A 135,699-nucleotide genomic window follows, 5' to 3' on the forward strand; every position below is an offset into this window, starting at 1 on the left:
TGACGGCTTTCAAGTCATACAGGATAACATGACTCATATCTGATCTTACATCAGCAACACTCAACATACGACATTATATCTGATTTTTGCAATGTCATGAAGAGGGAACAAAGAAGGCACGCAAATGGAATAGAAGAAGGAAGCACAAGACATTATGGGGAAACAAAAAGGGCTTATCTAGCCCTTGTTTGAGACCATTTTTTGGGGTACACGTGTTTTAGAATAGTGATTTTTTTTAATTTTTTTTTTTTTGGCGAATGTATAGTTAAAAAATAGGAAAAAGTTTCGGATTTACATATAAAATTATTTTATGGAAGAATGTACAGTTGTAAATGAGTTTTAGACAAATGAGTTTTGAGGAAAATAGGGGTCAAAGAAAAGCCTAATATCATAACAAGGCAACATGCATTGCTTACTGAGCTTTGTAGTGGGATTCTCTCTCTTCTAAAGCGACTATTTCAGAACGAAGAGATTCTACCTCCACAGCACTTAATACAACCTGCAAGTCGACAGTTTTTGTTGCATAACTGAGACCATACTCTCAAACAATAAGATACAGCAAATTATTATATCGACCTTTTCCTGACCATCTGCACCTGATCCCCAAGAAAGCCTCTTTAGACTAAACAGGTTCAACATGGATGCAGCACTTTTTAATTTTCTTCGAGCCCAACTATTGGACCTATACTGAAACAAATGTGACTACAATTAATTTTAACCATATTTTATTTTTCTTTTCATTTACATCCCAAGAAGATATACCTCAAATCGCTATTAGTTGTTATATCTGTGACAGCTGATGTTGGACTTGGAAGAGAGTTTGCAGTGGAGGTTGAAGATGAAAAATGGTCAGAAATCACCTTCACTCCTCGAGGACCATCACCCATGAAAATCCCAACTCCACTCGAAAGAACCTATAACCAAAATAAACAACATTGAAATTCACAAGCTGACAAGCATAATATGTTCCAACAACATTGGAAGTTTCAGTACCGACATAGGGAACATGTACCTTCTATTAAAATCAATCATTAGCAAATATCTGGAAGTCGTCATTATCAAGTATCAAGGGCTAAATTTGAGGACAATCGGAGATATTTTAGGTTTAAAAGAGGATATGTATTCAAGTGGCAGACACAAGTTTCATCCTCAATCTGAGTTCAAATCTAGGATCCCTTTAGAGGGTCGCTGAGGCATGACATAAATCATCAGTGGAAGTGTGTATGAATTAAATTTACAACTGATTAGAGAATAGTTATATTTATCAGCCAAATTCAGCAACTCATATATCATTATGAGTTATATTTACCAACTGAATTTAGCATCCCTGGTAAACAAATAAATGAGTTTAACATGTGACTGAAGAATTCAATTACTAAATGTATTTCTCTGTAATCTAAAATGTAAAGCATATCTCAATCAAGAAACTTACTAGACTATCAAACTACTATTATACCCACATAAATCCGGCCATGAATAAATAATCTATCAAATTATCCTATGTTAATTGCCAAAAATATTCTTAATTTCGTGCTAAATTAATATTAGAAAAATCTTGTGATACGAACACAGTCCTGGCACCAGTCTTCAGCTAAATAAATTCATTAAACGACTCAATATTTACACGATCTTGACAAAATCCTCAATAACCCTTTTCAAATATTGGTAAATTAAGATTATTTTTATTGCCACACATAATATTCCCAACAAGAAAGCTTAAATTCTTGATACAACTACGGCGAGTATTAAACTACACATAAGTGAAGAATTTAAATATAAAGCCCACAACAAAAACAAACTTTAACTACTAATTAACGAAGAAAATTGCACCTGTATTGCTGATGAATTTGCATAGAGTGGTCGTTTATAAAAAATGAAAAGCTTTGATCATTGATGATAGACTTGTTCGAAGAATATTTTACTTTTGTTTTGGGAGTGGATTGAGTTTGTTTACGATAATACCCCTTATTTTATAAAACGTGGGCTTCTTGCTTAGCTGCTCAGTATGGTAATTCAACTATATCGTCCGCCCCAACTGACAGATTATAAATCGTAATGATCATGAGCATGGTTGGGTTATCCTAGATGTACATGAAAGAATATAAGGATGTTCATAAGGGGTTAGGTACCCCCAGAATAATTCGAGGATGGTTGGAAGTGTCTTTAAATTTGAATCATGCTATATGTATTATTTATTTTTATTTTTTTTTCTCAATTATTTTACATATAACACTTGACAAAATATCATTAAAAATGGAATAATTGCAACAAAGACTCCAAACCTTCTAAACTTTAGCAAACATTTTTCAAACCTTTAATTTGTTGCAACCGTCACCCTTATCCTTTCCAAACGTTACATGTGAAGTCCTAATGGATGGAAAACATCAAATTTACTGTTATTTGACCAAAAAATTGAGTTTGATCACATTTTCAATATTCTTATAAACGGCAAAATTGTAACTTCCTATTTACTAAATTCAATAATTACATAATTAATTAATTAATTAAATTAAATAATGAAAAAAAAACCTATATTTTCTTCCCCAACCAGTTCTAGTCCTGACCAATCTTTTCCAAACACCCATTTTCGCTACCTCCTCAGTTGCAGTCGTCGTTGTCGAGGTCCTCGGCGAAGATGTTTCCGATGAAGCTCCGATCAAGGGCCTTTTGTCCACACATATCTTCCTTCTTGAGCGCCTCTTTTTCTCCCCCTACCTCCTACAACGGCGACCAAAACCCTAACCCCAAGCTCCAGCTCTTTCTCCTCCTCTATCTATCATGGCCTTCTTCATGAATGGGATTTTCAAGAAATTTTTTGGGCTCACAAAAAATTTGTCCATGAGCACAGTAAAGACTCCAGAATCTAAATTAAATATCTACAATCAAAATTGGGGACTAAACAAAACCAAACATGAAACTCAAATTAGCCTTGTTCAAACTCAGATCAACTAAAAGCGAATATATCCTGGCCTTACTGCAATGGGAACAACTTCAACCTCTTCACCAAGTTCAGTTGATCATTCAGATGTATTGTTTGTTTTGATTTGGCTGTTAGTGCACATAATTACATAATTAATTGAATACACTGGGATGGAGGTGGTGGTTGGGTGGACTTTGAGCTTGAGGTGGAGATGGGTGAAGGGCGAGGAAGAAATAGACTGTGTGTGTGTGTTTTTTTTTTTTTTTATCTTTTTTTTAATTAATTAATGTGATAAAAATAGAAAGTGACCTTTTTACCTATTTTTAAAATATTAGAAATGTGGTCAAAGTTAAAATTTTGGTCAACTAATGGAATTATGGACGAAAACTGTCCAAAATGGCTTCACCCACAACGTTTGGAAATGTTATGGGTGACTATGCAACAAATCAAAAGTTTGCGAAAGGTCTGTTAATGTTTAAATGCACTTATTCCTTAAAAAAAGAAAAAATAGACCGATAGGATGGTGGTAGGAAACCTGTGAAACTTTAAAATTTAAATAATTATAAGTTTTGGAATTGCAAGTTTGTATCTTAAAATTCGTGAATAAAAAGTAAAGTAAATTTAGAGCCTATTTGACAATTGTTATTATAGAAACTAGTTTGGGTATCGTGCGTTGCACAAATTTTGTATTTATTTTGATTTTATTAGCGTAAAATTTATAGATTATACAAAAAAAATTTGGAAATAAGAAATATTTGTTTGATTCTTATCTTTTGGTCGACTGTATATTTTATGTCACGATAATTTATTTTTATTCTTATAAATAAGTATAATGAATGTTGTGATTGTATATATGTCAACGATAATTTATTTTTAATTATTTATTGTATTTTTTTGTTTCATGTAGATGAAGATTTTTTTATCTGATATTGCAAATAAGTTGTAAATTGAATTTCGCAAAATGCTTTTCTTTAGCAACTTCGAGTCGAGAGGCTATACTTGTAGTTCAAAAATAACTCATGCAGTTGTAAATTGAAAGAGAATATCCACATACACAAACATTTAAATAACAAACTCAGGTTCGCACTTAAAATAACTTGAAGTGGCACTTACTGTATGGCCAACTCCCTTGTTGGTGTAAGAATTAGAATCCTAACAGCAGGTCTATTTATCGAACGATACAACAGTTACTCCAAGGTTGGTAGGGCAAAAGAATTTAAAAACAAAATTAAATAAATTTTATTTGAAAGAGAAAAGAAATAAAAAGAAATTTAAATAAATTGATACAAAAAACCTATTATTTATAAAGTAAGTTTTTCAATTTTAATTTTCAATTATTTTTTACATAGATTCACATTGCCTCTCTTACACTATATATATAATATAATAATATAAGCAAATAAGTTGATTTGAAAAGGCGTGGCCATAGCGTATGAAAATGGCGAACAGAAAAGTACAAAAAAAAAAAATTTGAACGGAGACCACACTATATATAATTTTTTAAAATTATTTTCTCTTCAATTTTTTTAACCTACAAATAACATTCCCTTAAAATTGAAAAATTAAGTTTTATTTGGAAGAGAAAAGAATTAAAAAGAAAAAATAATTGATTTTTTTTAAGGAAAAAAACTCATTTGTTAACACATACGTTTAATTTTCGTTTAACTATTTTCGATATTTATTTAGATCATTCGATATCTCTACGATATAGTTCTCAAAATGAGTTTTGAGAGAATATAAAATATTTATCGATTTGACTATAGTACAATCGTTGATGAATTTTTAAAATTAGTTTGTTATCGAAAATTTCGAAATAGTAATAAAATAATTGATTTTTTAAAGAAAAACGACTTATGCTTATTTTTTAACACATACGTTTAATGCCCGTTTAACTATTTTTTATATCTATTTAGATCATTCGATATCTTTACGATATAGTTCTCAAAATGAGTTTTAAGAAAATGTAAAATATTTATCGATTCGATTATCGTACAATCGTCAATAAATTTTTAAAGTTAGCTTGTTATCGAAAATTTCGAAATATAGTTTGAAAATGTCTACTTTAACGTCCCATAACATTTGCTATGATTGACCGTTTCACATACCGTTAATGACGTGCAATACTATGCCGCGAGTACTTCAAAACGATATTAAGAATGTAATATTTCGACTTCGTTTGATATCCTGTAATGAGTCTGAAAATGAACACAAAAATATATATATATATATTTTTTTTTTATTTTTTTTTTTTTNAAAAATGAAATTTTAAATAATTGAAAAAGATTTACGTCATACTGCATAATTTTTTTGAGCAAAATAATGTATTGAGAAAAATGTTGTGATAAAATAATAAATAGTAATAAAAAATTGATTTTTTTAAGAAAAACGACTTATACTCATTTTTTAACACATACATTTAATGTCTGTTTAACTATTTATTTAGATCATTCGATATCTCTACGATATAGTTCTCAAAATGAGTTTCGAGAGAATGTAAAATATTTATGATTCGTACAATCGTCGACGAATTTTTAAAGTTAACTTGTTGTCGAAAATTTCTAAATAGTAATAAAATAATTGATTTTTTTAAGAAAAAATGACTTATGCGTATTTTTTAACACATACATTTAATGTCCGTTTAACTTTTTTTATTTTTTTAAAATATTTATGTTGTTTACAATATAAATTTTTTTTCAATTTAAAATTATTTTCTCTTAATAATTTCAAACAGAAACTTAGTTTTGATTTGTATTATAAATAAATTTTCTTTTCAACTTAAAATTCTTTTTTAATTTATTTCTCTTTAATTTTTTTACTCACAAGTAACTTTTTACCTCTTATAAATATTTTTTTATCTTATATTATTAGTATTTTTATTTTTTTAATAATTTCAGATAATATTTAATTTTATAGTAATAAAATATATAAAAAAAATTTACTTTAAAATATTTTATTATACTGTAAGAAAATGCTGCAACACGTAATTTCCATACCTCCACTCCATGCTCAACCACTCTTATATAAATATATATAGTAGGGATATAAGAAAAAAATTATTTTTATATAAAAAAATATTTTACAAAAAGTTACTTTTAAGTAAAAAATTTGAAAAGAAAAAAGAATTAAAAAGAATTTTAATTTTTGTTGTTCACATTATAATTTTTTTTTCAATTTATAATTATTTTCTCTTAATAATTTCAAACAGAAACTTAGATTTGAGAATTTTTTTTCTGTGTAGTTTTACATTATAAATAATAGTTTTTTCAATTTAGAATTCTTTTTTATTTTTTTCTTCAAAATTTTTATTATTAATCAGTATTTTTTAATAGTTTGAGATAAAATTTAATTTACTAGTAATAATTTAATATATAAAATAATGAAAAAAAACATATTCACTCCATTCATGGAGAAAAATTTTTTGTCATACCGCATAATTTTTTGAGCAAAATAATGTATTGAAAAAATTGTTGCGAAAAAAGAATAAATAGTAATAAAATAATTGATTTTTTTAAGAAAAACGACGTATACGCATTTTTAACACATACGTTTAATCTCCGTTTAACTATTTTCGATATTTATTTAGATCATCTGATATCTCTACAATATAGTTCTCAAAATGAGTTTCGAGAGAATGTAAAATATTTATCGATTCAAGTATCGTACAATCGTCGACGAATTTTTAAAGTTAGCTTGTTATCGAAAATTTCGAAATAGTAATAAAATAATTGATTTTTTTAGGGAAAAAACGACTTTTACGTATTTTTTAACATATATGTTTAATGTCCGTTTAACTATTTTTGATATCTATTTAGATCATTCGATGTCTCTACGATATAGTTCTCAAAATGAGTTTCAAAAGAATGCAAAATATTTATCAATTCGACTATCGTACAATCATCGATGAATTTTTAAAGTTAGCTTGTTATCGAAAATTTTGAAATATAGTTTGAAAATGCCAACTTTGACGTCCCATAACATTTGCTATGATTGACCATTTCACGCACAGTTAACGACGTACAATACTATGCCGTGAGTTAGGGGTGTAAGCGGTCCGATTTTATTGATTTTTGACAAATTTTCAAACCAAATCGTTTAAAAAGGTTTGAAAAAATCCAAACCCAAACCTAAACCTAGGGATGTCAAACGGGTCGAGCCGCTCTTCAGCTCGGCTCGTGAAAGGAGGCTTGGGCTCGTAAAATCCCGAGCCCGAGCACGAGCCGAGTGGGCTCGGCTCGCCATAACGGCTCGTGGCTCGTCCTAGTGACCAAAACGATCACTTTTTTAAAAAAAAAAAGACCGTTTTGGTCACTTTTCAGTGACCGTTCTGGTCATTGAAATTTTTTTATTTATTTATTTTCCCCCCCTTTCTTCTACTATAAATACCCCCCTTCCCCCAAATTTTTTTTCATATCTTACTACTACAAGTCTATAACCCTCTCAACTCTCTTTTATTATATTAATTATCGAGTTTTTTATTTTTACTCTCTTGTGCAGTTGAAAGTTGTGCTACAAAATATACGATATCAATTCGATTTTTACAGTTTATTAGTTACAATTTCAATTCATCCAATTCCCAATTCTCACAATCTCACTACATTTATATTCATCTAGTTAAGATTTCATCATAAACAATTAAACAAATGGATCAACGCTCATTTGTTGAGAGATTGTTCGATACAGGATGTGAGCCACTGCCACATCATGGAGAATCGTCTACGATGCCGCAAAGTCAATTTTCAAATGAATTTGCCGGTCTAAATGACATACCGATACCTGAAAATGTTCACATTCACGATCAGGAAAACCACAATTCAATTGATTTGGATGATATTAACATTCCCAAAGCGGAAGATGAAGATACTGAATTAAATATCCCAGATGCGAGGGAAAAGCGAAAGGCTAAAAAATAAGCAAAATGTTGGGATCACTTTAAATTGGTTTCAAAGGGAAAAGTCGTCGAAGGCATTGCAGAATCTAAAGCAGTATGTAAATACTGTCAACAAAGATTTGCATGGCAAAAAGGAATTGGTGCCACCCATCTCAACCGCCACTACAAAGCATGTGCGGCCAGACATGGACTTCTTCCAGCTGGTCAAATACAATTGCAATTTGACAGTCCAAGCGCCGGTTCTACAACTTCACCCCTATCCACATGGGTGTATTCGAAGGACAATACTCGAACCAGAATGATGAAATTTGTTGCCGCTATTGAGTTGCCTCTGGCTATTGCAGACAACCAACACTTCGTCTTGTTCGTGAAAGAATATCTACAACCGAGGTACGTCGGGGTAAGTCGAAACACTCTTCGTGCCGATACAATAAATTATTTCAATAATTCAAAACAACAATTAATTATGGATTTGCAACAATATGGGGGTGTTATATCTTTAACTTCTGATATATGGGAAGGGGTTAATAAAAAAGCATATATAGCTACTATATATATCTATATCGGAGTGGGGGAGGAGTGGAAATTGCGAAAAAAAATTCTGTTGCATATTATCTTTATCTTTTTATTTATTTATATAAAAGTGATTTTTTTCTTATATCCCTACTATATATATCTATATCGAGTGGGAGAGGAATGAAAATTGCGTGTTACAGTAAATTTGGAAATAGTGTATAATAAACTAAAATATATATCAGGGAAAATACGTCGTTTTTGGTCCCCAATTGAAAAAAAAAAAAAACAAAAATGCTACAGTAAAGATAGATCAAGACATTGTTACTTTCTACAGTGCCCTCACATTCCCCTTTTTATATAATAGGGAAAAGAGTTCTAAATAGTGATTTTTATGAAAATGCATGATTAAAAAATATGAAAAAAATTTGAATTTACGTGTAGTATATTTTATTGTGTGAATGTGTGGTTGAAAATGATTGTATAGCAAATCGTAACATAAATTAACGATTGTCAAACAAGCACTTAAACTTAGCCCATATTTGACAATCATATTTCGGAATCCTTTTTTTTTTTTTAATACTCATTTTCAAACACATTAACACAATAAAATATTTTATATGTAAATTCAAAATTTTCCTTACTTTTTAATCACGCACTCTCATAAAATCACTATTCAAAACTTTTTTTTTTTCAAAATAATAATTGTCAAAAGTGAAAATTACACCAAACCATACTTTAAATATTCAACATTCTAAAATCAGGTTGGAAGTTTGATATTTCAAAAATCAGATTTTTTATTTCAATTAATATTTTTTTAAAATAATTTTTTTTACTAAATATATATACTCCAATACACACAAATCCTAATTAATTCCCACAATCTCTCTCTCTCTACATTTCTCCCACAACAACCCAGTCGCCTCCCTCTATTGTGTGCTGGCGGTGGTGTTGTGGTGGATGACACTGTTGAATCTGGTGGTTGTAGTGATGGTGGCGGATCTGGCAGTGAGGTGTGGCGGTGGGTTGCGACACAAAGTGGTGTTTGTGTGTTGGTGTTGACAGTGGCGAAGCAAATCTACGACCTGCGTGGGCGAAGTGGTGTTTTGTGTGGTGGTGGTGATGGTGTTTGCGTGGCAGCGGTATTGTGTGTTGACCTATGGTTGACTTCTCATTTTGATTATCACAAACAAATTGAGTTAATTTCTAACAAATTATATTCGAATGTTGATAGAGAAAATTGCAAACCAAACTTGAAGATGCAAAATTCAAAACAAAGCGACGATCGACATGGAAGTAAATTTGACGTTGTGAAAATTGCCATTGAAATGAAAGCACAAGTCTAGCTTGCACGACATGACGAAGAACCTTGTTGAAGATTATAGACTTATTTTTTCTAATCTCATATGTAAAGATAATAAGCTTCAATCTTTGGCAATGAATCTTAAAAAGCTCGAGTGCCGATTTCATACCCAAGCAAAATTATTTTGTCAAATACTTACACTATATTTTTCAAGATAACAAATTCAATCTTACATTATAAAGGGCTACTTATCTTGAAAAATCTAGTTAAAAACGTTCTTCAAAGTATTACCTTTGTTAAAATCATTGGAGAAATTTTTTACAAGTAAAACTGCTGTAGTGGATGTCCGATAAACCAACGATTAAAATTTTTAACCGTTCTGAAATATAACGGCTAGTGAACCGTCCGGTACGATAGCAGACGTTCGGTATAACTTGTCCGAGAGGACAGATTTTCTAACGGTTCTACAATTATAAATACCCCAACCTCTTGCATTCATATCATAACTTCTAAGAGAATTAAATTGAGATACTTTGGAGCTTTCACTTTTGTTCTCTATTCTTTATTTATCTCCATCCACTCATTTACTTTTGAAAGACTTTCCATTGAATTAACTTTCGAAAATCATTTCATTTATCAAAGTTTTTCAAATCTAACACTTGAACTTCATTCATTGCTATTCATTAAAGTGTTTACTTACTCTCATTTGTACACAACTTTGAATATATCTTCATTGGAGGGAGAAGATTTTTGTTGTAAAGTTTACTCTTGATTGAGCTATGGGTCATGCTGAGGTCCCGGAAAGCTCAAAGGTTGTAAAGGGATTGGTGCTCCTTTATTGTAAATCACCGAAAGCGTTTTAAGATTGAATTTCACCATAAGTCAATCAAATTATAGTGAAAAAGACATTGCTCGTGACGCAGAGCTTGGTTACGGGGGACGTAGATCATTGCTTTAGATCGAACCTCCATATCACATCGTTTGCGTCGTCTATTTCCTTTACTTATTATTCTTCTTATTTCATCTTGCTCACTATTTTATTTACTAATCGCTTAAACTTGCATTTATTTTCGAAAAAGATTTAGATAACCAATTTATCCACTTCTTGGTTAGTCGTTCTTGGGCTTTCATTGTGATGATGGCTAACAGTGTTGGATTTGGTGGTTGATGGTGCATCTGGCAGTGAGGTACGGTGGTGGGTTGAGGTGCGAAGTAGCGTTTTGTGGGGTGGTGGTAATGGTGTGTTCGTTGTGTGATGGCGAATCTAGCGGTGTGGTACGGTAGTTGTGGTGGTTTTGGTTGTTAAGAGTGTGGTCGTGGCAGCTTGCATGTTTTAAGGGTGGTGGCGGCAGTGATAAACGACGGTGGTCGTGGCAGTGGGTGTAGTTGTGATGGTGAGATGTTGGTGACCATAGTCTGTCGAGGTGGATGTGTTCATTTTGTTTGAGACGGTGGTATTGCTGTCGGGTGATGTGACGGTTCTGGCGTTGGTGTTGTTGGAGGCAGTCGTTGTTTAGTAGTGGTCATAGATTAATTGGTTGATTGTGATCAATAAAAATGATAAATTGTGATCAAAAAATAATGTGAGACCTAAAAAATTAATAATTTGTGATTGTTTAATAAGTTGTGACCTACGGACAAATTGTGACAAACAAATTTTTTAAATTATGACCGTAAAATAATTTGTGACATTAAAAAATTTTGACTTGTGATCGAAAAATAATACGTAGCTAATTAAATTGTAAATCTATGATCAAATTGTATAGATCTATAACCTTAATACATTTAATTAATAAAATAAATAAATAATTAATTAATTAAATTATAAATAAATTTTAATGAATATCTAATTTTTTGAAATTTGAAATTTTTACTCTCACGTTTAAAATGGATAATAGTTATCCTTTTACTTATGAATTTTTTCCTTGTTAAAAAGGATCTTTAATAGTTCATAGAAGAATTGAACCAATAAGATAGTCCCAATAGCCCATTTTCTTAAGGACTGAGAAGAATTGATTTGGATTTACCTAAGTTGGGTCTTGTCCCGCTCTAATAAGGTAGACCCTATTATTACTACGATCATATCTTATTGGGATTGAAATCGCGTTGTCGATGAATTGGCTTTGGATCAAAAGTCCATAAATTCGATAAGTATAAAAATAAGATATTGGATTTTACACATATAGTTGAGCAAATTACCCCCAAGACCTTGATTTTAAGATTTGATTATCATAAATTAGGTCATTAAGGATTTTATTCAAAAATCACGTATTAATTATGTTATAAAAATATAAATATACATTTTAAAATAAAACTAATTATTATCCATGTCAAATTTCAAAATTTGCTGGAGAGAGAAAATTACTTCCAATTTTGCAATCTCCTTCCAAAAGGAAGAACCATCATTGCCTTCTTTTTATCTATAATAGAGGTTTCTTTCTCTACCAACAACACTCTCTTACAATTTACAGACAGTCACAGTTGACATAGATCCGATCACAAGCAGTCACAGACAACATGTCTCTGATCACGAATCGTAATAATTAACATAAATCTGATCACAATCAATTACTATTAACATAGACATGGTCTCTCAAACAGCACAGAAAATACATCTAATAGGTCACGTTCAAGCAAACATTTGATAAAATATACTCCTATTAAAAATTTATAAACTGATCACAAAAAGACTCTCGCAAAAACTTATAAAAAAAATAGACTTATGTTAACATATTCGTGTTTACACAGGTCTGGTCACATATAATTAAAATTCATCCAGATTTAATCACAAATAGTCATATTTAACATTTGCTTGACTACAAACAGTAAGAGTTAACACAGATCTGGTCATAAATAGTACAAAAACCACATCCAATTTGTCATGATCATACAGACATTTTATAAAATACAGACTCTCGTTAAAAACTTATAACTTTTATATCACAAGATGAATGTGAATGTATGATTCACATAAATTCTTCAGATCCATGTAACCTAAAATTAGGTGGAATGAAAGGGGATTTGCTTGCTTTTGAAATATAGATAGTCAGATTCGACAGATTGTCTACTCAAGATATTTTGATAATTCCAATCGAATGAATTGCAAAAATCAACGATGGGCTTATGACTTAATCAGTGGTAACTTGCTTTTGATGAAGCAAAGTAATCAATTTATGGTTAATTTGAATGATAAATTGTTAATTATTTTGAATGAAAGTGGTGAATCGTGTTTAGTGAGAGAATGTGAGAGGTAGAAATACATGTGAGGTGAGAGAATTTTTTGTTATAAAAAATGGAATAAAATCTATATTTTAAGTTTATAATATGACGATTAATTATCCTTATTAAGTTGTAAAATATTATTAAGAGTATATTTATAATGATTTAACATTTGATTTGTTAAATTTTTTCATAAATTTGGTAAATATGAAATTGTATCTTTAATGTACTGTAGTTATGTATTTTTCCTTATGTAGTTCCATTGAAATACATTAAAGTCGAAAGGATTAGATGGACTTTTTCTCACGAAATCACTTGATCTATAATGGAACAAGACAAAAGTGGTCAGTTCTAACTGGAAATTAATTTGGAATTGAACCATACCAAATCCATTCATGCTAACTCGTGCCTAAAGTGCAAAGTTTTGTCCATAGTATCAAACGCATAAAAAAACTTAGCGTGCGTTTGATTGTAAGCATGAAATTTGTATGTAAAGAAAATAAATTTTAGTTAATTCAATTGCCTATAATTTATGTGCATGAAAATTATCAATTAAATGTATTTGATTGATTTAATTTTCAACCTCGAAAATACTATATTTGTCCTTTTTATTAGTAGGTAGACGAGAAAGAGAAAGAGAAAGAGAGAGTGAATTCTTTGAAAAATAAAATCATACTCCTTCTAAAAAAATTATTTTCCTTGATTTTAAGAAAAATATGGGTACATGATCAAAAGTAAGAATATATTTTTCATGAAAAATAATGGCAATCAAACAGCACAAAAGTAGGAATTTGGATGGAAAAAACACATTTTTCATGAAAAATATTAGTAATCAAACACACCCTTAGTATAAAAATAAAGCAAAGGTGAATAATTGTGGTAAGGGTACACACACACATACACACTACTTCCTTTAAAAGAGTGGATGGAATTGCATTGTTCATTTATGTGCCTAAGCATTAATATCTTATTGGTTCATAAACTAGATACTTACTATTCATCAGTAAAATATCATCGGTATATATACGTTTCGTACTACCTTTTTAGTTATTTTGCACCCTACTTCTTCTCTTCGACCTTTCCCCGATTTTCATACACCTTTCCACAAAAAATATGTAAAGGGTAGCTTTTAATCCTGCAGAACATCTGAGTTTGAAAAAAGGGTAAACGAGTGCCTATTTTCGGGGTGTCGATCCAAAAGACCTACAAAATTTAATCTTGCAAAAAATTCTGAACTTCTCTTGCTTATTATTGTTCAGAGATTTACACTTCTACTGTTAACCTTTCGATTTTCTGTTCTTGTTTTGATTGAATTTTCCACGTGTGTTTGATTTTTTTGATGGTGTTTAAGGTAAAGAATTTTGACCCGGATTCTTTTGATTTTCTTTATTTTTTTGTTTGAAAATGATGTGATAATGTTGTTCAAAACCAATAACAACAATATAATAATAATAATAAAAAAAACGACTTGTGCCATGCGACCGTATAGGAAAAATGGCCACGTGAGACAAAAGTCTCGTGAGTAAAATACTCCATGCGATCGCATGGAGTTGTACCATGCGGTCGCATGGTAGTGTAATTTGGCCGTTTTGTTGCCCTTTTTGACCGTTTGTGATTCAAATTTGGTGACTTTTGGCTCATGCTTTGGCACCACTTCGTGCATCTGAGTTTTGCCTATAAATAGTGGATCCATATTAAAGGCAAATATGACGAAAAACATATGAGAATTATTATCATTCCAAATAAAAGAACAAAATCCAGATTTTATTCATATTCATAAACCCATTGTGTTCTTCAAGTTTTGGAGATTACACTCGTGCTTTAGTGTTTAATCTCTCATAAGGCTTGTTAAAATCCTACAAACTATTTATCGGATATCCCTTGAAGCATTCCAACCAAAGGAGAGGGGGCAAATATCGTTTGAGGACAATGATATCGTGTTCAAGCCATTCATTGATACAAGTTCGAGATTATCTTGTTATTGGCGTTTCCAATTCATATTTTTTTTTTATCTCTACTTCAATCCGATGAATTTTCTCTAACAATCTTAAATGATATTTCTGTAATGGAAAGTGATACAACGTTGGCGACAATCAAACTCATGAATCAAGACTTGGTGCGGTTAGATCGGTTTGATGGAACGAACTACACTCGATGGAAAGACAAATTGAAGTTTCTTCTCACTGCACGAAAGATCTTCTACATTCTAGATCTGGAATTGGCGCCACTACCGGAACCAACAAATGGAGAAACCGAAGCGGTGAGGAATGAAGACAAAAGCGCCAAAAAGATGAGTTAATATGTCGCGGTCACATCCTCAATGCATTATCGGATCGTTTGTATGACTTTTATACAAACACAACTTCAGCAAAGGAAATTTGGGATGCGCTTGAAAATAAGTACAAAGCGGAAGAAGATATACAAAGAAATTTTTAATTTCTAAGTACTTTCATTTTGAATTTTTAGAGAATATTCCCTTTCTTCCCCAAATACATGAAATGCAAGTAATTGTCAACAAGTTGAAGACGATGAAAATTGAAATACCGGAGATCTTTCAAGTAGAGGCTATAATTGCCAAATTTCACAGAATTTGGAAAGGATACCGGAGGAAGATAATGCATAGTTTCGAAAATTATTCTTTAGAACAACTGTAATAACATTTTCAGATTGAGGAAGAGTCGAGAATACGTGATAAAAATGATTCTCATGAGGGCACTTCCAAAGTAAATGCTGTAGAAAATTTCGAACCGCCAACAAAATCCAACAAAAGAAAGCCTTCAAGGAACCTTAATAAGTTCAAGAAGAAGACCAAAAGATGATGCTTTGTCTGTGAAAAATCTAGACACTACGCAAAAGATTGTAGATATCAAAAATACAACAACTCCGAGAGTAAAGCGAATTCCATCCAACAAGACAAGAATGTGGTTACTATAAGCGAAATAAATGCAATTAAGGGAAATGTTCCCGCCTAGTGGTATAATACTTGTGTCACGGTGCATGTACCATATAACAAATCTTTGTTCAAAACATACAATGAAGTGGATGGAGACCAAGAGATCCAAATGGGTAACGAGGTGCAATCCAAAGTAATTGGAAAAGGAAGTGAGAAATTATCTTCACTTCTGGGAAAAATATTACTCTCACAAATGTACTACATGTTCCGAATATGAATAGAAACTTAGTGAGTGAAAATCTTTTGGAAAAATCGGGGCATTAAAAGTGTATTTAAGTCCAGTAAACTTGTATTGTCACTTAACGGGAAATTTGTTGAAAAGGGCTATTCATGTGAAGGAATTGTCAAACTTTGTACATTTGACAATGAAATAAATAAAGTTGATTTTGCTTACATGATTGATTTATTTACTTTATGGCATGCTAGATTAGGTCACATAGGTAAAAGTACCATGAAACGCATGAGAAATTGTGACTTAATTTTATATGATGAAAATGATGTCATTAAATACGAAACATGTGTAGAAGCAAAAATGGTTAAAAAAAACCTTATCAAAGCGTTACGAGGACTTCTAGCATATTAGAATTAATTCATTTCAATAAAAGTAAATTGAATGGCATGCTAAAAAAAGGTGGAAAGAGATATTTCATAACATTTATTGATGATTGCTCAAGATATATATTTATTTGATGAAACATAAATACGAGGCACTTGATTTATTTAAGACTTATAAAAATAAAGTTGAGAATCACTTAAATAAGAAAATAAAGACCTTAAGAAGTGATAGAGGTGGTGAATACTTCTCTAGTAAATTTAATTTATATTGTGAGCAACATGGCATAATTCACCAATGTTCCGTACCTAGAACACCCGAAGAAAACGATTTGGCTGAAAGGAAGAATAGAACTTTAATAGAAATGATTAATGTCATGCTTATATATGCTAAGTTGCTATTCAATTTATGGAGTGAAACTTTATTAAATACATGTAGAATACTTAATAGAATTCATTCTAAATACACAAAGGTTTCTCCCTATGAATTGTGAAAATGAAAAAAACTGAATATTGGATACTTCAAAGGTGGGGGTGTCTTGCTTATTGCAAGAATACAAATCCTAATAGGACCAAATTAGGTGCAAGAGGCATTGAATGTGCATATGCTAATAATAGTAAATCTTATAGATTGCTAAACTTGGATACCAATGTGATTATTGATTCAAGTGATGTAGAGTTCTTTGAAAATTTGTTACCATCGGATAATGAATTAAAGAAAAATATTGGAAACATCCCTAGCTCAAGTGGAACACGTGATGAAATGTCTTCTAAAGATATTGGTGAGTCTAGTGAACCACGAAGAAGCAAGAGAACTGAAGTTGAGAAGTTTTTGGGATCGGATGAAATTGATTCTCAACTTATCTCATTTTACTTAGTAGAAAGAAATGAGTTGAATGTTGTAAGAACAATTTCTTTTGTTCTACAAGTGGAAACCGACCCTAAAACCTATAAAGAAGCTATGACTTCTCATGATAGCATTTTTTGGAAAGATGCAATTAAAGATGAAATGGATTCGATAATATCTAATAAAACTTGGGAACTTATCGATCTACCACCGAGATTCAAATCTATTAGATGTAAATGAGTATTTAGGAGGAAATATAATATTGATGGCTCTCTAATACTTTCAAAGCTAGATTAGTAGCAAAATGATATTGACAAAAGTAAGGAATCGACTATTTTAACACTTATGCATCGGTAGCTAGAATAACATCGATTAGGATATTATTTTCATTAGCTTCGATATATGAATTGCATGTTCATCAAATGGATGTTAAAACGGCATTCTTAAATGGGGATCTCGATGAGGAGGTCTATATAGAGCAACCCGAAGGGTTCGTTCCACCTGAAAATGAACATAATGTATGCAAGTTAGTAAAATCTTTATATGGTTTGAAACATGCACCTAAAAAATGGCATGAGAAGTTTGACTTAACTATAATATCATTCGGATTTAAATATAATAGTGTAGATAGATATTTATTTTCTAAAGTGTATCATGATTATGTGACATTTATATGTTTATATGTTAACAACATGTTGATTATGAGTAATCACATGGACGATATAGAAGAAACAAAGAGGTTCTTGGTCAAGTGGATATCATTTTAGGTATCAAAGTCACTAAGATTAGTGGGGGTTATCACCTAAGTCAATCACATTATATTGAGAATGTGATAAACAAATTTAAACACTTGAACATAAAAGAATATAGTACCCCGATTGATCCAAGTTCAAAACTTGTAAAGAATGATGGAAGGACGATTGCTCAATTGGAATATGTTGTGCTCTAGGAAGTCTTATGTATGCAGTTCAGTACACAAGACCGGATAAGTAAACTTAGCAGGTTTACTAATAATCCGAGTAATAATAATTGGAAAGCCGTTGGAAGAATTCTTGGATAATTAAAGAAAACCAAGAACTTAGGCCTGCAATATACTAAATTCTTGAGAATATTGGAAGGATTTATCGATGTTAGTTGGATATCTAGAATGGGTGAAAGTAAATCCACCTCATGTTGGGTGTTCACTCTAGGAGGAGGTGCTGTTTCTTAAAAATCAAAGAAACAAACATGCATAACACACTCGAATATGGAATCAGAATTTGTAGCACTATCGAATATCGGGAAAGAAGCTGAGTGTTTTAATGATCTCTTTTATGAGATACCCTTGGGATCGAAGAATATTTCTTCGATACTTATCATGTGTGATAGTCAAGCAACATTAGCAAAATCATACAATGAGGTATACAATGAAAACTCTAGACGTATGAGTCTTAGACATGAATATATAAAGAAGTTAATCAAGAATGGAATAATTTCCCTAAATTATGTAAGGTCAATTGAGAATTTGGTGGATCCTTTGACTAAACCTCTAAATTGAGAATTCAGATTATGTTTATTTTTTTACTCTCTTAACAACATTGTTTCAATTGAACAGTGATAATAAATTCGATTATGTAAGTTTATTTTGTCTAAATTTTCGCATGATTTCTTTGTATGTATCTTGTTTTTGTGCAAGTAAAAGATTAGAAAATTGAGGCTTTTAACACTGCACATGGAATTAACATAGGTGTTTGTCATGTCAATTTTTGTTGCTTTAATTGTTTTCTTCTTTATTGTTTATGGTAGAATGATTTGGGATTAAAGGGCATTGCTTTACTGCTCAAGCTGTGGTTGAACTTCTGGTTAATAGAATGGTTGATTTGCCTTTGGTGCAAACTGGTAATGATATAGCTGAATGTGAATTTCTTCAATGGTTTGTACAAAAGGTGAGTAACAACCTTTTATATTGTACCATGATTAATCAACACCGTTGTTGGTTCTGTAATGATTTTTTACCCAATGCAGTTCTTGTTTATTCAAATTGTTTCACTTTCACTGAAATTGAAGATTCCATATGTTGCTAGTTTGATTGTATTGTTTTTATATTTCTCTCTTTCATTTTTTAAGGTTATTGCGAATGGTGATGCTATTTGAAGTAGAGGTTTTCCTTCCTGTGATTATCATTATATTTAAATGTTATATTCTAATCAAGTTGGAACAACTGTATTGTTTAGGATCAATTCAATATTGATGAAATCACTTGGCAGTGGCACCAAGTCGAAGAATTTCGACTTCTATTTGAAGTTCAAAGTGATAAAGCAACCATAGAAATAACGGGTCATTACAGAGGAAAAGTTACCCATGTTCTTCATATTCTAGGCAACATTGTAATGGTAACAATAAAACTATTAGAACTAGAATTTATTGTAAAATCAAATGCTTAGGCCACTTTCACATAATGGAGTTCTATATCATCTACTTGTGGTTATGGAGTTACATCAAGAATAGGTGGTAGAATTATGTGTACAACTTTGTCCGTAGATAAAGGACTTTCTCCTTTTAACAGTCTAATATTGAACTATCAATCACGTTCGTTCATTTATGTGCAAATAAAACTTTACTCTATTGCAAGCAAAATATCCAATTTATGTGATGACGTGAAAAAGAAACGTAGTTCATTTCAGATATTGTAAGGAACTAAGACTTTGTCCATGATCGTTGAACCTCAAGTAAGACTTCATCACACTTTGAGTTTCTTCCTTATCTTATGTTTGTGACTTTTATGTTCAAAGTATATTAATTTGTTCGTTCCCAGTCGAATTTATTGAAATGAAATATATTATACGTGTATATTTCTATTCTAGATGGCAATCATGAAACAGGTATTCAGTTTTAAGAGCTTCTTCGATGTACTACTAAATCCTGGATCAACGTTCAATTATATGTATAAACATTGTAGAACTTCTTGTTGGAAAAATCTTCTCACAATACCTTAACAAACCACATGATTTGCATTTGGAAGATGGTTTGTTATTCATTCATCAATTGATTATCCCTGACGTCAAATAATACGATTGATATTACTTTTGATTTATTCCTTCATTTTTCTACTGTTGTGTTAGTCATTACAATTATCACTTGCTCTCTGAAAACTGAATGATTTTATTAAGAATAGGCATAAAATGGCCAAGAAAACTCAGAAGAATAAGAAGAAGAGAAGTTTTGTGAAAATTGTTAACATTTTTTTAGTTGATGGTGGTCTTTTTTTCTTACTCTGATGTTTGGCTAGCTGCTTTTATCTTAGGTTACAGATGAAAAGAAATTCAAAGAGACAATTAATAGGTAAGTTTTCAATTTCCAATTTCCAATTTTCTTTTAGGTTTAATTCAATTTTTTGGTGGTTGACAAATTAAGGAAAAAGATTATAAAAAAAGGTTGTGTGACTTTTGGATCTAAGTTTATTGATTATTCAATTATACCTTGAGTGATCCTTACCCGACTAATTATCTAATTAATTGAAATTCGCTTTCGCTAGATTGAAATTTCAATTTTTTTAATTATGTTTCTTTTTTTCTTTTTTTTTTTTCAAAAAATCCTAGGGGGATTTATGCGTTGAAATCTATTTTCTAGGCTTTATTTATTGTAGTTAATTTTAATGGTTTATTTATGTATGGTGATTACAGGTTGTAACAAGAAGTAAGTTTCTTCTTTAACATGAAATATATCGAGGAAATGGTCAAAAAGGGAGAATGGAAAGCAATGAAAAGTTACTTATTTCGGTTTACTGTGGTTGATGATAACAGATACTCAATGAAAATTTTCTTCAAGGTCCAAAAGAAAAAGTACGTTGAAACCATAGATAGGTGATTTGGTTTCTGTTTAAATTAATATAATTGAATGTCTTCATTAGCTCTGCATTAATTTTCATATTCTTGTGGATTAATGTATATCTAAATTCATTTCATACTGTTTCTGAATTGTAGGAAAAATCTTCCTAAGCCATTCGTTATTATTATCTTTGTCATTTATTGGAGTTTGGATTTCTGTATTTTCTAGGAGTTTTTGATGTAAACGTAGACATGCAAGTGCTTCGAATGATTTTCTGAACCTCAATCGCGCTTCTTCTGTTGAAAAGTAAAACTTTTTGTTGTTTCTATCAATTTGTTTGTATCTATCACTATATATGTATAATGTTATAATAAATTATTTTGAAGCTTTAGTTTTTGATTTCTTGCAATGACTTAAAAAGTTTATTTTCTTTTATGTTTAGTTACTATAAATAATATACAAAAATTTTATACTACCCTTTGAATATAGTCATCGATCACATATTTATTATTCGTTTATTCGGAATCATAACTCTTCTGTTCATACATATACATATAGATCCTGAATATCAAGAGTTCCTCGAATTCTTGCAAAACATATTGAAAGTCTTCCCAGTTCAAAAATGCGATTGAAGAGGAAGGAGTTAGAACAAGCTTGTAAGGTAATAATTTTGACTTATGTGTATTCATAGGACGATCCAATAATTCATTTCTGAAATGGTACAATGTGAAAGCGAGTAAAGTTGTATTTTCTTTTTAGTTGAAACGATTTCCTGATTTCTTTTATTGATCCAAAAGACGCTCCTAGAGTTAGCTGGTTCTTGTGGGCTTCAATTATTCTAAATGAATTCACATTGATTGTAGATTCTTTTGTTTGTGATTTATGTCGTGCATTTTTTCAAACACTGGCAAATAATTAGTTTTGTAGATAAAATTGTTGCCATTGTAATCACCATACAAGTAGCGTTCTTTTTTTTTTTTTTTAATATTTCCTACAAAACTGCTACATTGTAATCACTGTATGATTCGCATGTTTTTATTTTTAAATTTTCTAAAAGGAAATTATGTTACAACTATTTACAAGGAAGATGGTATCCTGATGTTCTAACAAATAGGTAGACTTTTTGTATGGTTGCATCTAAATAATTAGTGCTTTGTTTTAACTTCTAGATTTTTGCATCTACTTATTGAAACACCGTGCCCAATTGCCTATTGGTTGGTTGATTGTTGTCCATATGTCATTGATATCTTCAGCACATATTGACTTCGTTATATGATAAGATCTCTTCATTGATATCTTCTCGGCATTACTTGAATATTTGTTACTGCAAGTTGCTTTCTATATTTATCAACTGATGTCACTTGTTCAGGGAAAATAACAATCCTAGTAGCATGTCTTTTTTTAAAGATCAATATTGATTAAGTACCGCTTTATATTTTTCTAGGTGTTAATTGTTTGGATTGCAATTGTTTTGCTGCTTTCTTGTGCTAACAAACCCAAGTCCAGAAAGTAGTAATAAAATTAAAAATGAATAGTTTTTCATTTAGTAAATTATGGATTGTGAGATTTTGAATGTTTAGCTGTTCTATTTCGGATCACTGAACCAAGAATAAGTGTGATTCTGTTTAAATAACTTATGTGAAGAGAAGCTCATTTTTAGTGGAGGTATTTTATCAACTTCTATGGTATTTGTTATTGAAGCCAAAGAAGGAATTTTGGTTTGTTCTTTTCAAGGTACTTTATTAGGAGCAACGACCACAACTCTAATTGAGCAAGAGAACAAAAGTGGGTTTGTTAAAGGGGCTACCGTTGTTTCCATCTATGGTGCTATTTTCTCAATCGAGGCCTTTATTGCTTTTATGGCAAGCACATGAATTTGAGATTGGGTGCATACTGTATTTGGTGAGCAACGAGCTTCACCTGACTAATCGTTCCATTATAGATTAGTTGTATGGTCAAATTGTTGATTCAATTGCTTAATAGAAACTTTTTACACGCATTCATCCTTTCAAACAGTGGACTTGTTAGTGACTGATCATGCTTTGAACTGATTATAATGACTTTTACAACTATACTCTGAGGCGATTATAATTTTGAAGTATTTCTTTGCATGGTCTTGAATTATACCTCTAAATCAGCATACAAAGATTGAAAAGGGAATCAATATCTTGGAAATATAGTGTTTGTTTATCTGCCTTTTCATTTCTATGCCATTTATCATTTCATTCAAGAGTGCGATTTCTTTGCAGGAGAACATACCCTAGAAATTTTTCAATGTCTTCAATGCACACGAGATGGCTTCAGTACAGTTGAAAAAGGATTGGAATTATTTACTTACAATAAACTCGAAGAGAAAAACATAAGAGTTGCAACTCTCTCCCGACCCCCACTTGCCTGCGTTCTTGTCATCATTTTTATTTCGTTCTTCATACCTTAGATCTTTCCTATCTATGCTATGATGCGGAAAGCAAGTTTTGAAATTTTTGAACTTTATACTGAAATCCTCTATCGTAGGCGATGGAGCAGCCGCTTTAATAGCCATTGTTCTTGTAAACGGAGGAGCAAGGATCATTTTAACTTTTATCTCACCTTCTACATAACCATCATCATAAAATCTATTTTCTACAGCAAAAGTCGACAGACTTTCTTGACTTTGTTGGCATCATTGTCTCACTCCTTTTCAGCTCCAAAATTAGTTTATTGGAGAAAATAATGCTGGAAATGCAGCAGCTGCCCTCATGGCTCCAAAAACCAAGGTTTGCTATTCTGAAATAGCTTCCAACTACAAATTGGCACCATTTGTTCACCTTAGTATCATATTCTCTTATCAATCTTTAACCTTAAATGAAAATGATTTAATCTGTTTCTAACTCCAGCTTATGGGAGTTGGGAAATGGAATGAAGATGAAGCCTCAATGTTGGTTCTTGGGAAATGGGAATACAATCAGTATCAAACTTGGAGATATTATTTGAGTTGATTCACACCTTATGGAAGGAAATCCTCTTAAGATCGATACATCCTTTAATAGTCATTGTCATGAACTTAAAATAAAGATATTCATCTGGCTTAAGATAGGCTTTGTAGTTAGTCTATTTTTCTTTCACTCAAGCTACTCTAAATAAAATACTTCCTTTGCTTCCCATAAACTCATTTAACCCATATATCGCATCAATCCTTAATACTCAACCCACTAATTGATTATAATAAACTCGCCACTACATCATCACAACTACTGACTACAAAAGGATTATCGACATCACCTAACTTTATTCTCTTCGTAACTTGTTACTTTCTTGTTTCATTGCTAAATTCATATAACACCAAAGACATTAACAATACTTCCAAAATGGTACAATCCGTGCGTTGCACGGGCAAAAAACTATATATACATATATATTTTATAAAATTGTACTTTATACTAGTTATCGTGTACATGGCTGACCATGACACTTTGAGTGGAACCTAAAAAAATGTCACTGTTTCATTTAATTTTTAGGGTATATTATTTTTCCCTTTTCTTATTTATGTGTCTTGGCATTTAAGATGAGTGATATTTTGTGATATACAATATTTAACACTTGACCCAAAAAAAAAAAAAAATCTTATAAATTAAGAAAAATATAAATACATATTTAAGCCACTATGTCCCTGTTTGGTAGCCATAAAACATTCTTAATATTTTTTTATTACTTTTTAATCATACATTCTCCTTAAAAATCACTATTAAAAGTATCTTTATCAACAATAATAGCCTCAAACAGGAACTCTATATCTCTCCAGTACTTCTATCTACGCGAGGTTGCGCGTAGTTGATTGGGTTCCACCAGGCAGATCAGCCAACCCAAATGTTGGCGCAAGGATTACACCAGCCGACCCACGACATAACCTGTTCAAGATATCGGCCCAATTCAAGGACAATAGCGTCATTTCACCTTCCAATCATCCGCGATTCGCCGATACCCCATTGCGAATAACATTTTTATTTCGCAGCAAAACATCTCCCCTTTGCTTTTGATCTCTCAAAATTTTCCGGTTCTTGTTCACATTTTTTTCGCTCTATATATATCGATTCAATCTATAGACAAATATTTTTGCACATCTTTCTAGATATGTAAATGCAGTTTTATGTAAACAGACGATTGCACATGTAAATAGATACCCTTTTCGTTCCACCGCAACCGACAATCTGAGAGGTCAAACTCTTCGTATGTCGGCTCTTATTTTTCCGGCACCTTAGTTTTTAGAATCTTATTAGATTTTCATAGGCGGCATGGTATTTTGGATCGATGTGGATTTGGATGTTTTGTTAAGAAAACGTTAAAATTAGGGTTTTGAATTTCTGAAATAATAGGGCCTTTTTTGCGGCGTCTTTGTGATTAAAAGTTATCGAGTATTTTGAATCCATTTGAAATTTTTGTTGGCGGGTTTATTTTGAACTAAAACGTTGGTTCGTTTTAGTTTGTAAGTGGTCGAGTTATCGAAACTAGTATTGGAGTTTTATGAAGGTTAGGGTCTTTGGGATTGTGGAACGAAATTAGTTATGACTCGGAGTTCGAGGCACAAATCCCATAAACAAAGCAAACACAGTTCCAAGGACTATTCGGATTCTGAAGAGGATGTAAAGTTGAAGGAGAAAAGTAGTAAAGATGACAATCCAGCCAGGGATGATCGCGGTCCAACCTTGGGTGAGAAACGGAAAATTTCGTCTCAGGCGAGAGAAGGAAAGGATGGTAAAGATATGAGAAATGGTGAGGTATCAGAAGAGTATGTTTTGTCAAAACGTAGGAAAGAGAAGGCCAACGTTGGCAAAGAGAGGGCTGGTGTGAGTGTGGGCGTTGGTGATGATAGGTGGAGGGGTTATGGAGAGGAGAAAGGTGATACTGATAGGAATGATAAAAAGGAAATAACTAAAGGGGAAAGTTCGAAAATTGACTCGAAACTGAAGGAAAGTTTGAGAATTGAGTCGAAGATTAAAAATAAAAGGTATGAGAATGGGAGTGGGAGTGGGAGTGGGAGTGGGAGTGAGATTAAGGAGGATAATATAGCATCCCTGGCGGTGGAGAAAGAGGAGAGTGAACGTAAAGGAGGGTCAAAGAGGAAGTCTGAGAGGGATTCTTCTGGGTGGAAGGAAGCAAAGGAATCTAAGGATAAGGGTCGTGGATCGGAGAAGGAGAAGGAAAAGGAGAAGAGTATTGGGGAGGAGAGTAAGCGTGGGGATGCTGAGGTGAAATCCGTGGATGTGCATTTTGGACAGAAGGAACGGTCACTGTTAGGATATTTTAGCGAAGAGACAAAGGCTAAACATGGTCGAGAAAATACTGGTAAGGTAACTTATTGTTGTGACATGCATGAGAAATTGGAATATGTTTTGTAGTAATAGGATTTTCTGTTTGATTTACAAATGCTTTAATTTATTTTAGTGCAGGTTCTTAGTGGGTATGCTAGGGTTGTATGTTTTGAGTGCCTTGGTTTCAAAGACTGTAGTGCACCCTCCCCCTGTAGAAGGTGGAGTAACTATTGATGGTATTCTTGTTTAGTGAGTGATGTCATTGGTGCTGGTGCATTTGATTTGCACTGGAGGGTGCACTATCCAAAAGACCTGTAACTTCGATTAAGTTTATGAACATTATATTGCTCTAATGAAATAATAGGAAAATTTTAGGGGGGTTGGTATATGAAGTGAAAGAAGTTCGTCTGCAGACATAGTTTTTGACCCCACTATTGATCAAATTTTCTGTCCAGAACTTGTAGAATTTGTGTTTGGGCATCTAGCAGTTTGGTTGGAAGTTCCATGGTTGAACTTCTTTTGGCTGGTTGATTTTTTACGATGCATATTAAGTGTATCTTAGATTCATTAATACTACAATTTGAAGTATGAGGATAATAAACCGTGTTTGATCTGTAGCCTCCCTAATTCCTACCCACTCATATATTTCTCCTAGGTAATATGAGCTAGTGCTATAGTAGTATCATTTATCCATTTCATACTAGGTGTATTAAGTGGAAGCATGAGAACTCATATATATTTGACTATGCATGAAAAGTTGATTCACACGTCTTTGAAATGATCTCTATTGCTTGTCGTATCATTTTTTCTGCCTAGAGAAGCAATCAAATATCTCTAAAGGTCATCTTTTACGATGTCCTTGCGGTGATACTAAATCCAATTCCCCATATATACTTTTATCAAACAATAGCAAAAATTCGTAAATTGAACAAACGGTTTTTTTTTTTTTTGCTTTTTTTTTCTCTTTTTTTTTCTTTTTTTTTTTTTTTTAAAGTTTGATTCATGCATATGGAAACCTCTCTGGTGCTGTCTTAGATCGTTTGCTGGATTCAACTTGTGCAATTTGTCACTATTTTGTAAGTTGTTGATTTTTATTTGATGTCTATTCGTAATCCTTTTGGTAGAGTGGCCTTTACAAGATGAGTTGAGGAATCCTGAGTTGGAGAAGGAACTCGATAAAAGGATACGAAGGAGAAAAGAAGGTTCTGATGTTATCAAAGAAGTTGACGAGAGGCGATTGTCATCAAGAGCTGATCTTGCCAAGGATGTGAAATACAGAGAAGATAGGCACAAGGACGGAGGTAATGAGGACAAGTATCAGAAAGATGGCCAAAAAGATGGTAGGAACAGGGATGACAAGTACCGGGAAGATGCTGACAAGTATAATAAATCTCGGGATCGTAGGTATTGGGAAGATGGTGATAAAGATGCCAATAGAGATGATAGACGTCGAGAGGATGGCAATAGAGACAGCAAACGTGAGGATGAAAATTTTCGGGACGATGGCGAGTATGATAAAAGGCAGAAGGATGACAAGTATTGGGAAGGCACTGCAAGAGATATTCAAAACAAGGATGATAAGTACGCCGAAGATGGCGAGAGGGGTAATAGACGTAGAGATGATGGGTACCGTAGGCATCATGAAGATGGTGACAAAGATGACAGACAGTGGGAAGATTATAGAGGAGATGGTGGAAGAGATGTTAGATACAAGGAAGATAAGCATCGAGGAGATATTGAAAGAGACAGTCGGCATAAGGATAGCAAGCGAGGAGATGATATTGGTAGAGAGGAGAGACTGAGAGAGGCTAAGTATAGGGATGAACGTGCCTCAAGAGACTTATCTGGTGACAAGTCAGACCCTAAGCACTCTAGGGATGATGGTTATGCTGAAGATCGTCGCTCCAGGAAATTAATCGCATATGATGATAGTCCAAAACTAGGTGATCAAACTGCCAGGTATAAAGATGGTCAGGGTAGGAGAAAAACTAAGGACGGAAAGGATTACGATGATATTAGGTCCCGAAGTGCCAAAGATCAGGGGCTCGAATCGGATAAGAAATCTGCCAGCAGTGCGAGAATGGACTTAGTTACTGACAAAGGAAGGTCCATCTCTAGGAATGCTGATGTGGGACTTCCTTCTAATCATAGCAGACGGTACAGATCTCCCAGCTCAAGTTCTCACGTTACAAGGGATCCCTACAGGTACTTGATTATGTGCAATTATTTATTGACTATAAGTTCAAGTTCATTTAACACAATAGAGACATATAGGGAATGGTTGGTATCCTGAATGGTGCAAAAACCTTTGATCATATATTGGCACTTAAAACTTTTTACTTTCTCATTGTTGTTGTATTATGAAGATCGTTAATCTGAAAGTTCTATCTGTTTGAATGGCTCGGATAAATTGCTGGTAAACAATAAAGTTCTCCCTGGGAATTTTGCGTTGTTTTCTATGGAATGGAAAATTAGACACTGTAAAAAACAAGTTAGCTTTTCCCTTGATAATCTTCCCTATTCCTCTATGGATGATCCTCTTCTGAATTCTATATATGCTGCCTTTTTTCTCTTTTTGGTGGAATATATCTACCAAATTTGAACTTATTAAGTGGATGAAGTTTTCATGTTGGATTATTTCTCTTTTTCTTTATTCTCTTTCCTTCATTTCTTCTGGGCTTGGCAGTGGTTTCTGTTGATTTTGGTGGAATGGATTGACTTATTAGCAGAGTTTTGTTGGTAAAGAATTTAAGAATTTAAAACAATATACAAGGTGTGTTCTTGTTATGTGATTCATTTACATTAATGCTACTCTGCCCATTCTAGTTCTGCCAATGTCACATTGAACTTGAAATTGTCCTGGTATGTTCTTGCCATATTTTAGAAACTTGTTAATGTTTGATCTGTCCAGTAGAGGTATTTGCAGCCTTTTTCTAGAATACATAGCATGCTCAACAAATTTATGCACTTCATTTCCTCAACTACAGGACTGACCAAACATGAATCTATGCCCATATGCTGTTTTTCAGGCTCCCAAATTATGCTTACGAAGAGAGAGTTCGGTACAGTGGAACTTCTAGCAGAGATTATTTTGGTGCTGCGGGAGGAGCTTTGAGTGCAACTCCATCTAGATCGATGGAGAAACCTGGTCTAAAAGAAGATGGCCAGTTGGGGGAATTGTCAGCTGAAAGACCTCTGAAATCTGACATTCGCTCATCGCCCTTGCAGCTAGCGGATAAATCCCCATCATCGAGCACCGATTGGAGACACTTCAATAGATCTGATATAAGGCAGAGTTTTGATTTGGAAGAATCAGCACAGCAAAGTTTGCCAGATGCAAAGGGGTACTCTTGTAAGGAAGGCAGGGGAAGTCGTGAGTTGGTCATGGACATGTTTCCTGGAGATGAGCTTTCACAGGCTGGGGGAGATAATTTATCGGTTTCTTCACCTTTTACGAGAAATAGCCATTTATCAAACAGTTTCAAGTCAACACCACCTTTTCCTCTTTTCAGGACTGGGTTGGATAGCCCTTCAATATTAGGATCTGCTGAAGATGACGGCAGAAGTAAGTCAAATAGCCATAATAGGAGGATTAGCAATCCCAACTTGGGAAGAGTTCAAGGAAATGCTTTGAGAGGTGTACCAAATTGGCCTTCCCCCTTGGTAAATGGTTTCATTCCTTTTCCCCACGGTCCACCTTTTCATTCAGCGATGCAGCAGTTTCCTGGTCCACCAATCTTTGGTGTTAGATCATCAATGGAGTTAAACCATCCCTCTCCTTACAATATGCCTGGTGCTGAAAGGTTTTCTGGCCCTGGGCGTCCTATGGGATGGCGCAATCCGGTGGATGATTCTTGCCCTCCACTGTTGTTTGGTTGGGATTCAAGCAGTGCTGTCTATGGTGAGGAATCTCAAATTTATGGAAGACCAGATTGGGACCATTCTCGGAGCCTGCCCAGTAGTCAAGGCTGGGAGGCAAGAGGAGATTTGTGGAAGGGACCGTATAAAACTGCAAGAATGGATGTGCCATTTTCTGATAAAGAGAATGACTTCTCTCAAATTGCAGATGAAGCTTTGGTTGGTCGGTCGATTCAACAAGCTCAGAGCGAGCTAACTCCACATGATAAGCATGCTGAGAGCACTGACATTAATCAATCAAGAGATAGTTTGGAAAATAATGATTCTGAAGCTGCTTGTAATAATCCAGAGGAAACTAACGACATTGCTAAAATGTCAAGAAAGGATGATGAGTGTCTCTGCCGATTTTACTTTTCCAAGCTTGACATATCTGCCGATCTTACTGAATCCGAGTTGTTTACTAAGTGCACAGGCTTCCTTGATATAGATCAGAATATTATTTCTGACGTAAAAGAATCTAAACTTTTTTATATGGAGGTAAAATGACAAGCCAGTTATGTATTTCATTGCACTGTCTTATAGATTTGCCTAGGTAAAAAGTTTATTTTTAATTCCAATTTTTGTTTTCCTTGACAGGAAGCTGTAGAAGCTACAGCAGTATCTCCTAATATAATTAGCAATGTTCCACTGTTTTCTGCCACCAGTGATTCTGTTTTCCAGGTAAAGTTTTGTTGTGAATAGTGTGTATCCCTTTCTTGTTTAAAGAATAATTTCTAATGTAGTGCAGCATACTCATATTGGCATATAACCAAATTATCAGTAATTCTCAGTTTCATTGCTGAGGTAGTAAGGTCATTTGTGTATTTGAAAAGCTGCAAAACAGCCCTTGTGTCAATTAGCCAGTACAAAATTATAATTCTGGTGCCACCTGGGTATGCTGGCCAGTGGATTTTTGAATGTCCTTAACTGTTTATTGCACGATTTGTGGGTCCTTCGAAATGTGTGGATAATAAATATGCTTTACGAGCTTAATTATAATTTAAGCTTTGCCAAATATGCTCTAAATTGTATTCATCTAAGAGTAAACTTCTGTTATTGAGGCAAATTAGGATTTTGACCATCTTGGGCAACATCTTGCTCATAGTTTAAGACTAAGATCAATAGGAAGCCTGGAGAAAAATGAAATATTTTTTGAGATTTACTTCTTTTTATCTGATATCTGTGAGGAGTGGTGCATATATAATATCATAAATGGTAGAAGTATTCCTTACCATTTTGCTTGCGCTCCATCCTCTGTGATGCAGAAAGCAATATCATTATATAAGAGGCAGAAAGAAGACTTTGGAGATATAAATGAAGAGTTGAGTGCAAAGATCGAGTCAATTCCAAAATGTAATGAGGAACTGAATGCTGAAGATAACAATACGGAGAGGTCTCCAGCTGGTGGCATGCAAGATGTAGGGAATGCTCTTTCTAACTCCAACGGGAAGGCAAATAGTCTTCAAGTGGAAGAGTACCCCAAAAACTCCCATCTGAAGCCCAATCTACCAGATGTGAGCGTGGTGGAAAAATCAGAACCAGTTTCTTCCTCCAAACGTGTTAACATGGACGTGGATTTGATCTTGAACGAGGTGCCACAGGAGCATATTCTTGAGAACCCTTCATCTATTGAATGCATAGAAAAATCTTCTGCCAATTTATCTGCTGGGGTCGGAGAAGTGCATATGGAATTTTCAAGTAACAGTGGGGAGCTGAATGTATTTGATACTAAATGTGGTCCTGCGCGCAATTCTGATGTGTCTTCCACGGCAATGATGCCAGGGTTAATTGAGTCTGCGCCAGTAAATTTGAGTCGGATACATCATTCTCCTGAAAGTACACATTGAGACAATTTATTTTTCTGAGCTTTTGAAATGAAGCTCATATTTTCTTATCTTACATATCTTTGCTTGCTCTCCATAACCAGTTAATATTTAATTTTTATTTTTCGAAAGTTATTCGTCTAATTAGGTGGGAAACATGGTCGGGTTCCTTGCTCCGGGAGTACGGGGAAGCAGTTAAATGACCGTAATTCATTAGCTTTATGGTCTGCTACATTTAAGAAGTAACCTACAATGTTGCAACCTAAACGACCTTTTGTCTACACATTTTAGTCATATTTGGCTGTAGATTTGAATAATAGGACTCAACAAAGTAAAGAAGAAAACGAAATTAAAATCTTTTCCTTTCTGGGACATAAGAATTTGGACCTATTTTATCCTGTTCAGATTTCAATCTGGCCCATATAATCAGTATGGCATTCTTGCAAAAGATTATTAGATCTAATTATGCAATAGGCATGATGCATGCCTGTGTTAGCTTATAAAATTTGCTTACAAGGAATTAAGTTCGTTTAATAAATACTCCTGTTGGTCACAAAGAAAACACTCACAAGGGTTTATATAACATTGAAGTTTTTATGTCGGCGACAGAAATTCAAGCTTAGGGAATTGTTGATCTTGTAGTAGTTAAATAAAAATACAATGGATTTTATACAAATTCATGATTTGAAATTTTATTTACGAGTTTAATATTCTATTAAATAGAAATAATTAATGACCATCCAGTTATGATCAATCTAAACTAGTCCATTAAGTATTTTATTCAACATGCCAACTATTAAACAACTTATTATGCCCTCGTTTGGCTTCCTTTTTCTTTTTTTCTTTTTTTTTTTTTTGAGAATGTGGTTAAAAAAAATTTGATTTACGTGTAATATTATTTTATGGGAAATTCTGTAGTTGAAAATAAGAGAAAATTTGAGAGAGAAGGGGCAAACAGGAGCTACAAATACAAGACAATCAATTTGAAATGTCATGAAAGATGTCCTTAGCTTCGAGTAACATGTACTAGAGTGTGCGACTCGTTTAGATTTTAGGCTAGCACGAAAAAAGCAAGAAAATCGCTTTCTAGTATCAATGATTAGTGCCAGACTATGAGTAAATAAGATAGAATAGAATAAAGAACCACATTTACTATCTATAAATAAGCAAATTGATCCCTCCATAGTGTGTGAAGTTTATGATTTTCGTTGGTGCAAATTCAATCACTTGAATTTAAGATGAGAAGCAATTCTCCTTTTGTAGCAAAGGGTTATTTATTAAGCGGAGGAAATCTTATTTCAATTTCAAAAACATAAAAGCGAAGCGTCCACTCAAGGACGGAGTGATGGTCAGCATCTAAAGATTGATTGGTTAGGTAAAAACATTTCATTGTTCTAAGGTAAAAAAAAGTAATATTGATTAAGATTAAAGTGTGGCAGAGACTTGCATACAAGTCGTATACACTCGAGAATATCACATAGGTTAGAATATGAATCAATAATTGGGCTATGAATGATTTTTGAATATTTCCTCCTTTATTATGTAATTCACTATGGTATAATAAATGTCCACAATTTAGTCATATTGTCAACTTTAAATAGTAATCTACGATAGCGATAATAATGAAATTAAATTATTCTTCAATTATATTTTAACACCAGTATTTTTCAAATTCTGAAAAGGAAAACAGTTGGGATCCTCACCAGATTTTAACCTTGATTTTCTCTCTGTCGTATAAACCTCCATCTTATAAAACAAGATACATGCATAGCAGAGAGAAACCACTTTAATATCCAAACTGTCACTAAAACTACAATAATTCTACTTTAACAAAGTTCGGTTACAAAAATGGCTTTACAAAGTGTGTTGGTGAAATCCAGACCACTGATTTCAAATGATTTAAAAATTTATTTTTAAAATGATTGGTGTAAATCCAACTTTGTTATCCAATTTTGTCACTCTTTTGTCATTGTAGCAGAACTCCTAAAACTAATAGGGAAATCCAACCTTTTGTCATCCTGTTTGGCATATCTATATTTCAAAATAAAGAACCCACAAAAAATCAACGAAATAGATATCCGCATACTCGCACACATACACAGGTGGTGAAAAACAAGCTGCGTTCAGCCTTGCCTAGATTCTTTCCTAAGCTTGCTTGCATCCTTGCGGCAATATTCTGTGTCTGAGATTTGTGGAGAGAATAAATATGGCTTTGTAAATACAATGTCTCAGATTTCATTTCAAATTCTGACTATAATGCACAGAAATTGAGTGTTCAAATTAGTAAAATCAAATTCCTCCTGCAAAGATTGTCATAGAGAATCTCCAATGTAACGTCCAGCAAACAAAGACAGCAACTGATCTCATAAAGTTAGATAAGGTATGATCTTTCTGTTACAAGATAAAAGTAATCAATCAATTTCTCCACATTTCAAATGGTATATAGGATGGCAATAATTTGATCAAAGTTTTTGGTATCTTGCAAGGCAGGCTCCATCAGAAGTTCAAATACATCCACCCAACTGTCAAAAGAGAGAGTGGTCAATGAACAACTGGAAAACTGAAAAACATAAATGGATACCACGTCCAGGAAATCATTAAAGAATGAAAAAAGACGATGGCCAAGCACACCCATGATATTCGAACCATAAATGCAAACATTCAAAATTCCGTATCATACAGAAACTACAGCATCATGATTTGCCAAAGGGTGGTGAAAGGAACGTTGGACATAATAATTCAAAGGATTTCCTACATGCTAACAAATGTGCTAGATTTTCCTGACACAGCTTTTTCCTTCAAAACGCAAGTTGATATAGACAAACGATATTTAATGAAAGCTGAGACCATAGTGATTGGTCACGTGGAACCAATAAGTTGATGGAATGCATGGATGGAAGAGATTTTATGACAGATTAGACTCAGAAAGCATAAAAACTAGATTGCATCACACATTCATAACACTATATACACTCTAATTGTTCCATACCAAGATAGCTTCAATCTCCTCTTGTGACACTGGTGTCCTTCTCGGCTGGTCAGAAGCCTTTCCACCCAAACTCATGCTGGATGGAGACCTTGAAAAAAATGTTTGTGGAACATGCCCAACTCCCGATGTTTCTTGATGCTGGGGGCCTGTACCTGAAGAGGAACCGCCTTGTAAGCATTAATCTAAATGATTTGGGTTGATACTGAGAAAGAATTGAGTCATGCTATAGGCACAAAATTCATTTCCCAACAAAACAAGTGATGAGGACATCTAGTTTTTTTATTTTATTTTAGTTCGAATTTTATTTTGTTTATTTTAGTTGGGTTATTTTTATGGACTTGTGTAATGGGCTTGGCCCTCTCTCTTTGGGGTTTATTTTGCTATTTAAAACTTTTTTGCCATGTAATGGAGACAGTTGATAATTGAATAAAGATTTTTGGTAGCTTGTGGCGAAATTCCCCCTCTTCCCCGTTCTTCTTCTTCCTCAATCCCTTCCCCTGATTTCTTCTTCCTGATTCATTGATTTTCTCTTTTTTCAGTAATTTCTATTGATGCTGCATCAAATTTGGTATCAGAGTCGAACCTTAGATAATTTCTTTTCTTTAATCCAAAATTTCTTCCTATTTCCTTCCCAAAATCTGTTGGAACAACACAAACTAAAAAGATTTTTGGTAAAGGTAGCAGTTTTTTTTTCCTTCTCCAATTTTCAGTCTTAGTTGAAAAAAAATAAAAAAATAAAAATCGTTACTGTTCATCATACTGTTCACAACCGGAAAATTTAGTTTTAGCATTTTCGTCAGTTTCCCCAAAAAAAAAAAATAAATAAATAAAATTCAATTTTAAAGTTTTAGGCGTTTGCTGATGCTAAGTGTGCCGTTTCATAAATTTCATTCCTAACAATCAAACCCTACTTACATTCAGCCTACATACAAGATCAGCCCACCTTTCGTTAACCTAACCTAATAATAATACATATACCCACAGATAATTATTACCCGCGAGCCCATTCTTTTTATCAAGACATTTGGGCAATAAACTAGTGGCCCAAATTATTCCCAATCCCAGTTAAAAACTCTCTCACTTAATCCATTTCTTCTGAGTCACCACGGCCACCATAAGCCACAGTCACCAGACAAATTGTTCCACTTACACAAACCAGACGCAGTACACCCCTTCACTTTCACACTCAAGACAGAAGTCACAATCATCGCCACCGCCACTTGCCATCGCCAACACCACACAGAGGGACAGTTTTTACATACACCATCAGCAGAACTAAAACAGCAATCACTCATATTCACAAGAAACCACTTGAAACGAAGGAAAGGACGCAATTATATCCAAAACCCATGTGTCAGCAGTTCAAGCAACAAAACAACAGGGAGTCCTCGACCTCCATTTATTGTTGATTTACAACACTGCTTCATTTTAAGATCGCATCATTTACATTACTTGTGTTGTTGTTCTTTGATAATTGTAGCCTAAAAAATCCACTTGATCAGAATTTCTGAGTTAACATCCATTGTTTCCCAATTACCCCCACGTGATTAGACCTTTCGAATAGGCATTTGTGTTCTTGCTTTCTATTTTATTTGCATCAGTATTATTAGCTTGCCACGTTCGGCCCTACGTAATCCCATCTTTTTTTTTTTCAAGTATCTTAAAAAAAAATAATAATAATAATAATTGCTATTTTACTGTTGGTACCCGTTGTTTATTGATCTCAGTAGTACATTTTATTTAGCTAGTGTTACTTTGTATGCATTTGCTTAGTGATCGCGTTACTAACTCTAGTTCTAGTATCTTTGCCATGGATCCGTCCCAAATTGAGGCCCTTACCCGACAGTTGGAACAATTACAAAATCAATTAACGACTGTCCAAACTAAGATAACTGCTACTGATGAGGAGAATAGGGCACTAGCCGTTAGGTTGAACAATCTTGATCCAACCCCATATTCAATTGAAGCTAAAAACTCTGAAGTCTTCATTAATGGACCTCATCGTCGTCCACAAGGTGGTCGACACCATGCCAGACATAATCGCAGGGATGGAAATCAGGCTGGTAGACGAGAACAAGAACATCACATCTTACACATGAGCTTGTCCTTAGAGGCGCCTCCACTCTTGACCACGCCTACTCTTTCGTTCGGGATTACGAGTTAATGATTAGGACACCATATAGAACTCGTAGTGAGCTTGTCCTTAGAGTCGTCTCCACTCTTGACAAGACCACACCTACTCTTTCGTTCGAGATTATGAGTTAGTGACTAGGACACCATATAGAACTCATAGTGACACCCGCACTGCAACCTCTTCTGCATCCACTCCATTCCCTAAGTCTATTCTAGGGCCTCCTTCTAATGCCACCCTTGCATCGGATAGTAAAGGTAAAGGTTCTGAGGTTGCCACGAGGAGCGTCTCTTTCGAAATATTAAGTTAGATGCCCCTACATTTGATGGTTGTATAGATCCTAGTATATTCAATCAATGGGTTAGAGAGATGGATCGCTTCTTCGCCTGGTATGGGGTCCCGGAAGATCAGAGGGTACAATTTACAAGTTTGAAATTAACTGGCACTACTAAATTCTTTTGGGAAAGTGTTGAGGACATCCTGGAGAGACGTCATGCTCCCTCTGTTGGGAGTTGGGATGAAATGAAGCGTCACCTTCAAGAAAAATATTTACCTAAATTTTACAGGAGTAACTTGGTGGATCAACGGAATGCACTCATGCAAGGCAATCGACCTGTGACTGAATACGTTGCTCAGTTTGATGAGTTTCGAATGAGATGTCAAGTCATTGTGGATGAGGTCATGACCTTGAGTAGGTTTAGGCAAGGCCTAAGGGATGATCTTAGACGTGAGCTTGTCCTTAGAGGCGTCTCCACCCTTGACCACACCTACTCTTTCGTTCGGGATTACGAGTTAATGACTAGGACACCGTATAGAACTCGTAGTGAGCTTGTCCTTAGGCGTCTCCACTCTTGACAAGACCACACCTACTTTTTCATTCGAGATTATGAGTTAGTGACTAGGACACCATATAGAACTCATAGTGACACCCGCACTGCAACCTCTTCTGCATCCACTCCATCCCCTACGTCTATTCTAGGGCCTCCTCCTTCTAATGCCACCCCTGTATCGGATAGTAAAGGTAAAGGTTCTGAGGTTTCAAGAGCGTCTTCCCGTTTGCAATGCTTCAACTGTAAGAGTTTTGGTCATATTTCTTCTAAGTGTCCTAACTGAGCCCTAATTATGGAAGAGCGTGAAGGTATAGTTGACAAGCAATTAGAAGACCAGGTTTATGAACCTAAGTTGGAAGAGTTTGATGACTTGAAGGATAGTGAAGATACCTTCTTAGGTTGTATTCAGACTAGTCTCCTTATCCCACATACGCCTCGAGTCGGAGTCGTCCGTTGCACTCTTACCCAGCCTAGGGATGCTGATGATTGGCGTCGTCATACCATCTTCCACACTTACATCAAGATCCATAACAAGGGCTGTAAAGTTATTGTGGATAGTGGTAGCTACATTAATGCGATTTCGATAGCTACTGTATCCTGTCTTGGGTTAAAAGTCAGTTCCTCACCCTCAGCCGTATAGCGTCTCTTGGCTTGATACCTCTTCTATAGCTCTCAAGGAGCGTTGTCTAGTCCCTATCCAGTTCTTCGAGTATAAGGACCATATATGGTGTGACGTTATTTCCATGGATGTCGGGCACATCATTCTGGTACGACCTTGGTTATTTGACCTAGATGTAACTATCTATGGTCGATCCAATTCCTGTTCTTTCGTGTTTAATGGAAAAAAGATTCACCTTAATCCACTGCCCCCAAAACCTCTTGCTCACACGAAACAAAGAAAAGTGTGGAACGAAAAGGGCTGCATATCATTAGCCCTACGAAGTTTGAGCGCTCACTTGTTAGTAACTCAGTGGTGTTTGCTATTGTTGTTATGGAGGTCCCACCGAACTCTGCAATAGAGAGCCCTATTGAAGTTCAATCATTTCTTCAAGAGTTTCGAGATGTATTCCCGGAAGACCTACCTAACGAATTACCTCCCCTGCGGGATATTCAGCATGCCATAGATTTCGTCCCAGGGACATCCCTTCCAAATTTGTCTCATTATAGGATGAATTCTATCGAGCATGCTGAACTCCAGAGGCAAGTAGACGAACTCCTTCGCAAGGGGTTCATTCATGAGAGTTTAAGCCCTTGTGCAGTTCTCGCCCTGTTGACCCCTAAGAAGGATGATTCTTAGAGAATGTGTGGACAATCGTACCATTAATAGGATTACAGTGAAGTATCATTTTCCCATTCCTAGACTTGACGATATGCTAGATATGATGGTTGGTGCTACAATCTTTTCGAAGACTGATCTGAAGAGTGGATACCGTCAGATTAGAATTCGCCTAGGTGATAAATGGAAGATCGCCTTTAAAACGAAAGATGGTCTTTATGAATGGCTGGTCATGCCTTTTGGGCTAAGCAACACGTCGAGTACCTTTATGCGGGTAATGATACAAACTCTTCGACCTTTCATGAGTAAGTTTCTTGTTGTCTACTTTGATGATATTCTCATCTATAGTAAGACTAAGGAGCAACACCGTGACCATCTCACACAAGTTTGTTCTACTGCTAACGTCAAGAAGTGCTATTTCTTCATCGATACAGTCATTTTCCTAGGTTTCATTGTCTCTTCGATAAGGGTATCTACTGATCTTACCAAGATTCAAGCGATTCTTGACTGGTCTGAACCTAAGACTATTCATGACGTCAGGGAGCTTTTATAACTTAGCTACATTTTACTGTAACTTTATTAAGGGGTTCAACACCATTATGGCGCCTATTACGGAGTGCATGAAGAAAGGGGAGTTTCACTGGACACAAGAAGCGGCTAAGGCCTTTAAGTTGGTCAAGAAGCGAATAACACAGACTCCTGTCATGCGTCTTCCTGATTTTTCCAAAGTCTTTGAGGTAGAGTGTGATGCGTCCGGGGTAGTTATAGGCGGAGTTTTGAGTCAAGATCGTCACCCTGTCGCTTACTTCAGTGAGAAGTTAAATGAGGCCAAACAACTGTACTGAACTTATGATAAGGAACTGTATACGGTGGTCCAGACTTTGTGCTATTAGCACCACTATTTGTTGCTCCAGGAGTTTATCTTTTATTCGGACCACAAGGCCCTCCATTACCTCAACTCCCAGAAAAGATTAAGCTCTAGGCATGATCGTTGGATTGAATATTTGCAGGCCTATTCATTTGTTTTAAAACACAAGAAAGGCGTGGAGAATCAAGCAGCTGATGCATTAAGTCGTAGTGTCTCCCTTTTGTCGATCATGAGTGTCAAGGTCATCGATTTTAAAAGGCTTAAGGAGGATTACGAGACATGTCCCGATTTTAAAGGTATCTTTCTTGATTTGCAAGGGAGACAATCAGACACCACAGATGGCTTCCGACTTGAGGAAGGTTATCTCTTTAGAGCCAATAAATTGCACATCTCTCGAACTTCAGTGCGAGATTTCATAGTGTGGGAAATTCATGCAGGAGGTTTAGCCGGTTACTTTGGGCGTGATAAGACCATAGAAGAAGTTGAACGCCAATTCTATTGGCCTAGTTTGAAGAAAGATGTGGCTAAGATTGTTATTACATGTAACACTTGTCAATTAGCCAAACAGAAGAAGCAAAACACAGGCCTATATACTCCTCTTCCCGTCCCCAATTGTCCTTGACAAGATATTAGTATGGATTTTGTATTAGGACTTCCACGCACCCAAAAGAAACATGATTTTATTTTTGTGGTTGTCGATCGTTTTTCGAAAATGGCTCATTTTATCCCCTCTAGCAATACGTCAGATGAGTCCAAGGTTACCATGTTGTTCTTTAATGAGATTGTCAAATTGTATGGGCTTTCTAAGACCACTGTGTCCAATAGGGATGTTCGTTTCACTAGCCATTTTTTGAGGACTTTGTAGCAAAAAATGAATACCAAATTGAAATTTTCTACAGCCTACCACCCTTAGATTGACGGTCAAACTGAAGTAGTTAATTGTAGTCTTGGTAATTTGTTATGATGTCTGGTTCAAGAAAATCTTCGTAATTGAGATTTAATCCTTCCTATAGCTCAAATTACGTATAATAGTTCCATGAATCGTTCACTAGGTAAGAGTCAATTTGAACCCGTCCATAGGTATAAACTTAGGAAGCCATTAGATCTCATTCCTATGTCCCCACAGGCTAAAGTATCAGCGTCAGTCGAAGCATTTGCACAACATTTTCGTGATTTACACATTGAGATCAATAAACAACTTGAAGCCAATAATGCAAAATATAAACTCTAAGCTGATTTGCATAAACGATATGTTGAAATATTGGGGATTACGTTATGGTCCGCATTAGGCCAAAGCGACGTCTACAATGGACCCGCCTCCAAATTGCAAGCCCGTAGTACTGGTCTTTTTAAAATTTTTAATCAAGTTGGTCCAAATGCATATGTTGTTGACATCCCATCCCACCTTAGTTACCATTCTACTTTCAATATTGAGGACCTTGTTGCTTATAAAGGTCATTTCATTCCCTCATATGATCCTCTATTACCTCCTTTTATGGACCTTGATCCTGATTATTTGGCCACTTCTAACCCATTACCACCTTTTACAGCACACAAAGATAAAATTAATACTATTTTTGATGAGGAAACTGTGTTAACTAATGATGGAGAGGTTTAACGCTTCCTTGTTCATTGGGTTGATCGACCAGATTCTGACTGTACATAGATCTCCAGAGAGACACTACAACAATTGGATCCAGATTTATTGGAGCTTTATCGGATTCAGGACACCAGATTCAGACCTCCACTGACACATTTATACACACGTCGGAAGAAACTTACCCAACCACTCAGCTTACGGTTGGGAGATTGACTGCAGCCTATAATGATATATCCACTTGACAAGGTCGAGTTTTCTCCCACCCCGGGGAGTTGATGAGGACATCTAGTTTAGTTATTTTATTTTAGTTGGACTTTTATTTTGTTTATTTTAGTTGGGTAATTTTTATGGACTTGTTTAATGGGCTTGGCCCTCTCTCTTTAGGGTTTATTTTACTATTTAAATCTCTTTTGCCATGTAATGGAGACAGTTGATGATTGAATAAAGATTTTTGGTAGCTTGTGGTGAAATTCCCCCTCTTCCCCGTTCTTCTTCTTCTTCTTCCCCTATTTTCTTCTTCTTCCATCCCTTCCCCTGTTTTCTTCTTCTTGATTCATTGATTTTCTCTTTTTACATTAATTATCTATAGGTGCTGCATCAACAAGCTTCGTGAGCTACAATGGATGATCTCTTCTTCCACTTCCTGATGAGGTAAGCACAACCAAGCTCTATGCATCCCATATAATCACATAAAAAGTGAATATTGCACAACTTACCACAGGAAAAATTGAACACATATAAAAATATATTTCCATGAAAGATCTTTGATATTGCAAAATTGAAAAGAAAGTGAACGATCATTAAATAACAATTGTCATGGCCAAGATTGAAGTGGTGGTAGAACAAGTAGACACGTATAAGCCACTGAGCACTCCAGCTCTTTGGGAGGAAGAAAATGATAAAATTTAGGAGGAAAATATGGAAAAAAGAACTGGGATTCTAAACTTATAGAATATGAGATAAGACTACTGGAAATGGTGTACTTGTGATTTTGGAGGCTACTTTAACAGTGGTGTAATGAAATTCGATATAGAGTCAAGATCGCCTATTTTAGAGGTGAGGTTGGTGATGTGCTAACTGTAGCATTGCGGAATCGGGGTTGGGGCGACGTTGAATGCATAAATAAATATGCACGTGTACATTTGAATTATGTATTGTTTTATTTTGTATGAGAAAAAAAGAGAGAGAGAGGTGTGATTAAACTATATTAAAAAAATAGAATTTTTCTAATGAAGGGCAATGTGCGAAAAGGGACAAAAAGGTGTTCATTTTATGGAAATGAACATTATATTGAAACAGAGAACGGAGAGAGGAAGACAATAATTTCAAAATACAAAAGATGCATAAACGTTCTTTCAGAAGCACAGAGCCACAAATAACTCATAAAATAGCTCATCCTTTCATCTATATCTAAAATCACATTATTATTAGCAAGGACGCACCAAAACTCCAGCAAGTCCTTTCTCTATTCATGCACAAACACTGGTCTTGCTTACACGTTATTAGTCAGTCAGCCGTCTGTGGTCATAGTTCTGCACTTCTTTGAAGGAATACTCCCTATTTCGTACTCAATAAAGATCCAGAAAAATTCTAATTTACTTAATTAATAAAATCACCATGCCATTCAACATATTGGCCAACCTATACCCACCCATTGCTACAACTTGTAACTGGAATCAGAACTGGAAAAATGTATTTGTCTTCTTTGATTTTAATAAAACCATACTCAGAAATCAATTTCAATCAGAAACATAAAAATGCACAGCCATATATAAGATAGATCTTTTTGGTCATTCGTATAAATTGAATGACTTCCACAAAATTATATAAAAACTTGAGTATTTGGTCTCACATGCGGAAGCATGAACAATGAAAAGAGATGTGAATTCTGGAACTAAACATATGAAAAAGCTTAGGCCGTGGTAGGTTTGCCGTTTTCGGCCTATTTTCCGTTTTTCGTTTTCGAAAACACGGAAAATGCGTTTGGTCCGTCGTTTTCGAAAACGCATTTTCGAAAACGAGTTAAAATTTATAACTGAAAATGTAAAACGACTTTTTATCGTTTTCAGTGTTTTCAGTTATAAATGTCGAAAACGCTCAAAACGCGAAAAACAGCCGTTTTCGGGGAAAACTAAAATTCGTTTTGAAAATGAAAATGGAAATCAACCGCACTCTTAGTTTTCTACAAAAATCTACCTTCGCTCTCATTAGTACAATAGGAAAAATATCAACTACCCTTAAAGCGGACATACATTTACACTGACTCATAATTGATCGAGAAAGATTGCTCTAGCACATTGGTATTGCCATACATATTCCAGGTTGTCTATTAAGAAAGCAACCCAAACATTGAAAGCACATGTTTATTTATCATCAGCTACAATACTAGGCTTCATCACATTCTACAATACCACCACTAAATTTGTAGAGTTCAAGTCATTCCGCCACCATGATACTAAGGTTCCGTTTGGGAGGAATTTTGAGAATTGATTTTTTGACCATTAGAAGAAAAGTGGGGTCCACCTGTGAGAGAAAAAGTCAAAAATTACGACTGAATAGTGAAATAATGGCCAAAAAATCAATTTTTTGGGGTAAAAAATACTCCCAAACAGGCTGTAACAATTTCTGTTGATTTACTTCATTTTTCTCTTTCCATTTAGCCCTATTAGATGGAAGAATCCAAAATATAGCAATTACCACTAATCTAACAAGCCTTAACCCACATCTAATGTTCTCAGCAACGTCATATTATCCTCCGATACATTTTTCACAACATTACACGTCTACTTTATAACAATTTCTAACACGCAAGAAAAAGTAGTAAAATTAGTTTCTTTGTTAAATACAAGTTTTCCACCCGTACAATGCACGGGTTATGTCAATTTTTAAATAATATTAATGTGTCAAAATATTTATTCATTTCTCTCAATAAATCTACAAATTTGATTAATTGTTTAAAATGATAAATGAAAATATAATATTCATATATGACACTCTCTGCATTATCATATATTATTATTAATCGATAATATACACGAGTGTACTCGAGAGTTCAAGTTGAAGCCAAAAAAGTTCATATTTGACCAAAATCACTCCTAATCCTATGTGCGTGTGGTGCTGTTTTGCCCGATTTGAATTTTTGCGTCAAAAATAATATTTAACATCCTAACACATAATATTTTTTTTAAGAAAATGATGTAAATTATATTGAGAAAATTGTTGAGAAAAAATAATAAAGATTAATAAAATAATTGATTTTTTTTAAAGAAAAAAGAAGAGTTATACGAATTTTTTAATACACACGTTTGATGCACGTTTAACTATTTTCAATATTCATTTAGATTATTCGTTGTGTCTATGACATAGTTTTCAAAATGAGTTTCGAGAAAATATAGAAGATTTATGCATTCGACTACCGTACAATCGTCGATAAATTTATAAAGTTAACTTATTATCGAAATTCTTAATTTTTTAAATGATGTCTTTTTTGACATTAAAAAAATTTAAAAGTTTATTAGGAAATTTTCTAAATGACGTAAAAAATTATTTTCATGAAAAAATGATAAACATTAATAAAATAATTGATTTTTTTAAGCAAAAAGACGAGTTATACGCATTTTTTAACATACGTTTGATGTACGTTTAACTATTTTCGATATTCATTTAAATTATTCGATGTATTTATGATATAGTTTTCGAAATGAATTTCGAAATATAGAAAATTTATGGTAGATTTTTATTAAAAAAAAAAAACTAAATAAATCACCCAAAAAAATTGAAATTTTTTTTTTTAAATTTCTTTGCTATGTGCATCACGGAGCAAATCTCCGTGATGCACGGAGTTGCATTTTTTATTTTTGTGTCAATTTTTTTCACTGTGAATTATTTAGTTTTTTTTTTTTTTATATATAAATCTACACTAAATCTTATATTATCTCAAAGCTTATTTCAGGAACTATATCATAAATACATCGAATGATCTAAATAAATATCGAAAATAGTCAAACGTACATCAAACGTGTGTATTAAAAAATGCGTATAACTCATCTTTTTTTTAAAAAAAATCACTTACTTTATTAATACTCAATATTTTTTGCGAGAATAATTTTTGACGTCATTTAGAAAATTTCATAATGAACTTTTAAATTTTTTTAATGTGAGAAGAGACATCATTTAAAAAATTAAGATTTTCGATAACATGCTAATTTTATAAATTCATCGACGATTGTACGGTAGTCAAATGCATAAATCTTCGATATTCTCTCAAAACTCATTTCGAGAATTATGTCATTGACACATCGAATAATTTAAATGAATATCGAAAATAGTTAAACATGCATCAAATGAGTATATTAAAAAATACGTATAACTCGTCTTTTTCTTTAAAAATAATTATAAAATCAATTATTTTATTAATGTTTATTATTTTTTCAGGACAACTTTTTCAATAAAATTTACATCATTTTCTTAAAAAAAATATTATGCATCACCCAATGAAAAAAATTGCTCCTGGCAGGAGCAAAATTGCTCCGTGATGTACGGAGTTGCTATATGTTTAGTTCTTTTTTTTTTTTTTTTCCAATTTTTTTTTTTTTTCTTGGGTAATTTTTTTAATTTTTTTTATAATAGTCTTTTTTTTTCACTGGGTAATTTATTTAATTTTTTTTATAATAATCTACCATAAATCTTCTATATTCTCTTGAAACTCGTTTTAAGAACTATATCATAAACACATCGAATGATCTAAATGAACATCAATAATAGTTAAACATACATCAAACATGTGTGTTAATAAATGCGTAAAAAAGAGCAAAAAAAATAATAAAAAACCCTCCGTGCAGCGCGGAGTATATAGAAAAAATCACTGTAGCAATTTTTGACTTTCTGAACAAGTAACTTTGATGAAAATGCCATGATATCCCTAAATTTTTTAAATTTTACTCTATCACAAGGATGCTTTGGACATTCCAAGTAATTTTTGACCGACAGCTGTAGTTATCCCCTTTTCTTGCCACAAACTTTGCAGATGTGGGGCCCAGTAAACTTATGCAAGGGTAAAAAATTCCACAAAAAATTGGTTGGAATGCCTACGCCTAAGTCTTTGTTGCTTTCTTTGAGAAAAGAGGGATTGGTAAAATATTTGAGGGTAAAATGGAAAAGTAAAATACGTCCTGAATGAATAGTAACTGGCATATTCACTCTTTTATAGTAGTAGTGATTTATTCTTTGTTTAAATGTCTGTTAATAATCCCTGTTTGTCCGGGAAATGGTTGCATTTTATCTATTCTTTAGGATATCCCACTTCTCTAGGTTTGTTAGATGTGGGATTAGTTGCTGCAGATTTTTCTACTTCTGTTTACTTCGTGTAATGCTATTTAAGCTCTGAGCTTGATTGAATAATAAGAAGCATTCTCTCCTCTTTGTATTTAAAGTACTTAGTGTTAACAAGTGGTATCATAGCCACAAGGGGTCTGATCATTAATGAAGCAGCAACTTTCTCACTTATAGAAGCAAATTTGAATGGCATCAGATAACAATTTTTTGCAATCAGCTATCCCTCACTTTGATGGTCATTGTAAACATTGGAGCATGTTAGATGAAAATTTTCTGAGATCCAAAAGAGTATTGGGGTATTGTGGAGAATAATTTCACAGAACCAACAGGAGGAACAGCATTGAAAGATGTAGAAATTAAGGTTCTCGATGAGCAGAGATTGAAGAACTTGAAGGCAAAAAATTATTTGTTCCAGGCAGTAGATTGTGTCATACAGGAAACCATATTAAAAAGGGATAATGCTAAAGATATATGGGAATCAATGAAGAAGAAATATCAAGGCACGAAAAGGGTGAAACGTGCACAACTTCAAGCTCTTCGAAAAGAGTTTAAGATCCTACACATGAAGGAAGTAGAATCAATCAATAATTACTCTGCAAGAACACTGTCAATTGCAAACAAAATGTGAATTCATGGCGAGAAAATGGAAGATGTGGTAGTCATTGAAAAAATCCTTCACTCTGCGATTTCAAAATTTGATTAAGTGGTGTGTTCCATTGAAGAGTTAAAGAACATGGATTGTCTTTCAATTGGTGAGTTGCCAAGTTCATTGTTGGTACATGAGCAAAGTGATGCAGGGGAATAAACCAATAATAAGTAATTCAGCAAGAATAACAAGAAGAGGTGAGGGGAGGGAGAAACACAGAGAAGGGAAGGAGAAGAAGATGGGAAGGAAATGAAGGCTGCAGCAATTTTATTCAATCAAATTCATCGTCTCAATTACAATGTAAAATAGATTTAAATACTGAAAATACTGCAAACCTAAAAGATAGGGCCAAGCACAATACACAAGTCCATAAAAATAAAATAACCCAATTCCAACTAAGAAATAAAAGTCCAACTAAAATAATTAAAACTAGGATGTCCTCATCAATTCTCCCGAGATGGGAGAGAAAACTCGACCCTATCGAGTGGCTATATCACCATAGGCTTCCGTCAATCTCCCAACCATAAGTTGAGTGGCTGGGCAAACTTCTTCCGACGTCTGTAGAAATGCGTCAGTGGCGGTCTGAACGTGGTGTCCTCAACACAAAGGATGACTAGTCATACTATGGAAGAGCAGGCCTTGAAAGTTACTACTAATGGAGCAACATCTCTTGGAAGAGATAGAGGACGTGGTGAATTTAAAGGACGGAGAAGAGGTAGAATAATGTGCTTCAACATACAATCAACAATATGGCATGGCTAATGTTGAATGCTATCACTACCACAAGCTTGGTCATTATCAATATGAATGTCCTTACAAAGAAAACGAGACAAAGATGAATTTGGCTGAGACCGATGAAGAAATAATTTTGATGGCCTACACAAAGAAAAATGAGATTCAATTAGGTGATACCTAGACTCTGGTGCAGCAATCATATGATTGGTAATAAATTCCTATCCTCTGAATTAGATGAAAATTTTAGAGAAAATGAGAAGCTTGGAAATAATGCTAATATCTGTGTAATGGGCAAAGGAAATATTAACATTCTCTTAAGTAAGAGTGTGCAGACGATTACTGGAGTATTCTATCTTCCAGAATTAAACAACAATTTAATTGGTCTTGAGCCAGCTACAAGAGAATGGATTTGCTATAATTATTCAAAAGGGAATGTGCCAAATTTATCATCCAGAGAAAGGATTTATTGCACAGGTCAACATGGCAGGTAATCATATGTTTCCTTTGCACGCCAAAACTCAACTTACTGATGGGGCATGTTTTGCATCAACCGTGAAAGATACCACATGGCTGTGGCACTATCGCTGGGAAGCAAGGACATGCTGTCGGCATCGACGTGTATCGGACACCGGTTGAAATGTAAATATTGTACAAAAAGTGACTGGTGACTGAAGAAGAAAACTGAGGAAGAAGAAAGAAGAAATGCAGAGAAGACAGTGAGTGCTGTGAAAAAGACAAAGAAATCAGGAAATGAAGAGACGTGGTAGAAATTGAAAATTTAGTGGATGTAAATTAATTACTTTTGTTAGGCACAATAACAACAATATAATTTATTTATTCTGTAGTATATATCATTTTTATTTTACCATTTTATCCTTTATTAAAAATCAAAGGTACATAAGAAATCAAATCCATAGTATTTAATTATTTATATATGATGAAATAAGTATAAAAAATTATTACTTTAGACTATAATCAGAATAAGTTAAAAAAATAATATTTTAATCAACATATCGACAACATATCATGTCGGAACTTTTTCAAAAAATCGCATGTCGACGTATCCGATACTACAAGTATCGTGTCGGACACTAATATCCGTATCGGTGCTTCTTAACATTATCATTTTAGGCATTTGAATTTTGGTGGATTGAAAGCTTTGCAACAAAAAAATGGTTAGAGGACTCCCACAAATTCAACCTCATGAAAAAGTTTGTGAGGAATGTGTAATTAGGAAGCAGCATCGTGACTTATTCCCTAAAGCTAGCACATGGAGAGCCATTCAACCACTCCAGCTAGTCCATTCAGGCATACGTGGACCAATAAACCCAACACCAAAAAGTAAAAAAAGGTATTTTATCACCTTTACGGATGACTTTAGTCGAAAAACATCAGTTCATTTTTTAATAGAAAAGTCTGAGGCTATTGTATCATTTAGAAGATTTCAAGCACACGTTGAAAAAGAATCTGGAAAATCTACTAAGATTTTGCGCATTGACCATGGTGGCAAGTTCAATTTCCATGAATTCACTAATTATTGTGAGATGCAAGGAATTCCAAGGCAACTTACTGTAGCTTATTGCTACATCAAAATAGAGTGTCCGAGAGAAAGAATCGAATTATTATGAATATGGTTCGTTGCATTTTGGCAAAAAGAAACATCCCAAAGAATTTTTGGCTAGAAGCTGTAAACTGGAGTGTCTATGTTTTGAATAGCGGCCCCACATTTGTTGTAAAGAACATGACACCTGAAGAAGAATGGAGTGGACACAAGCCTTCTGTTGATCATTTTAGAATATTCGGATGTTCAGCTTATGCGCATATACCTGATGAGGAGAAGTTACCTTGATGATAAAGGTGTGAAATGCGTATCTCTTGGTGTTAGTGAGGTTTCCAAGGCCTGTAGGTTATATAATCCAGAAAATCAAAATATTATCATTACTAACGATGTTGTGTATGATGAGGACAGTAGTTGGGATTGGAATAGTGTAAAAAATGCATAAAATAAAACCGTCCTTTTTTATTTAGATGCTGATGAAGAAATTCAGATTGATTTTGAAGTACAAGCTACTAGAGATACTTTGTTGGTCAACCAAGTAAGTCAATTGAGGATCAACTATGAAACTCATATAATCAGTGGGCTAGAAAGACCCTCTTAGATGATCGATTATGTAAGTGGAAATGAATTACTGATGACGATACTATTGCTCATCCTGCATTGTATGCAGACAATGATCGTATCAGTTTTGATAATGCTGCAAAGAATGTAAAGTGGAAGAAACCTATCGACACAGAAATTGAAGCAATTACGAAGAATGACGCTTGGGAATTGATCGATCTTCCAGAAGGTGAAAAGACCATTGGAGTTAAATGGGTTTACAAAAACCATAATGAACGAGAAAGGAGAAGTTGATAAGTATAAAGCTCAGTTGGTGGCTAAAGGATACATAAAAGAGTATGGAGTTCATTATGTTGAAATTTTTGCAACTGTAGCAAGGCATGACACCATTTGTTTGGCTTTGGCATCGGCAGCACAGAATAATTGGTCCATCTATCATCTTGACTTAAAATCAACTTTCTTGCATGGTGAGTTAAATGAACAAGTCTTTATTAATCAGCCACCAGGGCATGTGCAAAAAGGAAAAGAGCAGAAAGTTTATAAGCTAAAGAAGGCTCTATACGAATTAAAACAAACACCCCGGGCCTGGTACAGTTGTATAGATGCATATTTTTCAAAGATGGGCTTCTAAAAATGTCCCTATAAGCACACATTGTTAGTCAAATCTGGAAAATGGGGTAAACTCTTGATTATTTGTTTATATGTAGATGATTTGACATTCCCTACAAATGATAAAGCTATGTCTGCTGAGTTCAAAAGATCTATGATGGACGAATGTTGCAGAAGAGTTATTGGAATAGCTTGTTTTGTATCGATAGGTTAATGATTGATTGTTATTAAAAGTGTACAATACCCTTATATTTATAGGCAAGATTATCCCTACTTCTAATAGTATTAGGAAATAGAAAATAATTGAAACTATAATCCTAATCAAATAAAAGATAAAAATTATATCACAATCATATAAGAATACTAAAAAGATAAACATAATTGAAAAGATAAACTCCTATAAAAGGTAAAACATAATTGTAGTATGAAACTATTAATTGTAGTTGTAATGTACTACATCAATTCCCTCCACTTGAAGAAAACTCGTCCACAAGTTTGGTTGAAGAAAAAGAAAATCAATCAATCAGGAGGAAAATATTCAAAAAATTCTATTAATATTGATATTAAAGAAATTTCAATTTCTTAATGTGCTCGATAAATGTTATATTCTTCAGTTCCGTTGTTTGAAGTCAATTTTGCTTCTTCTATGGTCATTCTATTTTCTTCACAAATAACTTCTACACAATATTTCTTCATAAATGAAGCATGATTTGATTTCTTATCCTTGAGTCAACTGTTGATAAAGATCACTGATGCTATTTTCGATTCTTCATATTTTTCATCTTTTGCATAATGTTTAGTGATGCTCTCTTCAATACAAAAGAATTGGTACGAAGACTTAAATTTTCATCGTCCATATTTTCCTTATTCTCATGCATTTCATTGACAGTGAAATTGAAGAAAAGGTCAACAAAATTTTTATTATCAATTTGACACGCCTCACAAATTACTCGTCACATTCCATTAAAACAATCTTCTTATCATACCACCAAAATATATACCTGTTATCTCGACTTATATAAGTTGCATCTACATTATAGTACCATAGTTGTCCCTAAAGTACAATACAATCGTCCATCTCTACCACGTTACATATAATTTCATCTTTGTAGTACTTTCCAAGAGAAAGTGAAATTTTACATACCTCCATGTTTTGAATTTCTTGTTCCCTTTTAACATGTGAAGTTTGATAATATTTCGATCTTCAAATTTAAAACTATCACCAATACTTTGGATACCAAGTTCCACTACCTTCATGATTCATTATCACATTGCATACTTTATTGTTAATGGTGCATCGTGTTTTAAAAATCTTCTTGTACTTCAAATTAGACTCTTTGATATCTTCTTTATAAACCTTCGTAAAATTCTTAATAACTTGCATGTATTCAAACTTAGCTACGACTCGAGGAAACTCTCTAGCCACCTGTTGTCTAGTTTTAATCTTGTTGAAGCAACCAACATTCATAGTAGTTAAAGTCTGCAAATTCTTGTCAGCTTGCTTCCCCATGGACTCACGATTCCTTTCAAGACTCAATGCAGTCAGCATCTGCGTGATGTTTTGAAAGGTTTCATCGATCCCCTCGATAAGTTGTTCAAGTTTGTCGAGCCTCTACTTGTCATTGACGGTAGCCACTAGGATCACCATCAGCCATCAGATTAAGGCAATTTCCTTGCTCCTATAGCAATTTCGGTGCGAAAGCACTATGAAATTCTATATGATACTCGGACTCGGGTACGGGTATCGAGTACGTATCTAAGTGTCGGATCTTTTATTTTCTAAAATATAGGATACGGGGACATGGTTAAAAAGAATCCAAATTTCAGACACGGGTACGTGGGTACGTCTTTTAAACTTCAATTTTTTTTATTAACCCAAGATATCATTTTGAATAGACCAAAATCAATAGTTCACAAAAAAGGAAATGAGTATTAAATAAGACGTTAAGACTAATAAAATACAATTTTCGGGTTTAGTATTCAATTATAGGAAACGGGAAAGAAAAGGAAAAGAAAAAAGAAGTAAAAAAGGGCGAAGTTTCCGGTTTAAATCTAGAGGATCCGACATATATCTCATATCCATACCCATGTTGTATCGTGTTCGACACGGGTACTCTAACCATTTCGAAGAGTCCGAGCATCAAAGGAAATTCTTGTAATAAAAATTGAAATTAGAAATTGTTGTGCATGTGGCTCATATAGAGTGGAACACAAGTCCTGGATCAAATGGACTGATGTCAACGCGGAGCGGAGTGGAGTGAGAGGAGCGGAGCGACGGCATCGGCCTTGCGCAGATTTAATTCACTATCTGGTTGTTAGGGACGCTGAATGGATTGGGGGTGTGGGGGCAACGCCCTCGCGATACGGTACAGGGGTATTTTCTGTACGGGTCTTAAAGTCTTATATGGGCCCAGGTTAGGGTTAGAATAAATAATATGTTGTAATCCTATTTTTCACTACTAAATAAAAAAAATCTCTACTTCACTCTTGTGGACGTAGACACACCGCCGAATCACGTAAATTCTTGTGTTGATTTTTTTCATCTCTTTAATATTGCACATAAAATCCAACAGAAATATATTGGAATAACTAGCTTTGTATTGATTGAATAATGATTGATTGTTATGAAAAGTGTACAATATCCCTATATAAATAGGCAAGATTATTCCCTACTTCTACTAGTTTTAGAAAATTGAAACTATAATCCTAATCAAATAAAAAATAAAAGTTCTATCACAATTATATAAGAAAACAAAAAAGATAAACATAACTGAAAAGATAAACTCCTAGAAAAGATAAAAAATAATTGTAGTAGGAAACTATTAATTGTAGTTGTGATGTACTACATCCATGAATTTGACATGACCAATCTAGAAAAGATGCGATATTTTCTTGGTACTAAGGTAATCCAATTATCTTCTGAGATTTTTATAGGACAAAAGAAGTAAGCTCCTCTTATGCACGGACTCTTCGAAATAGTCGAAGTACCCATGTCGAATACGATACATGGGTATAGCCTATGTTGTTTGGACTCAGGTGTGGGTGTTGGATACGGGTACATATCTAAGAGTCAGATTATTCTCATTATAAAAATTAAGATACAGGGATACGGTTAAAAAGAATCTGAATTTTGGATACGAGTACAGAAATACGTTTTACAAAATATTTTATTTTTTTTTAAAATGACATTTCAAAAAAATTAAAGGAAAAAATCAATGTAAACGTATTATATATTATTGAAAAACGAATATAGAAATATATTTAAATTTAATATCAAAAACTAGGTATAGCTCTAAATTATTTTAATTACAAAATAAACAATTCATTTACATAAATATAAGAAATAAAAAATTAATATAAAAATAAACTCAAATGAAATGAGTTTGACCATACAACTTATCCCAATAAAATAATTGTAATTTCATTAATTATATGCATTGGACTTCACAAAAGCCCTTATAAATCATTTCAAAATTCGCTCCAAGCTCACTTCAATCAATTAGGGCAACCCTTCTTCTTCTTCCTTAGTCTTCTTTCCCCGACATTGCTGTTTTCTTTCTTCCAAGCTAGAAGCAGAAACCCTGAAACATCTATAGACAAACGCAAGGCTAGATAACTCTATCTCTATAGATGAAATTTGGTGCGGCTAGAAGAAAGACTCCACCTTCCGCCGTCTTCTCTATTTTGCTATAGTATCTTATTGCAAAATTAAGGATCCGATCCATATCCCGTGTCAATATCCGAGTTATGTCATGTCAACACGGATACTTCTCCATTTTTTATAGTCCGAGCAACATAGGGTATAGGTATAGGATATGTGTCGGATCATCCAAGTTTCAATCGAACACTTCGCTGTTTTTACTTCTTCTTTCTTCTTTTTTCTTTCCCTTTCCCAATTTTGCTCTCTAAATTTAGTGCTGCCTTCGAAAGGGTGGAGAAGGACAATAGCACTAAGTTTTTTCCTTTCTTCTTCTTTCTTTTTTCTTTCCCTTTTCGTCTTTTTTTTTTTTTATTCTTTTCCTCTCTGTATCGGTGATTTAAGATTTTTCTTATATAAAATAAAAATGGATTCCATATAGTGCAACCTAGTGCACCACTATGTCCAAATTACAATCAAGTCCCGCATTTTCTATTTTATATAACATTTAGTAATTAACTTCCCATAATTGAAAACTAAACTCCAATATTTTATTTATTCGTTTTAATCCCTTATTCAGTACTCATTTCATTCTTTGTGAACAATTGATTTTGGTTAATTCAAAATAATGTCTTGGGTTAGTAAAAAAAAAAATTGAAACTTGAAAGACTTACCCACGTACCCGTATCCAAAATTTGGACTCTTTTTAGCAATGTCCCTGTATCCTATATTTTAAAAAATAAAAGATTTGACACTTAGATATATACCCGTACCCGAGTTCGAGCATCATAGGTAAGCTTTTGAAATTTTGGATAGGTTTTAGATGACTAATTGCAATTCAGTTCTAAATCCAATTATCCCAGGTTGTAGACTAACAAGAGATGTTCATGGAGTAAGAGTTGATAATAAATATTACAAGCAAATTGTTGGAAACTTAATGTACTTATCAGCCACTCAACCAGATGGTCCAGACATGATGTATGTTGTTATTCTTATCAGCAAATTCATGGAAGTTCCAACCGAAATACATCTTCAAGCTGCAAAATGGGTGCTTCGGTATTTGAAAGGTACAACTGATTTTGATTTGTTTTATAAAAGGGCTGAAAATGTGAAATTAGTTGGTTTCAATGATGGTGATTATGCTGGGGATATAGAAGACTGGAAAAGCACATCAGGTCATGTTTTCATACTAAGCTCAAGAGCCATTTCATGGTCTTCAAAGTAGCAGCAGATAGTCACTATGTCCACAACTGCAGCTGAATTTGTTGCAGCTACACCTTGTGTTTGTCAAGCAATTTGGTTAGGAATAATACTCAAACAACTATATTGCAATCAGTCAAGACCTATACTGATTTACTGTGATAATAGTTTAGCAATTAAGCTCTCCAAAATCAAGTTATTCATGGAGGAAGCAAACACATAGATGTCAGGTTTCATTTTCTTCATGATCTTACTAAAGATGGGGTTGTTGAGTTGGTTCACTGTTAATGTGCAGATCAGATTGCAGATATATTAACCAAACCATTGAAGCAAGAAGCCTTTGTGAGGTTGCAAGGCTGTTAATAATCCTGTTTGCCTGGGAAATGGTAGCATTTTATCTATTCTTTAGGAATATCCCACTTGTAGGTTTGCTAGACGAGGATTAGTTGCTGCAGATTTTTCTACTTCTGCATACTTCACGCAAGGCTATTTAAACCAGCTCTGAGCTTGATTGAATAATAAGAAACACTCTCTCATCTTTTTATTTTACAGTACTTAATGTTAACATTCTTTCCTCTTCCTTTTTCTGGGGAAAAAAATAATAATAATAAAATAAAAAAATCAATGCTAAACCTTCATCAAGTCTATAAAAATTATTCTAAAAATTCAGATGCCAACCATTTCAATGACAATTAATAAAGGAACTCCCTTTATTACCCCGATAGAACACTAATCATTGCTAAAGCTGAGATCCAACAGGGATTATAAAATATAAAATCCATCGAGAGAAAATAAAATCAAAATATGTATGTGTGTATGTGTGTCATACCCGAGGGCGTGGGTTTGGGATGCCTTCGAGGAAATTTGATGCGTGGTATTCTCTTCATCGCCTGCCCTGCACCCATTTTTCCTTCTTAGAAATCTCAAAATCAGTTGCCCTTTCTTCCTTCTAGAGTAATTTTGATTTTAATTCTAAGGTTTTAGATGATGTTCAGATTAGTCCTTTAAAATTAAATTTTTTAATTTCTTAGGCATGTCACAATTATTTTAATATAATTACGTGAAAATTGACAGATGAAATATGGTAAAAAGTAAAAACATATCCAATCCCATAATTTCTTGTTTCATTTCTAAATTGTTCAAAAAAAAGTTATTTCATTTCTAAAATATAATTTAATTTATAACACATTAACATATGAAATAACAAAATAAATAAAAATTAAGATAAAAACATATCATATTAACCCTCCAAAAAAATCTTTAAATTACAATATTCAACATAAATTAATCAACATAATTATTGTAGATTTCAGCTCTCTATAATAGTTGGATTTAGGTTTTATTTATTTATAATAATTAATCTAACAAATCTTAATTTTAAACCCTAAATTACCTCACTTTTCTCTCTATTCTCACCTCTCAACCACTGACTATCAACGGTGGGAAAATAAAGTGAGATTGTCGGCGCTGGAGTGAAGCCAATCGAAGCAATGTCGCCGTAACCACTCTCTAGTCCAACGAAGCCAGCTCCTCCCTCTCGTATCCTCTCTTGTTTCTGCATCAGATCCACTGTGAGTTGTGATGGTGAAATGATCGCGAATCACCTTAAGTTGCGGTGGTGAGATGACACTACAAAGTAGATCAAACTCTTCAACAACTCTTTACAAGTGTGCACAAAGGAGAGGCAGTTTGGGTTGGTGGCAATTTTTGGGGTTTAGATGGTATTTTTGTGTAATGGTGGTGATGGTACTTGTGTGGTAGCGATTTGTAGAGGTTTGGGTGGGGTTTGGATGGTGATCTATGTAGTGGTGGTGATGGTTTTGAGTGGTGGCAATCTATGTGGTGATGGTGTTATTGTTGGTGTTACAGTGGTGGTGATGTTGATGGTTGACGTTGTTGGAGGTTGTTGGCTGTGGTGCGGTGCTTTGGAGTGGTGGGATGGGACGTGGATGCTATTGGTGTTATAGTGGTGGCGATGTTGATAGTGGTGGCAATTGTTCGGTGCTTTTTGGAAATGTTAGGGTATGTTTGATTTGTTGGTTTAAGCTATTTTCAATTTTCAATTTTGCAGAACACTAAAAATGTGTTTGATCTAGTATTTCTGAAAATATATTTTCGAAAGCAAAGATAAACTAAGAGCCTGTTTGGGAGTAATTTTGAGAATTGATTTTTTGACCGTTAAGAGAAAAGTGGGATCCACCTGTGAGAGAAGAAATCAAATATGACGGCTAAAATAGTGAAATAACGATCAAAAAATCAATTTTTTGAGTAAAAAAATCGGGTCCAAAGAGGCTCTAAAAGAAAGGATCGAACCTCCACTGTACATTCTTGAAACCGAGGTTTCACACTCATTTGGTTCAACACAATTCACCAACTGATTTCCTTCTATTCATCTGTAAATATCTCCCTACAAAAGCAATTATTTACTGTCGGTCCATTTCAAACCCCTAAATTCATTCCTTCTTCTTCGAAGGCAACATTGCATCTGTTGGCAATTAACTCAACGCTAAGGCGCCTGAGTTCGTTCCAAGGTTAGCTTTTGTATCATCGTTTTTTGCTCCATCTCTTCGTGTTCTGCTTCCTTCTTCTTTGAAAGCAACCTTGCATCTGTTGGTAGTCAGCTCAACACTAAGGCACTTGAGTTCGTTCCAAGGTCAGCTTCTATATCATTGTTTTTTGCTCCCTCTCTTCGTGTTCTGCTTTTGGATATCTTGGATACTTATTTTCTCTTTTCCTTATCCTAATTGCCCTCTTTCTATTTCGATATCTCCATCTACTTAAAATAGAGGATCAAACCTCCACTGTTCATTCTTGAAACCGAGGTTTCACACTCATCTGGTTCAACACTATTCACCAACTGGTTTCCTTCTATTCATCTGTAAATATCTCCCTACAAAAGCAATTATTTACTGTCGGTCCATTTCAAACCCCTAAATTCATTCCTTCTTCTTTGAAAGCAACATTGCATTTGTTGGCAATTAGCTCAACACTAAGGCGCCTGAGTTCGTTCCAAGGTTAGCTTCTGTATCATCGTTTTTTGCTTCATCTCTTCGAGTTCTGCTTCCTTCTTCTTTGAAAGCAACCTTGCATCTGTTGGTACTCAGCTCAACACTAAGACGCTTGAGTTCGTTCCAAGGTCGGCTTCTGTATCATTGTTTTTTGCTCCCTCTCTTTATGTTCTGCTTTTGGATATCTTGGATACTTATTTTCTCTTTTCCTTACTCTTCGCGAAATTATTTGTTTCGAATCAAAACCCACCGCAAGTGTACGGTTCGTTAACAAGTAGTAAAATGGACTATAAGTCCAAGTATCGATCCCACGAGAATTGAGTTAGTTCAAATTAATCTAATATGACCTTAATCGAAACACGACAAGCAAATTGCGTTCTTGTAATTTAACTAACAAAATGTAATCGTTGATGCAATTATTGACTAAGGATTATACTAAGTTTAAAGTAATTTGGATGCAATTTAACTGAATTTTTATAGAATTAATGAATGTTCTAACTCACTAGGATCACGAATCCCCAAACAATACTCGTTCAATAGTTATTTATGCAAATTTGACACACAATTCCCTAAAAGATGAATCGATATTCCTATTTTAATTTAGCAATCTCTCTCAAGCAATGTCAAACATATCCCAATATATAATGCAACTATATTTCTATGACGAATACTAATATATCGACATGCATTATAATTCACGAATATCAATTGATTCACACAAGGCATAGAGGTATATTTCTATCCTCTATCGGACTCTATGACGATTTATACTATGTCGAACCTATTTTCATTCTTTCGAATGCATAAAACAGGTCACCACATTCATATAATCACGTGCACAATAATTATATGAAAATAAAAACGAAATAAATCGATCAATTCCGGAATTGGTGTTTACACACGTCAAAAATCCAAAACAATAATTAAACGTGGTATTACAAGGTTCATCGATCTCCTAGTAGTAATAAATTTAGCCTAACATGTTAAAAAGGACAACTTCAAGTATTTGAAGAAACGACATCACCCGAATCAATATTCACTCCGATCTTCAATTGGCGCGGTGTTTGCCTCTTGTTTTCTCCCTTGTTTGTTCTTCAAAATCTCCTAAAAACATGTAAAAATGGCGTCCCTTTCATTCTGGTCGAGTTTTTGTTTTTATAGGACCCTAAAGTTTTGTTTCCATAAGAGTTTCGGAAGAAAAAGGAAACCAAAATTTTCTTCAACTTTTTGTTCTATGCGACTGCATAGAAGGAATTTTTCACCCCTTTTTTCTTTCGGTATGGTACTATGCGACCGCATAGAAGATAATACTATGCAGTCGCATAGTACTATCTACTATGAAAAAATTGCGTTTTGGTCCTCCGACTTGCATCCTTCACTTCTTAGCATCTTCTCTTCATTCTTTTCATTTCATCACCCCACGGAATCGTCAATTTGGCAATTAGCCTAATTGATTTTTCGATTTGTTCATCGGATCAACTTTTTGATATTTGCACTTTTGGTCCCTGAACTTTCACTTTGCGTCACTTTATTCCTTTTTCGCGTCTTTTCTCCTGAATTTTACTCTGTTCATCGTTGTTTCCTACAATCCACAATTGTACAAGATTAAGTTACAATTCAATCATTTTGCTCATATTTAAGTCATGTTTGTGACCTAAATAAGTGTGCAATAATACACTTATCAAACTCCCCAAGCTTGAATTATTGTTTGTCCTCAAATACGATAGTGACTTAATTATGAACAAACAGGGCTTAATACCCTGTTGTGGCTCAGGATTGGACTGAGTATTTAAAAATTTATCTGTGCAAACATGACATTAGCCTCTACCTTTCAAATGTATACTTGACGTGTGTGTGTGAATTCATGCTAACGTATTGGGTTCATGATGAGTTTGAGTCCTGACCCCAAGTGGTCAAAAGTATCCTTGCTCGCTCGAGAGATGCACACCCCCCAAACTTATTATTATCATTGAATTATCTTGGGGTTGTGTTTTAAAATTAGGAGTTTACATAGCTGTAGTCCTCTCCTTCTCGTAGTTTGGATTAATCTCACTATCACAAGTTTACATTTCAACAAGTGAAGGCTCTCCCATATTTGATTACTTCGACACTCAAGATTAAAATAGGTTACTTGCCTCGCCTTAAAGGTATAGTTTCCTCAACCAAATGTCTAAGGACTTTTCTTCATATTATTGTCTCTCTTTTTTTTATATATATTTTTTTCACTTTCCATTTTTATTTTTTTTTATATATCATCTTCTTATTTACTTTCTATACAACCCCGTTAGCGAGCTTTAGGTCGATAACTCTCAAACCAGTTGGCTTTAGGGCACCAAGTTTTAAACCCTTGCAGGCATATTCACTTGAGTTATGAAGGCTCGATCATATGACTTTTTATTAACCTCTTTCCCTCTTTCTTTCTATGTGACCCTTTTAGCAAGTTTTAGGCCGGTGACTCTCAAGCCAGTTGACCTTAGGGTACCAGATTTTGAAATATCCTTACAAGCTTACTTGCTCGAGTCATAAAGGCATGGAAAAAGTGTCTTATTCGCTCAAATTTATTTTATGCCCTTTTTGTTCTAGACACTTAGTTTTCAAAACCAACCCCTAATTTAAGATTTTCACCTAATCTTCACCCCACTGGTCTAGGCAATCCACACAATAAATTTTATGCACAGAACCTCCACTCATCTCAATGGTTTCCTATAATAACTCAACTATCACCAAATTGTCTTTAGGTAGTTTATGGGTTAACTCAATAGAGGATTATCATTCTTTTCCTACTTTATGCTCAAAATCCATTCATTCGTCCAACATGTCAAGCATGAATAGCATGCATAGATAATGTTAAGTGTTGCATCAACGAATATCAGTTAGTCTAATTAACACCAGATCCAAAATTTTGTAATTTCAACTAGTCTAATAATGACATCATAGCGAACGAGGTTATTAAACTCACACAAGCATGCATGAAGAAAATTAAAACAGACTGAATAGAATGCAAATATATATATATATATATATATATATTTTCTTTTCTTTTTATTATTTTTTTTCACTCATCATGCATGCAATAGTAAAAAAAACAGGTAATGATAAACATAGATAAAGATGTGAAATAAATTATGTCACCCTCCCCAAACTTAGTAATACATTGTCCTCAATGTAAGATTAACAAAAGATTAATGACAGAATTTTTAAAGACAAAATGAAGATGAAGAATCAAAATGGGATAAACAATACTCTCCTGATCAAAATAGTGGCTAGGAAGGAAAGTTGGACCCGGTATCATCATCGCCAGGAGGAGAGGGAAGGCGAGACAAGATCTCCCTCAACATGGTAGACTGCTGGGTCTGCTCCATCTGCATGGCCTAAACCCTCATCTCCAAATTCCCTAGATGGTCCCAAGACTCATTCACCCGCCACTGTACACCGTTCATCCGGCTAACCTACATGCCTAGATGCCAATCAAAGGTACTCATCTGTCGGCGTGCTGCGATGGATTCACTGTTGGCAGTGGATGCAAAGTTTCGTGCAGATGCCATATCTGTTTGCACCTGCTGAATTGTGGTAGTCAATGCCCCAAAGGCTTGTTGAAGCTGCTGCATGTCTCGGTCGTGTCCAGTCATAGTAGCAAACATCTGCCGCAATAACTGGGTGTCTACGTCAACTGGTGGTGCTGGAGCCTGTGGCATTTCAAAGTCTGTAGCTACTTGTCCCTCTGCACCCTGTTGCTGTCGCCGGTGCTCGTTTTCCAATTTCTGGTGATGTTTAATCCTGGCGCGATCCTGGGCCTCGAGTTTGAGGCGTTTGATAAAAGGACTAGGTTTCTCCGGTGCCTCTCCTGGCTGAACTTGTATGCCAGCTGCTCTACAAATTCCACTTATCAGGCTTGGGAATATCAGTGATGTGTGCCTATCACCCCATGCGCCTATAATGTGTATCTGATTGTAAATATAGGTGGCCAAGTTAATTTTGTTCCCCCGAACTAAGTGGTAAATAAAGCCTTCTGATCGATGAATGTCGTCCGATGGGAGATCGGCTCGATATTGTAGCAGATGAATAACCAAAGGATGGCGATAGACGGAGTGAGGTCAATCTGATACCAATCAGCGGTATGGAACGGCCAAGCATTTTCCCGTCCCAATAAAACTTCAGCCACTTCAACCCAGTTGAAATCATGCGGGAATGAGACTACATTTGTCCAGGTGAGCTGATAGTAGCCATGTATTACTTCAGCTGAAAACATGATCCATTTGCCCTGAACCCAAGTCTGATGCAAATGGTCGGATCCCGGTGTGTCTATTTTAGCATTGAAATTTGCATAGAATTCCCGCACCAAGTTTTCATAGACTGGGTGTGGTCTTTCAATCACCTTCTCCCACCCGCAGTTGTGGACGAGATAAACCAGTTCAAAACCCGGGAAATCTTCCAATTTAACTGGTCTTTCGGGGATAACCGCCCATTCTCGGATAACATTGGCATAGCGGGCTGCTTGGTCGGAAGAAAGAAAACGCCTGACTCCCCCTTCGGGTTCCCTAGTCCGGGCTGTGCCAGATGTGAAACCAACTTTCTCCTTTCCCTTTGATGTACGCTTTGGGGACATCCTGCAAAGTTAAAGATACAATAGTTAGTAAATTGCAGGAATGAAAACGATAGGGGGAATGAGGCAAGCGAGACAAATAGTTTACAAACCCCCCAAACTTGCTTCAACAAGCATATAGAGTACCATGGTGCATTCGTATCAAAATATGATAAAGAGGGATGTGTGAAGAGAATCCTGAGGTGAAAAATTGGAAAGATAGGCCATAACAAACACATGTAAAAAAAATCATATCCATGATCGAGTGCGCACGTTCGGTCCCGGACATCGTCGAGAAATATCGATATTCCCCCGGGCAGGGTCCGGGCATATGAGAGTATTCAGTGAGATCTACCACATGTTCAAATTTCAACGCAAATGGACTTCGTTTGATATGCTAATTAATAGTGGAAAGTGTGGGACGTAGGGTGCCGTGACATGCCATGTGCTTATGCGTTGCAAGGTAGAAGTGATGTGATACACGGTCGTTCAAGTGGTTGTGAATGTGGTAGCACGCAAATGTCAAGAAAACATGCTCAAGAACGTCCAAGGAAGGTAAAAGAACAAGTTACACACAAACATAGGTCCAAACAACCAAAATGAATCAAGTAATCCGATGATTAAGTGTGTAGGTTCGCCCCCGGACATCATCGAGAAAACTTGAAATTTTCCCGAGAAACCTCCGGGCATATGAAAGTATGTAGTGTCGAGTGACACATATTCAAATTTCAAGCTCATTGGACGTCGTACGGGTACCTAACGCAAGGGACGAAGTGGGTGCGATGAGGTGACGTGAATCTAACACTTGTGCCTTAATGTGTGAGTGGTTGGTGCGTGAGAGTGTCGAGCTCAATTTTGATGGCAATTGGGCTTCACATATATAGGAATGCATGTACTCGAAATGTCCAGTGCAGAATTGCGCAATATGCACTTCAATTGTCACGTAGGCAATTCATTGAACACGTAGGATGCAAGATTGAAAAAGAACCTACACAATACCAAAGTGACAATGTTCCACCAATCCCCACACAAACCAAATGTAACATACACCAAACCAACGAAAAGCATTGCCCATCCTCCACAATCAGGTTTAAATAGCATATTCTCATGGCGAAACAAAATAGAGAAGACATATGCATAGAAAGAGAAAAGAGGAACATACCTAGACTTCGCACGGGATGCGTGGAATGTTGATTGATGGAGTAAATGGGGTGGGGTGTCGAGTGAAGCTCGGCGTGTTGATGTGTGTAGGAGAGTAGTGAGAATGGTGTGGGAGGAAATTAGGGGGAAATGGGGAAAAATGTCTCGGTCATGGTTTAAAACCATGACCGAGATCTACTATGCGGCCGTATAGTACTAATCTATGTGGTTTTTTTTTTTAACACTAAAATGCAAAGAAAAATATTTTCCTCATAAAATTTATATTATTATTATTTTAAAAAAAAACGTGAACCGTGCTCTCAAACACTCAACATCGTTTCAAACTCAACTACCATGTGTGTAATGCCTAGGAAATTATGGGGATGCAAGTTCGATCCAAGTAACATGCATGAACAACCGATGACCCTAAAAACAAATGCAAATGCAGGAATGAAATAATTTTAAAAATAACATGGAAAATAAGCGAATAAAAGGATACAGTGGGTTGCCTCCCACTCAGCACTAGTTTATAGTCGATAGCTCGACTATACCGTGTTGCTTCATTCTGATGGGCAAAGATGAACTGTAGACTTTTCCTTTGAAAAATCGCCGTCCCAATAGTATTTCAAACGCTGTCCATTGACCTTGAATGTCCCCTTGCTATCGTGAGTGATCTCAACTGCCCCGTGTGGAAAAACTTGTGTAATAGTATACGGACCAGACCACTTCGATCGCAGTTTTCCTGGAAACAGTTTAAGCCTAGAGTTGTAGAGTAGCACTTTCTGCCCCACCATAAATTCACACCTCTGAATGTGCATGTCATGCCATTTCTTAGCGCGCTCTTTGTAGATTCTTGAATTCTCGTAGGCTTCCATTCTGAACTCATCTAGCTCATTAAGTTGTAGGAGACGTTTTTCACCCATAGCCTTCAAATCCATATTCAATTTCTTCATTGCCCAGTAAGCATGATGTTCTATCTCAAGAGGTAAGTGGTATGCTTTCTCGAAAACCAGTCGATATGGTAACATTCCTATAGGGGGTCTTGAATGCAGTTCTATAGGCCCACAAGGCGTCGTCCAATTTCTTAGACCAATCCTTTCGTGATGAACTTACTATGACTTCAAGTATTCGCTTTAATTGTCTATTGGACACTTCGACCTGTCCACTGGTTTGGGGATGATATGCAGTGGCTATACGATGTTTAACGCCATATTTAGCCAACAATTGTTCGAATTAACGATTGCAGAAGTGTTTGCCCACGTCACTGATTATAGCCCTCGGTGTTCCAAAGCGGGTAAAAATATGTTTCTTTAGAAACTCAATCATCACCTTCCCATCATTGGTAGACAGTGCAACGGCATCTACCCACTTTGATACGTAGTCTACAGCCACTAATATATATTGATTAGAGAAGGATGAGGGAAATGGCCCCATGAAGTCGATCCCCCAAACGTCGAATAGTTCCACCTCCAGGATATTATTCAAAGGCATTTCATTTCTCCTGGATATATTTCCGATGCTTGACATCGGTCACACCTTTTCACGAATTCAAAAGCATCTTTAAATAGTGTAGGCCAATAAAAATCGGATTGAAGGATCTTCGCTGCTATTTTTAAAGTACCAAAATGCCTTGCATATGTAGATGAATGACAATGTTCTAATATCAAAGGCACTTCTTCCTCAAGTACGCAGCGACGAACAATTTGATCTGCACCCCGCCTGTATAGGATGGGATCTTCCCAGAAATAATATTTCAATTCAGAGAAAAATTTCTTCTTCTGGTGACTGGAGTAATTAGGCGGCATGATAGATCTGGCTAAGTAGTTAACGATGTTTGTATACCAGGGTGCCTCTCCCAAACCAAAAATCTGTTCATCTGAGAAGACTTCATTGATTTCCACTGTTTCTGTCTGTTCTGTGGCCTTGAGTTGAGATAAGTGGTCTGCCACTACATTTTCACTGCCTTTCTTATCCCTGATTTTCAAGTCAAACTCTTGAAACAACAGTATCCAATGAATGAGACGGGGTTTTGCATCATTCTTTTCCATTAAGTACTTGATAGCAACGTGATCTGTGTAAACGATGACCTTTGATCCCACGAGATATGACTGAAATTTGTTAAAGGCGTAGACTACGGCAAGGAGCTCTTTTTCTGTAGTGGCATAATTGAGTTGAGCTTCGTTCAAGGTCTTACTTGCATAGTAAATCACGTGAAATATCTTATTTCTTCGTTGTCCTAAGACAGCCCCAACAGCATAATCACTGGCGTCGCACATTAATTCAAATGGTAGATTCCAATCTGGCGTAATAATCACGGGTGCACAGATCAGTTTCTCCTTCAAAGTGTTAAAAGCAAGCAGACACTCATCTGTGAACTCAAAAGTGGACTCTTTCATCAACAGACAGCACAACGGTTTAGTAATATTTGAGAAATCCTTGATGAATCTTCTGTAGAAATCGGCATGCCTGAGGAAACTACGAACCCCTTTCACGGATATAGGTGGCGGTAATTTCTCGATTACTTGAATCTTTGCTTTGTCCACCTCAGTACCCTTTGCTGAGATTCTGTGTCCTAGCATGATGCATTCCTGTACCATAAAGTGGCATTTCTCCCAATTCAATACCAAGTTAGTCTCCGTACACCTCTGTAGCACAAGACTCAAATGCTCAAAGTACTCATCAAATGAAGACCCGAACACTAAGAAATCGTCCATGAAGATCTTGACGAATTTCTCAATCATATCTGAGAAGATAGCCATCATGCAGTGCTGAAAAGTTGCAGGAGCATTGCATAAACCAAACGGCATCCTACGGTATGCAAAGGTACCGTATGGGCAAGTGAAAGTTATCTTCTCCTGATCGTTAGGTGCTACTGGAATCTGATTATACCCGGAATATCCATCCAGAAAACAATAATGTGAATGCCCAGCTAGTCTTTCCAGCATCTGATCAATGAACGGTAGTGGGAAGTGATCCTTTCGAGTAGCGACGTTTAGTTTGCGATAATCAATGCACACTCTCCATCCAGTCACAGTTCGAAGCACTATCAGATATTGGATAGATGATGCCTGCGTCGAGCAACTTTAATACCTTAGCTCTAACCACTTCCTTCATGTGTGGATTCAACCTCCGCTGACCATCAATGCTTGGTTTGAATTTTTCCTCCATGAGTATTTTGTGCATGCATAGCGACTGACTGATCCCCTTTATATCTGCAATCGACCATCCAATGGCTATTTTGTTTCCCTTAGCACCCGAAGTAGTTTCTCTTCTTCCACCTCACTGACCGTACTTGATATAATAACCGGAAGTGTAGAAGATTCCCCCAGATAAGCATATCTCAGGTGTGGTGGCAGTTGCTTGAATTCCAATTCGGGAGGTTGCTGAATAGATGACACTGACTGTGTAGTCCTGGTTCCCAGTTCTTCGAAATAGCGTCTGCGCATGTATGGCGGATTAGTTTCCAAAAATCGTGCACATGTTTCAATCTCACTCGAATCAATGTGAGTGGATTGAGAATGTGCAATGCACGCTTCGTAAGCATCGGAATGATGATGTAGTCGAAATGTATCTTGAATTATTCTGTCGATTACATCAATCTGGAAACAGCTGTCTGACTCAGTTGGGAATTTCATTGCCTTGAACACGTTGAACGAGATTTGCTATTCGCCAAGCCTCGGTATAAGCTGCCATTTCTGAACATCAACAATCGCTCTTCCAGTAGCTAGGAAAGGCCGCCCCAATATAAGTGGAACATCCTTATCTTCCTCCATATCCAAGGTAAGGAAATCAGTTGGAAATATGAACTTCTCCACTTTAACCAATATGTCTTCAATGATCCCTCTTGGATGTGTAAGGGATCTATCTGCTAACTGTAATGTAACCGTTGTGGCCTTAGCTTCTCCCAAGCCGAGTTTCCTGAAAACAGAGAGAGGCAGTAAATTAATACTTGCACCTAAATCACACAATGCTTTATCAAAATGACAATTTCCAATAGTGCAAGGTACAGTAAAACTCCCTGGGTCCTTTAGTTTTGGAGGCAACTTTCTCTGGATTCTGGCACTGCACTCCTCAATTAGCATCACTGTTTCGTGTTCTTCTATCTTTCGCTTGTTGAAGAGGATATCCTTCAGAAATTTTGCATAACTTGGCATCTAAACAAGTGCTTCGGCAAATGGAATGTTGATATGTAGTTTCTTGAAGACTTTAAGAAATTTACTGTATTGCTGATCCAATTTGTGCTTTTTCAATCTTTGCGGAAACGAAATAGGAGACTCATGAGGGTTGATAGGAATGGCATCCCGTGATGTATTGGAATTCTCCTTGCCCACATTCCCTGTTGTTTGTCCAATTTGTTCCACAATTTCGTCATCTGAGGTTGGTACCGATTCCTTGCTAGCTACCGATCTTTTGACATGTATCTCCGGTAGTTGTACTCCACTTCTGGTTGTTATAGCCTTTGCGTGTTCCTTAGGGTTGATTTCAGTGTTGCTGGGCAAATTTCCTGGTGTTCTACCCGTAATGGAGATTGCCATCTGTCCTATTTGTGTCTCCAAATTTTTGATTGCTGCACTCTGATCTTGAAGAGTTGCATCTGTCTTTCGCATAAACTAATCATTGGCTTCCATGTACTGGTTGGTTGTTACCATGAACTTTTCAAACATCTCTTCCAATGGTGGCTTTTTATCCTGCTGCTGATATTGACCTTGTGGTCTGTTTTGATTCTGATTGCTCCACAAGAAGTTTGGATGTTTTCTCCAGCCCTGATTAAAAGTTTCCGAATGTGGGTTATTTTGTTGGCGTTGACCCCATTACACAAAATCTGCACGTTTGACCCCTTGTGCGAGAATTGGACAATTAACAGTATTGTGGTCTGCTCCACATTCTTCACAACTCGGTTTCTTGACTTGTTTAGCAGTAGCGGTCTGTGAAATGCTCTCAACCTTATGGAACAAAGAGTCTATCTTTGCAGATAGTGCATAATAAGTATCTACTTCATAAACCCCTGGCGATCTCTTCTGAACCACTCGATCTGTAGACCACATGGCTGAAGTTGCTGCCATTCTCTCAAATAGCTCCCATGCTCCATCAATTGTTCTCGTGGAGATAGACCCATCAGATGAGGAATCAACCATGCTCTTGAAGGATGGAAGTAGTCCAGTGAAGAAAAATCGAATTTGTGTCTTCTTGTCAAAACCAAGTTGCGGGCACTTCCTTAACATATTCTTGAAACGATTCCACGTCTCTTCAAATGATTCGGACTCACCTTGGTTGAAAATAGAGATATCATGCCCCATTTTTGCTACCTTTACTGGCGAGAACAACTTGGTGCAGAATTTGTGGGCTAGCTCGTTCCAAGTGGCGACGCTTGCAATGGGGAGCGAAACCAACCATTCAAGTGCCTTATCCCGTAAGGTGTGTGAAAACAACCACAGTCTTATAGCATCGTCCAAGATACCCTGATGCCTGAAATGTTGGCACATATCCAGAAATCGGGATATGTGTGTATGTGGGTTTCGCTAGCCATCCCATGGTATTGATGCCCATTCTGAAACAGTTGAATCACATTTGTTTTCAGCTGGAAGTTCGGTTGCCCAAATGGAGGATACACAATGTTAGATTGACTTTGGACCACCAACGGAGCCATGAAGTCCCCAAGTACTGTATTCCCATCATCTTCAACTGACATGCCTTCGTTGAGTGGAATTGCCCGTCGATTTTGCTTGTTAGCCATTTGTTGTGTCACTCTTGCTTCTCTTTATTTATGACGGAATGTGCGTTCGATCTCTGGATCTATGCGAATCAAATTTTGATCAGGTGCTCCTTGCATACAAGCCCTGCGATTTCAAAATCAATATAGAATTAAATTGAAGTATTAATAAACTAAACCTAGTAAACGAACTACTACTAATCTAGATAAGTTCGAATTAGTGTCACAAAATATAAAATTAGAACTAAATTTCAATCCCCAGTAACGGCGTCAAAAACTTGTTCGCGAAATTATTTGTTTCGAATCAAAACCCACCGCAAGTGTACAGTTCGTTAACAAGTAGTAAAATGGACTATAAGTCCAAATATCGATCCCACGAGGATTGAGTTAGTTTAAATTAATCTAATATGACCTTAACCGAAACACGACAAGCAAATTGCGTTCTTGTAATTTAACTAACAAAATGTAATCGTTGATGCAATTATTGACTAAGGATTATATTAAGTTCAAAGTAACTTGGATGCAATTTAACTGAAATTTTATAGAATTAATGAATGTTCTAACTCACTAGGATCACGAATCCCCAAGAAATACTCGTTCAATAGTTATTTATGCAAATTTGACACACAATTCCACAAAAGATGAATCGATATTCCTATTTTAATTTAGCAATCTCTCTCGAGCAATGCCAAACCTATCCCAATATATGATTCGACTATATTTCTATGACGAATACTAATATACCGACATGCATTATAATTCACGAATATCAATTGATTCACACAAGGCATAGAGGTATATTTCTATCCTTTATCGGACCCTATGACGATTTATACTATGTCGAACCTATTTTCTTCCTTTTGAATGCATAAAACAGGTCACCACATTCATATAATTACGTGCACAATAATTATATGAAAATAAAAACGAAATAAATCAATCAATTCCGGAATTGGTGTTTACACACGTCAAAAATCCAAAACAAAAATTAAACGTTGTATTACAAAGTTCATCGATCTCCTAGTACTAATAAATTTAGCCTAACATGTTAAAAATGACAAAACTTAAAAGTATTGGAAGAAACGACATCACCCGAATCAATATTCACTCCGATCTTCAATTGGCGCAGTGTTTGTCTCTTGTTTTCTCCCTTTTTTGTTCTTCAAAATCTCCCAAAAACATGTAAAAATGGCGTCCCTTTCGTTCTGGTCGAGTTTTTGTTATTATAGGATCCTAAAATTTTGTTTCCATAAGAGTTTCGGAAAAAAAAAAGAAACCAAAATTTTCTTCAACTTTTTGTTCTATGCGACCGCATAGAGTAATTCTATGCGGTCGCATAGAAGGAATTTTTCACCCCTTTTTTCTTTCGATATGGTACTATGCGACCGCATAGAAAATAATACTATGCGGTCGCATAGTACTATCTACTATGGAGAAATTACGTTTTGGTCCTCCAACTTGCGTCCTTCACTTCTTAGCATCTTCTCTTCATTCTTTTCATTTCATCACCCCACGGAATCTTCAATTTGGCAATTAGCCTAATTGATTTCTCGATTTGTTCATCGGATCAACTTTTTAATATTTGCACTTTTAGTCCCTGAACTTTTACTTTGCATCACTTTAGTTCTTTTTCGCGTCTTTTCACCTGAATTTCACTCTGTTCATCGTTGTTTCCTACAATTCACAATTATACAAGATTAAGTTACAATTCAATCATTTTTCTCGTATTTAAATCATATTTGTGACCTAAATAAGTCACTTACCCTAATCGCCCTCTTTCTATTTCGATAGTAAAAAAAAATCCCAAACAACCCGAGGCAACTGAGGCATATACGACCTGTGAGTAAAATCTTTCCTTCTTCAATTTTTTCCTCTACTGTATATTTCTTACTGTTTCTTCACTTGTATTGTTCAATCTGCGATTTTTCTTTTTCATTTTTTTTTTGTTAGAAATGGAACTCGAAATAGCAAAAGTCCGTTCCTTTGATGTTCTCGTTGTGTATTCTTTGTTCAATTTTTTGTGTTTGTGTACATTATTTCACATTCTTACCATTTTCTTTTGTCAGTTCCTTTTTCCTCTGGGTTTTAATTGATTGAACACAGTTACGTTTTCTCCACTTTTTAATTTTTTTGGGACAACATTGAGAATCTCTTGATGGGTTTCATGTGGAAATTAGCATATGATTTTGCAGAGATTTAATATTTCAGTTTTGTCTACGTTTTCAAAAATGAAATTTAATTTTTTAAGTATTATTGAATGTTTGTGAACAAATTGCCCAAATCAAACATCTGCTCTGCACTTGAGTGTATTTATGGGTTTCCAGTTTCATATCATGGACTCAGATTTGAATTGTTTAGATTCTCCCCATCTTCGTGTGAATTGTATTTCAAGATTTTGTTCATTGGATTCAATTCATGTTGAATGAAAATTAACCTTACTTCGTTCTTCTTAATGGAAAGTAGAAACATGAAAGTTGTGAATTTTGATGTGGATCAATTTATGAAAGACATGGAATCAGTAATGAGGCACCGTGATTTAAAAGATACTGGTAGCGATCTTGATCTCGAGGAAGAGCCCTTCTCAGACATGGATTTTGTAATTTCTGAATTACTGCTTGTATATGAGCCAACTGATTTGATTTGATGTAGATACAAATTATTGTATTAATTTAGTGGTTTTACAATTACTTATTGATGGCTCTATTAGTTGACAATAAATTTTGATTTGTTACATATGGACACATACAAAAGGCAGTCTCACTAGCTGATTTATGTTGCTGTGCAAATATCACTAGGAGATGAAAAGGCAACCTACCTTTTTCAGTCTTCCTTTCTGATGCCATTTGTCGTTATTGCTAGTTTCCTATTATAGAACCTGATCTTGGTGACTTGGTCACACAAAACTCAACCTTACAAGAGAAGGTTTGGAAGCAATTGAGAGAATAACGACTCCTATTGCAGCTATTGCTGTAAGTTGTAGAATAATATTCATCAAAGTGTCGATTTGCAATTTCTTATTTAATTAATTCCTAATGCATGTCTGAATTAGTCAATCCTTGCATTGAAGGCTGTAATTGGGTTGTAATAACCTATAGTGTTTTCTTCAATGGGGAGGAGGAAATGATTTCTGCAAGTGGGAAGGGGTTAAAAAATGCATGAATAGAAGGGTCATCAAGCTCATGGTTGAAAGAGTAAATTTGACTGGCACACAGGGTGGGAAAAGCCTAAATCAGTTGGATCAGCTTAGGGTTTTATGGTTTTAAAAAAAACTCATTATCTCAATCAATTCCACAACTCTCTGGCCTTGTAAATCTGAAATCTCTTTACCTCAATGATAATAAGCTGTCCAGCGAAATACTGGTAGGTCTCAGTCTTACACCACCTGAAAGTAGTGTTTCTTTTTGGTAATAGACTATCAGGTCACATTCTTCTGTCTTTTATTGCTCTGAGCAGATTGTTAGCGATCATATCAGGATGTGATGAAATTAAGTCATTTTAGTTAGCCGACTTCTTTCATCATTTTAGTCATTATAATCATTTTAGGATTAAATATGATGTACATATGACATCCATTTTAGTATACTCCTTTCATTATTTTAGTCGGTTCAATGATAAAAGAAGTCGAATTCTTTTGTCATTTTAGTGGGCTTATTGATTAAAGAAGCCGTCTCACATTTAGCTCTTGTTTGATCTCTATTATTTTCAAGATACATTTCTCCATCTCTTCTTTTTAATCGCAGTTTCTTCAATAAAATAACATTAAGTAAACCAATTTTTTTTTTCATTTTTAACCACACATTCTCCATTCTATTTCAAAATGGATTCTTATAATAAAATGGGGGCTCAAACACGATCTTAATTAAACATTTTATAGGTTGTAAAATCACAGAGTATTTCACCATTTTGTTCCTCTTTATCCCTCTAGCACATCCACTTTATGTATAGCAGAGGAATTCATTTCAATAGGCTTAATGATAAAGAAGGGTATTTGATTCTATCTCCTTATCTAATTCATCTTTTGGATCAGGTTATGAATTCAAGGAAGATGATATATTGTTATATGTGATTTTGATTGTGTACATCCAAGTACAACAAGTAGGCTGCATATGGCCACTCAAAACTTGATAATATACTCCATGCTAATGAGCTGGCGAGACGATTAAAAGTACTCAGTTCGACGTGCAATCTGAACAAGATTCATTGTCCACCGTATGATTTTCGTTATTATTTATTCTTTTATTCTTTATTTTTTTAGCTGTTGTTTTCATTGAAGTGCACTATTTATTTTATATTGACTAGCATGAAGGGGATTACAAAAACGGTTTGTCTATAACAAAGACAAAAATAGATAAAAAAGAACAACCAAAGTGTAAACTAACTTGAGGAAATCTAGACTTCCTTATATTTTGAGATGTAGATTGTTCACCTAAGCCTCAAAGTTTTCAATTCTGGACAAATAGAACGACTTGTTTTCCTCAAAATGTTTTCTCAAATCAAAAAATTGACTTCTTTCTTTGAATGTAGCTTCGAATTCCAAAACATGAGCCTCCAATTTAGAATTTTTTACTTTCAGTTCCCCAGTTTCGTTCGACTTGCACTCAATTTGCTCCTCTAATTTCTTCTTTGTGTTCATTGTTTTTCAGTCTCAGACTTCCATTTTCAACCTGGCCCTCTTAACTCTTTCATAAGCAACAACAGTTTCCCTTATCAACCAATCTTCCTTTTAACAAGACAGATGAATCCAACAATATTTGTTGAAGGAGATATCTAGAAGAGGTGTCCTCTTGCAATGTATTTGCTGTGAAGTTAGACTATTGACTAATTGTCGATGTAACTTGATCTAGCTGGTTTTCTCACTTTTGCTCCTATGTTCGATATTCTCTCAACTTCAACAAGTAATTCTTTTTTGGATTCTTGACATGTGAGCTTCTCAAATTTTCTTATTTTTAATACACTATCGTTGGTGCTGGTGCGTGACATTTTTGTCTTTAAGGTTTCATGGTGGTTTGATTATGTGAAAATAATACAATTGCAGTGCCAATGGAGTAGCTCTTTATTTTGCCCCTTCTTCACCCTCTACCTTTTGATTACAGTTTACAGAGGTGTGATTAAATTTTGTGCATTTATTATCTAATGTAACTTTACGAATTCATTCATTTACTGGTAATGTTTCTCAAAGCAATTTCATGTGTAACATGCAATTTCTTATATTCTTATGATGATTTTTCTTTAAATTCATGGAGTAGCAAGGAACAAGAATGTAAATATCAATTTGAATCAGGAAAACATCACGATTAATGGTGTTGTAGAATAAGGAGAAATGCACCAAGATTCAATATATGCAGGAGAAACTAATAATTTTAAGTAAGAATTGGAGAAATAATAGTGAAAGACTATTGTCTTTTAGGTTGGAGACTATTTCTACACCAAAAAATTGATTAATTAATTAACAACACTTATAATTTTCATTTCTACTACTTCATTTTGAGTTTTAGATTATGTTATTCTGATAACTTCACTTATATATTTCATCTCAAACAGATTCAATCTTGATTTTTGAGGATCATTTGTATCTCTGGAGAGTCCATTGCTCATGTTTTTCAATTTTTTAAAGTCTATAAAAGGATACAGAGGTTTTGATGAAAATTAAAGGATATATGTGGCTCAAAATGGCTGCATTATTCTGTGATCTGATCTTTATCTGGTTGTTTTATCAATAAGGAGAAAAAGTTCTAGGTCTTTTTGAAAATCATCTCAATAGGTTTCAAGCTGTGAAACAACTATCGACATCTGCAACAACAAAAAGTATGATTATCTATTAAATTTTCACTTCCATACGGATGAGCAGGGTCAACACCACTGTCATCTATGAAGCGAACTGAATCGGGCCTGACATCTGAGGTATGCTTAAGTTTGAATGTTCCATTTGTTTTATTCATATCCTATCACCGTAGGCATTCGAATAAGAACATATTGTTTTCGTAGATACTTTTCTAACTACTACCTATGAGTTCTAAAATATTCAAAATAAAAATAAAAAGAGTTCTTCGACATTCAACGAATGATTTCCTTTTAATTTTATTTCTGTCTTTTCAATGTCCTTTTGTCCATATTTCATGTGGTTTCTTTCTCCAATATTACCTTAGTGTTTGAATTGAGAAAACATTATTTTCTTCAGAAGCTCCTGATTACCACTTTAATTTTAAGTTCAACGAGAGCATATCGATATGGTGAGATGATTATCTATCGTCTTGTCAAGTTCTTTGTGAATCATCCTAACATATAATGCCACTTATTGGCGATGATGTGCATTCCAATTTGTGGATTACATGTTTTAATGCACACATTAGAGTAATAGTTACATAGTTTCTTTCATGGATGCATCAAATTGCATTTATCCTGCTTCCATTTTCGTGTAGGTTATTTCATATGAATAATAGATTATTCTTGTTCTTACAAAGTACATTTTACATGAAAATATGCAGTTTTCTTATTTCGAAACTTAATAAGTTGTTCTATGTTCTTCTACCTTGATGAAGAATGGGAAGGAGTTTCTTTTTTCAGACACTAGGATTCATTAAAGATATAACAATGACAATGGTAAGTTCCGTCATTAATATTTATGGATTTTTTATTGCTTTATTTTCTTAATTACTCATATAAATCAATTTTCTTCTTTTGTATCTTTTCATGTCTTGATCAATATTGGTTGAGATGAATCATCAATTAGCCTGTGTCCAAAAGATGGTGGCTGTGGGAAGCTAAACAATATTGATCATATTCTCTCAACACTGCCCCATGTTTCACGACAGTGAATTTCCAACTTCATTTTACATATCCACATTATTTTAGTTTGTGTACCGAAAGTATCCATTATCATTGTCTGCTATCCTCTTTTCGATGGAATTGTTGCCTTTGATAAGACCTTCAACTATTGACCAGCAAAGTGGTTAGAGAGTTCTAGTTTGGTAGTAATTTATATTTTGTATCATTCTGAGGAATCAAGATTTTTATGGGTTGGGATATAAGCATGGCCATCAAGCTCCATGTTGATACTTTTGATTCTATTAGTTTTTATCATAGGCATAATATAGTACTAAAGAAGCGAAGAAGTTGGACTAATTCTTGTGTTCTAATTGTTCATTTGGAGATGATTCGAAAATATCTTTGAACTCAATCTGTGGATCACCAACTAGTGACGGCAAGGTATAAGTGCATTACTATAACTTGCAAGTTGTAGCATTTGGATTGCTGTGTATTTTGTTATTTAAAATTCTAAAAAAATGGATTGTATTGGCGGTCACAATACTTAGAAATCTTGTTGAATGTGTCTTTAGCACTTCTGAATTTTTGTTGGAGGTAACAGCTAGGTTTCTGATACATCATAACTTCACTTCTATGGGAAGAATGGATTTTGGTTGAACCTAACTTTCTCTCATTCCAAACATTGTTTTAGATGTTCTTTTTGATTATTTTATAATTTCTATCATATGTTGATCAAGTTTAAAGGTTATCTATGATTCACTTATAATCGTTCTTTCGCTAATAGCTATGCCTAATAAGCTTTTGTTATATCCTCTTCTTAAAGGACTGTAGTGTTGGAGATATAGGATTAGCAAAGCCTAAGTAACATTTGAATGATACTAGGTTCTTTCTACAAGCAGTTGATGTTGGAAGAACTATCAAATGATGTACCCTTGCTGCCTATTCAGATATTACTAATGTCTCATTAGAAGTCGTGGAATTTTTCGCTGCAAGTCGCTTGCAACTCTATCATTAGCATCAATTTCGTTCACTTCTCCATAATTAATTGTAACTATTTTGATTGCGTGGTATATGATTTTCCCCTCTTTGATTTTTATATCTTCGGGTATAAGAGAAGAGAGAAGGGAAAACTTGTCTAAGCATATTATTCTCTGGATCTTGAAGAGCTCGTGAGGGAGAATAAGAGGATGCTTGGTAAATACATCCAAGAAATCGATAGGGAAAGACACGGTTAACAAGCACGGGAAAAGAAACTGATCGTGGGGATTAAAAAAATGCAAAGTTTCTTACACTTTGTGACTATTTTCTTCCACATGTCCTACTTGCTTTATTGTCCAGGCTAATCCAATCAATATTTGATTTTAGCTTCATCTGTCTTTGTTATGTTTTCCTACTTTCATTCGATTGAACTTCACATCAATTTGCTTTTTTATTACAAATTCATTTACTGAGAGTTGGATAATTGAAAATCGTTTCGAGTAAAAATTGAGTTAATGATGTAATTTAAGAAAATTCAACACATTTAACACACTAATATTACCTTCAAACATTGCACGGGCATGTGACTAGTTTACATAAAAATACTAAAAAAAGTGTTTAAACGAAAACAAAAATATTCTCAGTTCATGTTATTAATTTATTTTTATTTCATATATTTTGAACTCATTTTATTATTTATTTTTATTTTACTTTTGTGACGAAAAAATTATTGGAAAATGAACTCAAAACTAAAACTTGAAACACAAACTAAACAAACCTTTAATGTCTGGATAAGCTTGAAAAGAATTAAATTAATTTTTAAGTAAATTTTCGTTTTCAAATATATTTGAATAATTTATCTTTTAGTTAAAAATAAAAATATTTAACTATAACTTTAAGGAGTAACTTATTTATTAAAAAAAAAAATTATCTAAAATAGAGTATTTACTTATCAGTACGTATAAGCAAAAATTGCACATTTGGTGGCCAGTGTTTAAAAATGAGCAAGTTGATCTCAATGTTTCATTGTAATTGCACAATTATCTCATGATAGCCGGAGCTATTTAAATCTCACTAAATTTTCACTTGCCTCACATGAAAACACTTTAAACTTTTGAGCACCATTTAAAGTTGGAAAAGAAAACTAGCTTTATCAATTGGAAATGTGAGAACCGTGTGGCGATTTTATGAATATTTGGACTATTTTTATCAAGGACTGATTATGCAAATATAATGAAAGGTTTAAGACCAACTTGCTAATGAAAAATATGTCTGGTACTAATGTGCAATTTTTCCTACTTACAAGGTAGCGTTTAAAAAAAAAAAAAAAAAAAAGTTAAACCTCAAAGAATTTATTGACACATCTTTTTAAATTAATACCTTCAACTTTTCCATTACTGTCATTTGTACTTAAAAATAGGTGAAAAATGATATGTCAAATAAACAGCAAGTTGGATCGTCAATTTTGAATAGCAGATCTCAACCCTTAATCATCAAGGTAGATTTATTTTTTTTACTCTCTTTGCTCTATAAAGAGAGATATATCTATTTATTTAGAGTACAGCTATTTACATCCATAATTTTTATATATACATCCACTTTTTAAAAAGATAAATTATATTATATTTTTTTATCTTATATAAATTTATCTAAATAGACATCATATATATATAATTGAAAAAAAAAATATTGTTCTACATTCATCAACTAATGTTGATTTTTTGAATTTCTTTTAAACCTTTTTATATTATTTTAAAGTTTGTGTTTAACGAAGATTCTAACAATCATAAAACATCATCTTTAACTAAAATTATAAAACCCCAATCATAAAATATCCTCTTCAATGGAAATTAATAATAATAATAACAACACATTATTAGAGTTATAATTTTTTCATGATATGAAAAATGGAATCTTATTTTTTATGCTTTTTTTAAGTATTGATTTGATGGATGAAAATATAGGAGAAATTTCAAAATAAGTTTTAATACTTATTCAATATTCTTACATTATAAAAGGAAACGAACTTAAAATTATCAATCGAAACACAAACAACCAAAATTATGATTTTATAAGCAAAAAAAAAGTTAATTAATATATGATTCAATGAGGGATTTGTTTGGTAGCATGAACATTATATTTTTAAGAGAATCCTATAAATCTAAAAAAAAAAAATTTTGCTAACTTTTATAACTAAATAGTAAAACATCGACATGATAATATAGAAAATAAAAAATAAGAACCAGATTAAATGTTGATAGTGATTGGATGAATATAGTGATTTTCAAAATTGTGTTAGGAATATATTTATAGTGGGATAAATATATAAAATTTGTATAAATCTATAATGTTTAAACGAATAAATTTAATAAGGACAAAATTGGAATTTGACGTGGATGAAAATAATAATTTTTTAAAATTTTAATATTTTAATAGGGATGTATATAAAGTGTGATGCATAGGGTAATTGGCACAAAACGTCCATACCTTTTAAGTGTATTGTGGAAAACATCCATACTTTTCATTTTTTGACATTTTTGCCATCATTTTCACCTTTCGTTGCACTGAATGTCCTTTTCACCAATTTTTAATGGAAAATGACCAATATACCCTTGTGTTTAAATAAAACAAAAGAAAAAAGAAAAGAAAGATAAAGCAAAAATTGCAATCATAACCCTAAACTTTTTAAAAGTGCCAATGAGTCCCAAACTAATTTATTAAAATTGCAATCATTTCATCTATGTCCTCATTTTCTGAACTTATTTCTCTCATCTACATCATCTTCCCTTCCTTGAACGCACTGCATGTGACCACGAGCAACGTCTAGGATTGAAGCAAAGCACACCTACACTTCCTCGGTCAACCAATGACTCTGTACAGTAACAGGATTAATAATAGTATCATCAGCAATCCTCACAAAAGTTGGCAGCGCGCACACAGAGATTTTTTATCGAAAGTAAGAGAGGCAAAGTAGAGAAGAATAACAATAAAAATGGCAGGAATTGCACAGGATTGGGAACTAGTTGTTATCTGTAAGAAGGCACCCACTGTCGCTGCTAGTAAGGATGAGAGAACGGTGAACGCCGCTCGCCATTCCAACGTGGCGATTGAAACCCTTAAGAAGTTGTATAACAACTCCGTTGCGAAAAAAATAGTCGTGTGCACTTTCTGTCTCTTTGTTCGATTTATTTGTTTAAACTTCTTCCTAATTATCTCCGTATTTCTGAAAGTTTATGCAATTGATTTGGTCAATCCTCCTAATTTTTTGCTTGTCAATTTTGAAAGGCGAGCATTGGGACCACCCGGTCACAGTTTAAATTTCTTAGACTTTATTGAAAATTAATTTGTCTTTGTAATTTATATCAACTACTAATATCAATTCTGATGGCTAATGGTGATGAACAGCTGAGTTTTGAGGAAGAGTGGTGATGAACCGCCAGAGTAGGACCGTCTAAATGAGGGAGGATGTGGGCTTCTATGATGTCTGTGTGCAAATTGGAAAAATCGGTGGTACTATTGTGTTCTTCGATCGTGGCTGTGGTGGTGGTAGACGATGCAGTGATGGCATTCATTTCTTGAGATTTTCCTCCCTCTTTTTTCAAGATTTTCAATTAGTGAATGTTGTTAAATGATTGGACTCATTTGCAATTTTAATAATTTAGTTTGGGACTCATTGGCACTTTTAAAAGTTTGGAGGTATGATTGCAATTTTTGCTTTATCTTTCATTTCTTTTTTATTTTGTTTTATTTAAACACGAGGGTATAATAGTCATTTTCCATTAAAAATTGGTGAAAAGGACTTTCAGCGCAAAGAAATATGGAAACGAGGACAAAAATATGAAAAATGAAAGATATGAACATTTTGTACCAATTATTCGTGATGCATATATAAAAACTGTAAATGCAGATAACGGTACCCTAAATAGGAGTTTTGACAAACTTTTTAGCATATACAATTCTTACCAAACAAACACTTAAGTAATATAAAGTTACTTAATATAAAGTTACTTTTTTGAATAGATCAGATTGCTTATCAATGAAAATCTATGAACTTCTCTCTTTAATGTCAAAATAAGCAGCAAACTTATTTCAAACTTACACTAATAAAAAGGTAAATATTTTTAAAACTTACTTATTTACTTATGAGTAAAGTTTATTATCATGCCAAACATTCTCTTCTCGTTAAATTTGAATTAACTACACAAATTATTTTTTGTCACTTTTTCTTTCGAACGGCCTAAAGTTAACATTTCCTAATCATTTTCATCGTTCTTTCCTCAATTAATCTTCAGTTTGTAGCACCTCGACTTGTTGATAAGTTTAATCTAATCCTTGAAAAAAATCATAACCCCAAGAAGAGATTACCCTTAGTAGTACATGTTTTTTCTTGAAACTTTCAAAAGAATAGGAAACATGGTGCATACTTATAAAATCAGCACACAATTATATCTATATACTAGTGACAAGAAATGGAAGGAAAAATATCAAGATTTGGTACATCAAACCACACTGAAATAGTTGAACAAGAAATTGCAGTTGAAGCGCTCAAATACTCTTTATGGGCCATGCCTATTTAAAATTCTTGGTAAAACCTAAAAAGAACAAAAAGTGAGGAGGGTAGAAAGAAGAAAAAATTATTAACTACCGTATATATACAAAGTAACTTACATTGATCTTTTTCCGTCACTTTGTTCAATTCATTTTGCATCCTCTATTGAGTGACCGAAATTAACACAAAAAATCCAAAGCAAGTAGAGGAAGAAGAAGAAGAAGATAATGAACAAGAAAAACAACTTGAGTCATTGCTATGTCTACTAGGAAGAAGTCCTTACTACGTCTACTAGGAAGAAGTCCTTACTACGTCTATTGGAAAATTTAAACCAACCATTCTAAGAATGACAAAGGCGTACTCAGAAAATGGCTATTGAAGATTTCATCTGTCCATACCCTCCTCAAGAACTTCATGAGGGCTCTCATTTATGCTATCTAAAGAAGGTTTCCACCCAGAATTAGCCTTTTCTCTGCCTCTTTGTATCTCTCCCAGTACATCTTCCAAACTCTTCCATTCTTTATTCTTTTGCTGGAAAAGTAGCCACTGCAATTCCTCCTTTGTCAATATAATTTTCACTGTCATTTTACTACCTTTTTCTAAGCCATTTTCTTCTGATTTCTCCTCTCGTTGTGGTGCCTTCTTCTCCATTAATTTATTGTTGTTTCTGCATTTTTTCATGCAATTTCCCATTTGTTAAAATTGAGAAATAGGTGTCTCTCAAAGAAATTGGATTACTATTCTGAACTAATAATTGAGAGTCACAAAAATGGTTAAGAATTGCGTGTGCGCGCTCATTTCCTTTTTATAGATACGATTAGACAAACTCTTACACATATTTATTGCTAAACTATACATTGTATTTTTCAAATTTTTATTAAACCTGACGTTGACGTTGTTTCGAAAAGGTAAAATCATTAAGTCCCTTTGGCTAAAAATCATATTTTAATAGATTTCGATAAAATGTCTGATTAAAAAATTAATAAAAGTTGTGATCCCATGAAATATGTAGTTGAAAATTAATTTTGAAAAAAAAAAACGAGTTTTAAAACGTTGGGGCCAAACAGAGACTAAAGACTAAATCGAGTTGAATCAAAAGTAAAAATATCCATAACAACTCAAGTCTCAACTTTTTCTTTTCTCTGACATAAAATAACAGTATTATTCATCAGTACTGTATGTAGTGATGTGATATGGCTATGTTTGAGCCACATTTTTTCAAAAAATACGTTTTTAAATAGGGATTTGACATCATTTCAACCACAAATTTTTTAATAAAATAATATTACAATTTAAATTTTTATTTTTATTTTATTTTTTAACCGCACATTTTCTATCAATACATTATTCAAAAATGCATTCTGAGGAAAATAATGTGGCTCAAACAAGGGCAGATGATTATAATTGATTTGTCATCTTAAATATAAGATTTTAAAATGATAGATTAATTAATTTCACAACTGCTTATTTACTGAGATCACCCTTCGACCAGGTCAAATAGTTGCAGTTAAATTACTTGATTGAAATTCTTGATTTTATTATTGATATTTATAGGTGCAAGCTTCAATTCTCGTTCTAGTATTCTTTAATCAACTATTTTCAGAGTTTAAACTTCAAGTTTTGTAGCAAGTCGTCCAAATACGTAATTCAACAATCACTACACATAAGTGTGTAATTTATAATTTGTAGTGTAAAATAAGCACAAAAATATTCGTCCTTTCTAGATGAACGGTCCAGATAGGCAACGTATGATTTCTCCATGCATATTACAATTATAACATTAAAAAAGTATCATACGTAGACCATTCCATCCTGATTTGTTGGCACAATTTACTGCAAATCTCATACAATTTTTCTACCTACCGTCTTTGACAAATTCATATCAAATTTTGACCAAACTACTTATATACAGTAAAATTATAACTATTTTTTCTTTTAAATAGTGTCTTATTCAATCTATTATTTTTTATTTATTTTTTCCCTTTTCTCCTTCGCGAATTTGTTTAACCGTTATACTAACGTTTCTTGTTGGTGTGTGTCTATGCGATAAGTTTTACTTTCGTATCTTTATTTTTATTTTTTTTTCTCTTTTCTCATTTTTCCATATTCGGTTCGCATAATCTAACGTATCATTTTGCCCGTTTGAAAGAATAGATTTTGTTCTTCTTGCTCTGCAGATTCTTAATTTTTCTTCTCCGAATTATTTAATACATAAAAAGTACTTTATTTATTTGAAAAGATAGAGTCTACCTAAAATATTGGCATTGTTGAGCACCAGTCACTCTCAGAGTGACCTACCGCTGCTTTGATTTGACTACCTTAGCAAGAACATAGGCATTATATTTAGATCCAAAATTAAACCAAGAATATGTTTCACACTTGAAACTACTCGTTTGAAAATTAACGAGAAATGTCACATCCACATGAATCATTAACCAAAGTCGTTACGTTCTTGTAATAATCCCTTATTAAGGAGGGAGCACATGAGACCACCATCCAATAAAGACAAGTGGTGTTATAAATTTCATTTAGGTGGTACTAACTGATAGATCCAATTCAAATTTAAAAAAAATAAAATTCATGTAATTAGTATGTGCAAATCAAAATCGGGCGGATCTTTACCCGGAGTAGAGCATAAACCTAAAAAGATGAAAGAGACCCATTCAGGAACAAGAAAATACCATCGTGATTTGGATTGAATCTCGATGAAACAATACATCAATGAGAAGTTAATTCGATAAGTTTAGTGACTTTTTTTCTATTATAAGGAAGAAAGAAGTTCAAATTCGTCTTTATTGAAAAATCGAAGAAAAAGTCCTTTCATTAGAAGTCAGAAAAAACCTGCTATGAAAAAAGAATAGGAACAAAGAAAGCATCATTTAGAGTCATCAAAATTGATATTTTAACATCATTAAATACTAAATATGTACTTTTCGCATACATTAATTATTTACAACCTACTACATGATCAAAGTCACATGGTGTGAACATTCAAGTCACACTACTCTAATGAGGTCAAAAAGTTGGAAATATAATGATATTTTCATCATATAAATTAGCATTATATCAAATAAATTTCAACACAAAGACCCATCGATGACTACTACTTCGAACTCTTGCTTACAAGGTGGAAATGGTCAATTCTATTTTGAGGAATAAGTCAATTTTACATTTGAAAAGTCTTAATTAGGTTTCAGTACGAAATAGAGTTTACTTAGAGTAATGTAATGAATCGATTCTCTAGATTTCTTGATGAATTAAGGTACACTTGTATAAAATACGCTTTTATAGCAAGTCAATTTTGACATTTCTATTATCCGATCTAAGAATATCCAAGTTGTACAAAGCAAGACCTCTTATGTCCCAATTGCCTTACTACATGTCTAAGCAAGAGTTTTGATACGTCACAAGTAGTTAAAAGGATTTCATTAAAAAAGATTACCGGTCAAGAAAATAAATAGAATAAGTATACTTATTATCCAAATGAATAAGCATAAGTTTTGATATGATATAATTTTAAGAGGACGGAAGTATTTGACACACGATAAATTACTATTATCAATAATAAGCAAATTGAAATGAAGTAATTTTTATGTGTTATAAAACTTCCAAGAGTGAAATTTGAGATTAAGAGTGTCTCTGATGGACCATGGATTGCATCAAAAAATTATGTCAATCAGTAATGAATGATATTTTAATAAATACTTATTTATGCATATTAAGTTGTGATGTAATCATGATGGCATAGTGATGTGCAAAGCCAATTTGAATATTTAATTCGTAAGACATATGCAACAACCAAAAACTAATATATATATTCACACCAAATTAGAGAGTCAATGTGAGTTGTCTTTTGTCATTGCAATCTTTTTCATTTGTTAAATCTGAAGAGTTAACGTGGTCAAATCAATTTTACTCTTAAGTATTGATAAGAACTTATTTTTAATTCAATCTAGAATAACGTATTAATTATTGTGCTTATAATAAACGTTGAACTGTTAAGTGTAAAGAAAATAATTGCTAAACAAGTATAAGCTCAACTCATTCAAAGATGAGTATTATCTTATTCTAATAATTCGAGTAGCATAACTAAGTCGGCAATGGGATCCTTAACCTACAAGATGTAATATATGTTATGAAGTGGTATAATTGTTCAAAACCAACAATAAAAATAAAAAAAAATAAAAACAAAAATTAGGCCATGCGGTCGCATGGCCTAAAGCCATGCGACCGCATGGAACCCTACGGAGACCATATGGTCTCGGTAGGATTGGTACAGAAAAAACGACCGTTGGGTGGTTTTTTGTTGATTTTTTGGTGGCTTTTCATCCATAAGGTGCACCACTTCGTAAAGCTATACTACTTGGCTATAAATAGGTGATCTTGAGTCATTGAAAAATGTTGAAAAAAACACTTATTATATTGATCCTTCTTGAGATCAAATCCAAAAGATAAAATACCCTCTCATATTCATCTTTTCTTTGTGTTCTTAAGTTTTAGAGATTCAAACAAGTGTTTAGTGTTTGAATCTCTATAAGGCTTGATTAATCCTTCAAACCTTTTGCCGGATCACCCTTTAAACACCAAAATAGTGGGGGCAAAATTCGTTTGAGGACAACAATCAAAGATTGTGTTTGAGCCTTCAAAGTTCTTCATATATCCTTTGCCATTTGTTCATCTCCTATACTTCTTTCGATAATTTTTCTATTTGTAATTCGTTCTCATCTTTGGTGGAGTAACATTATTTCCAACAATCTCAAACGAATTTTTTGTGTGTGATGGAAAACGAAACTACAATGGCGACCATCAAATTGATGAATCAAGATTTGGTTCGATTGGATCGGTTCGATGGCACAAATTTCACAAGATGGCAAGACAAACTTTTTGTCCTTTTTTATTTTATTTTTTTTGAAAATCTGAATTTAAATTATAATTAAATATCTCAATTTACCATCTCATCTAATTGGTTATTTTTATAAACTCAATTTAAATAATAAAACAAAATAAAAAGATTTCCATGCATTTGGGTAATTAGAGGTATAGCTCATGTTCCGTCTCTAAGTCCCATTCATACATCGGGGTTGGGTCAAAGGAGAAAATTTTGGCCATCCCCATTAGTAAAGTGATAGAATTAAAAATATATGTATTGTTAAGCTTAATAAAATAGGTGATAAAGTTTATTAATTAGTGTAATTAATTTTGATGATAGGTCAAAACGTTTCATGAAATGGCCGTATTAATTCATATTCTTTCCACCCCATTTATACATAAGCCGCCCTTTTTTCTTTTTTTTTTTGGTCCCAATTATATGACCTTACTTCTTTATTGAAAATGTCTTATTTTATTTATTTACCAATATACCCTTACTTAATTTGCCTTATTATAATCAATTTTCTCCACTTAATTTTAAAATTGTACAAATATAAATAAAAGCAAATTAGAAAAAAAAATTGACAAAAATTAATTTTTCAATAACATTAAATAAATTTTCTTAATCTGTGTAAAGAACAAAACCGCTCTTTATAAATGGGACAGAATGAGCAAATGGAATGAAATTATAGATTGTTCTCAAGTGCACTTCAAGTATTAACCATTTATACTTACTAATTTATCTTAACTCTTAAAAGGAGAAAGGAGGTGAATATAATACTCGAAATTAGAAACATGAAAGGCTAATGATATTCTTGAAAAGTTGAAAAAAAAAAAAAAATGTCGCTAACATTATACAAAAAGTAGGAAGCGTCTTTGATACTCAAAAAAATAAAAAAATAAAAATAAAATAAAAATAAAATAATAATAATAATAATAATGATAATGATGATGATAATTTGAAGGATAAGAGAGGGCATCTCTAACATTAATAAAAGGTGAGGAAGGTTAAAGATATTGTCCCTAGTTTCAAATTCTCGATATTCAAGCTAGCATGGTTTTTTTTTTTTTTAATCTATGAGCATGAAGCTTTCCACAGAAAAAGCTACATTACCCTCCAAAACTATTATTTAGAAAGGTCAGGCATTTTAATCTTATGATAGGCTAAACAAATGTATATCACTCGTTCACAAACATTGCACTTCACACGAATGTACATAGAAACAGAGACAGAGAGCCATCACAGAGGTTATAAATGTCAATAATTACATAAGCAGCCGATCCGTAGACAAGTTTATATAAGATCTTCACGCTTACAGAGCAGTAAAACTACTATTTTAACGAAACGAAACAGCTCCATTACTACATAATCATACGGTTAAGATTGCAACAGCATTGTATGTATCACATAACTTACGGATTACGCTTTCTCTTCTTGGCAAGATTATCGAAAACCTGATGGATATCTGCAGTCGTGATAGGCTTCGAGGGGTCAGATGATTCCTGAGATAAAGGAAATATGAAAGTTAATCCTTTCAAAGAGTGGTGACCGCCACACAATGTCCTAACTCCCAAGGGTGTACCGGATTGGACAATATAATAAATAGAATATAGTTTCTTTTCTTTTAGGTGAATTCGTCCTTTGGTCCAACATTTTCCAAGAAAGACATCCATGTCCCCAATCTTTAGTTTGTACCATTCCCCAACCTTTTACATTGTGCGCACTGTGTCCCAACTCAAATGAAAATATCTAAATAGATGATAAAAGATCACAGATAGGCACGTAATAAATAACTGGTAGGGATAATTGAACAAAAAGTCCATCCAAAAATACATGTCCAAATCATAATTGTACAATCAATAGTTAAAAAGTTCATCATTTGGTTTTTGGAATGGAGAAGATTATTTTGTCCAATTAAACCTCGCACTCATTTATCACACCTTTTACCGTCTATTTAGACATTCTCCATCAAGTACCATGTGCATAATGTAAAAAGTTGTGGACACGAAATGGTACAAACTAAATGATGGGAACATGAATATCACACTTACAAAGGTTTGGAGACCCTTGGTAGAATTTACCCTCTATTTTCTGAAAAATTGTCATACCGTATAATCTATCCCAACATACAATAAGAGTCAAATGTAAGCAGTCATACCAGGAAGGAACGAATCTCATCCTTCATGTCAGCAATTCCACTTAGAATCTCCATCTTCTCGACATGACCTAATGTATTAAGAAAGTCACCCTCTTGTTTCTGCAAATTCTCATCCCTCTTCTGCTTCGCCACTTTCTCATACTCAGCAATGGAATCCTCTTTGTCAAGCAAGAAGCTGATTCCCTTCTGAGTGTAGAAGTACGAACATGTATCACATCTGCAAATGACTTCTCTCCAGTTTTTAAAAAGAAACATTGATTTACTATTGTCACTGGTCAGAGGAGTTTCAGCCAAGTTTATTCCAAGAGTACACTTCTTGCTCGAGCCAGCAGCTTGGCTGCACTCATTGGTTGTACCTTCTGCATTAGCATTAGTAACAACAGTGTTAAGCGAACAATTTCCATGCTCAAGCTTCCCCGATGACTTCATAGAAGAAGGCAGATCTTCGAGAACTGCTTTCTCCTTCGTCAAATTTGCCACATTGCTGTTACTAACCAATGCTGAAATGGTTTCGAGATAGTAAGTCAAAAAAGAGCAAACAGCAGCACACCCTTGGCAGATAAAGTCTTCATATAGAGGCTCGCCTTCTTCATCTCTTGGGATCTATAAGAAATACACAAGGATGTTGACAAGTTCCAATATGTAAACTGTAAACAAATACAAGGAACGCAACTTTCCAGAGAGAGTTACTTGATAAAATCTAGAAGGTTAAAAGAATTTGAATCCCCCCTGACCAGTGAAATTAGTTAATCTATAAAGAACACGTTTACCTAAGTTTACTTATAAGTAAATATGTTATCACGTAAGTAAATTTTATTGATCAAAAATTGAAATTAAATTACTTATATGGCACTAAGCATTACTTTCACAAATAAATATCTTTTTATTTGTAATTAAGAAAGCATAATTCGTCCATCATGTTTGGAAACAAATTTTTGACCATAACAACTCCTCCAGTACATTCATGTCTACTTTGTGACAGGGAATTGCATCCAATACCCCTAAAACAATACAAGCTATTCAGCAAATGCAATGCCACGTGAGTAGGTAAAGATGTGCCATTAAGACCAAAACCAAGAAAGATGCATCATGAAAATACGGGCATATGAATATTTATCCCGTGGTGGGGAGATAAAAATGCATGTCCAAAACCACTCAAAAGGCACACTAGGATCAAATTCCATATTATAAGTTGGAACATAACATACCATGCACCACATCCCAACTAAAAATACAGATTTTCAGACAGCCTATATTGACATCCAAGCAAAGACCATATATGCGCAACTAAAAATGACTTTTAACAGAGAACTATAATAGGATGCAAGAAGCCTAATAAGGAGATATGTTAGTACTAACCTCATCAGAAGACTGCAGACCTATATGCAAGAAGCCTAATAAGGAGAGATGTTAGTGCTAACCTCATCAGAAGACTGCAGACCTATATGTTCTTCGTGAAACCAATCCTCACAGATACAGCACTGAATCATCTCTACTTGTTCTTCAGCATTTGGATCAGGGTAGGGGAGATCGCATGTGCAGTAAGTTCCTTTGAAATTATGATTGTATTTATTCTCCAAATTTTCCACATCTTTGTTTGGAAAAAGCTTGCAGAAGAACTCCCCGAATTTTGAGTTTCCACAGTCACACCTAAAATTCCTTTTGGTCCAGAGTTCCACAATCTTGTCAAGTAGGAAAAAATAATGACCATCACATAACATGTCAACAGTAATACAACTATGTTTTGTCATAACAGATTATGTAACAGCACACATTGCCTGCAATCTGGCAACTAATATTGGAGATTGTTGAGATCACAATCCTCGGTTGAAGTAAAATCTCAGAAGTTGCAACTAACCATCAAAATTCATTGTACTCTTTAGCATTTTAATATTCCTATTGACTTGAAGAAAAATCAGGTAGTTCTATGCATAGGCATTCTTTACGATCTCTAGTATTATATAATTAGGTAATTATACTAAATTTGGACATTAGCAGTCCAAAGGTTCAAGGTTGTACAACTAACTTGAGACTAAAATAAGCAAAATTGTTTTATCAAATGGGTGGTGCCCTTCAGGGCCAGTGAGGACACATGACCTCATTGGGATGGAGAAAAAATGCCCATCAGGCCTGCCAGCCTATGATACTTTAGAAAATTAATAATTAATTTTAACATCAAATTTTTTAATTCAGTGCTCCTCCAAGCCTAATTGGGAGTTTCAATGCTACATACATAATGAGTCCATCACTGCAAATCTTTAGAACTAGGATAAATAAATCTTTACATAAAGCAATGCTTAAACAGGCTTCATAGGGTACTATTTACACGTAATCGGGTATTGAGGCGTTTTTCCTTCATGAGGTGGGGCTTAAGCCTCGAGGCATTTTTAAGTGTAAACCTCACCACAAAACAAAAAATTGTCAAAAAAATAGTGAAGATATTATAAGGCGCGGGTCTCATACAACTAGGCATATACCTCCAAAAACTGTCTCACAATCAACTTCTTGAGGCATTTTTTTCATGCCTCAATCTGAGGCTGGTCTTAAGGAGAGTTTCAATTTATTTTATTTTTTTTAAATCACGACCAAAAGAATTACTAAGTGCCACCATTCTCAAAAGTTGAAACTCTCGTGCAAGTGTCATAACAATAACCCATAGGTCCTAAATTGAAACTCAATTGTAATATCAAAGGAAACTTTTAAATGAATGGATTTACGTAAGTTCTTAACTAAAAAGAAAAGCGGGAGAATTTTAAAAAGAAGTGGCCAATTTTTGAGTTTGACTAGATGGACATGTCCACATGCAACGCAGTCCAACAGATTAAGTAGATGCTCCAATTATGAATTCAGCGGTACGACTTTTATAACCATACTTCTCTTTCGGTTTCAATATCAAATTTCAATCAAATTACTTTTAAGCCCTTCCTGAAATTGCTTAAGCCATTTAAATATCAAGTTCTCTATCCTTGGTCCACATGCTACAAAAACTAGTAACACAATTATAGTTACTAAAATGAATTTTTGAGTCCTTGTTAACGTAAAATTTATTCAGAAAATGATGTATACATAATGTTCAGTACATGTAGTTGTAGATTTACTCGTAAGGAACAATGGGAAGGTAATGAATAAATTATGTCATTTTGTATTGTCGTGCTATTACATCTTTCAAATTTTTTACCTTTATTAAGTCACGCCCTCACTCGAATAATTTCTTGGCTCCGCCCTCGCTTTCAAGAACTAATACAGTTTGCCCATAGTGAAAGGCATATCTACCATGATTATTGCATAAACTCTTTATTAAAAAAATCCATTATAGGAAGTATATAAATTTTCAAAAAATTAATGTTGATGATGATAATAAGGTTTACTGAATAATATAATATTACTAAAAATAATAATTCTGGCAATATATATTATTAAATCGAATCATCATTATACAGCTTCAAATAAAAATTCAAAATGTTTTGAAAGTTCCTAAAGCTCTAGTAGACTTCAAAGAAAAGAAGTATATATGATCATATCATTGCGACTTGTGAGTAAGCTATAGAAATCAACTTGAGTTATCAGCACAAAGCCCAATCAGGAAAGATAATTCTAGGATCACGATGAAATATTTAAAATAGATGCAGGATCAATATTTATGAAAACACTGTAGTCAGCATGGAGAGAAACGAATAAAGCCTAAAATCAGTGGAGTCAACTTAAAAAGCACATGTAGAAAATAGAAATATATAAAGATTATAAGAGCAGGTTGACAGATGGAAAAAAATACTAGAATGGGTTTCACTGAAATGTATCCAATAAACAATAATTCGGATATCGTTCTAAAGAAAAATAATAACCATAACAATGTGGACATCAAGAACTACTTTCCCTTGCACCCCTTTTAGTAAAAAAATGTAACATTAAAAACTCCACTCTCTTGCAGAAGATGGTAACACAGTAAACATCAGAAACAAAAAGACTACAATAACCTATGAATTTTATGCATAATTTAAGAATTTGGGGAGCATAGAAGCTACAAGTAGCATCTCTAGCATCTAAATATTAAATGCTTCCAGCTTGCAACATAAAGACAAGTTCGGTTTCAATTGGTGCATGTGCATGTACTGACAGATAGCATTTGATTTCTTTTGTAGATGACACAGATAAACTTAAGTTAATGAACTAAACAATACCTCGTGGCCATCATGGCAAGACAAGGAGCAGGCCGTACAAACCCCAGCATTCCCCTCTGGTGTGCATGTCAAACATGAGAAAATTGCCTGCCTCTTCATGTAACCTTTGTTATATGTGCACTCCTTGCCCTCATCACCTCCCAATACCAAATCCGCTTCCTTTATAATAATCCAACAACGGTCAAAAGCAACACTAAATGAAATCCGGAAACAATTTTCTAAGAGAATAACATTTATCTAAAATAAAGGAGCCTATATCCTCAAGATAATAAGAATTTCAATGATCTGCTGAAGCCAGAAAGAATTCAGTTAGCAAAGAACATTCACAATTCAAAAGCTTGTTACGAGGATAGTTCAGCATTCAAATCACATACAGTGGCCAATAAACTGGCAAACTTCTAGTTTGCCCTCGCTGCCTATTATGACTCCCAAAAGCAAGTTACAAAATAATGAGCTTCATTATATTTCCACAAGTAATCTGAAATCAGTCTCAAAACAAAATGAATAATACACCCGAGTAGAACCATTAGGGTATTGTGCGTTTTCACCACAACAAAATTTCAAAGCTAATACGAATGTGATTTAAAGGTCACTAAATGGTTTGGTCTCAGTGAGACTAAGACCTCACTAATAATTAAACCCAAGCCCCTTGCAATTCCTAAGTATCAACAGAATCTTTACATAGTACAATCCAGAGCTCGATTTTCACTCTTGTAATGTATTCTCTATGGTTATGGGGTACCATAAAAGCCAAGCGCTGTTTTGCTAACCAGATAGAAATTTTCCCAAAGAACCTTTCAAGCAGCTATAACAAGATGGCCAGTAAACAATTTTTGTAAAAAAAATCGTAGAAGAATAAAACTTAGTCACCAGGTCCTCTTCTTCAACAGCCTTGAGGTAGTCTCCGATTGAAATCGTGGGATCAGCTTCACCTTCACCTTCACCTTCACCTTCAAACACATCAGTCATTTTCCCCAAAATTCCTAACTGGTAGTTGTACTTATTTTCAGATTATTATAAGTTAAAAGGGGCAGAGAAGAAACCCTAGATTCTTGAGAAACCGAAAAAAAGGAACCCGAACAGATTTTCCTACGGGGGAGTGTACGAAATTAATCGTAAACGGGTGAGAATAAGATCAACGTTCTGAAATTGGAAGCAAATTTGGGCCTTTCAGATGTGGGTTAGGGTTTTATATAAGAGGAATAAGTTGTCATTCCCTGAATAGGATATTTCCCGCCAATTTGAGCCCCAGCATTTTGGGATATTGATAGAAGTGTTATGCAGTGACGTATTTCTTCGAAGTTTTTCGGAAAAAAAAATTGCTTTTATTATGGTGATTTTTAGAAAATTATGGGGTTAAAAAAATAGAGAAAATTTTGAATTTATTTGTAAAATTATAACGTGGAATTGAAAAAGAATTTGGGAGAAAGTACTTTTATAAATTGCGGGGCTCAAACAAGAGCATAATGGGCTTTCCTTCATTGAAATTGGGAGTTGTCTTCATTGTAGGTTGGGTGTTCTCGAAATTTGTCATTTTGGAAATATTTTTAAATTTCGTTAATTGATTCAGACTACTCATGATTTTGATTACGAATTCAATATCTTTTTCAGTAGTAACAGATAGCTATATATTTTAGGATTAAAAGCAATATTAATTGTCGGCTTTGCAATGTTGTTTCACTTTGACCAGTGGCGGAGCTAGCACCCGGTGAGGGGCGCGGCCGTGAGTGCTGGCTCCGCCGGAATGTTCAGCGTCGCGGGGTAGCACCGTAGTAGTCAACAGGCGATGGTAGTTGCAGAGCCGAGGAAAATGGAAAGGAAGAGATGACCCAATTTTCCAATTTTTTTTTTGTTTGGGCCGATAAGAATTGACACATGGAGCCTCTTTTTTGTTTAAAAACGTTAGGCCCGATTTCCCCCAAATGGCCAACAAATGGTCCAAGACTTCAAATGAAATGACCAAATCAAATGGGCAACTTACAAAAATACCCTTAAAATTATGAGGATTTTGAAAAATCATATGAAAAGTTTTTTAGAAGTAAAAAATACTGTGTAAAATAAAAAAGTGACACGATGCCACTTTTTTATAAGAGTTGCGTCACTTTTTTTTAGAAAAAGTGACACAATATCACTTTTAAAAGTTTTGTATCATTTTTTTATTAAAAAATTACATACAATGTTACTTTTATTAAAAAGTATTGTTTGTAACTAAAAAAGTGATAGAAATTTCAAATAAGCAATTGAAAAAAGTGACAAAAACTAAAAAAAAGTGAAAAATTCAAAAAAGTGAGAATTATTAAAAAAAATGACAAAAATTCAAAAAAGTAACAGAAACTTAAAAAAGGTGACAAATATAAAAAAGAGACAAATTAAAAAAAAGTTACACATATTCGAAACAAATGAGGGGCATGGAAATCAATTGTTAAGTGTCATTTTCTTATTAAAAAATGATATAACCATGTCATTTTTATTAAAAGTGATGTTTGTCATTAAAAAAGTGATAGAAATAAAAAATGTAATTGAAAAAAGTGACAAACACTTAAAAAAAAAAAAGTGACAAATTCAAAAAAGTGACAAAAATTCAAAAAAGTAACAAAAAAAAAGTGGCGAATTCAAAAAAGTGACACAAATTAAAAAAGGATATATGTTGAGCTTGTTCATCACATGCATCTTCCATCTTTGCCTCGTCAACAATGTGTAAGCTGAAACCCAATAATACCTATGCTACCATGAACATTATCTAACTAATATCTTCTATACAATTAGACACAAACTTGATAAGTAAGGGAAAAGAGGTGTTGACTATTCGTTACTGATCGCATGTAAATTAATAATTGATTTTAGATGGTAATGGACTCCTTAATTTATTGTTCAGCGTACTAAAATATATCATAACTCCATTAAACAATGAATCAAAAGACTGCTCATATCCACCTAAATAAATATTGGGCACAACCTATAATGTGGCCATACGACTATCTGGATTGTCCAATTTGGGGCCATTAGACCTTAAGGGACAAATCCTAATACAACCCTTTTTCGATGGTGAGTCGAGGACTCAATCAGAGAAGTATATGGTGCAATCACAACGCTCCACCCTCACACTGGTGGCTTCAGACACTTACTAGAAATGATATACCATGTCACTTTTATTAAAAGTGATATTTGTCAATAAAAAAGTTATAGAAACCAAGAATGTAATTGAAAAAAGTGATAAACACTTTTTAAAAAAGTGACATTCAAAAAAGTGACAGGAAAAAAAAGTGGCGAATTCAAAAAAGTGACACAAATTCAAAAACGATACATGTTGAGCTTGTTCATCACACGCATCTTCCATCTTTGCCTCGTCAACAATCTGTAAGCTAAAATCCAATAGTACCTATGCTACAATGAACATTATCTAACTAATATTTTCTATACAATTAGACACAAACTTGATAAGTAAGGGAAAAGAGGTGTCGACTATTTGTTACTAATCACATGGAAATCTTCTAAGCAAAGATTGAGATTAGTAATTCAAAAATTTGTGAGTTTGTAGTAACATTTGTTTTCATACAGAAAGATCTAATGACCTTTGCCACAAGGGCACCTGAAATGAAATTTAATCATAGACATAAGATGCAAATTATACACTCAAGATGTAAATAAATACCAAAGCAACAATGGAACAATTACAGAAAAATCATACGGTCTACAATTATTATTTTTTAAGATTAAACTATGAATTTATACCAGAAAAAGAAAAACAAGAACTTAATCTTTTTCTTCACATTCAAAACACCTTAACTGGTCCTCTAATTCACGATTTCACAATGGATTTTAGTATTTTTCATTAAATAAATATTACCCAAAAAAATAGAAAATAAACATGAGTGAGAGAGGTGAACTTCATATTTCAAATCGGAGTCGGAAACACCACCTACCATGGTGACGAGGAATGCATTGATGATGGGGAATAGTGGGCTAGAAACACTGAAAGTTTATTGACTAGAAATCACCATAATGAAATTACAGATTTAGGACTTGATTGGGACTGATTCATGAATGATTAATGGTCAAATTTGGTATGATAGTGGACGGCGGGAGAAAAAACAAATCATTATATTAATTTGCGTGTCCCGTTTCCTTGTGGATCCACACATTCCTTCACAAGAATCAACTGAATGGTAGGGTGCGGTGTTCGTGGAATTAGATTAGTTTTTGCCTTGTTTGATTTTTACGGTTAATTAATGCTAATGAAAAGATAAAACTTTAAAAGTGTATTAATCAATTTTTTAATAAATGGGCCGTACGGGGCCTAATTTTACCAAATCAAATCCATTCAAATTTAATCCATTCTGTCTCTAATTCTCTGAAACGCAAAGGAGGCGCAAACCCTTTTCCTCCCTTCTGGCCTTCTCCATTCTATAATTTCCGTTCAAAGCAGAGGTAATACCGCAACAGCTACCGACAAGCGATGCGGACGCCAGGTGACAGGGGTGAGGCCGCGAGGAGGAGTCGCTGGCGCAGCCAAAAACGTGTTTTGCCCGATTGCCCTTCTAGTCTCAGAAAGTCAGAATCTTCGAGCTCGAGCCTCGAGCAGACTAGTGAGCGCATTTCTCTTACTCTCTTTCTCTCTGTTGTTGTTGTTTTTTTTCCCCCCTAGAATTATAAGAATTAGGTATTGACTTGTTGAATAATGAATGTTATTTGTAAATTGTGAGTTATTATGGAGAATTGTGATTTATGATAAGTAACTTATGTTTTATGAATTATTATTATTGATTTGGGAATTTATGTTTAGGAAATTAGGATAAATGAAAAAAAATTAATTGAGAAGATGTTGGATTGTATTGAATTATATTTTCATATGTATATAACTTTTATATTTTAATGTATTTACATATATATTGAATAACTTTTAATATTATTTAATCAAAATTTAATAAACGATCGGGCTATTACGATAGTTGATTGTCGATGGTCGATAGTCAACGATCAACGGTCAAGCTCCACCCTAGCTGAAATTCGATGCTGAATTCGCCCCTGACTTTGACCATATAACATTTTTATATAAACTAGTTAGTGAAGTGTCACTTTCTCTTGAATCTAGCACTCTATCTAGCTCCATTTTTCTACTAATTTATAAGTCAATGATACAACTTTCGCACATACAAAAGTTCAAAAAATTTTGGTAATTAAGATGAAATACTAAAAAGGTAAACACCACGTTAAGGCTTTGCTTAATTCTCGTGCACTTCGTGCGATGGCTGTGTGATAACTCGAGTCTCCAACTTTGCATCATGTCAATATCACCTCATAGGTTGCAGAGTCTTCGCATAAAGATGAGTCATTGGTGGAGCGAACCTCCCATAGGATCGCGTAGAAAGTGACGAGCCTAGATAAGTCTAACAGTAGGGAAACCTTGTACTTTGAAATCTTACTTTTTATTTGAGTGGCTCCACAAATTTTTATGACAAGGAAACAATCTTATCAATTTATAAAGATTCGTTGCAGAATCTTTAACGATAAGGAGAAATAATGGTGAAATAGGCAATTTAATTTTCTAGGACAATATTACAGTGATCACAGCTCTCAACCAATTATTTTTTGTTGGAAATCAAGGAAAATTGGTTAAGTGTTAAAAACCAAAATTGAAAAAGTGGCTTTCGTGTCAATTTCGACCAAATATTACGACTTGATCCGATAATCAAATTATAAATGTAAATGGACCAACTTGTTCTACTCGTCGAGTAAATCGTCGTGATATATATGAAATCTCAAAACTAATTCCGGATGAATGAAAAATTGCGGTCCAAAGTTGGGAAGAAAAATAGTAGAAATGACTTAGTCGACTATCGCTCGAGCAACAGCTCAATTTAACAAAAAGCGAGCTAAAAAGTCTGTAAAAATCTGACATTCTCGCTCGAGCAAGAGTCCAGCAAAAAGCTAGCAACGAAACAGTATTGAAAGTTTGCAAGTTTTAGCGTGCATCACTTCGTCCACAACTTCTCATCCTCTATAAAATAAGACCCCTTGGACGTCCTTTTTGGATACCATATCATACTTGCATTGAATATCGATAAGTGTAGTTTATACACTTATTCAATGTTTTAAAACGATGATATTTGGTTTCTTTTCGGATGAATTATGGTTTAAATTGTTGCATTCGGTATTGAATAGGTAAAATTCAATGATGATACAAGAAATTGGAAGAAGCACAAGTGGTCGAAATTGGAAAAAATAGCTAAGTTGTAAGTGATCCAAAGTTTGGGGACTAAAGTGAAAATACTCAAAAGTCCTCACGATGAAGATTCAAGAGTGTTCGGAGTCAATTGGATAAAGAAAGACGTCAAAGGGATTAAATATAATCAAAGTATGAATACACATCAAGTTCAAACCGGAAAAAAAGTTATGCACTGCTTTCAGTCTCACATTGAGACCCGGTTTTGATATAGGAAATAATTGAATTTGAAAATGATATTTGAAACAAAGTTATAGACATTTGAGTTAGCCTTCCAATGCATCTTAAATCGTCTCAATCAGATATCTGGAAAGAAAGTTACAATAAAAATACTAAAAGAGGTGTTGTCTGTCTAAAAGGTGCCGCGACGCTACGACGCCACCTGAGTGCATCTAGGGCGCGTTTTTGGCCCGTTTTTGAAGTCCATAAAAATCTTACTTTCTACACAAACATAGGAGCACCTATAAATACAAATTTTTCACACTTTTAAAGGGGATTCACACATTGGAATGCAAGGGAAGCACTTGGAAATTAAATAGAAGAATTCAAAAGAGAAAAACAACAACCAATTCAAGGGTTGAAACATTAATTGGAAGAAGAGGAAGATCTTGGTGCAAAATTGGTTTCTTATTCTATATTCTTGTTCAAAACTCAATGATGTCTTCCATAATAATTTCCTATTTTTCTTTCGTTACTATGAGTAGCTAAATCTAATTTTAAAGCGAACAATGTAACTTATTTGGGACCATTTATTTCTTTTACTTGAAATTCTTGTTCGTTATGATTATAATGTATGGATTTTAATCATGTTCTCAATGCTTTGAATTTTTTTGGCCAATTAGTTACTGATTTCGTGAATAATAATTACGTAGATATGCGGCTTTTTTTATTAGACCACATATTAAAATTCGATAAATTAATATAACGTATAGAGATACCTATATTAATTATTGTGATCATAAATGAATTCTTAGAACATCAAATCAATTGTTTATCAAGAGATCAGACCGACAAGTAAATATTGTGGTGCATTTCATTATACTAGAAAATGCTCGTATCGGTAACTCCGACGGAAGTGAGATAACATATCTTCGATTATCCATATGAAGAATATTTTGATTACAGTAAAATAATTATGGGAGACATCATCATGAAAAAATGTAAAGATTGAAGATCAAATAATTCCAAGCAAGCAAAATAACATACCGTCGAAGGATTCCATTCAACCCGAGAAATTAACAACTAAAGATACGGAACATGTAGAAATGGAGGAATCAATCAAGAAAGAGCCAGATGAATTAGTTGCATTCAATGAAAATTAGATTAGTGTGCAAACATCGAACTTCATTAAATTTGTGATTAAAGATGATGAGAAGATCAAATTATTTTTGATTGAGTTCAAAGCAAATAGTTTAGGCAGGTCATACTGTATTCAAAAGGAAAATGTATGATTTTGGAAGACGTATTAGATATGGAACATAGTCAAATTAAGCAAACTAAGCAAGAGCTCTAGAGCCATATTCAAAGTGCTATGAAGCACTTGTACAAAAGTTCAGCTAAAATTTTTAAATTAAATGCTTATTGTGTAGCGACCGGAAAAAAAAATGTTTTGTTTCGTTCCAAAATAAAATTATAGAAATCAAATATAATTTGAGTTATATTATTACGTCGCTATAACACTTCCTTAAGAGTTCAAATTAAAGTTTTGGTCATGATAGTAAAGTTTTGCGTACTTGTTTTAAAAAAAAAAAAATTGTAAGGTGTCGAAATCTCTTTAAACGACAAATTTTATTTGTTACTTTGTTTTGACGACACACATTTTATTGTATAACTATTAAATCTTTAAAAGTTAGATTAGAAAACCTATTATATAGTGCATTAACCATCCCAACTTACCTTATTATTTAAATCCCATTTTTTATTAGCCATAAAAAAAATAAAAAATAAAATAAAATTAAAAAAAAAAGGAAAACTGTCATTTGGTTATTGGGATGATAACCTACAAGTCCCTGTCCATTTCCATTTGGAAGTTAACATTTTAAAATTTCAACCACCCCCATTTCCTCAAGTGTAACCTCTAATTTTAAATACAACTCCCACCACTATTGCAATTGAAAATTTGTAACTCCCATTTTAAATTTTTACACGGCCACACCATGAGAAAAAAAAATACAGAAACCTGTTCTTTTTTAGTTTTACAAGCCATATTGTATTGTGAAAGCCAAATTTCACCTCCTTTAACTGCATAAAATTATTTTACCCTTTTTCCCTAGACATAAAGCATCTTATATCTGAAAATTTTTATTTGAAGAAAATGCAAGGAAGTACATTGCATTTTTACTTCTTATTGAACGCAAAACGGTATTCAAATTTCAAGCATTAAGGTAGGGGTGTTTCGGCGCTTTTGTAAGTTATGAAAGACTTATATGTTTTCGTTTGCATTAAACTTACTATTGTGTTGCTCATGATGAAATCACCGTTTGGTGGTTTAAACAAGAGATGAAGAAATGATTATGATAAGTGAAATGGGGTTATCAAAACCTACAAGTAAGCGGACTTGACTGATCACCAATTCGCTTGAAATTGACGGTGTTGATAGACTAAAAGTGCAACCCAAATCAAATAACACAAAGAGTGAAGCCCAATTGGGAATCCAGGATAAAGTTCCAAACAGGATTATTGATGAATGCGGTGGAAGCCCACGAACAGGGTAACATCATCGCCCAAACTTGCAAGACGCCCAGAATCTGAGCGAATAGCATACCTTACGGTCGCCCAGAGCGATGACCACGTTCTCGCCCAAACCTTCAAATCGCCTAGGATCTTAGCACATAAAATATTATAATTATCCAGAATAACAGTTATTGAAGCAGTTATTGAGTGGTCTTATCACATTCCACGAATCAAGGAGCCAAGTTGAAGGCGGTTGAACGACAAAGAGTAATGACGACAGTTAGGGACGGCAATTCTCCTACAAGTTAGCCACTATAAAGAAAGTGGGTAGTTATATAGCAATCAAGCAGTTTCCAAGCGGTTGTCACAAAGAAATCATCAAAGGAATATAAAAGGAAGAGAAGACATAGAGAAAAGAGACCCCGAATCAAACACTCTCAAACAGAAAATATGTAATTTCGATTTCTTAGTTTAAACTTAAACATTTCTTTTAGTACTCGTGTGCTTGCGCCCCTTGGAGGCATTCTGTTTAAATTCCAATTGTAAATCATCGCCAATAATACACCCCTTTTTGGGACTTTGTCTCAAGAGGTTTGTTCCTTACACAATCGTCTGATCCCTTTTTTAATTGTTAGCGACTACCCGCGCGAAACAATTTGGCACGCCCAGTGGGACCTTGGTGTTTGGTGTTGAAAATACAAAAGGTGAAACAATATGCCTCACAAATCTGATAAGGAAGCAGCAAGTCAGGAAGGAGTCCAGTCTGTGATCGAGCGATATGAGGAGCTCTCCACGAACAGAGGGACAGAGTCAGAGCAGTCACAGTCGTTACGAACCAATGACAGAGTTGAGTCATCGAACCATGCGTGCATTGCTTGGAGAACTTACACAGGATGTCGTTGAATAGGTAAATCTACGAAATGTTCATAATATAGAAAGATCTACCTAGAATGGGAATGCACATTATGACAACATGGCCAAACAACTGAATACATTAAATGAAATAATGAATAAGTTAACAGGCCAAATTTGTCAGCCAGTTATATCTATTGCAAATCACTTTCAAACTAGGACAGGCGTGGGACATAATTCCCCAGTCCTAACTCCAAATCAGGGGATAGAACCACCTTTCGGTCTATCTACTTCAAACCAGGGAGATGGTGTAAGGCCAAATCAGAATAGTGGTAATGGTACATCTAACTTGGGGGGTAACCTAAATATCAGAGACAATGTCCTAAATAATGGACAGAATACCCCACGTGTCAATGATGGAATAAATATTCGGGCTAATGGCAACAATGACCCAAATCATGGCAACTTTTTTGCCAACTAAGGACCAAACATTAGGCCTCAGGCAAATCAACCGACCAACCAACCTGTAGGAATTCTATATGACCTCAACGTCATGTTGAGAAACCAAATTATGGAAATAGTACAGGATCAAATGGCTTTTGGGGTACGTCCTGTCATTAGGCCGACTTGCGCAAAGCCATACCCTGATTGGGTAGACCTAGCATATCCATGGCTTAGAGGGTATAAAGTGCCAGAATTCTCATTATTTACCTGTTTAGGAGAGGTGTCTACTCTAGAACACATAGGGCGATTCACACTGCAAAGTGGTGAAGTAACCGACTACCATAAAATGAGGTTATTCCCTAGTTTATTAACAGGAGTAGCCTTCTCTTGGTTCGTCAATTTGCCAACGAACTCTGTTCAAACATGGTAATAATGGAAGCAATTGTTCCATGCTCAGTTTTATAAGACTGAGTCTGAAGTTACTTTGGCCGATTTGGCGAATCTACGTCAAATGCCAAATGAATGAGCAGAAAGTTTCCTTCAAAGGTTCAAGATAGCAAGAAGTAAATGTTTTGTACCTTTACCCGAAAAGGAGTTTGTCAAAATCACTCAAAGTTGTCTAAGCTTTGATTTGAAAAAGAAATTCCAAGACAGGGAATTTCCTGATCTTTTCCAATTGAGCGTAAACGTGATTAGGTATGAACGATTAATAAGAGAAGAAGAGCAAATGAAAAATTCTAGCAAGGGGACTTATTATAGAGACCCAAACTTTGATGTTCATACCATTAATGACGAGTATTACGATCAAATCGAAATGTGTTTGGTCGAATTAATCAAAGGAGACGCATATACTTGTCCTATAATGGCTAAACCTAGATCATCGGGCAAAGATGAGGCTATAAAAGATGAAAACAAAAAGGCTAGAACATTCTCATTTGACGTAACCAAAGCTGACATTATATTTGATAAACTATATAAGGAGAAACGGATAAAGCTAAGCAATAAATATAAGTTGCCAAGCCCTGAACAAATCAAGGGTAAAAAATATTGTAAGTGGCATAATGCATGGTCGCATTTGACTAACAACTATTTGGTTTTTCGCCATGTGTTACAGGACGCCATTAAATCAGGACGAATTACGTTCGAAGATAAGAAGAAGATGACAGTGGATGAAAACCCTTTTCCATAGCCACTTGGGGTGAACATGGTAACGACTGGTTTAAAAAACAAGTTGCCAAAATTCAAGTTGGTTATAGATGATGGAAAAGAAGACCCTGGGCTACACCCCAGCGTCTTTGAACGTATCAAAGGAAAGGAGCCTAAAAAGGATGAAGACGTCCTATGCACAAGATGTAAAAGAGAAGTGAGTATAAATACAGAGAAACTAGGGATATGACAGCATCACCATTGCCCTAATTTTCTCCCAAACGCTCAGCCTGGTAGAAGGCGAGGTACATCATTCTATAGGGGATCGCCTTTTGAGACGCAGTTTAGGACAATAAATAATGGGAGAACATTTAGGCCGCAACCTCGCCAACCAAATGTATGGCATTCGTTCCAATATAATGCAGGAAGGGTGACACCCTTCAATGAGATGACTAGAACCCAACAAAGGCATTTTTAACGAAATTATGGACGAATGATGAGGCAATAACAGGGAGTGCCACGTCCTAAGGCACCTAAATTACTCGAGGTGGCCAATCAAAATGTTCTTGAAGACAGTGAAGAGACTGGTACAGGCGAATCGATGGAAGAATTACCAGAGAGTTCTTCTGGGAGATCGAAGTTTGAGCGAGACAGAAGGGATGGAGAATATCCAGATCAGTCCCTTACTATTCAGTTTGGTACGTTACATCCTGTCATGACTAATAACTATTTACTAGCCAATGAGTTCAAGAACAAAGAAAAGGAAGAAGAAGAGAAGAAGGATAACGAGGAAGAGGCATGTGTGATGGAATGTGAAGAAGATCAAACTTCTAGAGGGGCCTACAATGGTGAAGAGGATGATGGTATGACGGACATCGAAGATAAAATTGATCTGGAAGCAGAAAGAAGAAAGAGAGGAGTATCGTATAATACTCTGTTGAAGCAACTACATCGAGAGGGAGTTCGTGAACTGGACTTGTTGGGAGAATCGTCTTGGCGTTCTTTCGATTATTACGTGCTGTACGGGACGCCCAAGAGGAAAAAGAGAGTACCTCGTTCTGAAAAGTATGGATCACCTCAAAGAATAATGCCTCCTCCCACAGGTTGGGTAACCGAAGAGGAAACATTAGAAAACAATAACAAGGAAATTCAGGAAGCGGAAGCTCAGTGCGACATACTGCACGTTGACTTATCACAAAAGGATAATTCAATAGAAGACAAGCAGGAAGTGAAAATAGATGCTGTCGAAAAGGTTATTTTTAAGAGACCGTCCATGAAGTTAACTAAACACTTGAAACCATTGTACGTTAAGGCTTTAGTTAACGGTATACCTGTGGCGAAAGTACTTATCGATAATGGAGTAGCTATAAACACTATTCCATTTAGAATGATGAGAAAGTTTGCAAAGACAGAAAGTAATGTGATTCCAACAGAAGTCATCCTTACAAGTTTCAATGGAGGAGCAACTTCAGCTAAAGGGGTTATGCCATTGGACATAACTGTAGGGACAACTACTAGGACCAATGTCTTCTTCGTAATAGATGGTCCTACTAGTTACAATGTATTATTAGGAAGAGATTGGATACACGAAAGTCGCTGCATATCTTCATCGCTCCATCAATGCCTGATTTTCTGGAATGACAAAGGTGAAGCAGATGTGGTACAGGCAGATCATAGACCTTTTGTCGCAGAAGCAAACTCAGTGGAAAGATTCATGTACGAAGGAAATTACGGACCTGTCAGAGTGGTCCAAGATGGAGAAGAAACTCAAATTGTTGCACAGAGTGAAGAACCGTTTTCGGTAGATGCACTCACTGAAATGTTCAGTCAAATGAGGCCAAACATAGTGGCTCTGGAAGAGCCAGTAATTGGCAAAAAAGTAATCAAGGAGTTTTAAATGAGTTGTAAGCAACAAAGGTGAATGGCCGATGTTCAGGCCTTCAAAGCCAAATTAATGGCTTTCAATACAGAATGTAAAGACAAAATGAAAGAAGAAGCAGCCTTGAAAGCATTAAGAGACAAATTGGCAGTGTTCGAGTTGGAATAAAGTATTGGTCTAGAAGTCAACAAGGTGGATTGTTTAGAAGAAGAAGAAGAAGTGCCTCTAACGGAATTGAACGATGAAGTAATGAGGATCACCAAGCCTGGATACGCTCAAGCACAAGATCCTTTGATTAAAGTGAATATTGGCAATGAAGGGGAAGATCGTCCAACATTCGTCAGCCAGATGCTCGATCAAGAGGTTAGTGAAAAATTAATCACTTTATTAAAGGAATTTAATTATTGTTTTGCTTGATAATATGAACATATGCCTGGTTTAGATAGAGATTTGGTAGAACATAGATTGCCAACCAAGCCAAATTTTAAGCCTCATAAGCAACATCCTAGGCGTTTTGCTCCTAATGTACTTCCTGAGATTAAGAAAGAAATAGAGCGATTATTAAAAGTAGGCTTTATTAGAACAGCCAGATTTGTGGATTGGTTGTCCAATATCGTACCAGTGCTAAAAAAAATGGTAAATTAAGGGTGTGCATAAACTTTAGGAATTTAAATATAGCCACACCCAAAGATGAATATCCAATACCTACGGTAGATTCTTTAGTAGACTCGACTGTCGGACACATAATATATTCCTTCATGGATGGGTATTCAGGATACAATCAAATTTATATAGCTGGGGAAGATATACACAAAACTGTTTTTAGGTGCCTTGGATCTCTAGGATATTTTGAATAGGTAGTTATGTCTTTCGGCCTAAAAAATGCAGGAGCAACTTATCAAAGGGCAATGAACTTGATTTTTCATGATATGATAGGCAACTTTGTTGAGGTGTATGTAGATGATATAGTGGTCAAATCCATTAAAGAAGAGGACCATTTTGAACAATTGAGATGTTCATTTGAGCGAATGAGGCAATATAAACTAAAATTAAATCCCTTGAAATGCGCATTTGGTGTTAATACAGGAAACTCCCTTGGTTTCTTAGTACACAAAAGGGAGATTGAACTTGATAAAAATAAAGCGAAGGCTATTTTAGAGACCAAATCACCTAGCAATAAAAAAGAATTGCAAAGATTTATAGGCCAAATAAATTTTTTAAAACGCTTTATTTCTAACTGTGTAGGGCGAATTAAAGTTTTTTCGTCACTTTTAAAGTTGAAAAATCAGGACGAATTCGTCTGAAAAGAAGAGCATCAAAAGGCTTTTGAAAGCCTAAAGACATATTTATCAAATTCACTAGTGTTGGTGTCACCAATCCAAGGACAGCAAATGAAAGTATATATATCGACTGAACAATAATCAATAGATGGAATGGTCGCGCAAGAAGACCAATTTGGTGAAGAAATGGCGATTTACTACTTGAGTAGACGGTTAACAAAATGTGAATGTAATTACTCTGCCATTGAAAAATTATGTCTTGCATTGTATTTCATATGTACGAAATTAAGGGCTTATTTGTGGCCTGTAACCGTTTATTTGATTTTTAGAATAAATTTGGTTATATATATGTTCTCTTGCCCTATTTTACACCAAAGGGTAGGCCTTTGAACGTTAGTATTATCGAAATTCAAAATACAATACATACCCCAAAAGGCAATAAAAAATCAGGCTTTGGCTAACTTTCTGGCCGATCATCCATACCTTGACATGCCTGAGGAAATTGAATTAGAAATCAATTCATTCGAATTAAAACCTTGGGTTTTATATTTCGATGAATCGAAAACCTCTAAAGGTGCAGGAGTAGGAGTAGCATTGATTAATCCTTTAGGGATTTGTTATAAGTTCGCATTCACTTTGGATAGGATGTGCACCAACAATCAAGCCGAATATGAAACATTAATCGTGACCTTAGAATTAATGATAGATATGGAGGTAAAGAATGTGATCATTAGAGGCGATTCTCAATTAGTAATTCACCAATTGATTGTTGATTTTAAGTGCCAAAGTGATTCCATTATAAGTCAATATGAAATCACCCAAGAATTGTTGGAAGAATTCGACCAGGTAGAGCTTCAATGTGTTAATAGGATATATAATGACATAGCAAATGAGTTGGCCCAGATGGCTTCAGGGTATTCAAAGATTTTAAATTGGAAATCTACTTGTGAATATGGAGTAATATTGCCCGTAGTCCAAAGAAGGGCGAGAAGGGTAGAAATTCATTACATACAAGATGGAGATGCAATAGATTAGAGGGCAGAGATTAAAAGGTTCCTTAAAGAACCTAATAAAGGAGGTAGTAGAAAAATGAAGTTACGTTTGCTAAACTATACACCGATAGATGAAGAGTTGTTTAAAAAACGCTCTGATGGTATATTACTAAAATGTGCAAGTTTGCAAGAAGTCAAAATGATCATGGCTGAGGTACATGAAGGGATATGTGGAGCTCGTCAAGCTGGCCAAAAGATGAGATGGTTAATTATTAGGAATTGATATTTTTGATCCAAGATGGGAGAATCATGTATTCAATATGCGAAGAGTTGTTTAGCATGTCAAAAGTATGGTCCAATACAAAGGGCGCCGACAAGAGAGATGACACCCATTATCAAACCCTGACCGTTCAAGGGTTGGGCGATAGACCTGATAGGGAAGATTTATCCCCCATCGTCCAAGCAACATACCTTCATTATAGTTGCGACTGATTTTTTCACTAAGTGGGTAGAAGGATACCTTTAAAGGAGATCACCCAAAAGAGTGGCATAGAATTTATCCGTGATCATATTATTTATAGATTTGGGATTTCACAAATTTTGATGGTAGATCACGAAACTTCTTTAAATGGAGATCAAGTGAATAAATTCTTGAGCGAGTTTGGAGTTAAATTAGTGAACTCTATACCATATTACGCTCAATCTAATGGACAAGTAGAATCTTCTAATAAGGTTCTAAAAAGTATCATAAGGAAAATGATAGATGAAAATGTCAGAAATTGGCACGAATATCTAAACAAGGCTTTATGGGCTTATAGGACGTCGCCTCCGTCAAGCACAAAAGTTACTTCTTTCCAACTTACTTATGGACAGGAAGCCGTTTTGCCTATGAAAATCAATGTGCGATCAATCAGAGTGTGTTTGCAACATAAGTTAAGTGATAGTGAGTATACCGAATCACTAGTTCAAAACTTATTGGAGTTGGACGAATTAAAGTTAGACGTCCTAGATAGATTGCAAGTTCAAAAACGAAAGATGGCTAAGTTTTATAATAAAAATGTTATAGCTAAGTCATTTAGCCTGGGCGAGTTGGTTTGAAAAACAATACTCCTTTGGATAACAAGGATCCAAAGTATGGCAAGTGGTCGCCCAATTGGGAAATGCCATATAAAGTAAATAGTGTGTTGCCTAATGGAGCATACCATCTAGAAGATTTAGATGGCACCAAACACATAAAGTTCATTAATAGCAAATATTTAAAAAAGTATGTTCCCTCCTTATGGGAGAATGAACAAATGAAAGTATAATCAAATTGCTTTAAACGATCGTAGATAAATAGGGTCAGAATGAAATAAGTTCAAAATAAATTCCTTTATTATCAAATATACATTACAAATTGTGAGATACAAAATATTAAATGCTCTATAAGCTATAATTGAGAGCAAACTAATTCCTCAGTCAATCACCAAGCAAGAAGGTGAACCGACCTTGGTCGCCATCCTGATCGCGCTGCTGCAAGGGCAGGTAGAGAGGCTGAGAAGCACTCTCAACAAGCAAAAAGGAAGAAAAGCAACCTCAAATCACCTGCCTAATCGCATTGCTGCAATAATAGGCAAGGAGATTGAGAAGCACTCTCAACAAGCAAAGTGGCTTGAAAAGTATCCTCAAAAATTGCCTCCCATCATTGAGACGATGGGAAGAACTTTGCTAGCCAAAAAATATATCAAAACAGGTAGCAAAATGGGAGGATCAAATGATCCATTTCTATGGAAGACGAAAATTTTGGATCAATTGTTGAGGTGCCAAACGATGGTAGCAAATTAGTTTTTGAAAAAAAGAATGGAAATGAAAATGATGAGTGCAAAATAAACACGCATTTATAGAAGCGTGAAGATGAAAAGATAGAATATGAACGGCCACATTTGTGCCTAATGACTGAAACCAAATGGCCCAAAGTCTTGGGAAAAGAGATGGAAATATCAAGGAAGAATGTACATAAATTTTAGCGTAAAGCAATTAAATACTTGGGAGTTTGACGATTAAGGACAACGTCAATTAATACGCAAGTAGACAATATAGTCGTTCATTAACGACAATAACTGCTGTTACATTCAAAATTAACAATGGAAATTAGTACGAAGTTACAAAAAAGGCATTAGATGTCTTAATTATAATTTACCCCAGGCCGAACGAATTCTTTCCCCGAGTCTTCCCCAATCTTCGCTCTGCTGAGAAGAAGCGACATTTAATTCAGCTACAAAATCGTCATCAACTTCCAGCTTTTTGTACTGCTCAACCAAAGACTTGGTTCGTTCAATTCCTTGGGAAGCATTACGCTTTTTAGCAGCCATTTTCACCCTACAGTCGTCCATTTTTGCTTGATCTGCAACCAAACTTTTCATCAGAGATTCTTCGATCATAACGTCGGAACATATTTCTTTCAATTCATCCTCGGCTTTGTTAATCTCTAGAAGCAAAGACTCTCTTTCAGATGCAACACGAAGATATTGAGTACTCCTGGCCTTCAGTTCAACATTTTTGGCTAGCAAGGAGAGGATGTCAGAGTGAACAACCTTCAACATCGCTTTAAAGTCAGCAGAAACATTGAGCGACGGAAGTGTAAGTGCTTGCGCCAATTTCGCACTCAACAGCTCAAGCTTATCCTTATATTTTGTAGCACTAGCCTGGCCGATATCCATGTCCACAAAAGACATGTACTCAAATACCGACTGCTTGAGAAGTTTCATATTTTCCTCTGAAGAAGCAGAAGGATGACTGGCTGAAGTAGGGCGAGATGTCTTGACTTGCCCCCAGGAAGTAAACAAATCCTGGATGGAACGCACAATGTCATCAGCATTCTATAAAGAAAGATGCCAACGTTGAGGACTTTCACTACAATAATCGAAGCGAAAATGAAAGTGAAGCAAAATGTTACCTCATCAGCAATCTTGGGAAATTCAGGCCTATCACTAGTTGACTCCACCACCTGTGGGGACTTACCCTTATCTGGGCGAGAAGACTCTACCACAATGGGCAGGCCCACGGGAGCCTCTACATAATTCAAGAAGCAACGAATCAGAAACCAGTAGCACAAGCAAAGGTAAAACATCAAAATATGTATTACCTTTTGGTTTGATGTTTGGGGGGTCGTTGCCCTGGGAAGAAGGTGGCCTTTCTACTGTTTGTGATGAAGGTTCCGGGACTAAGGATTTCTCTTTAAGCATAATCCCTTTATCAACTGACTTGGACGAAGCAGCTTCAACCGAAGGTGATGGAGTAGGGGCTGCCAGAACCAAAGCCTTCGAAGGTGAGGCTGAACTTTTCTAAGGAATTCAGATAAACCATTAGTACATAGAAAAGTATGTTTGGAAATAAACAAATTCAATTACCTTTCTCCTGGGGATGAGGGGAGCATCATCATCATCATTATCCTACAAAGTGGGAGATGCTGAAACTGACCATTTGCGGCTTAAGGAACTTTTAACTGCAGTAGCCTTGACAGGTAGAGAAGCAGATGGATAGATAGAATGTTTAGCACGAGCAGGGGAAGTAGAGGGAGTGCCTGGCTCGTCCAGTAAATGGAAGGCACGATTAACATCAGTTGCAAACAATCAGCGATTTACTGATGGCCAAAGTTGTTCAAAAAGAGGATGGACAGCACGACTAGAATTGAAAAGGGCTAATGAAAACTTGCTCGTTAAAAGAATGTTGCGAGTATCTATAGCTTGTGCCTCTGCCCTATTAATGGTGTGAAAGCGGTCTGTCAAATTTTTAGAGTAACAAGGAGGGATAGGCCAAATTTGGCCAAAAGTAAGTTGGCGAGCAAAAAATTGGGGAGCATATATTTCAACTCCAGCTTAGGCATTGGTTTCAGTTAAGATATTGTGGAACAATTCCCTCTCAATCAAAAATTGAACCCAAACAAGCAGAGAGGCACTTGCACTGTCTAGGGTGGATGGAGGTTGCACATAATCTGGGGTCAAATGAGCAAGAAAAGGAAAGAAAGAAGGAATCAAATTTAATGAATAAAAGAATGAAAAAATGTCCCTACTGGACATATTTACAGGGGTCAGTGGATCAATGGCTAGCCCATAGCAGCTAGCAAAACGACTGGAAATGGATGGAGCACCAAGTGGTGGAAAATATGCTCTCAACCACAGCTGAGTGAACCAAAGGGGGCCACTGCCAGTGGGAGATGCACCATTCTTCAGTTGAAACTGAAGGGAAGCCATGCCTCTATAAAGGGCGGTTAGAAAGAAAGAACATAAGTTAAAAGGCCTACCACCCACCAATTCATGCGCTATGGGTAAGTAGCTCATAGAAGGTTTCATACTTGGCATGCAAAGAATATATTTACAAAGCCAAATCTGAAGGAAGGCCACACGCTCAGCATGGGAAGGTTCAGCGCTTGAGTGATTATAAAAGTTTTGTAGGCTTGAATAGGACTCAGTAAGTTTCTTGTCAAATTTCGAGGCAACACTGGAAATCAAAATACCAGGAAAGATGGTATCGCCCAAAGACGGAAGATTTACTAGGGTTCCAACGTCCCTTAGAGTAATAGACATGGGACCAAGAGGAAAAACAAAAGTGTTATACTTAGAAGACCAAAAACTCAAAGTAATAGGAAAAAGTACTGGGTCAAAAATTGGGGGTTGAAGAGTAATTTTTAATAAATCTAAAATCCTAGCACGATAAAAAATCGCCTTAGCAGGGCCATGATTCATAAGACGTCCATGCCATCTACGAAAAACAACATCAGCTTTGGGCCAAGTGCGAATACCTTTTTCGTGAATCGACCTCAATGGCAGAGAGTTCAGGAACGGAGGACCTTGAGTGCAAGGGAACAGCTGGCCCACCGCCACTTATCCGACGGCTTTGGTATTATTGAATGATGGACCTAAGTAGAATTCATTGAGGTCAGCACTAACTTGTGTAAGGAAGTTTGGATTTACATATGGCCTAGTAAGGAGTTTTTGAAAATCTTCGAAACTAAAGGAATCATCTGATTGAGTTTGTGAAGTCGCCTTTGGAAACAAAGTACAGTTTTGACAAGGTTTGCCTGGGTAATGTGGTAGAGAAGCAAGAAGATGAACAGTAAAATAGTGAGGAAGAAGCGCGAAATATAGACGTGGTTGAGTGGTGCAATGAAATGGCGTGTCCTTTTGGTTTATAAGGGTTTGAAACGTTGCACTTTTTCATATTTTAGAAGAAAATAATGATTGAAATTCTTGAGAATTTCAAATATTGCTGGAAAATACAAAGTGAATATGGCAAAGATTAATAATTAGTATTAATTCTGCCATATTGGGGGGTAATTGTAGATACACTAAAAGTGCAGCCCAAATCAAATAGCCCAAAGAGTGAAGCCCAATTGAGAATCCAGGATAAAGGTCCAAACAGGATTATTGATGAATGCGGTGGAAGCCCACGAACACGGTAACATTATCGCCTAAGCTTGCAAGATGCCCAGAATCTGAGCGAATAGCATACCTTACGGTCGCCCAGAGCGATGACCACGTTCTCGCCCAAACCTTCAAATCGCCCAAGATCTTAGCAAATATAAAACATTATAATTATCTAGAATAGCAGTTATTGAAACAGTTATTGAGTGGTCTTATCACATTCCACGAATCAAGGAGCACAGTTGAAGGCAGTTGAACGACAAAGAGTAATGACGACAGTTAGGGACGGTAGTTCCCCTACAAGTTAGCCACTATAAAGAAAGTGGGTAGTTATAAAGCAATCAAGTAGTTTCCAAGCAGTTGTCACAAAGAAATCATCAAAGGAATATAAAAGGAAGAGAAGACATAGAGAAAAGGAACCCCGGATCAAACACTCTCAAACAGAGAATATGTAATTTTGATTTCTTAGTTTAAACTTAAACATTTCTTTTAGCATTCGTGTACTTGCGCCCCTTGGAGGCATTCTGTTTAAGTTCCAATTGTAAATCATTGCCAATAAAACACTCCTTTTTGGGACTTTGTCTCAAGAGGTCTGTTCCTTCCATAATCGTCTAATCCCTTTTTTAATTGTTAGCGACTACCCGCGCGAAACAGACGGTGACACAATCAATTAAAGTTTGCATTTTTGAAAATATATATTTTTACCATTTACTTAAGTGCTTCCTACTGAGTATTATTAATAGTTCTCATCTTTACAAATAATTTTACAGGTTAAGATCGAAGCATGGCAGTGGTTGGCATAGTGGCAAGTGTTCGGCGATCTCTAATGCTTTCAATTTCTAGTAAATATTTCTATTTATGTAAACATTTTATGGATACTTAGATGACACTTTTTAGAAATGTTTTAACGTTTATTTTGTCTAGTTTCATAGACGATGCATGTTAACTAGAATTAGAGGTGGTGGATTGAATATGTATGAAGTTTAAATTTATGCTGGGTTAAATTTCAGATTCTATCTTCCTATTTGAAAATGGTATAACGTGGGCTACGTTGCATTTTTTAAGTGAAATCAGTAGGATTTGAAAGGTCTATAAGTCTTCTAATAGTGGCCTTTTGAATTTCTCAAAAATATTATCTAAAAAAAAAGTTATGCCCGTTTTAGTAAACTGCGTTGTGTCGAATTCGAGATTCCTGTCCAGCATATTCGAGCAATATTTTTGTGCTACAAACGTTATCGTCGAAATCCCAAATTTTTATTTGTGGTACATATATGAATGCTTTAGTCCATGAAAAAATTTCATAAATTTTAATAGACATTTGTTAGGTCAAATATATTTTCCTTCCGCTGTTGTTAAATCCGTAATTGTCGATTTGCCTTCAAATCTTTTACAAAAATCAAATTTTGCTACATTTGCCTAACTTTATAGGGATAACTACCTTCCGTTATATTTTTATATATTAAAAAAAATTTTGGATTTATAAAATACTTTGGCTAGCATCAAAGGGGTCAAACCAAAGAAAGAAACGAATATTATTTTAACGCTTCGGGTTTCGAGAATTCGGGACGTTACAACTTGGTATCAGAGCCTAGGTTTATTTTTCTGCAGACTTGCAATAGAAACTATATCTTAGGAGTGTTGTGTCATATATAAAGTTGAAAAAAAAAATTTTGAGGATCCTGAGCACTATGCCGCCATAGACGCGCCATGCCAATTTTGAGGTAAAGAAAGTTTTATGATTATGCTTGTATCTATGTGATGATTATGGAATAGTTATTTCAGATACAACATTTGAAATGTATTTATGAATATTAATATATGTTTGAGTTGAATACCTATTGTGAATAATCATTATTTTGCAAAGTATTTTGAGAACGTGACCATATTAAATGTTTATTAAGTCCTGGAGAATTAACTAAAACCTATTAGGTACCCACTAATTGGACTTTGAATAACTGGTAGGAAGATGAGTTCATTGATGCGTCGTCGATGTGAAATCATGAGACAGTATGAAGAGTACAGGTGGAATCCAACACACAATATGCGTGAGCACATTTGGGAGATGCTTGTAAGGTGGAGAGAGGTGAGACAACTAGGCTATATGGTCACTGGTCGTCGAGCCACCCGCCTTCTTATTGATACCTTGCCAGAAGAGTGGCTGGAGACTGTCGAATCGATTTATGATTATTTATGGGGTATTGTTGTGCCTACTTTGCCTCGAGAGATTAACTATGAGGCCTTTTGCATGGAGCTGATTGATCGGTGAGAGTTGGCCCGACTCGCGATCCCTGAGGATGATAGTGTACCTACTGAGATGTACATTCATGATGATGCACCACCACGTATTTCAGACAACGAGGCACAACCTTCTAAGAAATCTAGGGTTTATGGAGGCTGGATTAGTGACGACGATGAATAAAGAATCAAAATTTTAGTAGATTTTATTAGGTTTAATTGTTGTTGATGTCTAGTAGGATTCCCTTTGTTTTTCCCGCTGAATAGCGTCAGACGCTCTGTAATTGCTTTGTATTCCCGTTAAAGGATTCTACTTAGATGATAATAAAAGATTTTAAGCTATAAATCTCTTCCCTATATTGTGCAAGTACTGTCTACTTCTCTGAATGAGATTACATTTATGATGGTATATAGGACTATGGCGTGAGCAAGGACAATTAAGGAATTAAGGCGAGAGATTGATGAGTTGAAACAGGCCCTAGCTGCTCAGGTTGCGCCTTCAGCTCCACCAATCCCACCAGCACCTCCAGTGCCATTAGCATATCCACATATACTGTCTATTCCGACGGTAGAATAGTTTTGCAGATATCCACCTCCTACCTTTGATGGAGGGAAAAACCCTCTGACAGCTGAAGAGTGGTTGCGTGCTATTGAGAAAATCTTTCGGCACATCTCTTATCCAGAAAATCAAAAAGTATTATGTGCTGAGTTTATGCTAGTTGGAAGAGTAAGCCATTGGTGGGAATCCTCATCACGTACTCGCACCGAGAAGGAACAACGTAATTTAACTTGGGACCAGTTCAAAATGGAGCTAACGGAGAAGTTTTTTCCACAAGCTCTACGAGACTATAAGGAGGCAGAATTTTTAAGATTGGTACAGGGAGATATGGAAATTTTCGAGTATGAGAGCAAGTTCGAGGAATTGTCTCGATATGCCTCACATCTTGTAAGTACTGAGCTAATGAAGGCAAAACGTTACGAGAGGGGCCTGTACCCAGAGATCAGGCAGATTGTGAGTTCACACGATCTCACCACTTTTCAGGAAGTTGTGAAGAAAGCTCAAATAGTAACCTATTCGGAGATGAAGTTGATAATTCAGGGACAGCGTAATGACTTTGGAAAAAGGAAGTGGCAGGATAAGAATAAAAATTCTGGACAGTTTAAGAAGCGAACACTTGTGGGCCAGTCAAGTAATCCTCCATCCCAATGTTCTAAATGTAACAAGTTTCACAGAGTAGAATGTCTGTATGGAAAGTATACTTGCTATAAGTGTGGCCAACCTGGCCACGTGGTTTTCTCATGTCCATCGATTAAGAAACCCGAACAAGAGAAGAAAGGAAAAGCAAGGGTGTTTGCTCTGACTCACGATGAGGTTGCCCAAAATTCGGAAGTAATCGCAGGTATTTTATCCATCTTTGGAATTCCGGTTTATGTCCTTATTGATTCCGGTGCAACACATTTGTTCATATCTAATGAATGTTTAGCTAAGATTAATGCTTCATGTAAGAATAATGATAATGTACTAGAGGTTAGTATGCCATCAGAAGGAACTATTGATACAGATAGGATAGCGACGGGGGTACAAATAAATTTTGATGGACTGATGTTAGAAGCCGACTTGTACGTTATAAAGATGAGAGACTTTGATATTATTTTAGGCATGGATTTGTTAGGTAAAAATCGAGTCACGATAGTATGTTTTGAGAAAGAGGTGATTTTTCAAAGATCGGGAGAAGAGGAATTCAGATTTTATGGGTCGAAAGTTAAGGCACTTCCTCGCGTCATCTCAGCTTTGAAGGCAAAAAGTATGTTGAGGAAGCCTGACTGCCAAGGGTATCTTGTCAGTCTTATCGGCACCTCATCTCAAGATAAAATATTGAATGATGTGCCAATATTACGGGAGTATGCTAACATGTTTCCCAATGATCTACCGGGTATTCCGCTCAATAGACAAGTGGAATTCACGATAGATTTGGTACCTGAAGCTACTCTTGTGTCTAAAGCTCCATATCGAATGGCACCAAAGGAATTACAAGAGTTAAAAATGTAGCTAGAAGAACTTCTAGACAAAGGGTTTATTAGACCGAGCGTATCTCTATGGAGAGCTCCGGTACTCTTTATAAAGAATAAAGATGGTACTATGAGGTTGTGCATCGACTACAGTGAATTGAATAAGTTGACGATCAAAAATAAGTATCCTCTTCCTAGGATTGAAGACCTATTTGATCAGTTGAAGGGCGCATCCTTATTCTCAAAAATTGATTTAAGGTCGAGCTACCATCAACTGAAGATTAAGTTGGTCGATATACCAAAAACGGCATTTAGGACTCGGTATGGGCATTATGAGTTTACAGTGATGCCCTTTGACTTGACGAATGCCCCTACGATGTTTATAGACTTGATGAATAGAGTGTTCCATCAGTATTTGGACATGTTTGTCATCGTATTTATTGACGACATACTGATATATTTGAGAGATTCCCTGCAACACGAAGAACATTTGAGGATAGTTTTGGGAACCCTGCGTCACGAAAAGTTGTATGCCAAATTCAAGAAATGTGAATTTTGGCTTGATCGAGTGGGATTTCTAGGCCATACTGTTTCAGCACAAGGAATTGAAGTGTATCAATCCAAAGTGGAGGCCATAACAAATTGGCCGAAACCTACAAATGTTGGAGAAGTGCGGAGCTTTCTAGGGTTAGCTGGCTATTATCAGTGATTTATAGAAGGATTTTCCAAGATTGCAGGTCCTATGACACAGTTGACTCGAAAGGGTACTAAGTTCATATGGTTGGAGAAATGTGAACAAAGTTTTCAAGAGTTAAAAGATAGGCTCGTATCTGCGTCGATTTTGACTATTCTCGATGGTTCAGAAGGTTTTATGATTTACAGTGATGCATCCAAGCTTCATTTAGGATGTGTTTTGATGCAACATAGAAAAGTGATAGCTTATGCTTTGAGGCAGTTGAAGCAATATGAACAGAATTATCCCACGCATGACCTTGAACTAGCAGCGGTAGTGCACGCCTTGAAGATTTGGCGCCACTACCTATATGGGAGCAAGTGTGAGATCTATACTGATCATAAGAATCTCAAATACTTCTTCACCCAAAAGGAGTTGAATATGAGATAGCGACGGTGGTTAGAATTAGTGAAAGATTACAACTGCACTATCCTGTACCATCCGGGTAAAGCTAATGTAGTTGCTGATGCACTGAGTAGAAAGAACATGAGACAGTTATCAGCACTATGTATAAGACAGGATCATTTAATAAGAAATTTTGAAAACCTGAGAATTGAAGTATTAACGTCACCAGTAAGGACATCGGCGAAGTTAGCAAGTTTTACTATGAAATCGACACTCAGGGACAGAATAATAGTCGCTCAGAAAGATGATCCTTTTTTGGAAAATATCAGATGCAGAAACTGAGAAGAGGAAGTGATTTGAAATAGCCGAAGACAAAGCCTTGATGTTTAAGGGTCGATTGTGTGTGCCAAAGGATGAAGCATTGAGAAATGAAATTATGACCGAGGCTCACTCAACTCCTTACGTCGCCCACCCAGGCGAAACTAAAATGTATCGGGATTTGTGTAATACATTTTGGTGGAGAAATATGAAGGAAAAGATAGCTATGTTTGTGTCCAAATGCATGGTTTGCCAACAGGTGAAGGTTGAACATCAGAGGCCGTCGGGACTGTTGAATCCCATGGACATACTTGAATGGAAGCGGGAAAAGATTGCAATGGATTTTGTCATTGGGTTTTCTAGATCAGTGAAAGGTCATGATGCGATCTGGGTAATTGTGGACCGATTTACAAAATCTGCTCAATTCTTGCCAGTTCGGACAACCTACAGCTTAGAATAGCTTGCACAAATTTATGTCAGGGAGATTATGCGACTTCATGGTGTTTTGACTTCTATCGTATCAGATAGAGACCCAAGGTTTACTTCGAAGTTTTGGATAGCTCTTCAGAAAGCTATGGGTACCAAGTTAACATTTAGTACTGCATATCATCCTCAAACTGACGGACAATTTGAACGAACTATACAAGTTCTTGAAGATATGTCGAGAGCTTGTGTCCTAGATTTGGGTGGTAAATGGGAAGATCATTTGCCGTTGGTTGAATTTGAATACAACAATAGCTTTCAAACCACTATTGGCATGACCCCGTATGAGGTTTTGTGTGGTAAACGATGTCGTTCGCCATTATTCTGGGATGAAGTTGGTGAAAGGAGAATTTTGGGCCCAGAGTTGGTCGAGAAGACTATGGAGGATATATATAAAATTAGATCAAGAATTAAGACTGTCCAAGATCGTCAAAAGAGTTATGCTAACAAAAGGAGAAAAGAATTAACTTTCGAGATTGGAGAGAGTATTTCTCAAAGTGGCACCAATGAAGGGAATACTACGATTTGGAAAGAAAGGGAAGCTAAGCCCTAGATTTATCGGTTCATTTGAGATTCTTGAAAAGATTGGGAATGTGGCATATCGATTAGCATTGCCACTCGAGCTTTCAACAGTGCACAACGTATTTCACATTTCTATGTTGAGAAAGTACATTTCGGATCCTAATCATGTGGTAAATGCTCGATCACTGGATGTACGGAGTGATATGACATACGAAGAAGCTCCTGCAGTGATCCTGGAAAGAAAGGACCATGTCTTGAGAAATCGAAAGGTTCCACTAGTCAAAGTCCAGTGGAGTAAATATGGTGAGGATGAGGCTACTTGGGAACGAGAAAAGGACATTTTAGCCAAGTACCCCGATCTCCTTAAAACAAGTAAGTTAAATTTCGAGGACGAAATTATTTTAAGTGGGGAGAGTTGTAGTGATCGAAAAAAAATGTTTTGTTTCGTTCCAAAATAAAATTATAGTACTCAAATATAATTTGGGTTATATTATTACGTCGCTATGACACTTCCTTAATAGTTCAAATTAAAGTTTTGGTCATGATAGTAAAGTTTCGCGTACTTGTTTTTTAAAAAAATAAAAATTTGTAAGGTGTCAAAATTTCTTTAGACGACAAATTTTATTTGTTACTTTGTTTTGACGACACACATTTTATTGTATATCCATTAAATCTTTAAAAGTTAGATTAGAAAACCTATTGTATAGTGCATTAACCATCCCAACTTACCTTATTATTTAAACCCCATTTTTTATTAGCCATAAAAAAAATAAAAAAATAAAAAAAACTGCCTTTTGGTTATTGGGATGATAACCTACACGTCCCTATCCAATTCCATTTGGAAGTTAAAATTTCAATCATCCATTTCCTCAAGTGTAACCTCCAATTTTAAATACAACTCCCACCACCATTGCAATTGAAAATTTGTAACTCCCATTTTAAATTTCTACACGGCCACACCATGAGAAAAAAAAATACAGAAACATGTCCCTTTTTAGTTTTACAAGCCATATTGGATTGTGAAAGCCAAATTTCACCTCCTTTAACCGCATAAAATTATTTTACCCTTCTTCCCTAGACATAAAGCATCTTATATCTAAAAAATTTTATTTGAAGAAAAGGCAAGGAAGTACACTGTATTTTTACTTTTTATTGAACGCAAAACGGTATTCAAATTCCAAGCATTAAGGTAGGGGTGTTTCGGTGCTTTTGTAAGTGATGAAAGACTTATATGTTTTCGTTTGTATTAAACTTACTATTGTTTTGCTCATGATGAAATCACCATTTGGTGGTTTAAACAAGAGATGAAGAAATGATTATGATAAATGAAATGGGGTTATCAAAACCTACAAGTAAGCGGACTTGACTAATCACCAATTCGCTTGAAATTGACGGTGACACAATCAATTAAAGTTTGCATTTCTGAAAATATATATTTTTACCATTTACTTAAGTGCTTTCTACTGAATATTATTAATAGTACTCATCCCTACAAATAATTTTACAGGTTAAGATCACGGCATGACAGTGGTTGGCCTAGTGACAAGTGTTCAGCGATCTCTAATGCTTTCAATTTCTAGTAAATATTTCTATTTATGTAAACATTTTATGGATACTTAGATGACACTTTTTAGAAATGTTTCAACGTATATTTTGTCTAGTTTCATAGACGATGCATGTTAACTAGAATTTAGAGGTGGTGGATTGAATATGTATGAAGTTTGCTGGGTTAAATTTCATATTCTGTCATCCTATTTGAAAATGGTATAACTTGGGCTACGTTGTATGTTTTTAAGTGAAATCAGTAGGATTTGAAAGGTCTATAAGTCTTCTAATAGTGGCCTTCTGAATTTCTCAAAAATATTATCTAAAAAAAAGTTATGCCCATTTTAGTAAACTGCGTCGTGTCGAATTCAAGATTCCTGTCCAGCATATTCGAGTAATATTTTTGTGCTACAAACGTTATCGTCGAAACCCCAAATTTTTATTTGTAGTACATATATGAATGCTTTAGTCCATGTAAAAATTTCATACATTTTAATAGACATTTGTTAGGTCAAATATATTTTCCTTCCGCTGTTGTTAAATCCGTAATTGTCGATTTGCCTTCAAATCTTCTACAAAAATCAAATTTTGCTACATTTGCCTAAGTTTATATGGATAACTACCTTCCGTTATATTTTTATACATTAAAATAAAAACTGGGTTTATAAAATACTTTGGCTAACGTCAAAGGGGTCAAATCAAATAAAGAAACGAATATTATTTTAACGCTTTGGGTTCCAAGAATTCGAGACGTTTGGGTTTCGAGAATTCGGGGCGTTACATATTGGGAGGCAACCCAAGCTTTCTTTCTTTTTATTTATTTATTTTATTTTCAAATTATAGGAGAGTTTAATTTATTTCCTAGTCTATTTAGGAGTCATTGAATAATTAAGTTGGTTATTAAATGTTTGAGCTAAGTAACCCTTGTTCCATGAGTTTAATTTTTCAATTTTGATTTTTAAGGAATACGATGTCACAGAATACTCAAACCAACATCGATATGGAGAAAAGTGAGACAAAACTCAAGTTTGGGGGTTAAATATGGAAAAAGAATTGATCAAATGCAACACAAAGGTACCACAAAATTATAGGCAACACGGACATTTCAAGAAGCCTCCTCATTTTCCTTGAAGTTTCATATTGAGGACAATGTTTAGTTTAAGTTTGGGGGAGTGTATTATTATTAATTGCCTACCTAATTTTTTTCGTGTATGTTGGATAGTTTGGCTTACAATTATGTTTTACTTTGAGATTTGGTGTGAATCTTTGAACTATGGATATGATGCATGCTAGGTTGATTGAAACTTAATCTTTGCAAAAGTTGATATTATACGTGCACTAGAATTGAATTTGACACTGTGATGAAACAAGTTAATTCATCTATTTGATGAGTTGATTTAATTGGACATAGATGCTTTACTTAAACTATAGTAAATTATTTATCCTTAAACCAAATTTAACACAGTTTGGGGATGACTTCACAGTTGTAGGAAGATGCGGATGTGGATTTGGATTCCTTGTGTGAAAACTTATGTGTGGAGTATCTTAAACTAACATGATAAAACTAGGCGAAAGTTTTAAGTTGGATGTCGGTTTGTTTTTATAAGTGTGTGAAAGAGGCATTGCACTGATCAAGGCATATACATTTGAAATTTAAAAACTTCTCTTTGAATTCTTCATGACTTGAGTAATTAAGCTTGCAAGAGTATCTTAAAACCTGGTGCCCTAAAATCATCTGATTCGGGAGTCATCGACTTAAAATTCGCTAGGGTCATTTAGAAGGCAATCAAAGATGAAGTTGCACTTGAAACAAAATTTGGTTCTCTTCGAAGCATTTTTTACTCGGGTCAGTAAGCCTGTAAGGGTGTTTAAAAATTGATACCCTAAAATCATCTGATTGGAGAGTTATCGGCCTAAAACCTGCTACAGGGGTTACCTAGAAAGCTTAACGGGAAGAATGGGAAAAAAAAAACTTGTGAAAAACAGAAAAAGCAAATGCATAAAAAGAGCAAAAATATTGAATACCTTGGTTGAAGCCCCAACACTTATTTGAGGGAATTTGACTTTGAATGGAAGATAATTAACTAGTTAGGTCATGACGGTTGAAGCAATCAAATGATTGAAGAAATCCTATTCAGTGAAGTGTTGACTTGCAACTAGTAACGTCCACCTGAACTTGAGAGGGTAAGAATAGAAATAAAATATCTAACTTTAGGTTACATGCTGGGAACGAGTGAAAAAGATTAAGTTTTGGGGTATGTGAATCGCACGAGAAATGTAAGGATATATTTGACCACAGAGGGTCGAGAATTGAAACAACGTGTGCAGTCATGGTTGATCACTTAATTCTTCACACACACACACGTGTCGATTTTGCACTGGAAGAGTATATATTGTTTTGGTATCTTGACTTTGAAGCATGTTTGTGAAATAAACATCAAAATCTCGAATCCTGAGATAAAAAGCTTGATTGTCTAACCATTATTTTTTGCACGCTTGTGTCTTCGTAGTTATTTAGATGATAGTTTTGTTTGAGGACAAACAAATGTTTAAGTTTTGGAATAAGTATATGATAAATCTCTTGTAAAATTTCTCCCAAATTCATTCAAAACCATTTTCTTCGTGTAGAGGGAAACTCCGTCGAAAGTTCGTTGTAGCTTGTGGTTTGAAGTGCTTCTACCACAAGTTGAATCCTTTATATATTGGAAGACAAGTGTCATGATCTGCGAGCGCCGTTGCGAGGCAATTATAAGCAAAGAGTGGAAATTTACTTGCCTCGGATCATATTTTCCTTCTTCTTTAGTTTTGATTTCTATTGTAGTTTACATACTACATTTTAATCCATTTCCAATCTTATATATTGTGTTTAATCAAGCTCATGCGGATTAAACTTTGCCTAAATACCATGTTTGACCTAATTTGAACCTAAATTCATTTGCAAAAACATATGTTTGGTCAAAAGAAAATTATAGTGCTCTATCCTTTACCAAATATTTTTGTTTGGCAAGTGACTTTGATTTTCTCAGGATGCAAACTGTTGCTGAAATTTTATACAATATGACAATGTTTGCTGACCAACGGGATTCAAGTTCGTAAAACATGGAGGCGGCATAGGGATTCCTAGACGATGGTTCAGATTTTTAAATTTTTGAGGCTTAATAGATCAAATTGCTTACATAAATTTAATGAAATTTGATATCTTAATGGGTTCATTGTTAAGAGGAGCAGCCCGACTTCTTATACATTGATTTTTAATTAATGTGTAATATAACCAATAACATGTAAGAGTATTTAAAAAAGACTCTAAATATAAAAGATATTTTTTATTTCAAAGAGTCAATGCGTAAAAATAAGCTACAATAAACCATCGTTTTTGCCCCTTTTAACACCTAACATTTTACTAATTAGCAAGATTTATTCCTCTTGATGATTTCGATCCATTTTGCTGTTAAGTTGGTCTATTGATGGATAATGGATGGAAACAATCTAAAAGCACAAAAATTGTGCCACTGTGTGCTTCCTATTTATGTAAAAATGAGAATGAAAAATATAATCGTTATGGAGTCCACACAAGAAATAGAAATTTAAATATAATGACTTGGTGTAATGGATAACAGTTATATATATATATATATATATATTTTTATTTAAATAGGAAAAGAATGAAAACAGGCACTTAGTTAGAGAAGGGCTAGGGGGGTTATACCCAGCCAAAAACGATGGGTGTATGACTGGCATATAGGAGTGGGGCAAAAATCGACCCAACCCGAGTAAACCGCCCGACCCGACCCGAACCGGCCGGGTTGGGTCGGTTTTTTTTTGGGCGGTTTTTCGGTCCATGGGTTGAATAATTGGGTCGGTTCGGTTCGGGTTGTGGGTTAACATAACAAAACCGACCCGAACCGCCCACATTAAAAAAAAAAAAACACTCGAAAACGATGTAAAAACTAAAAACCCTAATCTAAACTCCAACTCCAAGGACACTTCTCTTCTCATCTGGGCCGTCTGGCGCCTTAGTTACCACCGCCGAGTCGCCGACCCAGATCAACGGCGATTTCGTCATCCAATTTCATCCTTGCTGCTGCTGGTCATCGTTTTGTCTTAGGGGGGTAACCGGGTAAGTATATTCTTCATTTTCCAACTGTATTTCTGTCGTTTTTCTTTTGTTAAGGCAAAATTTTTGTACCAAACAACATTGGTCTCTGTCAAGGATGAAATATATGTTTTCGTTTGCTTAGAGTAGGAAATTGTGAAAAGCATTTTGTATCTAGTTGGTTTGTCATAATATGTGCTAAAAATAATTGCTTATGTACTCCGATTGGAGAGCAATCGATGAGGTTGGTTGAGTTTCTAGGGCTTTGACCTTTTAGTTGTTGATTAAAAAAGCATTGTACAGTTGGAATTCCAACTTCCAACTTGAATCATGTGAATTTAGTTTCATATTATGCTTGTCTTGTTCTGTTAAGCAATCCGATTGGAAATGCTTGGTCAACTTACATTCTCTTGCCAGCAAATGGAGTTTCCATAGTCGAGTTTGGTTACACTACACCTACGGCAATAAATTCTGCTATTAGGGCATATTAGTTTAGAAATCTTTGTAATCGTAATATGGTTGAAATTAGAGTTAGTACATACATTTACGGTGTTCTACTGGGACATGACAGCTGAAAATTTTCTTTACGAGTCTTGGCTTGTCCAACTAACCATGTCCTTAATGCACAACAATAACATAATTTGTTGATTTGATATCCTATGAGGCATCTTAAGTTTGCATTTCTCTGAAATAACAAGTAATCATTGAGCCTAGAAGGAGTACTTCTCCAATATTTGCATTATCATGCTAGAGATTTGATTGAAAGTCATGTTATGAACTGATTTCTCTAAGCACCTAAGCCATGTGATTTATGTTGATTTGTTAAAAATCTAGTTTTTGCTTGTGAGTTTTTCTTTGATCAATCAGGAAGTTGGGGAAAGTTCAGAATTAGTTTTAGCTGGGGAAAGTTAAGCACCTAAGCCTTGTGTTTTCTATTTTTTTGGGATTTATGAGTAGATTCAAAATTAGTTTTAGCTACTTCAGAATCAGTTTTAACATCCTTGACTCAATCTTGTTCTTGATGCTTCTTTGGTTTTAACTTTTAACATCTTTTGGGATTTCGTTTTAAATTCAGAATCAGCTTTAACATTTCTCAACATACTATGCAAATTTCCATTTTAAATGTTAAGAATCTTGAGATTATCCCATTGACTAAAATGTTAAAAAAAAAAAATTAAATTACATTTAAATTAGTAGATTTAAAATATTAGATTATGTAAAAATAAATGTTTTAGTTAGAATATTTTGTAGAACAAATTCTAGGGCATGACCTTATTGTTTTATTCTTGTTCTCTTCTGTTTAAATTAGTAGATTTAAAATATTAGATTATGTAAAAATAAATGTTTTAGTTAGAATATTTTGTAGAACAAATTCTAGGGCATGACCTTATTGTTTTATTCTTGTTCTCTTCTGTTTAAATTAGTAGATTTAAAATATTAGATTATGTAAAAATTAATGTTTTGTACTTATCCTGCACTGTACTTAGTTGCCACTGGGTTAGTTGCCACTGGGTTTCTAATTTTGGCTGCTGAAATAAATTTCTGTGGAAGACAAAGTTTTATTATTCTTGTTGGCATCATTATAATGCCAACTATTTGGATGACCACTCCTTCATATGTATGTGCTACAAGAGTTTAGCTTCTCTTATCATATGTATGTACTCCCTTGTCTCTGATATTGTCTTGTACTGTCTGTGAAGATTAAGAAAAATAGTGTGGTGTTTCTCATGTGTTTCAAACTTGTCTTTATTGTTTGAATTATTTACTTGCAGAATTAAACAATGCAAGTGCAACTGTGATTTGATAACTCTCTTAATTGAGTTTTCATACCAGTCATCCCAATTTAAATTCAAGGCTATTCAACTATCTGCAGTCAAGAAAAATTGACAGAAACTAAGTTGTGACTTGCTGGCATTTCCCAGACTGCTTTTCAGATGCAGTGTCCGATGAATTAGTTATGTAGCTGCCACAAGTTTATTAATTTTCAAGTTTTTTGACAATGGATAACTGAATTAATTGTATTTGGGTGAACTTTTATTTGCATGGTTGTAACTTGTACGTCGTATTAAATATTAATTGTATTTTAGTTATTTGGATGACGTGTTGGGTTGGTTTTGTTTGAACATATTATGGACTATGGTAATAAATTAAATTTTGTTCAAACCGACCAACCCAACCCAACTCGACCGACACTTGATTGGGTTGGGTTGGGTTTTAATATTTTCGTGGGTTGGGTTAGGTTGGTTTTTTGTCAAACCGATCATGTTGGGTTGGGTTAGGTTAGGGTTGGGGTAAAAACCGACCCAACCTAACCCACGCCTACCCCTACTGACATATGCCAAAGGTTGGAAAGAAACAATTTACCCTTTTAAATTAAAAAATTACATTTGTAGTCCCATACTCTCAAAAATAAAGCACACAAGTCCTCGTGCTTCTAACAGACCTACGCTGGTTGGTATCAGCGCAAACGCTAACCCTCTCTCTTCCAAAACCCTCAAACGGGAAAAACCCGATTTCTCCTCTTCTCCATATTTGGTCCACAAATCGATCTGCGTAATCTTGAAGTAAGTTCTGTATCTTGAAATTCACTTTAACCTCTCTGTTAGTATCAGAGATCGTAAAACCCTTTTCAGTCATTTTGTAAAGATTTATTCTTTTTTAATTTTCGAACTAAAAAAAAAAAAAAAAAGCAAAGTAATTTGTATTTATTTGTTTCTTTATTGTAGGGAGAGAAATTGATGGCTTATAGGCGTAGTATCACAGCTCGAGGGAAGCTGCTTTATGAACAGAGGCAACGTTTTGTTCCTTCGGTTGCTTGTACTCATCGCGATGACGATGAGCGTAAAACCCTGAGCGACGTCCCCATTATAGGGAATCGAAATATAGGTAAAAAATTTCGAGGGCAGTTTTTCAGAACCGGAAATGATTTCAGCACTTTCAGTGCGTCGAGAAACTTGTTTCAAGACCGGAGATTTGTGATTCCAGTGGGTTATTGGCCAGTTTTGGGGAGATATATGTCGAGTGCGAGTGTTGGTGAAGGGGCAATGGATAATATTGAGATTATGAGCGACGTAGCGGAGGTGTTTGTGGAAAATACTGCTCAGGTGGCTGCACAGGCTGGGCCAATGGTCAATGAGGTGGCAATTGCAGCTGCAGACTCGTACTTTCCAGTGGCAGCGCTCCAGTACTTGACTGATTATGTCCATAGTATCAGCGGGGTTAACTGGTGAGGACCATTGTCCATGGTATCACCGTGTTTAATTTGTTTTCATTGTTTATGAATACTACTGTTTTGAAGAAATGATAATTTAAAAGTATGACTAATTGAAATACATTGTAAAATTTGGTGAGTAAATGTGCAAAATATAATTTGTTGGAATAGTTATTCTCTTTTCAGCCAGGCCTAGCATCCAATCCATAAGTGGTTTGTGTGTGCGTTTTAGAGATTTGATTGATTTTGGATATGCTTATGAGTAAATGAAAAATGAACAGGGGGCTATGCATGCCTGTTCCTTGTTGCATCCACACACTTGCATTAAAGTTTTGGTGTAACATTGGATACTGTTATCGTCTTCTAAATTGTATTAGTCTGCAATGGACAGCGACCATTTTAAGGTGCTCTGACAGATTGTGTTTGATGCAATAATTTGGTTCTTTGGTATATGCTCGGAATGTAGATTGAGTTGGTTGTGCTTTGTATTGTTTTTAAATACTTAAGGGTAGCTAAATTCATGGTCCTTTTTGAAATTTAATTTTGTTTAGGTGGGCATCAATTGTTTTGACAACTCTTTTGATTCGAAGCGTAACTCTTCCTCTTATGATAAATCAGCTGAAAGCCACTTCAAAATTTACTGTAAGGTTCTGCACATGCTTATTGCATTTTATGTATCTATTCGTGACATTAGTTGTCATATCTGTGTCCTTCCATCTTTTCCACAATATATTAAATTTGATCATTCCTGTAACTTCACTATCACATTGAACTTTCTATGTATTTTATAACCCTTGTTCTTGATTAAAACAAACAAATATATATAAATAACACCCCACCCCCACCCAAAAAATAAAAATAAAAATAAAAAATCTGCTATCCAGCTAGGTAGGGCTGAATTGTTGGAAAGGTGGGGAAACCAGCGTAGGGTAGGGTAGGGGGGCTGGGAATTGGGTGTGGGGCAGCTGCAGGGGTTGGTGGGGCAGGTTGCTATTTTCTCTTATCTTTCATTTTTTTTTTTTATAAAAAAATTCTCCTTACATTATTTAGTATACCTATTCTTCCAATCAAACGTTGTTTCACTTACCTTTATAACAATTTGCATGGAAACCCGTTGGCTAGGAACCAAGGGCTGGCATTGCAAACTTGACAGGTTAGGGACCTATTTGCTACAACAACCTTAGGTTGGAGACCCCACTGCAATTTTCCTGTATATGTTTGTGATTGCTTTTGTCATTTTGCAGAGTTTCTATACAATATTAGTTCTTGTCTCATGGTGTCAAAGCTGTAACACATGAACTTGCTTATAATATTGCTTAAAAATTTCTGAATACAAGCATGTTTTTAGTGACATGTACATCTTATGCAGCTTTTGAGGCCACGATTGGAGGAGATCAAAGAAGATATGCAAAATAGGGTACGTCCATTGGACTCATGTTTGTTATGGTATTAAGATTGTTGAAAAATGTTTCTAGAACTGGTTTTACGTTGTTTTTCTAGATCTTGTTTTCTAGAATGGCCAGTCATGACGTTATTTGACTTAGTTTTGTGATCTCCCCAAAAATAAAAATGTTGGACGACTTCTGTATTTAGACAGTGGATGTATATGATTCTTGACTACAGACATTACTTATGTTCCATATGCTTTGAAATGAGTTCTAGTCTATTGGTAATAATGTAAGAATTATGATAATTCCTGGAGTTTAAAAAACATGGGAAAAGATAAATTTAGTTTCCATTTCCGCCAGCCTTCCACAATTATCAGTAATCCTTATTTTTTCTATTGTCCTGCTTTGGACATTGTTTTGCAGGGCATGAGTCCCTCAGCTGTTGCTGAAGGTCAGGCACAGATGCAGGCACTATTCAAGGAGTATGCAACTTTTCCTTGTCAGTGATAAATACAGTCATCATGGTATCTCTATAGTTGGATATAGGGTCCAAATTCATTAAAATTAGAAAATAAATAAATAAATAAATAATTGCTTAGACGATTTGTTGGATTAGATCAGAACTCATTATTTTTGCTTATTGATATGTAACAACTGTTTATACGGAAAGCAGCTTATTTCATGATTTTGTGCTTCGTTTTTTTCTTTTAAATGATATCTTAATGTCCATAAATATTTGCATAATATATGTACATGTTTGTAATGTACATAGAAATTGTATAAATATATGTGTATGCTTTTTTTATTTATATATGTACTATTGTATGATTTTTTATTTTTTAAAATACCAGCTAAGATTAAGCTGGGCTTTTACCCCTCCACCTAAACCTAGTTTTGTGCATATCGCTATTAATAAATGTACTTATCTATGATTTTCTCTTAATTATATGAATATGCATCTTTGCACCTCTAAATTTTCTACATGAATTCTGCAGTTATATAATTCTGAATTTACGATCTAGGATGATATTCTATTCAGTAAAGGAATTTAGTTATTTTTTGGTAGAGAACTTGGGAAACAACAAAAAGCTTTATATGTAAATTTGAGCTTCATTTATAGATTGAGTAGAGCACTATATAGATTCTAGCTACAATCTAGAATGTAACTTCAAAAAGTTAGCTTGAGTTGAAGTTGAGCTTTGCATGGACTTCTGAAGATTGTTCAACTTATCCATTCCCCCCCTTTTCCTGAAAAAAATAAAAAATACCTTTTCTTGATCAAGGATATTTGAAGAGGTCAAGCTACAATCTATGATACTTCAACTTTCTGGGTGAATATTTTGAATGAACAATGTCGTTCCATTTATTTTATTTGGTGTTGCAGATATGGTGTTACACCATTTACACCGATGAAGGGACTTTTCATTCAAGGTCCAATCTTTATCAGTTTTTTCCTTGCTGTAAGACTGCGTTCCATGTTACTATACGTTGAAGAATTTTATTTACTCTTTCTCTATGTTTATCATCTCATCATTGTTTATTTGCAGATTACAAATATGGTGGAAAAGGTTCCTTCTTTTAAACATGGCGGAGCATTTTGGTTTACTGATTTAACAACTCCAGATAGCATGTATATCTTTCCAGTTTTGACGGCATTGACATTTTGGATAACAGTGGAGGTTAGCACCCTTTTCTGTATCTCTAATCACTTTTTATTTCTTTTATTTGTCTAGTTATGTTCAGTTTTACCTCTATGACTTATTTTGAGGATTATTGACGATTTGAGGTTTCATTGAGCTCCTTTTCTTCACTTATGGCTTTATTATATTTAATAAACGGATCCCTAATCATAGAAAATCCATAGCACTCAGGCTTCCTTAGTATGTCAAACTCCACTCTATGTTCTGTCAAGATTGAGGGAGTAACCAGTGGCTCTGCTACATGTTTTAAAGCTACATCTCCAGCAAAACTCTATTACATGATCATTTATTGGGTAGTTATAAATTTTTTATTAGGACATGTCATATAAAGTTGATTTTTACTGTGGTAGATACCTGGATATTGTTAATGTGAAGCGAAAAAATAAAATAATGACAGCTTATAGCTTTAAGTTGAATTCGGCATTTGGTACTATGTTTGATGTTTTGGTCTTGTAATGTTAAAACAAGTTGGAAGGAGCATTATTTCTCCAGTCACCCAATATACATTTTGATGTTGAGAGATTTGCAATTTTTTCTACTGGCTATAGATACATGTAATCTTGTAACACAATGAAGTTTCTTCTCACTCTCCAGTGCTCCTTAGGAGATTTATTATTGCGTCAAAACAAACACTGTTTTCCTAAAGAAAAACATGGTCCTATGTCAATTACTAACTGTTATCACTTTGATTAATCTATTACTATGGCATTAACTAGTCACATTATCTGTTTAGAAGGATGTACTTTCAGCATATTTGTTTTGTTTAGTATTTATTCTTTTTCAGTCTCAACTCCTATCCAACTTGACCTTTTGAATCCTAGCCGTACTTTATGTGATAATGCGACCCACTTGGATAAATTTCTTTACCTGTGAAGCATGTTCTCTTTTTAAATCCAACAATGGCTTGACCTGTGAGGTGCATATTGTGTCACTTAATAGATTTACACTGATAGTCTTTTCCTGAATCTTGTGTGAGGTCCAGCTAAATTATTCTTATGGATTTTGATTATCACTAGATTTTTCTCATGCATTAAAATAATTTTTTTATTCCTTTTAGATGTGGCTCACTGAATTTTTGTCCTGTTTGTTCTCTTCCCAGTGCAACGCCCAAGAAGGTCTAGAAGGAAATCCCGCTGCTAACACCATCAAGAATGTTTCAAGGGTCTTTGCTGCCCTATCAATTCCTTTTACTGCAGGTTTTCCCAAGGTACATGTTGCAGCATTTACTTCTACAAATGTTTGTGTTATATATAAAGTTTGTTTTTGCGCATTGAATGTACTCCTGTGCCAAGAGTAAATTCACAATCATGGTTTAAATTGCTTTTGCTTTGATTTTCTCTCATTCAGAATTTAGGATACTTCATTGTTGATTGTTCTTTACAAAAGGAAAATTGAGGAGGTTGCATTGCGAACTTTATTGAGATAGCAATATGAACTAATATCAATGTATAGAAGCATTCTTTTAACATAAGAAAAAAGATAAAACGATCATATTTGCTGCTGTGAAATGAGAAAAACTTGAAAGGATGATCAAGAATGCGGCTTAGTTCACTTTTGAATTGGCTAAGCTTAAGAATGATTTGAAGTAAATAATTATGTTATTGATCAAAATTAGAATTAAGTTACTTAGTTTGACATTCTAAGCTTCTGTTTGATGGCCATTATTGTATAAAAATGATGTTTTGAATAGTGCGTTTTTTGGATAATATGTGTTTAAAAAGTGGGGAAAAGTTTTGGGTTTACGTGCAAAATATTTTATTTTGTGAATGTATAGTTGAAAATAAGTATGAGAAATAAATTGTTTTGTTTTAAAGGGGGTCAAACAGGGGCCAAGATACGAGTTGGTATCAAACCGAGTATTTTATACTTAAAAGTACAAAAAAGGTAACTTATCTAAACATGTTTGGAAACAAAATATTGTTTAGACTTTTAACGTATTTTAAAGCTCAGCCAAGCATGCTCATGATCTGGATGCTCTGCTAGATGGTTTTGAAGAGAAATATTACTTTTAGGATCTTGCCATGTTATTTCTAGGGATCTAGGGGAAACTTTTATCCGTCAAGCATGCCTGATAGAAGATTTCCTTACCTTTTTTATGTTGCACCAAGGACTACAACGCACCATAGTCCCACATGTTGATCAATAGCCATTGGTTGGGAATACTTCTTAATGGAATTTGTGTAAATGTTTAGTTACATCAATTATCTATGATTTTTACAGGCTATATTCTGTTATTGGATTACCTCAAACCTGTTCTCGCTCACATATGGATTAGGTTTGTCCTGACAACTCAGTTACTAAGA

At 34.7% G+C, this 135,699-nt stretch overlaps 7 protein-coding genes and 1 long non-coding RNA gene across 9 annotated transcripts in view; 4 read left to right on the top strand and 4 right to left on the bottom strand.

Annotated features, from left to right (window-relative positions):
- The window catches only part of LOC111393990, a 3,832-nt gene extending 1,790 nt beyond the window's left edge, over positions 1-2,042 (bottom strand). Inside the window, exons 1-5 of one of the 2 annotated variants that reach the window (XM_023019784.1) lie at positions 1,831-2,042; positions 1,013-1,188; positions 763-914; positions 577-682; positions 417-499 (exon numbers count right to left, since the gene is read on the bottom strand). In XM_023019784.1, coding sequence (XP_022875552.1) covers positions 417-499; positions 577-682; positions 763-887 — 314 coding nt within the window. In that variant the 5' untranslated portion in view covers positions 888-914; positions 1,013-1,188; positions 1,831-2,042. The remainder of the gene's footprint in view (positions 1-416; positions 500-576; positions 683-762; positions 915-1,012; positions 1,189-1,830) is intronic. The other variant, XM_023019783.1, reaches the window with a different exon arrangement.
- A 22,816-nt stretch (positions 2,043-24,858) lies between these two features.
- Positions 24,859-32,107, top strand: LOC111393991 (zinc finger CCCH domain-containing protein 13-like). The gene is made up of 5 exons (XM_023019785.1): positions 24,859-26,324; positions 27,415-28,495; positions 29,320-30,685; positions 30,785-30,868; positions 31,453-32,107. Exons 1-5 carry the CDS (start codon positions 25,544-25,546, stop codon positions 32,032-32,034), a joined length of 3,894 nt encoding a protein of 1,297 aa, XP_022875553.1. The 5' UTR covers positions 24,859-25,543; the 3' UTR covers positions 32,035-32,107.
- A 2,100-nt stretch (positions 32,108-34,207) lies between these two features.
- LOC111393992 lies at positions 34,208-56,944 on the bottom strand. Its single transcript, XM_023019786.1, has 3 exons — positions 56,814-56,944; positions 35,000-35,151; positions 34,208-34,532 (listed from the first exon to the last, which is right to left on the bottom strand). The coding sequence occupies exons 1-3, from the start codon at positions 56,887-56,889 to the stop codon at positions 34,515-34,517; spliced, it is 246 nt and encodes an 81-aa protein (XP_022875554.1). The 5' UTR covers positions 56,890-56,944; the 3' UTR covers positions 34,208-34,514.
- Positions 56,945-65,089: 8,145 nt separating this feature from the next.
- Positions 65,090-65,667, bottom strand: LOC111393153. The gene is made up of 2 exons (XM_023018543.1): positions 65,299-65,667; positions 65,090-65,140 (listed from the first exon to the last, which is right to left on the bottom strand). The coding sequence occupies exons 1-2, from the start codon at positions 65,665-65,667 to the stop codon at positions 65,090-65,092; spliced, it is 420 nt and encodes a 139-aa protein (XP_022874311.1).
- Positions 65,668-72,272: 6,605 nt separating this feature from the next.
- On the top strand, positions 72,273-77,663 carry LOC111393993. Its single transcript, XR_002702535.1, has 2 exons — positions 72,273-74,633; positions 75,068-77,663. It is a non-coding gene; the product is annotated as an uncharacterized LOC111393993 (long non-coding RNA).
- Positions 77,664-88,760: 11,097 nt separating this feature from the next.
- LOC111393994 (putative E3 ubiquitin-protein ligase UBR7) lies at positions 88,761-95,177 on the bottom strand. The gene is made up of 5 exons (XM_023019787.1): positions 94,793-95,177; positions 93,923-94,081; positions 91,166-91,426; positions 89,745-90,347; positions 88,761-89,088 (listed from the first exon to the last, which is right to left on the bottom strand). Exons 1-5 carry the CDS (start codon positions 94,889-94,891, stop codon positions 88,999-89,001), a joined length of 1,212 nt encoding a protein of 403 aa, XP_022875555.1. The 5' UTR covers positions 94,892-95,177; the 3' UTR covers positions 88,761-88,998.
- Positions 95,178-117,760: 22,583 nt separating this feature from the next.
- On the top strand, positions 117,761-119,098 carry LOC111393154. Its single transcript, XM_023018544.1, has one exon. It carries the CDS (start codon positions 117,761-117,763, stop codon positions 119,096-119,098), a length of 1,338 nt encoding a protein of 445 aa, XP_022874312.1.
- A 10,481-nt stretch (positions 119,099-129,579) lies between these two features.
- The window catches only part of LOC111393996 (mitochondrial inner membrane protein OXA1-like), a 6,871-nt gene continuing 751 nt past the window's right edge, over positions 129,580-135,699 (top strand). Inside the window, exons 1-9 of the mRNA XM_023019788.1 lie at positions 129,580-129,661; positions 129,824-130,323; positions 130,860-130,950; positions 131,678-131,725; positions 132,120-132,178; positions 133,081-133,156; positions 133,244-133,375; positions 134,496-134,603; positions 135,617-135,671. Of these exons, the coding sequence (XP_022875556.1) occupies positions 129,836-130,323; positions 130,860-130,950; positions 131,678-131,725; positions 132,120-132,178; positions 133,081-133,156; positions 133,244-133,375; positions 134,496-134,603; positions 135,617-135,671 (1,057 nt within the window). The 5' untranslated portion in view covers positions 129,580-129,661; positions 129,824-129,835. The remainder of the gene's footprint in view (positions 129,662-129,823; positions 130,324-130,859; positions 130,951-131,677; positions 131,726-132,119; positions 132,179-133,080; positions 133,157-133,243; positions 133,376-134,495; positions 134,604-135,616; positions 135,672-135,699) is intronic.

This window comes from Olea europaea, chromosome 4, assembly GCF_002742605.1.
Source record: "Olea europaea var. sylvestris chromosome 4, O_europaea_v1, whole genome shotgun sequence".
In the NCBI taxonomy this organism is placed as follows: domain Eukaryota; kingdom Viridiplantae; phylum Streptophyta; class Magnoliopsida; order Lamiales; family Oleaceae; genus Olea; species Olea europaea.

Coding starts and splice junctions, on each gene's coding strand:
- LOC111393992 (XM_023019786.1), bottom strand. CDS start 56,889: ATGGGTGCAGGGCAGGCGATGAAGAGAATACCACGCATCAAATTTCCT. Junction 35,152..56,813: donor TCCCAAACCCACGCCCTCGG/GTATGACACACA, acceptor GTTCCTCTTCAG/GTACAGGCCCCCAGCATCAA.
- LOC111393994 (XM_023019787.1), bottom strand. CDS start 94,891: ATGACTGATGTGTTTGAAGGTGAAGGTGAAGGTGAAGGTGAAGCTGAT. Junction 94,082..94,792: donor CTGTTGAAGAAGAGGACCTG/GTGACTAAGTTT, acceptor ATTATTATAAAG/GAAGCGGATTTGGTATTGGG. Junction 90,348..91,165: donor GTCTGCAGTCTTCTGATGAG/GTTAGCACTAAC, acceptor TATTTCTTATAG/ATCCCAAGAGATGAAGAAGG.
- LOC111393154 (XM_023018544.1), top strand. CDS start 117,761: ATGCTAGTTGGAAGAGTAAGCCATTGGTGGGAATCCTCATCACGTACT.
- LOC111393153 (XM_023018543.1), bottom strand. CDS start 65,667: ATGAAGAAATTGAATATGGATTTGAAGGCTATGGGTGAAAAACGTCTC. Junction 65,141..65,298: donor TTTCAAAGGAAAAGTCTACA/GTTCATCTTTGC, acceptor ATTTGTTTTTAG/GGTCATCGGTTGTTCATGCA.
- LOC111393991 (XM_023019785.1), top strand. CDS start 25,544: ATGACTCGGAGTTCGAGGCACAAATCCCATAAACAAAGCAAACACAGT. Junction 30,686..30,784: donor CTAAACTTTTTTATATGGAG/GTAAAATGACAA, acceptor TTTCCTTGACAG/GAAGCTGTAGAAGCTACAGC. Junction 30,869..31,452: donor CCAGTGATTCTGTTTTCCAG/GTAAAGTTTTGT, acceptor TCTGTGATGCAG/AAAGCAATATCATTATATAA.